General features: G+C 43.6%; 2 protein-coding genes across 6 annotated transcripts; one reads left to right on the top strand and one right to left on the bottom strand.

Annotated features, from left to right (window-relative positions):
- Positions 1-32,915: 32,915 nt before the first annotated feature.
- On the bottom strand, positions 32,916-99,810 carry DNAJB11 (DnaJ heat shock protein family (Hsp40) member B11). Its single transcript, XM_068123519.2, has 10 exons — positions 99,670-99,810; positions 99,421-99,577; positions 97,366-97,463; positions 91,089-91,221; positions 90,279-90,421; positions 88,481-88,563; positions 87,670-87,727; positions 87,303-87,414; positions 49,669-49,828; positions 32,916-33,411 (listed from the first exon to the last, which is right to left on the bottom strand). The coding sequence occupies exons 1-10, from the start codon at positions 99,729-99,731 to the stop codon at positions 33,347-33,349; spliced, it is 1,071 nt and encodes a 356-aa protein (XP_067979620.1). The 5' UTR covers positions 99,732-99,810; the 3' UTR covers positions 32,916-33,346.
- Positions 99,743-141,571, top strand: DHX8 (DEAH-box helicase 8). Of its 5 annotated transcripts, none has more exons than XM_068123504.2 (24): positions 99,743-99,864; positions 100,472-100,593; positions 105,388-105,473; positions 105,747-105,822; positions 106,561-106,652; positions 106,763-106,866; positions 107,199-107,630; positions 107,802-107,946; positions 109,729-109,932; positions 111,664-111,751; positions 111,867-111,964; positions 113,248-113,395; positions 114,649-114,830; positions 120,286-120,480; positions 122,373-122,558; positions 123,156-123,366; positions 129,156-129,337; positions 129,442-129,582; positions 129,842-129,997; positions 130,850-130,987; positions 132,248-132,376; positions 132,580-132,776; positions 133,205-133,384; positions 140,605-141,571. In XM_068123504.2, exons 2-24 carry the CDS (start codon positions 100,476-100,478, stop codon positions 140,822-140,824), a joined length of 3,708 nt encoding a protein of 1,235 aa, XP_067979605.2. In that variant the 5' UTR covers positions 99,743-99,864; positions 100,472-100,475; the 3' UTR covers positions 140,825-141,571. The 5 variants fall into 5 exon arrangements, with proteins under 5 accessions (XP_067979605.2, XP_067979606.2, XP_067979604.2 ...); XM_068123505.2 differs by having other exon boundaries at positions 99,787-99,906; XM_068123503.2 differs by lacking the exon at positions 99,743-99,864 and adding an exon at positions 100,256-100,325.
- The last annotated feature ends 2,608 nt before the right edge of the window (positions 141,572-144,179 follow it).

The raw sequence follows: 144,179 nt of genomic DNA, 5'->3' as shown, positions 1-144,179 counted from the left end.
ATCGCCAGCTAAACAACGTGACACTCAAGGACTCATATCCCCTGCCAAGGATTGATGACACCCTCGATGCCGTTGCGGGCTCAAATTGGTTCTCGACTTTGGACCTCAAGAGTGGGTATTGGCAGGTGGAAATGGATAGGGCAGGGAAGGAGAAAACGGCATTTTCCACAGGTAAGGGACTGTATCAGTTTACTGTGATGCCGTTTGGTTTGTGTAACGCCCCCGCCACCTTTGAAAGATTGATGGAGCATGTACTAGGCGGCATGCCATGGCAATCATGCCTGGTGTACCTGGATGACGTCCTGGTACATGCCCAAACGTTCCCCCAGGCAGTAGCTAATTTGGACCAGGTGTTCGGGTGCCTCAGACAGGCAGGGTTGAAGCTGAACCCGAGTAAGTGCACCTTGTTTGCCAAGGAGGTGGCCTATTTAGGCCACGTCACCGGTTGCGAGGGGGTAAAAACGGACCCAGACAAAATTAAAGCGGTAGAGTAGTGGCCCGCACCACGTACCATCAAAGAGGTGCGGGGATTTTTGGGACTCTGCTCCTACTACCGGCGCTTTGTGGCGAAATTTGCGGAGTTGGCCCGTCCCCTCCACCGGCTTACGGAGAAGGGGACGCGATTTAATTGGACACGGGAGTGCCACGAGGCCTTCCAAAAATTGAAGGGGTGTCTAACATCCGCACCCCTTCTAGCTTACCCCACTAGTGACGGGACATTTACCCTGGACACGGATGCGAGCCAGGAAGGATTGGGCGCAGTTTTGTCTCAGACACAGGAGGGCGTGGAGAGAGTGATTGGTTACTATAGTCGGGCCTTAAGTAGGCCCGAGCGAAATTATTGCGTCACTCGCAAAGAGTTATTGGCTATGCTGGCTGCCATGAACCATTTCCACCCGTACTTGTACGGGCGGAAATTTTTGATTAGAACTGACCATTCCTCCTTGCAATGGCTCCTTCGGTTCAAGGAACCAGAGGGCCAAATTGCAAGGTGGTTGGAAAAGTTGCAGCAGTACGATTTTGATGTGGCCCATAGGGCCGGGAAGGCCCATGGTAATGCGGACGCACTCTCTCGGCGTCCTTGTCTGGGGGAAAACTGCAAATTTTGTGCGAGACACGAGGAGAGGGAACAATTGGGCGATTCGGACCCGACCCTCGTTGTCTGGGCAACCCGGGTGAGAGGGCCAATTTTGCCACTAACCGCAGATGAGGAATTCGGAACTTTGGCATGGAGCACGGCCCAGCAGGAGGATCCTGTCCTGGGGCCAGTGTTCAATTGGGTCAAATTGGGGCAAAGACCAAAGGGGGAAGAGGTCACCCCCCTCGGGGCACAGACCAAGGCGTATTGGGCTCAGTGGAAAACCCTGGAATTGAAGGATAACATCTTGTATCGCAAGTGGGTGGAGGTTCCCTCTGATAAAACTTCCTGGCTGGTGGTAGTCCCAACTAAATTTAAGACCGATATATTGCAACAGGTGCATGGTACCCGCCCCGGCGGCCATTTGGGCAGGACAAAGACGACATCGCAGGTACGCCGGAGGTTTTATTGGGTGAATATGGGGCGCGACATACAGGACTGGTGTCGGAGATGCGACGCCTGTACTGCCAAAAAGGGACCAGCACGGAGGATGAGGGCCCCCCTTCAATTACACCAGGTGGGGGCCCCCCTAGAGCGGGTGGCCATGGATATCCTAGGCCCACTACCCCGCACCCGCCTAGGTAATAAGTACATCCTCGTTGTGATGGACTACTTCACCAAGTGGCCGGAGGCCTACGCCCTCCCCAACCAAGAATCAGGGGTGGTAGCGCAGGCCTTCGTGGAAGGATTTGTGTGCCGGCATGGGATTCCACAGGAGTTGCACACCGACCATGGACGAAATTTTGAGAGCAAATTGCTAAAGGATGTGTGCAGTCTCCTGTCAATTCGGAAAACCAGAACAACGCCTTTAAGACCTCAATCTGACGGGATGGTGGAAAGATTCAACCGAACTCTAATCCAACAACTGGCACTGTTCACCGCCACCCGTCAGGATGACTGGGACGAACATCTCCCTTATTTGCTCATGGCCTACCGAACCAGCCAGCACGGGGCCACCGCATGCAGTCCAGCGTTGCTTATGTATGGGCGGGAGTTACGGGCTCCCGCCGACTTGCTATGCGGTCCCGTGCCAGACACAGTGGTTAACCCGCCGAGGGAGGGGTACGCACGTCACCTAGAGGAAGGCATGGAGCTAGTCCATGCCTTCGCCCGCCGCCAACTCCATCTGGCGGGGGAAAAGATGAAGCGCAGGTACGACGACCGGAGCCAGGGGAGTCAATACGCTCCGGGGATGAAGATTTGGTTCTTTAATCCCCGGAGGCGGAAGGGAAGGTGCCCAAAACTCACCTCCCCCTGGCAAGGCCCAGGAGTCGTCCTGTCGCAAATCGGTGACGTGGTCATTAAGATCAAAATGGGGCCACGAGCCCTCCCTCGGATCGTCCACGCCGACCGAATAAGGCCTTACACCGGCGAACAGGCGCCCCCGTGGATTGCCTCGGCTTTAGATGCCGAGGCGGGACCCAGTACCTCTGAATAAGGGGGGCTTATTAGTGCCAGAGGACTGGGGGATTGATGATTGATGGGCCCGGTGGGTATGGGTGGCATCCCTGCCACCCTTCCCATGGTGGGGCAAAGGAACTATAGATTATGGGGTGTATGGCAGTGAAAACTAGCCCGGGTGGGTTAGGATATTGGTAGGGATCTAGCGAAGATGACATTAGGTAACGTTAAGTTTAGTTAGTGACTGATACCTGTAGTGGGGACGCAGGTAGATTAGTGTGGATGATAATGACGTGGGAGCGCAATAGTTTAAAGGGACGACTGGGAAGCGCAAGTTTCAGAGGGGAGTAGCTAGATGAGATGATGCTGTGTGAGAGCTGGACAGGTGTATGGAGCAGTGTATGAGTAGTAAGTGTGTGGATCAGCACGAATGCGCTTGGGGAGAGAATGGTGCAGGTGGCACCAGGTGTGAGAGCACAGGTGTGCAAGGAATGAGTGGTGTGGAGAGAGTTGGAGTAAGTGGTACGGAGTGGTGTGCATGGTGCGAAGGTGTGAATGGGGGAAGAGTGGACCCCCATCACGGATACCCGGGGCGGGTAGTGTAAGTGTTAGGTAGACGGTATAGGTAAATTGTGGTTGGATATTGGCATTTGTGGTGCGGTTGCAGAATGGTATTGCGGATGGGTGCATTAGTGTTGTGGAAATGGCTGGGCGTGTAGCCTGTTAGTGTGTGTAGTTGGTTGGGCACTCCACCACTGTGAGGATGTCGGCCAGGTGAGGCCGCAGGTGGGCTCTGGGAGCCGGTAGAGTTGTGGATGGGGCCCGAGGATCCGGAGGATGGACCCGGGTAGCCCAGTGCCAGAGAGGGCACCGAGTGGGGAGAGCGCCAGAGGGCCTTCCCCAGGTAGTTAGGTTAGGGTAAGGAGCAGGTAAGCTCGGAGGCAACTGCAGTGGTGGAGGTGTGCAGGTGGGTAGACCCGCTGGGAGAGGTACACGCCACAGCCCAGAAATTGTGCGAGGGCACCGGGAGATGAATCGGGGGAGTGAGACCCCAAATTGAAAAGCACCACAGTTTGTCAATGGGAATTGGTTTTTAGAACCCATAGTGTAAGTTGGCCAATGGATTGGCAGGGAAAGACCCCGGGTAATGTAAAGTTGTAAAAGTCATTTAGGAAATAGTTAGGATTGATGAACCTGTCGCACCATACGCAGCCACTTACCTGTGGTGATGATGATGACTCCACACCTGTGTTTTCTTTGTTTTGTGTTGCAGGAAGTAAGGATTGCTGTTGGATTTGTGAGACGCATCACGACGTGGATGAGACATTGGGGTGATTCCATCTCTCCCTCCCTAGTAGGGACTGATGATGAATTGGTGATGGCAAATTATGATGTTGAGTTGGAGATGGCAAATTTTGATGAGAGTTGAAAATGGCAAATTTGATTGGTTAGGAGGGAGAGAAGACGAATTTGGTTTATGGGAGGAACGGGGAAGACAGTAGGGACGTTTGTTGATTTGTAAAGTAGATGTTTATGGGTAGTGTTGTGTTTTGTGGATACAGTAAGGGGTAAGGGAGGGGCCATGTAGGTTACCTGGTGGGGGGGGGGCGTATGGTAGGAACGTACCTGTCTCACCTGGTTCCCATGTGCCCCCAGTGTGCATCACCTTGTATTGCGTGCACTTTTGCGCCCTTACCACCTTACTCACTTGTTTTCTTCTTTTGTCTCCCACCTCCGAGGATCTGGCTTTGGGGCAGAGAGAGAGGAGAGAGAGGTGCTGGCTCCGCAGTTGTGGGCCTGCACTTTCGCTGCTTGCTGCCGGGATCGATACACCATATGGACCGCAATGTTTGTGGCCGCCCACCATGGACCGCAGTCTTTTGCGGGCAAGCACCACCCGTTGATGGACCTATGGGTCAACGTGGCACCTATGCCATACAGGTGAACCACTTTTAGTTGGCCCCCTGACGGCCACAATTCAGAGATGCGAGATGGTAAATCGTAGTAGCGTAGAGTTGGGATGTACCCAGATGGAGGCCTTACACAAACTGGTTGGGTCCCATTTGGACCTCTTCTCCCTGTCCACCGAGGATATTGGACGTACGGGCCTGGTGAAACATCAGATCCACACCGGTGAGGCCCGGCCTATTCGTCAGGCCGCCCGACGGCTCCCTTGGAGCAAGAGGGCGGAAGCTGACGAGCAGGTTGAAAAAATGCTCGACGCAGGCGTGATCGAGCCCTCGGGAAGTCCTTGGATGTCACCTGTTGTGCTGGTCAAAAAGAAGGATGGGACCACGCGGTTCTGCGTGGACTATCGCCAGCTAAACAACGTGACACTCAAGGACTCATATCCCCTGCCAAGGATTGATGACACCCTCGATGCCGTTGCGGGCTCAAATTGGTTCTCGACTTTGGACCTCAAGAGTGGGTATTGGCAGGTGGAAATGGATAGGGCAGGGAAGGAGAAAACGGCATTTTCCACACGTAAGGGACTGTATCAGTTTACTGTGATGCCGTTTGGTTTGTGTAACGCCCCCGCCACCTTTGAAAGATTGATGGAGCATGTACTAGGCGGCATGCCATGGCAATCATGCCTGGTGTACCTGGATGACGTACTGGTACATGCCCAAACGTTCCCCCAGGCAGTAGCTAATTTGGACCAGGTGTTCGGGTGCCTCAGACAGGCAGGGTTGAAGCTGAACCCGAGTAAGTGCACCTTGTTTGCCAAGGAGGTGGCCTATTTAGGCCACGTCATCGGTTGCGAGGGGGTAAAAACGGACCCAGACAAAATTAAAGCGGTAGAGGAGTGGCCCGCACCACGTACCATCAAAGAGGTGCAGGGATTTTTGGGACTCTGCTCCTACTACCGGCGCTTTGTGGCGAAATTTGCGGAGTTGGCCCGTCCCCTCCACCGGCTTACGGAGAAGGGGACGCGATTTAATTGGACACGGGAGTGCCACGAGGCCTTCCAAAAATTGAAGGGGTGTCTAACATCCGCACCCCTTCTAGCTTACCCCACTAGTGACGGGACATTTACCCTGGACACGGATGCGAGCCAGGAAGGATTGGGCGCAGTTTTGTCTCAGACACAGGAGGGCGTGGAGAGAGTGATTGGTTACTATAGTCGGGCCTTAAGTAGGCCCGAGCGAAATTATTGCGTCACTCGCAAAGAGTTATTGGCTATGCTGGCTGCCATGAACCATTTCCACCCGTACTTGTACGGGCGGAAATTTTTGGTTAGAACTGACCATTCCTCCTTGCAATGGCTCCTTCGGTTCAAGGAACCAGAGGGCCAAATTGCAAGGTGGTTGGAAAAGTTGCAGCAGTACGATTTTGATGTGGCCCATAGGGCCGGGAAGGCCCATGGTAATGCGGACGCACTCTCTCGGCGTCCTTGTCTGGGGGAAAACTGCAAATTTTGTGCGAGACACGAGGAGAGGGAACAATTGGGCGATTCGGACCCGACCCTCGTTGTCTGGGCAACCCGGGTGAGAGGGCCAATTTTGCCACTAACCGCAGATGAGGAATTCGGAACTTTGGCATGGAGCACGGCCCAGCAGGAGGATCCTGTCCTGGGGCCAGTGTTCAATTGGGTCAAATTGGGGCAAAGACCAAAGGGGGAAGAGGTCACCCCCCTCGGGGCACAGACCAAGGCGTATTGGGCTCAGTGGAAAACCCTGGAATTGAAGGATAACATCTTGTATCGCAAGTGGGTGGAGGTTCCCTCTGATAAAACTTCCTGGCTGGTGGTAGTCCCAACTAAATTTAAGACCGATATATTGCAACAGGTGCATGGTACCTGCCCCGGCGGCCATTTGGGCAGGACAAAGACGACATCGCAGGTACGCCGGAGGTTTTATTGGGTGAATATGGGACGCGACATACAGGACTGGTGTCGGAGATGCGACGCCTGTACTGCCAAAAAGGGACCAGCACGGAGGATGAGGGCCCCCCTTCAATTACACCAGGTGGGGGCCCCCCTAGAGCGGGTGGCCATGGATATCCTAGGCCCACTACCCCGCACCCGCCGAGGTAATAAGTACATCCTCGTTGTGATGGACTACTTCACCAAGTGGCCGGAGGCCTACGCCCTCCCCAACCAAGAAGCAGGGGTGGTAGCGCAGGCCTTCGTGGAAGGATTTGTGTGCCGGCATGGGAATTCCACAGGAGTTGCACACCGACCAGGGACGAAATTTTGAGAGCAAATTGCTAAAGGATGTGTGCAGTCTCCTGTCAATTCGGAAAACCAGAACAACGCCTTTAAGACCTCAATCTGACGGGATGGTGGAAAGATTCAACCGAACTCTAATCCAACAACTGGCACTGTTCACCGCCACCCGTCAGGATGACTGGGACGAACATCTCCCTTATTTGCTCATGGCCTACCGAACCAGCCAGCACGGGGCCACCGCATGCAGTCCAGCGTTGCTTATGTATGGGCGGGAGTTATGGGCTCCCGCCGACTTGCTATGCGGTCCCGTGCCAGACACAGTGGTTAACCCGCCGAGGGAGGGGTACGCACGTCACCTAGAGGAAGGCATGGAGCTAGTCCATGCCTTCGCCCGCCACCAACTCCATCTGGCGGGGGAAAAGATGAAGCGCAGGTACGACGACCGGAGCCAGGGGAGTCAATACGCTCCGGGGATGAAGATTTGGTTCTTTAATCCCCGGAGGCGGAAGGGAAGGTGCCCAAAACTCACCTCCCCCTGGCAAGGCCCAGGAGTCGTCCTGTCGCAAATCGGTGACGTGGTCATTAAGATCAAAATGGGGCCACGAGCCCTCCCTCGGATCGTCCACGCCGACCGAATAAGGCCTTACACCGGCGAACAGGCGCCCCCGTGGATTGCCTCGGCTTTAGATGCCTCGGCGGGACCCAGTACCTCTGAATAAGGGGGGCTTATTAGTGCCAGAGGACTGGGGGATTGATGAGCGATGGGCCCGGTGGGTAAGGGTGGCATCCCTGCCACCCTTCCCATGGTGGGGCAAAGGAACTATAGATTATGGGGTGTATGGCAGTGAAAACTAGCCCGGGTGGGTTAGGATATTGGTAGGGATCTAGCGAAGATGACATTAGGTAACGTTAAGTTTAGTTAGTGACTGATACCTGTAGTGGGGACGCAGGTAGATTAGTGTGGATGATAATGACGTGGGAGCGCAATAGTTTAAAGGGACGACTGGGAAGCGCAAGTTTCAGAGGGGAGTAGCTAGATGAGATGATGCTGTGTGAGAGCTGGACAGGTGTATGGAGCAGTGTATGAGTAGTAAGTGTGTGGATCAGCGCAAATGCGCTTGGGGAGAGAAGGGTGCAGGTGGCACCAGGTGTGAGAGCACAGGTGTGCAAGGAATGAGTGGTGTGGAGAGAGTTGGAGTAAGTGGTACGGAGTGGTGTGCATGGTGCGAAGGTGTGAATGGGGGAAGAGTGGACCCCCATCACGGATACCCGGGGCGGGTAGTGTAAGTGTTAGGTAGAGGGTATAGGTAAATTGTGGTTGGATATTGGCATTTGTGGTGCGGTTGCAGAATGGTATTGCGGATGGGTGCATTAGTGTTGTGGAAATGGCTGGGCGTGTAGCCTGTTAGTGTGTGTAGTTGGTTGGGCACTCCACCACTGTCAGGATGTCGGCCAGGTGAGGCTGCAGGTGGGCTCTGGGAGCCGGTAGAGTTGTGGATGGGGCCCGAGGATCCGGAGGATGGACCCGGGTAGCCCAGTGCCAGAGAGGGCACCGAGTGGGGAGAGCGCCAGAGGGCCTTCCCCAGGTAGTTAGGTTAGGGTAAGGAGCAGGTAAGCTCGGAGGCAACTGCAGTGGTGGAGGTGTGCAGGTGGGTAGACCCGCTGGGAGAGGTACACGCCACAGCCCAGAAATTGTGCGAGGGCACCGGGAGATGAATCGGGGGAGTGAGACCCCAAATTGAAAAGCACCACAGTTTGTCAATGGGAATTGGTTTTTAGAACCCATAGTGTAAGTTGGCCAATGGATTGGCAGGGAAAGACCCCGGGTAATGTAAAGTTGTAAAAGTCATTTAGGAAATAGTTAGGATTGATGAACCTGTCGCACCATACGCAGCCACTTACCTGTGGTGATGATGATGACTCCACACCTGTGTTTTCTTTGGTTTGTGTTGCAGGAAGTAAGGATTGCTGTTGGATTTGTGAGACGCATCACGACGTGGATGAGACATTGGGGTGATTCCATCTCTCCCTCCCTAGTAGGGACTGATGATGAATTGGTGATGGCAAATTATGATGTTGAGTTGGAGATGGCAAATTTTGATGAGAGTTGAAAATGGCAAATTTGATTGGTTAGGAGGGAGAGAAGACGAATTTGGTTTATGGGAGGAACGGGGAAGACAGTAGGGACGTTTGTTGATTTGTAAAGTAGATGTTTATGGGTAGTGTTGTGTTTTGTGGATACAGTAAGGGGTAAGGGAGGGGCCATGTAGGTTACCTGGTGGGGGGGGGGGGCGTACGGTAGGAACGTACCTGTCTCACCTGGTTCCCATGTGCCCCCAGTGTACATCACCTTGTATTGCGTGCACTTTTGCGCCCTTACCACCTTACTCACTTGTTTTCTTCTTTTGTCTCCCACCTCCGAGGATCTGGCTTTGGGGCAGAGAGAGAGGAGAGAGAGGTGCTGGCTCCGCAGTTGTGGGCCTGCACTTTCGCTGCTTGCTGCCGGGATCGATACACCATATGGACCGCAATGTTTGTGGCCGCCCACCATGGACCGCAGTCTTTTGCGGGCAAGCACCACCCGTTGATGGACCTATGGGTCAACGTGGCACCTATGCCATACAGGTGAACCACTTTTAGTTGGCCCCCTGACGGGCCACAATTCAGAAATGGACGCGGTTGGCGACTTTCTTTATTTTTGAAAGAAGCCAGAAGGCCAAGTGCACCACATGAAGGCAAGACCAGCGGCAGAACATCGGCCGGCTGCGACACCACCGGTGATTGTTGAACACTTTATTGGTGCACCGGATGGTGCTGACTGTGTTATGGGGTGGTGCTTTTGGTGCTTGGATGGGGTGCTCTGCACATTATTAAAGGCCGTAAGGCCACAGAGCACTCGTGGGTTGGTGTATCGATGCTGGCATGCGTGCTCTCTCTATGCATAACATCTGCATGTGTTCCTCCAAAAACAGGTCCTGGATCGTAGTGTAAATATCAGCGTAGTCTTGTGTAACTAATGCTCCCTACCGGCTGTATGTTTAGTTTGAGAATTCTTTCCGCGATTCGGTTATCCTGTGGGTGTGTTTCTGTGAGGAGAAGGGTGCAACGTCGCAGGGGGACATATTTACTCATTTGTGAACATCTGTAAAACTGTCGCACTCAGGGTAGAGTTAATAGTAGAGGGAACTACATCTGAGTGCCACACTAACGTAGGTAAAGATTTATCGGGTCGGGACGCCCCGAGGTAGAGAAGGGTGCAATGTTGCGGATATGGGATTTGGCCTCCATCCATATCCGCTTGTAAATATTCCCCTATTTCCCCAATACTCCCCAACTATCCCCAATCCCCCATTCCCTAGTCCCATTGTCTGTAAACAACACTCTGTAGAACCGACCTTCCCCTTTTTCCCCCATTAAATGTCGTGCCCAGGTTCACCGCATCTCACGTAGACAACTATAGGACCTCTTGCTAGTTATTCTTAGTCTATGTCAGTTAAGGACTCGTTTCCATTAATTCTGACTCTTCGTTGCACCAGAATGTGATTGTATGGCACCAGTAGTGAGTTTAGGACCTCCCCATACCTCCTCCCATCTTCCTCATGAAACTACAACAACAACAACAACTACAACAACAGCGCGCGGGGAGTGTGCGTCCTCACTCCGGCTTGGTTAGCCGCCATTGCCCATGTGCTCCGACGGGGTTACCACGAAGGGGCTGACTGTCAGCCCCTCGTCAAGGGCGGAGCCCGGTAACCCCTCGCACCCAATAAGAAGCGATTCCATCTGGGGCGGAGCTAACGAGCCGAGGGCGTGTCACTCCCCGCTGGATATACGCAGCCACTTACCAGAGGTGACGTGAGATGCGCCCCCTGCTTGAGGAAAAACAGACGCCACCTCCAGCGCGACGATACCTCCCTGCATCTTTTGGACCGCGCTATCCTGTCCCTGAGCCAAGGTGCACCTTGTGCTGTCCATCGACTACCTGCCCTTCCTTGCCATCAATCCCTGTGTGAGTCAGTCTTGTCCCGTTTATCTGTGGTCTGTCGGGAATAAGATAAGTGTGTCTAAGTGCCTACCTTCCTATGCTGTACCTCTTGTCCTTGTAATCTAAACGTTCCGCATACAAATATTATAACCTCCTCCGGAGGTCTTGAGAACTGTACCCCTGGTGTCGTGTCATTTAATCCAGCCGTTGTGTCCTTTCCTTAATTGATCTAGCGTAGCGCGACTCGGCCAACGTTCGAGTATAATCGGGTAAACTGTGCAGACGCGGTCATACCAAACCGCTCGGTAAACTAACATCCAAAACCGCGTCTGTAACAATATATATATATATATATATATATATATATATATATATATATATATATATATATATATATATATATATATATTGTTGTGGATATGAGGATTGTATGTTTTTATTGTGTGTTTTATTAATATTGCTTGATTCTGGACCCTCCTGCCTCCAGTGTTGTATAAAGGTCAGAAGGGCGTTCCCGTAGTTAGTTCCATAAAGCATACATGGAGGACACCATAACACCCCTGTTCAATAGTTATATCTTTATTATGTGTCTTAGGGTAAGGCCTTGTCTTCCATTAAGATGACACTCCATTGCACCAAGTGAAATAGATAGATTCCCTTCATTCCCATTCCCAAAACCTCCATTTCCCCTTTTGTCATTGCCAAGCCTCTGTTGCAAATTACATCCCCTCCAAAACCACCATTGAACATGTGCTTGGGTCGGGGAAGAAGGGCGTGCCCGCCCGTCGTCATCAAGGGCGGAGCCAGAGGGTCGCGCGACCAACCAGGGCCGAGGTGAGCACACCGATGGGCGTGTCCTGAAGGCCGGCGGCTTGATCGCCGGAGGCGTTATAAAAGCGCGCGCACGAACCAACGTGGTTGTCGATGGTGAGGAGTTGTTGGAGAGTGAGATCGTCCAAGGAAGCACAAAGCCTGCTATTCGTCGCCTTGCTCGCCAAAGTTGGACCAAGCAAAGGAGTTAAGCAAGAAGCCTGGAGAAAGCACGCGACGTCCACGCAGCAACACAGCCACAGCCACAACAACAGCAGCTTCAGATACAGCAGCTTGGGGCCTGGACGGCAGTTTGGAGCAGGGCCGCGAAGGAACGGCGGCTGCTAAACACGCCGATCGTGCTGCAGGACCCCTTGGACCTTCCTCTCCCTCCAGCCATCCACCTCCTGCCTTTCCATCCTTTTGTGTACGTGAGTTTGTTCTGTGTGTCTTGTCCCTGGGTATTTAATTAAGTTTGTATAAGGAATTTGCACTGTGTCTCTAAAATCTTCTGTATATTATTTTCTTATCTTTCCTTCTCCTTGGTTTTTTTGAGCCTGTGAATAGTAAATAAATTATATTCGTATTTCCAACCTTTTTGTCTTCTTCTTCACATCCGTGTCGCCTTAGTCTTTTCCCTATTGAATATCTGTGGCGCGATCCGGCCAACGTTCAGGAATCGGGTTAGTCGGGGTAACTGTTAGGGCCGCGGGGCCTCCGCTCGGCAAAACCAACATCTTATCCGCGGTCCGTAACAATTGGTGTCTGGGAGTGAGATACGAGGCCCGAACCAAATTTTTAAAACATCTAGAAAAACAAAATTTGGTCAAAATTTGGAGCGGCCGAAATTTGGTTTGTTTTAAAGAAAAACCCGAATTTTGAAATCGCGCCATGGCTAGTCAAGGCGATCGGATGCAGGTGGGTGAGCTAGAAGAGGGGTTAGGGGTAACACAGGACCACAGGGAAGAAAAGGAGGCGAGCAATGAGGAGGTGGTTGAGGAGGTATCAGGTGCACAAAATGGCGCTCTCGCGCACGTGGTTACAGCGGCACCAAATTTTGCCGCGCCCGTGACCGTAGCAGCGGGCTTTGATGTGGGGGACTTCATGGCGCAATTCACCAAGATGCTGAGAATAGAGGGGGAGAAATTGAGTAATAAAATTGAAGCGATATTAATGAACGGAATGAGGGCCGATAATGAGGGAGTGGCGAGGGACAGAGCCGCATACGAGGTAAGGGAGGCTGAGAATGAGGTCAACCGCAGGTTGAACGAGCAGGTCCCAGTGGTGCACGAGGAGGTAACGCGGGTCGAGAAGCACTGGTTGAGCGAGGCGGAGGAAAGCGCGGGTACAATGACGGGTGTAGAAATCGCGACACGGGGTATGGGGTAGCCGGCGACCGCTGAGGTAGGAGAGGAAATTTTATTAAAGCCAACGGTCATTGAGGTGAATAAAGAAAAAGAAGTGCTGGGAATTAAAATTGAAGAGATGACGGAGGTAGCCCGGGAATTGCAGGGAGAAATGGAAAATGTGCAAAGTCCCTGCTCACATCACGATGCTGTGCTTAATAACACCAATGAAAGTTTGCAGGTGGTGTTGGAGCGAAGGAGGAGGATCCGTCAGGTGAGTCGTGCTGTGTATTGTGCGGGGAGATTTTGTAGAAGGATGTTTGGCGACAAAAGAATTTTCGCGCGATTGGGGTCAATATGGCACGCGGGCGTTGGTGAAGGGTCCCGTGTGAGTGGAAATAGCACGCGAGTGAAAAAAAAGTGTGCGTCAAGCGGTGAGCGTGTTACGAAGCGCGAGTGTGATACCGAGTGCGAGCGAGAATGCACGTCGGGGTGTACGGAGTGTGACACAGGGAGTGAGAGCGATACGGAGTGTACGTGCGAGGGTGAGAGTGACCCGGAGAGTGAGTTGGTGGTGGAGCGGGTGCGAGAATGCACGCTTGGAATGGTCGAGGGTGTGCGAGGAAGCACACCTGAGTTGGTCATGGCACGGGTGTGGGAGAGCCCATCTGAGCGCGGTAGTGGGTGGATGCAAGAGTGCACGCCCATGGTGAGTGGTACGGAGTACGTACCGGGGGAGAGTGCGCAAGACGGTGCGCGAGGTGTGTTAAGGGAGTGTGCGAACGGCGAGTGTGCGCGAGAGGTGTGGTGTGTAACAGGGGTTGCGTTGGTGGAATGGACGGACGGCGTTGGAACGCCGGGTTTTGTGAGTGTCAAAAGGGTCGCGTGTGCATGTGGGCATGCGAGTAAAGCATCGACGTTGAACGGGGCAGCGTTTAGGGCGACGGATAGCCGATGCGAGCACTCGGGGCGTGGTGTGCTTTGTTGGATGCCAGGCCCGGCGCGGATCGATGCTGCGTCGCTTCTCTTCGAAGCGTCGTTGCCGATTCGGGCTTGGCCCCGCCCTGCACGGTCGAGTCCGGGCCTTGTCGGGCGAGGCGACCGGTCCGGTTCAAGGGTGAGTGGAAGGAAGCGGAACGGTGCCCCCTCGCGGGGACGGGGTTCCGACCGGGCGAGCCTCAGCCATCGGGCCCGGGACCGTAAGGTACCGAGCCGCGATGACGCGTGGAACCTCGGCCCGAGCATGCCTCCTCCCCAGAGTCGTGAATGCCGGACGGATCCAACTACAGGCGACCAAACCACCTGAATTCATTGCTCGGCTTTACGAAGCCGAGTTTAATGATGTCATGACGCACCGAGCCTCGGATATAGCGGACGACGATGATGATATTGATAGTGTTTTTCATCCGAAATTTAGAAAAGTGAATAAAATTGGCAGTAATTGGAAAATTTTTGATTGGTTGCAATTGGATGAGCCAAATTGATAGAAGATACCCGATGTGGTGGGATGGCAACTCTGCCATCTCTCACAAGAGGGGGCAAAGGAGCACTAGATATATGGGGTTTGGCAGTGAAAACTAGCCTAGGCTGTGATGTGTTTTTAATTTCATGGCTGTGAGGTGTTTTAAATTACGTGTTTTGTGGCTGTGAGGTGTTTTTAATTACGTGTTTAGTGGCTGTGATGTGTTTTTAATTACGTGTTTAGTGGCTGTGATGTGTTTTTAATTTAGTGGCTGTGAGGTGTTTTTAATTACGTGTTTAGTGGCTGTGATGTGTTTTTAATTACGTGGCTGTGAGGTGTTTTTAATTACGTTTTGTGGCTGTGATGTGTTTTTAATTTAGTGGCTGTGAGGTGTTTTTAATTACGTTTTGTGGCTGTGATGTGTTTTTAATTTCGTGTTTAGTGGCTGTGAGGTGTTTTTAATTACGTGGCTGTGAGGTGTTTTTAATTACGTGTTTAGTGGCTGTGATGTGTTTTTAATTTCGTGTTTAGTGGCTGTGAGGTGTTTTTAATTACGTGGCTGTGAGGTGTTTTTAATTACGTGTTTTGTGGCTGTGATGTGTTTTTAATTTCGTGTTTAGTGGCTGTGAGGTGTTTTTAATTACGTTTAGTGGCTGTGAGGTGTTTTTAATTTCGTGTTTAGTGGCTGTGAGGTGTTTTTAATGACGTGTTTAGTGGCTGTGATGTGTTTTTAATTTCGTGTTTAGTGGCTGTGAGGTGTTTTTAATTACGTGTTTAGTGGCTGTGATGTGTTTTTAATTACGTGTTTAGTGGCTGTGATGTGTTTTTAATTTAGTGGCTGTGATGTGTTTTTAATTTCGTGTTTAGTGGCTGTGAGGTGTTTTTAATTACGTGTTTAGTGGCTGTGATGTGTTTTTAATTTCGTGGCTGTGAGTTGTTTTTAATTATGTGTTTTGTGGCTGTGAGGTGTTTTTAATTACGTGTTTTGTGGCTGTGAGGTGTTTTTAATTACGTGTTTTGTGGCTGTGAGGTGTTTTTAATTATGTGTTTTGTGGCTGTGAGGTGTTTTTAATTACGTGTTTTGTGGCTGTGAGGTGTTTTGAATTATGTGTTTAGTGGCTGTGATGTGTTTTTAATTTAGTGGCTGTGAGGTGTTTTTAATTACGTGCTTCGTGGCTGTGAGGTGTTTTTAATTTCGTGTTTTGTGGCTGTGAGGTGTTTTTAATTACGTGCTTCGTGGCTGTGAGGTGTTTTTAATTTCGTGTTTTGTGGCTGTGATGTGTTTTTAATTTCATGGCTGTGAGGTGTTTTTAATTTCGTGTTTCATGGCTGTGAGGTGTTTTTAATTTCGTGTTTTGTGGCTGTGAGGTGTTTTTAATTACGTGTTTTGTGGCTCCGAGGTGTTTTTAATTACGTGTTTTGTGGCTGTGATGTGTTTTTAATTACGTGTTTCGTGGCTGTGAGGTGTTTTTAATTTCGTGTTTCATGGCTGTGAGGTGTTTTTAATTTCGTGTTTTGTGGCTGTGAAGTGTTTTTAATTTCGTGTTTTGTGGCTGTGATGTGTTTTTAATTACGTGTTTTGTGGCTGTGATGTGTTTTTAATTTCGTGTTTTGTGGCTGTGATGTGTTTTTAATTTCGTGTTTTGTGGCTGTGAAGTGTTTTTAATTTCGTGTTTTGTGGCTGTGATGTGTTTTTAATTACGTGTTTTGTGGCTGTGAGGTGTTTTGAATTATGTGTTTAGTGGCTGTGATGTGTTTTTAATTTAGTGGCTGTGAGGTGTTTTTAATTACGTGCTTCGTGGCTGTGAGGTGTTTTTAATTTCGTGTTTTGTGGCTGTGAGGTGTTTTTAATTACGTGCTTCGTGGCTGTGAGGTGTTTTTAATTTCGTGTTTTGTGGCTGTGATGTGTTTTTAATTTCATGGCTGTGAGGTGTTTTTAATTTCGTGTTTCATGGCTGTGAGGTGTTTTTAATTTCGTGTTTTGTGGCTGTGAGGTGTTTTTAATTACGTGTTTTGTGGCTGTGAGGTGTTTTTAATTACGTGTTTTGTGGCTGTGATGTGTTTTTAATTACGTGTTTCGTGGCTGTGAGGTGTTTTTAATTTCGTGTTTCATGGCTGTGAGGTGTTTTTAATTACGTGCTTCGTGGCTGTGAGGTGTTTTTAATTTCGTGTTTTGTGGCTGTGATGTGTTTTTAATTTCATGGCTGTGAGGTGTTTTTAATTACGTGTTTCGTGGCTGTGAGGTGTTTTTAATTACGTGTTTCGTGGCTGTGAGGTGTTTTTAATTACGTGCTTCGTGGCTGTGAGGTGTTTTTAATTTCGTGTTTTGTGGCTGTGATGTGTTTTTAATTTCGTGGCTGTGAAGTGTTTTTAATTTCGTGTTTTGTGGCTGTGATGTGTTTTTAATTTCGTGGCTGTGAGGTGTTTTTAATTACGTGTTTCGTAGCTGTGAGGTGTTTTTAATTTCGTGGCTGTGATATGTTTTTAATTTCGTGGCTGTGAGGTGTTTTTAATTACGTGTTTCGTAGCTGTGATGTGTTTTTAATTTCGTAGCTGTGAGGTGTTTTTAATTTCGTGTTTCGTAGCTGTGAGGTGTTTTTAATTTCGTGTTTCGTAGCTGTGAGGTGTTTTTAATTTCGTGTTTCGTGGCTGTGAGGTGTTTTTAATTTCGTGTTTCATGGCTGTGAGGTGTTTTTAATTACGTGTTTCGTAGCTGTGAGGTGTTTTTAATTTCGTGTTTCGTAGCTGTGAGGTGTTTTTAATTACGTGTTTCGTAGCTGTGAGGTGTTTTTAATTTCGTGTTTCGTGGCTGTGAGGTGTTTTTAATTTCGTGTTTCGTAGCTGTGAGGTGTTTTTAATTTCGTGTTTCGTGGCTGTGAGGTGTTTTTAATTACGTGTTTCGTAGCTGTGAGGTGTTTTTAATTACGTGTTTCGTAGCTGTGAGGTGTTTTTAATTACGTGTTTCGTAGCTGTGAGGTGTTTTTAATTTCGTGTTTCGTGGCTGTGAGGTGTTTTTAATTTCGTGTTTCGTAGCTGTGAGGTGTTTTTAATTTCGTGTTTCGTGGCTGTGAGGTGTTTTTAATTTCGTGTTTCGTAGCTGTGAGGTGTTTTTAATTTCGTGTTTCGTGGCTGTGAGGTGTTTTTAATTTCGTGTTTCGTAGCTGTGAGGTGTTTTTAATTTCGTGTTTCGTGGCTGTGAGGTGTTTTTAATTACGTGTTTCGTAGCTGTGAGGTGTTTTTAATTTCGTGTTTCGTGGCTGTGAGGTGTTTTTAATTTCGTGTTTCGTGGCTGTGAGGTGTTTTTAATTTCGTGTTTCGTGGCTGTGAGGTGTTTTTAATTTCGTGTTTCGTGGCTGTGAAGTGTTTTTACTTTTGTGTTTTGTGGCTGTGAGGTGTTTTTAATTACGTGTTTCGTGGCTGTGAAGTGTTTTTAATTACGTGTTTTGTGGCTGTGAAGTGTTTTAAATTTCATGTTTCGTGGCTGTGAGGTGTTTTTAAAATTTCGTGTTTTGTGGCTGTGAAGTGTTTTTAATTTCGTGTTTTGTGGCTGTGAGGTGTTTTTAATTTCGTGTTTTGTGGCTGTGAGGTGTTTTTAATTACGTGTTTCATGGCTGTGAGGTGTTTTTAATTACGTGTTTTGTGGCTGTGAGGTGTTTTTAATTACGTGTTTCATGGCTGTGAGGTGTTTTTAATTACGTGTTTTGTGGCTGTGAGGTGTTTTTAATTACGTGTTTTGTGGCTGTGAGGTGTTTTTAATTACGTGTTTTGTGGCTGTGAGGTGTTTTTAATTATGTGTTTCGTGGCTGTGAAGTGTTTTTAATTTCGTGTTTTGTGGCTGTGAAGTGTTTTTAATTTCGTGGCTGTGAGGTGTTTTTAATTACGTGTTTTATGGCTGTGAGGTGTTTTTAATTACGTGTTTTGTGGCTGTGAGGTGTTTTTAATTACGTGTTTCGTGGCTGTGAGGTGTTTTTAATTACGTGTTTTGTGGCTGTGAGGTGTTTTTAATTTCGTGTTTTGTGGCTGTGAGGTGTTTTTAATTACGTGTTTCATGGCTGTGAGGTGTTTTTAATTACGTGTTTTGTGGCTGTGAGGTGTTTTTAATTACGTGTTTCATGGCTGTGAGGTGTTTTTAATTACGTGTTTTGTGGCTGTGAGGTGTTTTTAATTACGTGTTTTGTGGCTGTGAGGTGTTTTTAATCACGTGTTTTGTGGCTGTGAGGTGTTTTTAATTATGTGTTTCGTGGCTGTGAAGTGTTTTTAATTTCGTGTTTTGTGGCTGTGAAGTGTTTTTAATTTCGTGGCTGTGAGGTGTTTTTAATTACGTGTTTTATGGCTGTGAGGTGTTTTTAATTACGTGTTTTGTGGCTGTGAGGTGTTTTTAATTACGTGTTTCGTGGCTGTGAGGTGTTTTTAATTACGTGTTTTGTGGCTGTGAGGTGTTTTTAATTTCGTGGCTGTGAAGTGTTTTTAATTATGTGTTTCGTAGCTGTGAATTTTTATTTTATTTCGTGTTTTGTGTCTGTGAGGTGTTTTTAATCTTCTATATATTCTATATATGTATGTATATATGTATGTATATATATATATATATATATATATATATATATATATATATATATATATATATATATATATATATATATACTGAATATATATATATATATATATATATATATATATATATATATATATATATATATATATATATATATATACATATATATATATATCTCTGTGCAGTGCAGCGGGGCTAACCCCCGCTCTTGCAGGGAAAATGGCCTTAAAATGCCTGTTGTTGTTGTTATTGTCTCTCTGTGCAGTGTCTGTCTTGTGTTGTCTTGTCATGTGTTGTCACTGAACTACTCCCTCAAACTTTTGTGAAATCGTACTATTCCAACTTGACCCACGGCGGGAGTACGCGCTCTACTGAGTGGCGTTCTAGTTGGTGGTTGAATTCAATGATCAAGTCTGCAAAACCTCTTGAAATTTAAAGTGAATCAGATGAAAATTGAGGATTTTAGAAATTAACCTAAGTTGTTGACCTTTGGACTATGCTGACCTTTTGACACATGTTGACCTAAATAATTATTGGTGATTGAATTCAATGATCAAGTCTGCAAAACCTCATGAAATTTAAAGTGAATCAGATGAAAATTGAGGATTTTAGAAATTAACCTAAGTTGTTGACCTTTGGCCTATGCTGACCTTTTGACACATGTTGACCTAAATAATTATTGGTGATTGAATTAAATGATCAAGTCTGCAAATCCTCTTGAAATTTTAAGTGAATCAGATGAAAATTGAGGATTTTAGAAATTAACCTAAGTTGTTGACCTTTGGCCTATACTGACCTTTTGGCGCATGTTGACATAAATAATTATTGGTGGTTGAATTCAATGATCAAGTCAAGTCGGTCAAAGATCAAGTCTGCAAATCCTCTTCAAATTTCAAGTCAATGGGATGAAAATTGACGATTGTAAAGATTTGGCCTTTGTTGACCTTTTCATCTTTAGACCTCAAAATAATTGGTGGTTAAATTCAGTGACCGGATATGCAAATCCTCTTCAAATTGCAAGTCAATCGGTGAAAAATTAGGATTTTAGAAATTTGACAAAGTTTTTGCCCTTTGGTCTATGTTGACCTTTTGACCTCAAAATCAATAGGCTTCTTCCTTATGGTCAAATCTATCATTCAGTGAGGTTTCGTAAAGATCGGTTTAAAATTGTGACCTGTAGGCGACTGACAAACAGATAGACAGACAGACAGACAGGGTTGAAAACAACCTCCACTGTCGACCTTTGGTGGTGGAGGTAGTAATGTCAACAAGTAACTTCGCAATGATGGAATTATTAAACAAAGCTGATGGAATGACGTAGCTCATTCTCATTTCACTTAAATGATACACTTTTGTTTGGGTTAAATAAACGAGTTTCCTTTCAAGAAACGTCAACACAGGAAGAGGCCATTAGACCTATCAAGTCGGCGCAATGGTTGCCAACCTATGGCTGTTTGTTCGTGCGCTAGCATTTAAAAAATAAAGTCTGTGGTATGACTCGGTCGAGATTCGAACCACCGACTTTTCCGGACTCGGAGAAGGTGCTCTAACCCGGACTCGGAGAAGGTGCTCTAACTACTCTGGACTCGGAGAAGGTGCTCTAACTACTACACCACCGGGGCTGGTTAAGATAAATAAAAATAACTAGAACGGCACTCAGTAGTGAGCATACCTCCACCTGGTTGGCCATAATCACTCAATTGTGAAGAATCACTTTAAAAATTATACTAGCTGTATCCGGATTCGGATGTTCACAAATATTGAATCGATTCGTCCTTGTCCCACACACAACCTGTCCAACAAGTTTCGTCCAAATCCATCAATAACTTTTTGAGATATCCTGCTATGTATCGTTTTGGCCCGATCTTCCAATGGTGAAGAATCACTTAAAAAAATTAAATAATTCTCATATCCGAATCCATATTCAGATCTTAACCAAAATGGAATCGATTCGTCCTTGTCCCACACCTAACCTCTCCACCAGGTTTCGTCCAAATCCATCAATAACTTTTTGAGATATCCTGCTATGTATCGTTTTTGGCTCTATCCCCCGATGGTGAAGAATCGCTTAAAAAATTAAATAATTCTCATATCCAAATCCATATTCAGATCTTCACCAAAATGGAATCTATCTCTCCTTGTCAGAGACCAAATCGGTCCACCAGGTTTCGTCCAAATCCATCCACAACGTTTTGAGATATCCTGCTATGTATCGTTTTTGGCCCAATCTTCTAATGGGGAAGAATCACTTTAAAAATTATACTAGCCGGATCCGAATCCGGATCTTCACCAAAATCGAATCATTTCGTCCTTGTCACATACGCTACATCTCTGTCAAATTTCGTCCGCATCCCTCCACAACTTTTTGAGATATTTTGTTCACGGACAAACGGACAGACAAACACAGGGGTGAAAACCCACCTCCATCCACCTTTGGTTGCGGAGGTATTAAAAATTACAAAAATAAATACTGCCATTCCAAAAAACCTACAGATAAGCAAATACACGAGCCAAGCAAATACACGAGCCTACCTTCTGCAGCAGCATCCACGAATTGAAAGCGAACGTTTGAACACGCACAACGTTATGTATGTATATCTGCGCATGTTTTCAGGCGAATCATATGCGTCTCGCCCGAGGCTGAAGAGTCATCTTACGTTGTCTGCAAAACGTTCTATTGTGCGTAACGTTTGTTTTCTGCATAATCGTGGCCAAATTGAAAGCTGAATCACACACACGCCAGTTGACGGTATTTTATTTAATGCGTCAACGCTTCTTTTGTTGTTCTAATTTGTTAGGACAACTGATGTTTTGTGGACGCTGAAAAGGGTAGAAGTTTTGAGTCTGAAACTTCCATCTTTCTCCCACATCTGCATTGGAAACTTTGTCCGTCTCCCACTCTAGAAATACAGGTGGGGTGATGGCTGAATCGTGTCGCTTTGCCTGGCTGTGCACGACCTGGACTTGCCTTCCTTCATGAATTATACACAAAGAATTAAGTTAAGCACCCCCCCGTTTTTTTACAACCTCGCACATTACAAGTTTGTTGTCGTCAAAACAGTGTAATATACCCATGATATTGCTATATTTTCTGGAGAAGTGATATTATGGTCACATAAAAACATAACAATCATGCCGTTTTCAATATTTTATTCTGAATAATTTAAGGTGAAATTTTTTGGGAATTTTAGGCATATTTTCACCTCAATTTAAGTATGGAGCTATAGGTCCATCACGGACAGTGTGGATGACGTTTATGTTTTCTAACGTACAGTCATTGTTCTGAGAAGACCTCTAGCGATCTTTGCGTCAATAACGTGTGTAGGACCCACGTGATCGGATGGAGCAAGGTGCTGTGACAACCATCCCCTGGCCTGCGTACAGTCCTGACCTGAACCCCCTCGAGCACGTTTGGGACATGTTGGGACGACAAATTGCGAAGATGGTCCCTCCAATAGCCAATCTGGATGAATTGGAACGTGCATTACATCGGGAATGGAACAACCTGCCACAGCAACGCATACGACGGCTTACAGGGTCTATGAGACGTAGGGTTGAGTCAGTGATCCGATCACGTGGGTCCTACACACGTTATTGACGCAAAGATCGCTAGAGGTCTTCTCAGAACAATGACTGTACGTTAGAAAACATAAACGTCATCCACACTGTCCGTGATGGACCTATAGCTCCATACTTAAATTGAGGTGAAAATATGCCTAAAATTCCCAAAAAATTTCACCTTAAATTATTCAGAATAAAATATTGAAAACGGCATGATTGTTATGTTTTTATGTGACCATAATATCACTTCTCCAGAAAATATAGCAATATCATGGGTATATTACACTGTTTTGACGACAACAAACTTGTAATGTGCGAGGTTGTAAAAAAACGGGGGGGTGCTTAACTTAATTCTTTGTGTATAGAATGCATTAATGAACTAGAATGTGTTAATGAACTAGAATGCTTTGTGCATATTGAGACAAAATTGCATCAATGAAGGTAAACTTGAAAAAAAATCAAAATATGATCCCCATGGCTAATCGATCATAAGTATGAAGTTTCGCATCCGTCAGTTAAGCGGTTCTGATGAAACGATTATCTTTTAGCGGGATTATCTTTTCGTGTGCGTGGGAAGGTTCGAAGCCTTATCTGATCGGGAAGACACGGGGTTAATCCGAACCCACAGAACAAAGAAACAAAACAAGACACAAAAGTAAAATTCCAAAAATATATATTTATTTACAGTAATGTAAAAGTCAACGAAAGGTGAGGTAAACTAAAATTCCTAATTGAGACGTCTCCACTTGCAGACTCACAACGACATGACAGGGGAAAAGATCAAATAAAAGAAAGTGTGTTTGTGTGGTGCGTTGTCCGGTATTCAGCCTGGCATCCCCAAACGACCCTCGAAAGCCTGGTCGTCATACAAGTCTCGAGTCACCGTGCGGGAAAACACGTGTTGGCGCGAAGTCGCACCCACAGCCAGCTGCCGGTGCGAGGCAAGCAGGCAAGAGCGCCTCCCTTGGTCTGCACGATCTTTCCACATTCCACCAAAGCTCTGAACTCGCTCCACCAGCGAACACGGCACGAAGCGCAGCCATTCTCTAGCGCGACCACGACAAAGAGAAAGAGCGAGCGAAGCGACCGTCCCTAACTCAAAGCCAGGACCAGGACAAGAGTAAAAGGCAAACACAGCCATTCTCTTCTAAAGCCAGCACAAAAGAGAGAGAATGCGACCACTTCCAACGAACGCCAGGACCAGAAGAGACCAAGATGGCGAGACGGTGACTTTTTCCTTCAGCTCTCAAATGTTCAACGCTGACATCACAATCGGTCCAATCACCAACCTCTGTTCATCACTCCATGGCTTCTTAACCAGTCACAAAGCTTGGGGTGTGGCCTCACCATCACGAGTCATGGGGGGTGGGGGGGGGGGGGGGGGGGGCGAAGTCTAATCTCTGTTCAGGAATGTTCAGATGACGTCGGGGTTTACTTGTCGATTGGCAAATGCTATTTGTGTCAGACCTGGCGGCATGGTTGGATCATGGAGCACATTGCCTAGCCGGCTGAGTTTTATAAGAACATTAGGGAAAAATCACAGGGAGGCAATACATACTGGGGATCATTAACCATATGCCCGATAATTAATGAGCACAAAACCACCCTCCTTATGGCAACATGCAAACACTCTTAACCTGAACATTTTCCCTGCTTATGTACATTGAGATGGCTTCTTCTACTTCGCGTCACACGGTCCATACTAAAACCTACACATTCCTGACTTTACTAGGGTATGTCTTCACCAATCCCCACAGATGTAACAATATATATATATATATTATATATATATATATATATATATATATATATATATATATATATATATATATATATATATATATATATATATATATATATATATATATATATATATTGTTGTGGATATGAGGATTGTATATTTTTATTGTGTGTTTTATTAATATTGCTTGATTCTGGACCCTCCTGCCTCCAGTGTTGTATAAAGGTCAGAAGGGCGTTCCCGTAGTTAGTTCCATAAAGCATACATGGAGGACACCATAACACCCCTGTTCAATAGTTATATCTTTATTATGTGTCTTAGGGTAAGGCCTTGTCTTCCATTAAGATGACACTCCATTGCACCAAGTGAAATAGATAGATTCCCTTCATTCCCATTCCCAAAACCTCCATTTCCCCTTTTGTCATTGCCAAGCCTCGGTTGCAAATTACATCCCCTCCAAAACCACCATTGAACATGTGCTCGGGTCGGGGAAGAAGGGCGTGCCCGCCCGTCGTCATCAAGGGCGGAGCCAGAGGGTCGCGCGACGACCAACCAGGGCCGAGGTGAGCACACCGATGGGCGTGTCCTGAAGGCCGGCGGCTTGATCGCCGGAGGCGTTATAAAAGCGCGCGCACGAACCAACGTGGTTGTCGATGGTGAGGAGTTGTTGGAGAGTGAGATCGTCCAGGGAAGCACAAAGCCTGCTATTCGTCGCCTTGCTCGCCAAAGTTGGACCAAGCAAAGGAGTTAAGCAAGAAGCCTGGAGAAAGCACGCGACGTCCACGCAGCAACACAGCCACAGCCACAACAACAGCAGCTTCAGATACAGCAGCTTGGGGCCTGGACGGCAGTTTGGAGCAGGGCCGCGAAGGAACGGCGGCTGCTAAACGCGCCGATCGTGCTGCAGGACCCCTTGGACCTTCCTCTCCCTCCAGCCATCCACCTCCTGCCTTTCCATCCTTTTGTGTACGTGAGTTTGTTCTGTGTGTCTTGTCCCTGGGTATTTAATTAAGTTTGTATAAGGAATTTGCACTGTGTCTCTAAAATCTTCTGTATATTATTTTCTTATCTTTCCTTCTCCTTGGTTTTTTTGAGCCTGTGAATAGTAAATAAATTATATTCGTATTTCCAACCTTTTTGTCTTCTTCTTCACATCCGTGTCGCCTTAGTCTTTTCCCTCTTGAATATCTGTGGCGCGATCCGGCCAACGTTCAGGAATCGGGTTAGTCGGGGTAACTGTTAGGGCCGCGGGGCCTCCGCTCGGCAAAACCAACATCTTATCCGCGGTCCGTAACAATTGGTGTCTGGGAGTGAGATACGAGGCCCGAACCAAATTTTTAAAACATCTAGAAAAACAAAATTTGGTCAAAATTTGCAGCGGCCGAAATTTGGTTTGTTTTAAAGAAAAACCCGAATTTTGAAATCGCGCCATGGCTAGTCAAGGCGATCGGATGCAGGTGGGTGAGCTAGAAGAGGGGTTAGAGGTAACACAGGACCACAGGGAAGAAAAGGAGGCGAGCAATGAGGAGGTGGTTGAGGAGGTATCAGGTGCACAAAATGGCGCTCTCGCGCACGTGGTTACAGCGGCACCAAATTTTGCCACGCCCGTGACCGTAGCAGCGGGCTTTGATGTGGGGGACTTCATGGCGCAATTCACCAAGATGCTGAGAATAGAGGGGGAGAAATTGAGTAATAAAATTGAAGCGATATTAATGAACGGAATGAGGGCCGATAATGAGGGAGTGGCGAGGGACAGAGCCGCATACGAGGTAAGGGAGGCTGAGAATGAGGTCAACCGCAGGTTGAGCGAGCAGGTCCCAGGGGTGCACGAGGAGGTAACGCGGGTCAAGAAGCGCTGGTTGAGCGAGGTGGAGGAAAGCGCGGGTAAAATGACGGGTGTAGAAATCGCGACACGGGGTATGGGGCAGCCGGCGACCGTTGAGGTAGGAGAGGAAATTTTATTAAAGCCAACGGTCGTTGAGGTGAATAAAGAAAAAGAAGTGCTGGGAATTAAAATTGAAGAGATGACGGAGGTAGCCCGGGAATTGCAGGGAGAAATGGAAAATGTGCAAAGTCCCTGCTCACATCACGATGCTGTGCTTAATAACACCAATGAAAGTTTGCAGGTGGTGTTGGAGCGAAGGAGGAGGATCCCCCAGGTGAGTCGTGCTGTGTATTGTGCGGGGAGATTTTGTAGAAGGATGTTTGGCGACAAAAGAATTTTCGCGCGATTGGGGTCAATATGGCACCCGGGCGTTGTTGAAGGGTCCCGTGTGAGTGGAAATAGCACGCGAGTGAAAAAAAAGTGTGCGTCAAGGGGTGAGCGTGTTACGAAGCGCGAGTGTGATACTGAGTGCGAGCGAGAATGCACGTCGGGGTGTACGGAGTGTGACACAGGGAGTGAGAGCGATACGGAGTGTACGTGCGAGGGTGAGAGTGACCCGGAGAGTGACTTGGTGGTGGAGCGGGTGCGAGAATGCACGCTTGGAATGGTCGAGGGTGTGCGAGGAAGCACACCTGAGTTGGTCATGGCACGGGTGTGGGAGAGCCCATCTGAGCGCGGTAGTGGGTGGATGCAAGAGTGCACGCCCATGGTGAGTGGTACGGAGTACGTACCGGGGGAGAGTGCGCAAGACGGTGCGCGAGGTGTGTTAAGGGAGTGTGCGAACGGCGAGTGTGCGCGAGAGGTGTGGTGTGTAACAGGGGTTGCGTTGGTGGAATGGACGGACGGCGTTGGAACGCCGGGTTTTGTGAGTGTCAAAAGGGTCGCGTGTGCGTGTGGGCATGCGAGTAAAGCATCGACGTTGAACGGGGCAGCGTTTAGGGCGACGGATAGCCGATGCGAGCACTCGGGGCGCGGTGTGCTTTGTTGGATGCCAGGCCCGGTGCGGATCGATGCTGCGTCGCTTCTCTTCGAAGCGTCGTTGCCGATTCGGGCTTGGCCCCGCCCTGCACGGTCGAGTCCAGGCCTTGTCGGGCGAGGCGACCGGTCCGGTTCAAGGGTGAGTGGAAGGAAGCGGAACGGTGCCCCCTCGCGGGGACGGGGTTCCGACCGGGCGAGCCTCAGCCATCGGGCCCGGGACCGTAAGGTACCGAGCCGCGATGACGCGTGGAACCTCGGCCCGAGCATGCCTCCTCCCCAGAGTCGTGAATGCCGGACGGATCCAACTACAGGCGACCAAACCACCCGAATTCATTGCTCGGCTTTACGAAGCCGAGTTTAATGATGTCATGACGCACCGAGCCTCGGATATAGCGGACGACGATGATGATATTGATAGTGTTTTTGATCCGAAATTTAGAAAAGTGAATAGAATTGGCAGTAATTGGAAAATTTTTGATTGGTTGCAATTGGATGAGCCAAATTGATAGAAGATACCCGATGTGGTGGGATGGCAACTCTGCCATCTCTCACAAGAGGGGACAAAGGAGCACTAGATTTATGGGGTTTGGCAGTGAAAACTAGCCCGGGAGGGTTAGGATATAATGATAGGGACCTAGAAGATGACCTTAAGTAACGTTAAGATTAGGTAGTGACAATGATACCTGTAGTGGGGACGCAGGTAGATTAGAGTGGATGATAATGACGTGGTATGTGCTTAGTTTAAAGGGAAGATGGGGAGCACTAAGTTAGCAGGGCAACAGGTAGATTAGATGATGCCGTGTGAGTGTTGGAGGTGTATTCAGAATTGTATTGTGAAAAGTGTGTAAGGAACAGGTGTGATTGCACAGGTGTGCAACTGAACAGGTGGATGGAGCAGTGTATGAGGGAGTGATGGTGATGTGTGTTGTGTTGACCAAATGGTCCAGGAAGGAAGGAGGGTACAGGTGGCACCAGGTGTGATTGCACAGGTGTGCAACGACAGGTGTATGGAGAATGGTTGTGTGGAATAAATGGTATGGAGTATATGGAGTATTGGAATGGATGGTCATGGAGTGAGTATGGTGGAAACTATGGAGTGGAGTGGATGGTGCGAAGGTGTGAATGGGGGAAGGATGGACCCCATCACGAATACCCGGGGAAGGTAGTGTAAGTGTTAGGTAGAGGGTATAGGTAAATTGTGGTTGGATATTGGCATCTGTGGTGCGGGTGAAAGAATGGTATTTGGATGGGTGCATTAGTGTTGTGGAAATGGCTGGGCGTGTAGCCTGTTAGTGTATGTAGTTGGTTTGGGCACTCCACCACTGTGAGGATGTCGGCCAGGTGAGGCCGCAGGTGGGCTCTGGGAGCCGGTAGAGTTGTTGTGGATGGGGCCCGAGGATCCGGAGGACGGACCCGGGTAGCCCAGTGCCAGAGGGCACCGAGGGGTGACAGAGCCAGGAGGGGCCTTCCCCAGTTAGATAGGTTAGGTAAGGAGCAGGTAAGCTCGGGTGGCAACTACAGTGGTGGAGGTGTGCAGGTGGGTAGACCTGCTGGGAGAGCTACACACCCCAGCCCAGAAATTGTGTAATTGCACCGGGAGATGAATCGGGGGAGTGAGACCCCAAATTGAGAAGCACCACAGTTTGGTCAATAGGAATTGGTTTTTCGAACCCATAGTGTAAGTTGGCCAATGGATTGGCAGGGAAGACCCCGGGTAGTGTAAAGTGTGTTAATGTCATTTAGAGGATAGTTAGGATGGAGATCTCCTTGCACCATCTACATCCACTCACCTGAGGTGATGTAACTCCACACCATGCCATGTTTTTATTATTTTTAGGATGCAAATGTTTTGGATTGTGAGACGCATCATGACGTGGGTGTGACATTGTGCTGATGTTCCATCTCTTCCTCCTTAGGAGGATTGATGATGAATTGGGTGATGGCAAATTTTGGATAGAGGGAGTGAAGACGAATTTGGTATAGGGGGAAGATGTGACGGTAGCGACGGATTTGTAAATGTGTAGATTGTTGTACATATGGGGTAAGGGCAAGGGTAGTGTAGGTGACAGGGGGGGTGACGTACGGTAGGGACGAGCTTTCTCACTTCGCTCTCCGTACGCATTTCGCCTTGCATTGCCTTGTTTGAGGTGTACCCTTGTGACCTTACCCCTCGCTCATCTGTCTCTCCCCCCCCCCCTTTGTCTCCCACACGAGGACCTGTGCGCCACTGGGCGCCGAGGGGAGTGTGCGTGAGTCCGCCATTGTGCGCCCGGAACTCCCAGAACCAGCTGTCTGCATCGATGCACCACATTATGGACCACATGTCTGTGGCTGAGCACCACTTATGGACCCCATGGGTTGGGGCATGGCCCCTCTGCTGGAATCGGCCATGAAGGCCCGAAATCTTGCTGGCAGACCTTGGCCACAGGGCACCGATGCCCCACAGGTGAACCACACTAGTCGGCCCTGTGAGCCATAAATAAAATAAATAAAAATGGACACGTTGGGTGCATTTTAATAGTGCAAATAGGCCGCCAGCAAAGGAAGATGACAACACCAGGAAAATAATAATAGCCAGCAGAGGGAGCCGAAGAGCAAGAGACCACCTGCAGGGTTAGGGGTTGTTGTTTTTATTTTTATTCATGAACAATGATGACTGTGCACCGATTGGTGCTTGAGGGTGTGTTGGTGCGTTTTGGGTGCTTTCATGGTGCATTGATGCAGAGCAGACTGTCTCTCCCCCCCAAAAGAACAATCACAGGTCGGGTTGCGTATTGTAAATAAAGTAACGTCATTGTAAATAATGCTCCCCACCGTCAGTGTATAGTTTGAAGACCATTCCGCAATTCGGTTAGCTGTGGGCGTGAGTCTGTTAGGTAGGGTGCAATGGAGCAGCGGGACATATTTATTTATGTTTTAAAACTGTCGCACTCAGGGTCAGGTTAAATGTAGAGGGAACTACACCTACGTGTCACACTAAGTTAAAGTTATAGGCCCGGGTTGTGCCTAAGAGGAGGAGGGTGCAGTGTTGTGGATATGAGGATTGTATTTTTTTATTGTGTGTTTTATTAATATTGCTTGATTCTGGACCCTCCTGCCTCCAGTGTTGTATAAAGGTCAGAAGGGCGTTCCCGTAGTTAGTTCCATAAAGCATACATGGAGGACACCATAACACCCCTGTTCAATAGTTATATCATTATTATGTGTCTTAGGGTAAGGCCTTGTCTTTCATTAAGATGACACTCCATTGCACCAAGTGAAATAGATAGATTCCCTTCATTCCCATTCCCAAAACCTCCATTTCCCCTTTCGTCATTGCCAAGCCTCGGTTGCAAATTACATCCCCTCCAAAACCACCATTGAACATGTGCTCGGGTCGGGGAAGAAGGGCGTGCCCGCCCGTCGTCATCAAGGGCGGAGCCAGAGGGTCGCGCGACCAACCAGGGCCGAGGTGAGCACACCGATGGGCATGTCCTGAAGGCCGGCGGCTTGATCGCCGGAGGCGTTATAAAAGCGCGCGCACGAACCAACGTGGTTGTCGATGGTGAGGAGTTGTTGGAGAGTGAGATCGTCCAGGGAAGCACAAAGCCTGCTATTCGTCGCCTTGCTCGCCAAAGTTGGACCAAGCAAAGGAGTTAAGCAAGAAGCCTGGAGAAAGCACGCGACGTCCACACAGCAACACAGCCACAGCCACAACAACAGCTGCTTCAGATACAGCAGCTTGGGGTCTGGACGGCATTTTGGAGCAGGGCCGCGAAGGAACGGCGGCTGCTAAACGCGCCGATCGTGCTGCAGGACCTCTTGGACCTTCCTCTCCCTCCAGCCATCCACCTCCTGCCTTTCCATCCTTTTGTGTACGTGAGTTTGTTCTGTGTGTCTTGTCCCTGGGTATTTAATTAAGTTTGTATAAGGAATTTGCACTGTCTCTAAAATCTTCTGTATATTATTTTCTTATCTTTCCTTCTCCTTGGTTTTTTTGAGCCTGTAAATAGTAAATAAATTATATTCGTATTTCCAACCTTTTTGCCTTCTTCACATCCGTGTCGCCTTTGTCTTTTCCCTATTGAATATCTGTGGCGCGATCCGGCCAACGTTCAGGAATCAGGTTAGTCGGGGTAACTGTTAGGGCCGCGGGGCGTCCGCTCGGCAAAACCAACATCTTATCCGCGGTCCGTACCAATATATATATATATATATATATATATATATATATATATATATATATATATATATATATTGTTATGGTTGAGCAATAAAAGAGACCCCCTCTAGTTAATTACACGACAACATGAAGCCTGCATTAGTTAGTTATTTCTTATTAAATGTAAAGATTAGCTCCCTTTCCATTCTGTAGTAATTAAAGCATATATGCGTTGAGTTAGGCAGGATTCCAACCCCTTGTGTTATTGAAGAAGACGTTGGTTCATGGGTGGGCGAGCACGGGCTGGGGAACCTTCCAGAGGGAGGCGGGGCTGAATGAACTACCGCACGTGACGAACAGCGGCCAATGGTAGGTCATGGAACCTTCCAGAAGGAGGCGGGGCTGAATGACCACACGTGACCAACAGCGACCAGTGCTAGGCCGTGGAACCTTCCAGAAGGGCATTTCCCCCCTGATAAAAGTCCGTACTGATCGTAGCCCGGGCTGGTTCTCCTCCGTGCTGGTCATCCTCCGAGGTGGTTCTTCTCCGTGCTGATCGTTCCTCCGTGCTGACCTTCCTCCGAGCTGGTCGTTCTCCAAGCTGATCATTCTTCATGCTGATCCTCCTTCGCGCTGTCTACCGGATCGGCCTGTACGCTCCGCGCAGGAACTGCCCTCACCCGAATCAGCGTCCGCACGTCCTCCCCGTACGAGTCTAACCGGAGTGACTTATCCCCTGTGTGTGTGTGCCAGGCGCCTGTGTTGGGAATAGCAAGGTAAGGATTTATGTTAAGACTGCTTCTCGTACTTTTTTTGTGAATAACGACGTGTACATTGTATTTCCTCTCGACCTGCCCGTGTGCGTCCTCTTCCCCATTGACCCAGCATAGTTCGAACCAAATTCGTCTGCTCGATTAGGTCCGTAGATCACGCAGTGTAAAACCGTGACCCACACCGTGCTATTCGCTCGGCGCGCCTGATTGAACTAGGTGTGGGATCGCGAGGGGTTCAATACCCGGTCATGTGGTCTCGAAGGTATTCAGATCACGGTCAACCCTTCGGCCCGTGGTTGGGGGAATGGCGACTGGAGTTGCTCCGCAACCCGCCGGGCGTGAGCTTCGTCGCGGTCGACGGCCCGTGGACTGTGGGGAAGCGGGGTCTTAACCCCTCCCCTTCGTATGTTGACAGACACGGGATCCGCAATAATATACATGCTGTCTCATGCCCTAAGGGCAGAGTAACTGTTAGATTCAGCATTCATACGAAAATGGTAGCACCCAGCGCTGCTTTAGTGCAAAACACAAAGCAAGAGTTTAAAAGACCCTTCCTATGTCCTTTTTCTCAAGACTGCATGGGGTAAGGTGTTCTATGACTCTAGTTTTACCTGTGCCTCGCTTCTGCCTCTTTTATACCCGTGGTGGAGTCTCCCTTCCATTATCAGTGTCCCTGTATGACTTTTTTGATGAGGCAATTTTTTATTTACAAAATTGCTTGCAAAGGAATAGGAAATTAAGTAATGTTACACTTTGTGGAAAAAAAAACATTTATTAATAATAATGATACAACCCAATTTCAATTGTGTACAACACCAATTTGCTATTCACCATTTTAAACCAGGATTCTGGACCTGAGGTCTGAGTGGAGTCACTGGAAAAACAACGTACATTCCAATGTAGTTCAGTCGCAGGCTCAAACAAAGTATATTGCAAGTTAAAGAAACAATATGCAGGAACAAACAAAATCCAGTTGTACTGTTAATTTATTGGCATCAATATTCACAACGCCTTGGTCTCAGCTCGAGTAGAGATTCAAGAGGGCGGGTGGGGGAAGTTATTTCAACAAATGTCACAAAGGTACAGGAACGACCCAAGTTTCCAAAAAGTTACCCTGAGGGTAGAATTCATTCTCACCATCAGCATTGCTTGCCAATGGCAATTAAAAACAACCGTTCCAATATTTACTCCTTTTAGTCCAGATCGGCTCTCTTGCGTCAGAAGTTTGGGCCTATCAAGACCATACTTCATATGCCTCAAAGTGTTGTAGAGAGAACACAGGGCCTGTCCCCCAAAAACCTTCGGGAAAACTGTAGGTGCTGCCTGCAAGATACTCTCCAGGAAAGTGAGCAGTTCTACCCATCCCGAGTCAACAAGCAGTCCATTAGGTCAGTACAACCTAGTAGCCTTGAAGGCCATTGTAGACTTTCCAAGTGGGCTCTTGCTTCAGCACTCGCTGCAGCTCTGAAAGGAGAATTTATTCCAAGTTAAGCACGTGGAAAAAGAAAGTTGCCATAATTGTAAATTGTAAACGGTCAGAGTTTTGTCTGTTAAAAACAAGGTAAAACATCTCAAACAAAAAGAAGGGGGTTAAAAACATTACATATGGTTACAAAAAAATGGACATTAAAAATATGATCATTACCAACCGTATTGGGACAACAAATTGAAACCGGAAATGAACACAGATACCTGCATTGAATTCTTTTTTTTTATACCTCCACGCCAAAGGCATTGTTTGAGCTTTCCGTCCACTATAGGTTTTCGTTACCACGATAACTTAAGAATGGCTGAAAGGATCCAAGTGAAACTTCGTACAAGTATGTACAACTAGAATGTAAAATAACCATGCAATAACTATGGAATTTGCTTGTAAAGAGGTGAAAGGTCAGAGGTAAAAATTCTGTTATCGAGCTAACTTACGAACCAGTCATGGGATTTTGACCAAACTTGGCAAAAGTATATCTTCTTATTATAATAGAGCAAACGTATATGGTTATGTATGTCGCTATGTATGTATGTTTATATGCGACGAAAACGTCTTCTTCTTCTTCAAATTAAATTACCACCCTCTTAATTGCGTTAAGACTGCTGAAACCCCTCAGACCTTTGATGACCCTTTAATTCCCCCAAGACCCTTCAGACCACAAAGACCTAAAATACCCTTCAAGGCCCTGAGGCTCAAAAAGACCCCGAATACCCAAAGCCCCAAAACACCCCGAAGACCCAAAACACCCCCGAAGACCCAAAACACCCCCGAAGACCCAAAACACCCCCGAAGACCCAAAACACCCCCGGAGACCCAAAACACCCCCGAAGACCCAAAACACCCCCGAAGACCCAAAACACCCCCGAAGACCCAAAACACCCCGAAGACCAAAAACACCCCGAATACCCAAAACACCCCGAATACCCAAAACACCCCGAATACCCAAAACACCCCGAATACCCAAAACACCCCGAATACCCAAAACACCCCGAAGACGCAAAACACCCCGAAGACCCAAAACACCCCGAAGACCCAAAACACCCCGAAGACCCAAAACCCCCCCTTAGACCCAAAAACACCCCAAAGACCCAAAACACACCGAAGACCCAAAACAGCCCGAAGACCCAAAACAGCCCGAAGACCCAAAACAGCCCGAAGACCCAAAACAGCCCGAAGACCCAAAACAGCCCGAAGACCCAAAACAGCCCGAAGACCCAAAACAGCCCGAAGACCCAAAACAGCCCGAAGACCCAAAACAGCCCGAAGACCCAAAACACCCCGAAGACCCAAAACACCCCGAAGACCCAAAACACCCCGAAGACCCAAAACACCCCGAAGACCCAAAACAGCCCGAAGACCCAAAACAGCCCGAAGACCCAAAACAGCCCGAAGACCCAAAACAGCCCGAAGACCCAAAACACCCCGAAGACCCAAAACATCCCGAAGACCCAAAACACCCCGAAGACCCAAAACAGCCCGAAGACCCAAAACACCCCGAAGACCCAAAACAACCCGAAGACCCAAAACACCCCCGAAGACCCAAAACACCCCCGAAGACCCAAAACACCCCCGAAGACCCAAAACACCCCCTAAGACCCAAAACACCCCCGAAGACCCAAAACACCCCCGAAGACCCAAAACACCCCAAAGACCAAAAACACCCCGAAGACAAAAAACACCCCGAATACCCAAAACACCCCGAAGACTAAAAACACCCCGAAGACCCAAAACACCCTGAAGACCCAAAACACCCCTAAGACCCAAATACCCTTAAAGACCAAGAAGAACCAAAAGAACCTTAAGACCCAAAAGCACCTGAAGACCCAAAAGGTATAAGACCCTTAAGACCCAAAAGCCTCTGAAGACACCAAAGACCCAAAAGACCATGAAGACCCAAAACACCTCAAAGACCCAAAATACCCTTAAAGGCCCAGAGGATACAAAAGACCCTGAAGCCCCAAATGGCCATGAAGACCCAAAACACCATGAAACCCAAAAGACACCGAAATGGTCAAAGATGCCTACCCCTCTGAAACGATGTGCGGTGAGGCGCGCGGAGCGCGCCGAGTCACACGCTAGTACAGTATTATGATGCAAAGATCAACTGATTAAATTTCGGGATCAAAGGTCAAGTCAGGTAAAAATGTGATACTTGAGACCAGCTGAAGAGATTTAATTCAAACTTGGTATAAGTGTGTATAATGATATAATAATGTGAGTGGAGGCATATTGGTCGACGTCGAAGATTGCCGTTCTAGTTTATTATTATTACCAGGTCTATGTGACTACTGCTACTACTGTACTGCTGCTCATGACAGTTATATTGTTGCGAATATGGAATTTGGCCTCCATATCCGCTTGTAAATATTCCCCTATTTTCTCCAATACTCCCCAACTTTCCCCGATCCCCCATTCCCTAGTCCCATTGCATGTAAATAACAATCAGTAGAGCCGACCTTCCCCTTATTCCCCCATTAAATGTCGTGCCCAGGTCCACCGCACCACACGTAGACAACTTTCGGACATCTTCCTAGTTATTCTTATTCTATGTCAGTTAAGGCCTCGTCTCCATTAATTATGACTCTTCGTTGCACCAGAATGTGATTATATGGCATCAGTAGTGAGTTTAGGACCTTTCCCATACCTCCTCCCATCTTCTTCCCCAAACAACAACAATAACAACAACTACAACAACAATTACAACTACAACTACGACTACAACAACAGAGGGGCGGGGAGTGTGCGTCCTCACACCGGCTCGGTTACCCGCCATGACCATACGCTCCACGGCGTTACCCCGAAGGGGCTGGCTGTCAGCTCCTCGTCAGGGGCGGAGCCAGTAACCCCCCCCGCACGCACCCAATGAGAAGCAACGTGCCGATTCCACGAGGCGGAGCTAACGAGCCGAGGGCGTGTCACTCCCCGCCGGATATACGCGGCCACGCGCCGGATGTGACGTCAGATGCGCCCCCAGCCTGGAGAGAGAAGTCGCCACCCCTCGAGCGCTGCAATACCTCCACCGCATCTCTTAAACTGGACCGTACGTGATCCGGCCCTGAGCCCAGGTGCACCTGGAGCGATCGCTACCCGCCTGTCCTGTCCATCAATCCCCGTGTGAGTGAGCCTTGTCCCGTTTATCTGTCGTCCGTTGGGGTTAATATAAGTGTGTTTAAGTGCCCACCTTCCTATGTTTCCCTCTTGTCCCTGTAATCTAAACCTTCCGCATTATTGTAATAACAACCTTTGAGAACCGTATCCCTGGTGTCGTGTCGTATTAATTCCAGCCGTGTGTCTTCTTTTTCCTTCATTGGTCTAGCATAGCGCGATTAGTCAACGTTCGGGCACAATCGGGTAACTTGTGCAGACGTGGTCATACCATAAAACCGCTCGGTAAATAACATCCAAGCCACGTCTGTAACAATTGGTGTCGAGGAGTGGAATTCGAACCCGGGACTAAATTAGTTAGGCCCAAATTTTGGGAGGGAAAATCGATTCGGAGCGCGTTTCCCGCGCGAAATTATAACGGCGAAATTTGAATTTGTTTTACGAAAATAAAAAAATAAAAACCGAATTTTGAAAGTCGCGCTATGGCGGATCAAGACAGCTGGGGTCCGGTAAAGGAGAGTGAGGTAGGGTCGATCCAGGACCAAAATGAGGGACAGGAGGAGAGCGAAGCAGTGAGGGCGGCAGGTTCGCAAAATAGCGCCGTCACGCACGAAGAAGCGGGCGCGCAAAATGGCGCCTCGCTGATCACCGCGCCAGCGACCGTGGCAGCGCCCCCGATGGATTGGGGCCTTTTTTTTATACAAATGAAGGCCCTTATGGCCCAGAATAGTGAGCGATTGGAGAACCGGATGGATGCTCAGGGTGAGCGATTGGAGGGCCAAATGAGGGGTACCGGTGAGGGATTAGAAAAGAAATTTGAGGGGTTAGACAACGGGATAAAAGAAGTAAAGAATGGGTTAACGGGGGTAGAAAACAGAATGGCCGCTCAAGAGAATCAAATAGAGGGAGTGAAAAATGGGTTAGAGGGGTTAGAAAACAGTATGGAAGGCAAATTGAGGGACATGAGGGACCAAGCGGAAAGGGAAGTTAAACAAATGGAGCAGCAGATAGAGGGGGTCAGAATGGGGGTAGAAACCAAACTGGATGCTCACAGGGAGGAAATGGAGCAGATGAGGGTGGCATCTGGGCAGGAGATGCAAGTGATGGGAGAGGAGATCAGAAGAGGAGTGAGTGAGGAGGTCGGAGGAGTGCGCGAGGAGGTGAGGCACTGTAAGGAGCGCATGGAGAAAGAGGTGAGAAAGGGGACTGTAAAATTGCAAGGTGGTATAGAGGAGTTGACGCTGGGAGTAGAACAACTGACAGTGGGACAAAAGGAGTTGGGGGACCAGGTAAAGAAGAACACAGCGGTAATAGAGGGTTTAAAATCGACACAGAAGGAGATGAAAAAGGACGTAGGGGTAATTAAAAAAGAGTGCCAGACGGTACATGAGGACCTGACGAGGAAAATGGACAAGGTGGTAGAGGTAATGGAGGTTAAAGAGCGGGAGGTGCGGGAGCACATAGAAAAAAATAAAGTGGAGTTAGAGGAAGAACTTAAAGGGGCGCACGAAGAGATGAGGGAGATGAAGCAAAAATTAGAAGAAGTGGAAGAAGGGGTGAGCGAAATTAAGAAGCGACGGAGAGAGGATAAGAAAGAGATAAAGGAGGAAGTAAAAGAATTGGTCCAAAGTCTGTGTTCGGATCGTGATGATGTGCTCATTAACCGGATGAGGGATTCGCAGGTGATGGAGGAGAAGCGAAGAGAAAGAGGACCCGGTGTAAGTGGTGACCAATATGGTCGTGCGTATGATGCGCCAGGTGATTTAATAAGCTTGGGGGTCGAGATAGACCCGGATGTTCGTGAGAGGCCAAGAGTGAGGTGTATGGCTGGTCCGGAGGGTATGGAACGAGAGGTGCGAGGTGTGGGTGAGCAAGGTTGTGGTGGTATGGAATGGGTAGCGGGTTGCGGAGGTGTGACCCATGCATCGACACCAACAGGGGTAGTTGTTGGAGGGACCGGGGAGGCACGAGAGCCCCTTGGGGGTAATGTACTGTGGGGGCCCGGCCGGTTCGGCCCCGCGCTGACCCCGCAAGGGGCGACGCACGGGGTCCGGCCGGCGGGCAACGACTCGCATACGAGGTGGTCCCACAAGGTCCCACTCGCGCCGTATGACGGCAAGAGTGATCTACGCGCGTACCTGGCGCAGTTCGACTGTGTGTGTAAGGGTAACGGTTGGGGTGAGGACGAAGGTGGAGTACACCTGGTGGCCGCATTGCGCGGCGCGGCGGCGGAGGTGCTGACGGCATTACCAGCGGGTGCTCTCACCCTGCCAGCCCTCCGCGACGCCCTAATTAATCGATTTGGAATAGAACAGCAGAGCGAGCTTGTTAAAGCTCAGCTCGCGCTGCGAAAGCGCAAGCCCCAGGAAGCCATCGGGGAACTTGCCCACGACATTCGCCGCGCAGTGGGGATCGCACATGCTAGCATGGCAGCGGATTCCCGGGAAAGCCTGGCGCTGGACCATTTTATCCAGGCCCTCCCGGATATTGAGCTCCGGCAACAGCTCGCCATGTGGCGCCCGCAGACTCTGAGCCAGGCGGCTGACGCTGCGGCCCGTTGGGAAGCAGCGAGGCCCCTGGCCCGGGGGGGCGAGCGTCTCGCAATGGCGGTCCGCCAGATGGGACCCCCGATGGAGGGCGGACCCCTTAGGGGGCCCGCCCCCGACGTGGGTCCTGACCTGGCGGGCATGGTCCGGAGGCTGGTGGACCAGCGCCTGGCAGGACCTGGACCATGGCAGGCGGCCCCGGAGGTGGCCCGCGGTGGACCACGAGCGGGTAATCCAATTCGGACCTACAGGGGGGGGAATTTGGAATTCCGGAGGCAAGCACCTTACCAGGTGAGGTGCTATACCTGCAACCGCCTGGGTCACCTGGCGCGGCACTGTCGAAACGCGCGCCGGGATGATCCCCGGCAGTTGAGGTCCTCAACTCCGCCCAGGGGGGAGCGGGTTAGCCGACCCCAGACACCCCCCCGCCAGACCCCGGGAAACTAGAAGGTGTCGGGCACGTAGGGCGGTGTTCGGCAGCAGAGGATGGAGGAGAGCCCTCATTGACGCGACAGGTCATTTATTGTGGCCAAATTGGAACCGGTAGCCTGACAATTAGATGCAAAATTGCCGGCGTGGGGGTAGACGCCGTAGTGGACACAGGAGCTAGCGCCACGATCATCAGCCCTGTGGTCCTTGATTCGAGTGCAGGTGGCTGGGATAAGATCCAGCGCCTGCAAAATTATAGTTTGCAGCTTGCTACCGGGGTAACGGCCCCGATCATAGGGCGTGGTTCTGTGACCCTCAAGTTAGGGTCGGTAAGGAGGGAGATAGATGTTTGGGTGGCGGAGGTGTGCGACCCATGTTTAATAGGGTTGGACCTGTTGACTGCCAGCGGTTGTAAAATCGACTTGTGCCGGGGGATCCTGCAGGTGGGAGTAGAAGAGCTGCCGTTAGGGGGAGTGAGCACGGCCGAGAGAGCGGAGCTGGAGGCTTCCGAGGCCGTGACCATCCCCCCAAGGGCCGAGGCGATAGTGCCGGCCCGATGGGCAGCTCGCCCAACATGGCAGGAGTCCTGCGGCCTGGTCGAACCGGTGGCAGCGCAGTCCATACCGGGTTTAATCGTGGGCCGCACCCTTGTAAAAACGAACGGACCGGTAGTGGCCGTCCGAGTAATAAATATGAGTACAGAACCACGCACTATAGTAAGGGGCACGAGGGTAGCTGGCTGCACCCCCGTTGAGGAAGTCGCGACAGTGAGGGGCGAGAACGTCCAGCCGAGCCGACCCCGGGGGGAGCCTTCAATGACAAGTAGGAATTGGCCCGATCCCATTTGCGAGATGGTAAATCGTAGCAGCGTAGAGTTGGGAGGTACCCAGAGGGAGGCCTTACACAAACTGGTTGGGTCCCATTTGGACCTCTTCTCCTTGTCCACCGAGGATATTGGACGTACGGGCCTGGTGAAACATCAGATCCACACCGGTGAGGCCCGGCCTATTCGTCAGGCCGCCCGACGGCTCCCTTGGAGCAAGAGGGCGGAAGCTGACGAGCAGGTTGCAAAAATGCTCGACGCAGGTGTGATCGAGCCCTCGGGAAGTCCTTGGATGTCACCTGTTGTGCTGGTCAAAAAGAAGGATGGGACCACGCGGTTCTGCGTGGACTATCGCCAGCTAAACAACGTGACACTCAAGGACTCGTATCCCCTGCCAAGGATTGATGACACCCTCGATGCCGTTGCGGGCTCAAATTGGTTCACAACTTTGGACCTCAAGAGTGGGTATTGGCAGGTGGAGATGGATAGGGCAGGGAAGGAGAAAACGGCATTTTCCACAGGTAAGGGACTGTATCAGTTTACTGTGATGCCGTTTGGTTTGTGTAACGCCCCCGCCACCTTTGAGAGATTGATGGAGCATGTACTAGGCGGCATGCCATGGCAATCATGCCTGGTGTACCTGGATGACGTCCTGGTACATGCCCAAACGTTCCCCCAGGCACTAGCTAATTTGGACCAGGTGTTCGGGTGCCTCAGACAGGCAGGGTTGAAGCTGAACCCGAGTAAGTGCACTTTGTTTGCAAGAGAGGTGGCCTATCTAGGTCACGTGATTGGCCGCGAGGGGGTAAAAACAGACCCAGACAAAATTAAAGCGGTAGAGGAGTGGCCCGCACCACGTACCATCAAAGAGGTGCGGGGATTTTTGGGACTCTGCTCCTACTACCGGCGCTTTGTGGCGAAATTTGCGGAGTTGGCCCGTCCCCTCCACCGGCTTACGGAGAAGGGGACGCGATTTAATTGGACACGGGAGTGCCACGAGGCCTTCCAAAAATTGAAGGGGTGTCTAACATCCGCACCCCTTCTAGCTTACCCCACTAGTGACGGGACATTTACCCTGGACACGGATGCGAGCCAGGAAGGATTGGGCGCAGTTTTGTCTCAGACACAGGAGGGCGTGGAGAGAGTGATTGGTTATTATAGTCGGGCCTTAAGTAGGCCCGAGAGAAATTATTGCGTCACTCGCAAAGAGTTATTGGCTATGCTGGCTGCCATGAACCATTTCCACCCGTACTTGTACGGGCGGAAATTTTTGGTTAGAACTGACCATTCCTCCTTGCAATGGCTCCTTCGGTTCAAGGAACCGGAGGGCCAAATTGCAAGGTGGTTGGAAAAGTTGCAGCAGTACGATTTTGATGTGGCCCATAGGGCCGGGAAGGCCCATGGTAATGCGGACGCACTCTCTCGGCGTCCTTGTCTGGGGGAAAACTGTAAATTTTGTGCGAGACACGAGGAGAGGGAGCAATTGGGCGATTCCGCCCCGATTCTCGTCGTCCGGGCAACCCGGGTGAGAGGGCCAATTTTGCCACTAACCGCGGACGAGGAATTTGGAGAGTTGGCTTGGAGCACGGCCCAGCAGGAGGATCCTGTTCTGGGGCCGGTGTTCCAATGGGTCAAATTGGGGCAAAGACCAAAGGGGGAAGAGGTCACCCCCCTCGGGGCACAAACAAAGGCATATTGGGCTCAGTGGCAGACCCTGGAATTGAAAGGCAACATCTTGTATCGCAAGTGGGTGGAGGTTCCCTCTGATCGAACTTCCTGGCTGGTGATAGTCCCTGACAAATTCAAGAACGTCATATTGCAACAGGTGCATGGTACCCGCTCCGGCGGCCATTTGGGCAGGACAAAGACAATATCTCGGGTCCGCCGGAGGTTCTATTGGGTGAATATGGGGCGCGACATACAGGACTGGTGTCGGAGATGCGACGCCTGTTCTGCCAAAAAGGGACCAGCACGGAGGATGAGGGCCCCCCTTCAATTACATCAGGTGGGGGCCCCCCTTGAGCGGGTGGCTATGGATATTCTAGGACCGCTGCCCCGCACCCGCCAAGGTAATAAGTATATCCTCGTTGTAATGGACTATTTCACCAAGTGGCCGGAGGCCTACGCCCTCCCCAACCAAGAAGCAGGGGTGGTAGCGCAGGCCTTCGTGGAAGGATTTGTGTGCCGGCATGGGATTCCACAGGAGTTGCACACCGACCAGGGACGAAATTTTGAGAGCAAATTGCTAAAAGATGTGTGCAGTCTCCTGTCAATTCGGAAAACCAGAACAACGCCTTTAAGACCTCAATCTGACGGGATGGTGGAAAGATTCAATCGAACTCTAATCCAACAACTGGCACTGTTCACCACCACCCGTCAGGATGACTGGGACGAACATCTCCCTTATTTGCTCATGGCCTACCGAACCAGCCAGCACGGGGCCACCGCATGCAGTCCAGCGTTGCTTATGTATGGGCGGGAGTTACGGGCTCCCGCCGACTTGCTATGCGGTCCCGTGCCAGACACAGTGGTTAACCCGCCGAGGGAGGGGTACGCACGTCACCTAGAGGAAGGCATGGAGCTAGTCCATGCCTTCGCCCGCCGCCAACTCCATCTGGCGGGGGAAAAGATGAAGCGCAGGTACGACGACCGGAGCCAGGGGAGTCAATACGCTCCGGGGATGAAGATTTGGTTCTTTAATCCCCGGAGGCGGAAGGGAAGGTGCCCAAAACTCACCTCCCCCTGGCAAGGCCCAGGAGTCGTCCTGTCGCAAATCTGTGACGTGGTCTTTAAGATCAAAATGGGGCCACGAGCCCTCCCTCGGATCGTCCACGCCGACCGGATAAGACCTTACACCGGCGAGCAGGCGCCCCCGTGGATTGCCTCGGCTTTAGATGCCGAGGCGGGACCCAGTACCTCTGAATAAGGGGGGGCTTATTAGTGCCAGGGGACTGGGGGATTGAGGAGCGATAGGCCCGGTGGGAGAGGGTGGCATCCCTGCCACCCTTCCCATGGTGGGGGGGGCAAAGGAGCAATAGTTTATGGGGTGTATGGCAGTGAAAACTAGCCCGGGTGGGTTAGGTTATATTGATAGGGCCCTAGAAGATGACATTAGGTGACGTTAAGATTAGTTAGTGACTGATACCTGTAGTGGGGACGCAGGTAGATTAGTATGGATGATAATGACGAGGGAGCGCAATAGTTTAAAGGGACGACTGGGAAGCGCAAGTTTCAGAAGGGAGTAGTTAGATGAGATGATGCCGCGTGTGTGTGAGAATTGAACAGGTGTGATTGCACAGGTGTGCAACTGGACAGGTGTGTGGAGCAGTGAGTGAGTAGTGAGTGTGTGGATCAGCGCGAATGCGCTTGGGGAGAGAAGGGTGCAGGCGGCACCAAGAATGAGAGCACAGGTGTGCAAGTACAGGTGTGTGGAGAGAGTTGGAGTAAGTGGTACGGAGTGGTGTGCATGGTGCGAAGGTGTGAATGGGGGAAGAGTGGACCCCCATCACGGATACCCGGGGCGGGTAGTGTAAGTGTTAGGTAGAGGGTACAGGTAAATTGTGGTTGGATATTGGCATTTGTGGTGCGGTTGCAGAATGGTATTGTGGATGGGTGCATTAGTGTTGTGGAAATGGCTGGGCGTGTAGCCTGTTAGTGCGTGTAGTTGGTTGGGCACTCCACCACTGTGAGGATGTCGGCCAGGTGAGGCCGCAGGTGGGCTCTGGGAGCCGGTAGAGTTGTGGATGGGGCCCGAGGATCCGGAGGATGGACCCGGGTAGCCCAGTGCCAGAGAGGGCACCGAGTGGGGAGAGAGCCAGAGGGCCTTCCCCAGGTAGTTAGGTTAGGGTAAGGAGCAGGTAAGCTCGGAGGCAACTGCAGTGGTGGAGGTGTGCAGGTGGGTAGACCCACTGGGAGAGGTACACGCCGCAGCCCAGAAATTGTGCGAGGGCACCGGGAGATGAATCGGGGGAGTGAGACCCCAAATTGAAGTGCACCACAGTTTGGCCAATGGGAATTGGTTTTTAGAACCCATAGTGTAAGAGGGCCAATGGTTTGGCCGGAGAAAGACCCCGGGTAGTGTAAAGTTGTTAAAGTCATTTAGGAAATAGTTAGGATTGATGAACCTGTCGCACCATACGCAGCCACTTACCTGTGGTGATGATGATGACTCCACACCTGTGTTTTCTTTGTTTTGTGCAGGAAATGAGATTGCTGTGAGGATTTGTGAGACGCATCACGACGTGGATGAGACATTGGGGTGATTCCATCTCTCCCTCCCTAGGAGGGACTGATGATGAATTGGTAATGGCAAATTTTGATGAGAGTTGAAAATGGCAAATTTGATTGGTTAGGAGGGAGAGAAGACGAATTTGGTTTATGGGAGGAACGGGGAAGACAGTAGGGATGTTTGTTGATTTGTAAAGTAGATGTTTATGGGTAGTGTTGTGTTGTGTGGATACAGTAAGGGGTAAGGGAGGGGCCATGTAGGTTACCTGGTGGGGGGGGGCGTACGATAGGAACGTACCTGTCTCACCTGGTTCCCATGTGCCCCCAGTGTGCATTACCTTATATTGCGTGCACTTTTGCGCCCTTACCACCTTACTCACTTGTTTCTTCTTTTGTCTCCCACCTCCGAGGATCTGGCTTTGGGGTAGAGAGAGAGGAGAGAGAGGTGCTGGCTGCGCAGTTGTGGGCCTGCACTTTCGCTGTTTGCTGCCGGGATCGATACACCATATGGACCGCAATGTTTGTGGCCACCCACAATGGACCGCAGTTCGTTTGCGGCCAAGCACCACCCGGGGATGGACCTATGGGTCAACGTGGCACCTATGCCATACAGGTGAACCACTAATAGTTAACACCACCAAGTGCACCACAAGAAGAGCAAGAGACACCTGCAGGGTTAGGGGTTGTCGAATTTATTTTTATTCCAATGAACAATGGTGACTGCACCGATTGGTGGTGGGGTGGTGCTTTTGATGCTGGGAAAGGGTGCTCTGCACGTTATTAAAGGCCGTCGGCCACAGAGCACTCGTGGGTTGGTGTATCGATGTTGGCAAGCGCGCTCTCTCTCTATGCATAACATCTGCATGTGTTCCTCCAAAAACAGGTCCTGGATCGTAGTGTAAATAGCAGCGTAGTCTTGTAAATAATGCTCCCTACCGGCTGTATGTTTAGTTTGAGGATTCTTTCCGGATTCGGTTATCCTGTGGGTGTGTTTCTGTGAGGAGAAGGGTGCAACGTCGCAGGGGGACATATTTACTCATTTGTGAATATCTGTAAAACTGTCGCACTCAGGGTAGAGTTAATAGTAGAGGGAACTACATTGCGTGCCACACTAAAGTAGGTAAAAATTTATCGGGTCGGGACGCCCCGAGGGTAGAGAAGGGTGCAATGTTGCGAATATGGAATTTGGCCTCCATATCCGCTTGTAAATATTCCCCTATTTTCTCCAATACTCCCCAACTTTCCCCGATCCCCCATTCCCTAGTCCCATTGCATGTAAATAACAATCAGTAGAGCCGACCTTCCCCTTATTCCCCCATTAAATGTCGTGCCCAGGTCCACCGCACCACACGTAGACAACTTTCGGACATCTTCCTAGTTATTCTTATTCTATGTCAGTTAAGGCCTCGTCTCCATTAATTATGACTCTTCGTTGCACCAGAATGTGATTATATGGCATCAGTAGTGAGTTTAGGACCTTTCCCATACCTCCTCCCATCTTCTTCCCCAAACAACAACAATAACAACAACTACAACAACAATTACAACTACAACTACGACTACAACAACAGAGGGGCGGGGAGTGTGCGTCCTCACACCGGCTCGGTTACCCGCCATGACCATACGCTCCACGGCGTTACCCCGAAGGGGCTGGCTGTCAGCTCCTCGTCAGGGGCGGAGCCAGTAACCCCCCCCCGCACGCACCCAATGAGAAGCAACGTGCCGATTCCACGAGGCGGAGCTAACGAGCCGAGGGCGTGTCACTCCCCGCCGGATATACGCGGCCACGCGCCGGATGTGACGTCAGATGCGCCCCCAGCCTGGAGAGAGAAGTCTCCACCCCTCGAGCGCTGCAATACCTCCACCGCATCTCTTAAACTGGACCGTACGTGATCCGGCCCTGAGCCCAGGTGCACCTGGAGCGATCGCTACCCGCCTGTCCTGTCCATCAATCCCCGTGTGAGTGAGCCTTGTCCCGTTTATCTGTCGTCCGTTGGGGTTAATATAAGTGTGTTTAAGTGCCCACCTTCCTATGTTTCCCTCTTGTCCCTGTAATCTAAACCTTCCGCATTATTGTAATAACAACCTTTGAGAACCGTATCCCTGGTGTCGTGTCGTATTAATTCCAGCCGTGTGTCTTCTTTTTCCTTCATTGGTCTAGCATAGCGCGATTAGTCAACGTTCGGGCACAATCGGGTAACTTGTGCAGACGTGGTCATACCATAAAACCGCTCGGTAAATAACATCCAAGCCACGTCTGTAACAATATACTTAACAGAAACGTTCCGCTTACAGGATATCGACATTCCTACGTCTCCTGATGGCAATTCCTAGTTTAATTTTTGCAGGCTCATCCATACTCCTGGAGGTGGCATTGCTATCAATGTGAAGAACTCTTTTCATCACTATCTATGCTAAACCCCCATAGCCCTCTGGATTACCTCTGGCTGTGCACATTCCTCTCCACAACACTTACCTACCATTTGACATTACTTCATTATGATTATTATACTCGTACATACACATGCATTTTCTCTAACATGGAGCAGTGCATAACCATCTATCCCAACTTTGTTCCTCGTCCGCAGCGATTTAAACTGCCACCATGTCACCTGGCTGAGTGTTAGGGCTGCATCAAGTTTAGGGTCCTCAATATACTAAGCCTTCACAGCACACCTATCTTCATCCATCGAACTCACTTTTAAAATGTGAATTGAAATGCTACAAATTAATACTGATACCACAAATCACCATAAAGAACAAGTACAAGGTATGACTATACAGAACAAAGAACAGGCAGAAGGTATGGCGTAATTAGTCTTTGTCCTGCATGGTGGGGATTTGTCTTTGTCCTGCATGGATTACATGTGCAACCTCATCAACCTCCTCATCTCCCACCACAACCCTCGATGAGCCTTCGAGATTGTTATCAATGGGTATCTCGTTGCAGTTCCTCGAACTAGGATGAAAATGTTTGGCATCAGAGTATTTTTCAGATATCCTCCAAAACTATGGAACTTGCTACCTTTGAAAATTTGCCACATCATTTCCTGCTTTCAAATATTTTAAAACACCATCCTTTTCCAGTTGCTGTTTCTTAACTTTATCTTTTTTTCTTCTTCCCCTTCCTTTTATAGTAAAGCAGTTTGGGATTGTGGGAAAAATGAAGAGCTCCAAGAGAGAGAAAAAAAAATTGATAAAAATAAAATAAAAAACAATCAGTGGCTTCCACTGAACATGTGAGGTAAGTGGTTCGATTCTGACCCTGGCAGTGTCGTACCAAGCAAAATGAGTGCTGGTTCCTTCCTTGACACTCAGCACTTAGAGGATAGAGCACGGGTAGACTTGTGGGTTGGCATCCCATGGGGAGGAGAAAATTTCTCAACTGCCCCGCCAATTGGGAAGAGAAAAGAGACGTCACAAAGATGGGCGTACACGTAGTACCCTGATAAGATATTCACTTCTCCCAAGGTCAGCAGCTTTGTTTATCTGAAGTCAAGTCCGGCGTTGTCTCGTGTATGTGTGTGCATTGTGTTGTAGCTCCTCTGGCACGAACCTTATGCCTAAGTCACACATAGGCGGATATTTTGGCGACTACCGGCGACTGCCGGCGATCAAGATTTTTCGGCGACCACTGGCGATTTCGGGTGGTCAAATATGGTCAGGCGGCAGTATGGCGACTGCAGGCGGCCACATTGCGACTGCATTGCGACGACGCCCCGAGTGGGATGGCGACTGTTGAAGATCGAAGACGACTGCATTGCGGATGCACGGCGGCAGCATGGCGACAGTCTGGCAGCTAGATTACGACCGATGGCGGATCGCGGCGACTGCATTGGGGCCGGGTGGCGGTTTACTCCGACGTCCGCAAGACTGCAATAAGACCGCCGGCGATTGGAGACGATTCACACAACTTTTTAAATCTTTATTTCTCTATTTTACATTTCCCTTTATTCATTTCAATGATGTATGACATGAAGCATAAAGATGTTTGATGTGCAATAACAAATAACAAAGATGTATCATTGTAATGTAATAATCAAACTTTTCTGCAGGGAGAGAGAATGAAAAGAAAGTCCAACAAATTATTTCCAAAGGACCAAAGTCCCAAAAATAAAGTTCCCAAAAGTCCCAAGTCCAAACAATAAAGCCATATCCTTGTCGGCACCACATAACCTCACTCCACGGAGACCCTCACACCATCCTGTCTTGCCATGGAATGGAGCTCAGCATGAGCCAGCAGTAGGTCATTCGCAGCAATATCTTGGTCCAGTGCTGCCAAGTCATTCAGAAGGACCAGCTTCATCCTATGTTCATCATCCATGATAGATGTTGGTAGAGAGACCCTTGGTAGACCTTGACCATACTGCAGTGAGCTGAAATGTCCACCCCTATAAACCTGGCCTGAAAATCGTGGAATGTCGTAATGCAGTCGCCAGGCAGTCGTATCTTTGTCGCCAATGGCCATAACTCGGCCGCCACTAGTCCTACTGCTCTCGTCGTCAGTCTCCCATAGCCGCAGGGGAGACGTGGTAGTTCTTCTGTAGTCGATATGCAGCCGCAACAGTATCGGCCCGTAGTCGGGAAGATGCCGCAGGAAGGCCGTATGGCATTCGCATCTCTGCCGTGCTAGCTGGTGGGGCGATTGCGGAAGACTATGAGCGACTGGGTTGCAGCCGCTTTACGCTCTTATTACGGATACCGACGACAGCATGGCGGTTCCATCACGACAGCATGGCGGATTTTTTTCGAATGCGACTGAGCGCGCCGTTTTTAAACATTAAAAAAAATATTTGGCCCCTTTGCGGCTCTTGCCGACTGCAGCCGACCTGGGGAGGATAACCACGACTACAGGCGACCGTCCATTACGGTTTCATTACGATTGTCGGCGGGTGGTGGCGATTTTTCCAGTCGCCAGTAGTCGCCGACAAATCCGCCTATGTGTGACTTAGGCATTAGACCCAGTCAAGGTAAAATATAAAAACTGTGCATTTTGTCTTTGAATTTCCATCCAAGGATTCCACATTATTCAGATGCCGACTTTGTCCAACAGACTAAGAAATGTGTAAAACTGGTCATTACCAAATACAAACACAACTCACCTTTTTTCTGTTCGGCCGTCAGTTCTCCTTTTGGAAACTCGACATCAAATGTGATGACGAGGGCGCCACGCTCATTGTTGTTTTCAAAGTTGGACAGCCCCTCGCCTTTCTTGCGCATTTTGGCACCTGGCCACGTGACTTTGTCTCTTACAATGTGCACCTGCCATTTCCCACGTCAGAATGAAAAAAAAAAGAAGATATTACAATCCCATATGCTCACAATCTAGAACAAACAGGTATCTTTTGTTTTAACATTCAATCCAAACAATTTAAGTAAACAAAGAGATCATCTAGTAAAAAAAAAAAATACTTTGTAGCATGATAATATTCAAGACATAAAAGATGAGGGTAGACAAGAGAGGTTCCCCCTTCCCACCACACTTTCTGGAGGTTTTAGGTTTTCATCGACCCTCAACCGCAACAATGAAATGTGTACACTCACAACATATTATGAAGCAGTTTTCCTTGCAATTTATTTAATACATTTTATGAAAAATTTGAATGAGCGATAAATTACTTAGCAACAAATATTACTCGTAATTGATTCTATGCTTTTGGAAACATTGTTTTCATCAATGCCACACGACACGAGCATAATTAATTATATTCGGCCGCAACCGCTCCGTATCATGTACTGACCATTCCATCGCATGCGCAAACTGGCACTTAAGAGGGCCACTTGACAACACTTGAGGACTTGTTTAATTACATCATCATATTAAAATAAGTAATTGGACACCGCTCCTTTCCTATGCCATCTCCAGGCGCTGCATAACGTCATTGCCAGACACCGAAGGGGGCTCGGCAGTGACGCACGCTGAAAGGGAGTACTCAGTTTTCACCCTGGTTGTTTGTTTGTTGTACACCGCACCTTTCCTATGCCATCTCCAGGCATTGCAAATCGTCATTGCTGGGCACCGAAGGGGGCTCGGCAGTAACGCACGCTGAAAGGGAGTACTCAGTTTTCACCCTGGTTGTTTGTTTGTTGTACACCGCTCCTTTCCTATGCCATCTCCAGGCATTGCAAATCGTCATTGCTGGGCACCGAAGGGGGCTCGGCAGTGACGCACGCTGAAAGAGAGTACTCAGTTTTCACTCTGGTTGTTGTACACCGCTCCTTTCCTATGCCATCTCCAGGCATTGCAAATCGTCATTGCTGGGCACCGAAGGGGGCTCGGCAGTAACGCACGCTGAAAGGGAGTACTCAGTTTTCACCCTGGTTGTTTGTTTGTTGTACACCGCTCCTTTCCTATGCCATCTCCAGGCATTGCAAATCGTCATTGCCGGGCACCAAAGGGGGCTCGGCAGTGACGCACGCTGAAAGAGAGTACTCAGTTTTCACTCTGGTTTCTTGTTTTCTTTCTTGCTTTCTTGTTTGTTTGTCCGGACGATATCTCAGCCATCCTTTAAGCTAGGAAGCTGAAATTTCGGCACAATAGTGAGCAAGTCCTTTGTCAAAAACCTTATTTTTTTTTTTGATTAATCAATAAATTGAGGAGTTATTTAATTATTAGCGATTAATTAAGTACTTATTTAATTAATCAAATTTCCTTTCTCTTCTGACCATTAACTCAGGCACCTTTTGAGTTAGGAAGCTGATATTTGGACATGCCAATGACCAGGTGATTTGGCTGCAAAGGATATTTTTGATTTATTAATTAATCAATTAATCGATTAATTATTTAATTATTCGATTAATGACAAAAAATGTTTTTTTTTTTAAGTTACAGATTCTGATGAAATAGTGGTAGTTTATGTGTTCTCTGACCAAATTGATTAATAATTTAATTTTTTTATGATTATTATTTATTTATTTTCATTATTAATCATTTATTTATTTTCTTTCTCATTTGGCCAATATCTCAGGCACCTTTTGAGCTGGGAAGCTAATATTTGGACATGAGTGACTAAGTGATGTGGCTATCAAGGATATTTTTGATTTATTGATTAATCATTTAATCGATTAATTATTTATTGATTAATTATTTATTGATTATTCAATTAATTATTTGATTTTTTATTAATTACTGATTTAATTACATTTCTAAAAGATACATCTTCAGATGAAGCATGAGTGGTTTAGTTATGCTATTAGCCAATTGATTAAGAAAATATTTTGTGATAATCTTTTATTGATTTTAACTATACAATTAATCAATGAATTAGCGTACACCTCTCCCTCCCAAAGCAGCCTCTATGAGCTGCACTGCGGTATTGCCGGGCGCCAAAGGCGCCCCGGCAATGCCACGCTGTAGGATATTTAATTATTTAGCAAGGGGGCGGTGTACTTTGAATGTATGTGTACTTGTTGTACACCGCTCCTTTCCTATGCCATCTCCAGGCATTGCAAATCGTCATTGCCGGGCACCAAAGGGGGCTCGGCAGTGACGCACGCTGAAAGAGAGTACTCAGTTTTCACTCTGGTTTCTTGTTTTCTTGTTTTCTTTCTTGTTTGTTTGGTTGTCCGGGCGATATCTCAGCCATCCTTTGAGCTTGGAAGCTGAAATTTTGGCACAATAGTGGGAAAGTGCTTTGTCAAAAACGGTATTTTTTGATTAATCAATAAATTGAGAAGTTATTTAATTATTAGCGATTAATTAAGCACATATTTAATTAATCAAATTTCCTTTCTCTTCTGATCATTAACTCAGGCACCTCTTGAGTTAGGAAGCTGATATTTGGACATGCCAATGACCAGGCGATTTGGCTGCAAAGGATATTTTTGATTTATTAATTAATCAATTAATCGATTAAGTATTTAATTATTCGATTAATGACCAAAAATTTTTTTTGTTTTTAAGTTACAGATTCTGATGAAATAGTGGTAGTTTATGTGTTCTCTGACCAAATTGATTAATAATTTAATTTTTTTATGATTATTATTTATTTATTTTCATTATTAATCATTTAATTATTTTCTTTCTCATTTGGCCAATATCTCAGGCACCTTTTGAGCTGGGAAGCTAATATTTGGACATGAGTGACCAAGTGATGTGGCTATCAAGGATATTTTTGATTTATTGATTAATCATTTCATCTATTAATTATTTATTGATTAATCGATTAATTATTTATTGAGTAATCAATTCATTATTTAATTTTTTATAAATGACTTATTTAATTAAATTTCTAAAAGATACATCTTCGGATGAAGCACTAGTGGTTTAGTTATGCCATTAGCCAATTGATCATGAAAATATTTTGTGATAATCTTTTATTGATTTTAATTATACAATTAATCAATCAATTAGTGTACACCTCTCCCTCCCAATGCAGCCTCAATGAGCTGCACTGCGGTATTGCCGGGCGCCGGAGGCACCCCGGCAATGCCGCGCTGCAGCATATTTAATTATTTGGCATGGGGCGGTGTACTTTGAATGTATGGTGTACTTTGTCGCGATCATCTCGCGAGATCTTGGAGACGGCGGCAGGGATTTTCGAAGCTCCACACGGTCTCCACGTTTTTCGAAGTTAAGTCTGTTCACAATTGTATTTTGTCGAAACTGTATTTATCTTTCGGTGTGTGAAGTTATTGTGTGCAACTTTGGTTGTTTCTCGGTGTTTATCTTTCATAAATTGATCGTCTGTTTGCCGTGTCGCGAGCAAGGCCTTGTACAGTGTGCACTGTACAACCTTGAGGCTTTGTTTTTCTCTCAGTGGTCCGTCGTTTGTGATCCAATAACTTTCGTTCTCTGTATTCCCAGTCTTTTCACCCATAGCCTACTTCCTTGTGTAAATCTCAACTCAAAAAAAAAAAAAAAAAAAAAAAAAAAAAAAAAAAACATTTCCTTCTCTGTTCTCATTCGTTTATTCATTCTTATTCGTTCGTTCGTTCTTCGACCACGTGTTTCTCCCCCATTTCCCCAGATAGTTTTCACTCATTAACCTTCAATGTTTACACTTTCCCCTCAAGTTATGTATTCCGTCATATTTTATAACACCTTTTTCTTCTTCTTCTTTAAAAGGCTGCTTTCGACTTGCTCACCAAATCAATTCATCCCAAAAAAAATATCCATCTCCTATAGTGCCTTTGTTCTACATTCCCTAAACTCTCCTGCACTCCATCCTCCATCCAGCGTCCTTAAACGTATTTTTAACTCGAAGGTCACAAGAAACTCATTTTGCAATAAATGTTCGTTTCCCATAAATCGTACACTTTCAAAAATCCAATCTCACCCCTCCCCTCCAAATCTTCCCCATAACCCCTCCCCTCCAAATCTTCCCCATCACCCCTCCCCTCCAAATCTTCCCCATCACCCCTCCCCTCCAAATCTTCCCCATCACCCATCCCTTTCAAATCTCCCCCCTTGCCCCCTCCCTCCTAAACTACTCCCTCACCCCTCCCCGCCAAGACGCCCCCTCGCCCCTCCCCTCCTAGACTCCTGCCTCACCCCTCCCCTCCAAATCTCCCCCATATCCCATCCCTTTCAAATCCCTCCCCTTGTCCCTTCCCTCCCAAACTCCCCCCTCACCCCTCCCCTTCAAATCTCCCCACCCTCATTGCTTCTCAATTTCCCCCCGCTCACTCCCCCTCCTCAAAGCGTCCTCCCCGCTTCTTCCCCCTTCAAACTCTCACCTCCATCTCCCCCAACCTTCTGCCTCGCTCTTCCCCCTCCTCAAATAACACCTCATTGTGGCTCACCCAATCACCATCAAACCTTTTGTCCGCCCCATCCTTCCCTTTCTCCGAGCTATTCTGAAATCTCTGACACACCTTCAACAGCTCTCCCTACCTCTTCCACCTCTTCCACATCTTACCCTACCCCTCCTCCCCCCTGTTCTGTATCTGATGCTCCCCCTTCCTCTTCATTAACGGTATGGACCTCAAACATCCGGGGCCTTCGTTCAAACTTAACTGATCTCTCCATACAGGTTGCTTCTGTCAAACCAGACGTGATCTGCTTAACAGAAACTTTCCTCCTTTATGATGTCTCTGATTCCATAGTATCTCTCCCGGGCTACTCCCTCCTCCGGTATGATAGACCTGAGCCTCGTCCTGGAGGCGGGGTTGCTATCTTTATCAAAAACTCTCTTCCTCACTCGCCCTGCACTGCACTCTCTCCACCTCACCCCCAGGAATACCTCTGGCTACGGCTTCCCCTTCGCTCCCACCTCTTGTTCATATGTGTGTTGTACCGTCCACCAAACAGTGATGACTCCATCTACATCTCGCTGTCTGATGATATGGACCAACTTCTATCTACTCATCCCAACTCTCTCTTCCTCATATGTGGTGATTTCAACTGTCATCATGCCAGTTGGCTGGGTGTGGGTACCTCTCTCACCAGCCATGGCTCCTCAGCAAAGGACTTCTGCGACTCACTGGGACTGACACAATCTGTCAATTTCCCGACCCGGATCTCAGTCAACGGAACATCTTCTCTTCTGGACTTGGTTATGACTAACTTCCCTGAAAATGTCTGCTGCTCTTCTTCTGCTCCGATCGGATCATCTGATCATGTCCTTGTTAAAGTGGACATCTCTCTGACCATCCTCAGGGAGCCTGCTCAGCGTCGACGAGTCTGGCATTTCACTCAGGCCAACTGGCACGGTCTTCAAGCAGCCATCAATCATCTGGACTGGTCTCCCATCTCTACCACCTCTGACATCAACTCATCCTGGGAATTCTTCCAAAGTAAATTGCTCTCTCTCATGCACAGATTTATCCCATCTCGTCTTCAGTTGTCATACCCTTCCTCCCGTCCATGGTACACGGAATCTTGTGGTGAGGCTGTTGCCCAGAAACAACTTGCCTTCGTCTCCTGGAAAGCAAATCCAACGGAAGGAAATCTCATTTCCTTTCACAAAGCCCGAAACAAGTGTGTGTCCACCCTCAGGAGAGCCAGGAAACAATATCTCTCCGTTCTCAAGACCGAACTCTCTTATCTGTCTCCCTCTTCCAAATCCTGGTGGCGTCTGGTCAAATCCGTTTCTGGTGTTTGTTCCCCCTCCATCCCCTCCCTTACCTCAAACGGCTACACAGCTGACTCCGCACGTGAAAAAGCTGAATGCCTCAACTCTGTGTTTGCCTCTAAATCTTGTGTCCCAAACCCATCCCTCTCTGTACCCACCATACCCAGTCGTACCCTGCTGCTCCTGGACTCCGTGTCCTTTCCTCCTGACAAGGTGGAAAAGTTTCTGTCAACCCTCGACTCTGATTCTGCAACTGGACCCGACGGCATCAGCCCACGGGTCCTAAAATCCTGCTCTGCTGCTCTATCTCACCCTCTCTCTGTTCTCTTCACCCTCTCTTTTGCTCAAGGTCAACTGCCATCTGCTTGGAAATCAGCCAACATCACCGCTTTGCACAAAAAAGGTGCAAAAACAGATCCTAGCAACTACAGACCAATCAGCCTTCTCCCAATTATCAGCAAAGTCATGGAATCCATCATTGCTTCTGATATGAAATCTTTCCTCTTCTCCAATGGCTTGATCTCTGATCATCAATTTGGTTTCAGACCAGGTCACTCTACTCTGGACATGCTGCTTCTGCTGTCTCAACAATGGATGGAGGTCCTCAATGCCAAACAGGAAATTAGAGCTGTCTCCATCGACATATCACGTGCCTTCGACACGGTCTGGCACCCCGCTCTGCTCACCAAACTCTCCTCCTTTGGTATCCATGGAAATCTCCACGCATGGCTGGCGGACTTCCTCTCTAGTCGTCTTCAACGTGTGGCCCTGAATGGGTTTCTCTCATCTCCTCTTCCTGTTCAGGCTGGAGTTCCCCAAGGCAGTGTTCTGGGCCCCGTGCTTTTTCTGGTCTTCATCAATGATCTCTCTGACTCTCTCGAAAATCCTCTCTATCTCTTTGCTGATGACTCCACTCTCTGCCGCTCCATTCCTCTTCCCTTAGATCGGCAGTCTGCTGCCTCCTCACTCTCTGAAGACCTGGACAAAATCACAGACTGGTCAAACAAGTGGAACATGTCTTTCAATCCTGACAAATCTCACACTCTTACTATGTCTCTCCGAAAAGATCGACTGGACAACCCTCCCATCTACTTTCTCAACAATCCTCTCCAAGAAGTTCTGTCGCTCAAGATTTTGGGTCTCACTATCTGCCATGATCTTTCTTGGGAAAACCACATTTCCAAGCTGGCCTCCAAAGCCAGTCGCCGACTGGGCATCCTCCGTCGTGCGAAGTCCTTCCTCGGCACACCTGAGCTCCTCACCACATACAAGGCTTTCATCCGCAGCTCAATGGAATACTGTTCTCCCCTATGGGCTGGTGCTCCTGCCTCACACCTAGCTCGGCTTCACGCTGTTGAAACCAAAGCTTTCAGAATTATTGGAATCTCCCGCGATGAAGCTATCTCTGAGGGCCTTTCACTCACTCACCGCAGGCAGGTAGGTGGTCTTTCTGTCTTCTACCGACTCCTCTCCGGCCTTGCACCCCCAGCTCTCTCTGTGCTCTGTCCCCCAAATATTCCTACAGGTCGCACAAGATCTGCCAGCAACCCTCTGATGGTTAAACTGCCGAAATCTCGGCTCTCCGCTCACCTTCACTCTTTCATTCCTCTTTTCTCCCGCCTCTGGAACAAACTCCCTCACTCCCTTCAATCCCACTCCTCCCTCCAGGTCTTTAAAACAGCTGTTCACCACCATCTCTTATCTTCCCCCATCCAAAACCTTGATCTTTTCTACCCCCGCTAATTCACCCCAGATCCACCTTGTTTGAAATTCCAACTTCTTTCCTGGAAGTCCTGGCAGTGTCCATATGTTTTATACCTCTCCCACTGCCCCCTTCCCACGCCCCCCCCCCCCAAAGCCCTCGCCCTCTCTCAGATCTCTCGATGTCTCCATGTCTCTCGGTCCCTGCTCTCAAATGTTGTGTTTGTGTCCTTCCCCCTCTCTCCCCATCTTGTCTACCGCTCCCTATGTTATATGTTTTATATGTCGGTTTGTCTTTCTGTGTGATTAATGTTCGCTCTTTCACGAGCCTCGATATTGTATACAAAAAAAAAAAAAAAAAAAAAAAAAAAAAAAAATAATAAAATGTGTACTTGTTTGTTTTCTTGTTTTCTTGCTTTCTTGTTTGTTTGTTTGTCCGGGCGATATCTCAGCCATCCTTTGAGCTAGCAAGCTGAAATTTCGGCACAATAGTGAGCAAGTCCTTTGTCAAAAACGGACTTTTTTGTTATTTGATTAATCAATTAATTGATGAGTTATTTAATTATTAGCGATTAATTAAGTACTTATTTAATTAATTAAATTTTATTTCTCTTCTGACCATTAACTCAGGCACCTTTTGAGTTAGGAAGCTGATATTTGGACATGCCAATGAACAGGTGATTTGGCTGCAAAGGCTATTTTTGATTTACTAATTAACCAATTAATCAATTAATCGATTAATTATTTAATTATTTGATTAATGACAATTTTTTTTTTTTTAAGTTAGATTCTGATTAAATGGTGGTGGTTTATGTGTTCTCTGACCGAATTGATTAATAATTTCATTTTTTCATGATTATTATTTATTTATTTTCATTATTAATCATTTATTTATCTTCTTTCTCATTTGGCCAATATCTCAGGCACCTTTTGAGCTCAGAAGCTAATATTTGGACATGAGTGACCAGGTGATGTGGCTATCAAGGATATTTTTGATTGATTGATTAATCAATTAATCAATGTATCGATTAATTATTTAATTATTCAATTAATTACTAAAAAAAAAAAATTTTCCCCAGTTACAGATTCTGATGAAATGGTGGTGGTTTATGTGTTCTCTGACCGAATTGATTAATAATTTCATTTTTTCATGATTATTATTTATTTATTTTCATTATTAATCATTTATTTATCTTCTTTCTCATTTGGCCAATATCTCAGGCACCTTTTGAGCTCAGAAGCTAATATTTGGACATGAGTGACCAGGTGATGTGGCTATCAAGGATATTTTTGATTGATTGATTAATCAATTAATCAATGTATCGATTAATTATTTAATTATTCTATTAATTACTAAAAAATAATTTTTTTCCCCAGTTACAGATTCTGATGAAATGGTGGTGGTTTATGTGTTCTGTGACCGAATTGATTGATAATTTAATTTTTTAATGATTATTATTTATTTATTTTCATTACTAATCATTTATTTATCTTCTTTCTCATTTGGCCAATATCTCAGGCACCTTTTGAGCTGGGAAGCTAATATTTGGACATCACAGTGACCAAGTCAGTCAGTTAGGTGTCAGGAAGGGCATCCGGCCATAAAAACATTGCCTCAAACAGGGAACCATGATTGTCATGGGGCCCGCAAGGCTAACCCCCGCTCTAGCGGGGAAAATGGCCTTAAAACGATCATTCATTCATTCATTCACAGTGACCAAGTGATGTGGCTATCAAGGATATTTTTGATTAATTAATTAATCATTTAATCGATTCATTATTTATTGATTAATCGATGAATTACTTATTGATTAATCAATTAATTATTTAATTTTTTATTAATGACTTATTTGATTTAATTTCTAAAAGATACATCTTCAGATGAAGCACGAGTGGTTTTGTTATGGTATTAGCCAATTGATTAAGAAAATATTTTGTGATAATCTTCTATTGATTTTAATAATACAATTAATCAATCAATTAGTGTACACCTCTCCCTCCCAATGCAGCCTCTTTGAGCTGCACCGCGGTATTGCCGGGCGACGGAGGCACCCCGGCAATGCCGCGCTGTAGGATATTTAATTATTTGGCATGGGGGCGGTGTCCTTTGAATGTATGGGTACTTGTTGTACACCGCGCCTTTCCTATGCCATCTCCAGGCATTGCAAATCGTCATTGCTGGGCACCGAAGGGGGCTCGGCAGTGACGCACGCTGAAAGAGAGTACTCAGTTTTCACTCTGGTTGTTTGTTTTCTTGCTTTCTTTCTTTCTTTCTTTCTTTCTTGGTTGTTGTATACCGCTCCTTTCCTATGCCATCTCCAGGCATTGCAAATCGTCATTGCTGGGCACCGAAGGGGGCTCGGCAGTGACGCACGCTGAAAGAGAGTACTCAGTTTTCACTCTGGTTGTTTGTTTTCTTGCTTTCTTTCTTTCTTGTTTGTTTGTTTGTTTGTTTGTTTGTTTGTCCGGGCAATATCTCAGCCATCCTTTGAGCTAGGAAGCTGAAATTTCGGCACAATAGTGAGCAAGTCCTTTGTCAAAAACTGAATTTTTTTGTTTTTTGATTAATCAATTAATTGATGAGTTATTTAATTATTAGCGATTAATTAAGTACTTATTTAATTAATTACATTTCATTTCTCTTCTGACCATTAACTCAGGCACCTTTTGAGTTCGGAAGCTGATATTTGGACATGCCAATGACCAGGTGATTTGGCTGCAAAGGCTATTTTTGATTTATTAATTAATCAATTCATCAATTAATCGATTAATTATTTAATTATTTGATTAATGACAAATTTTTTTTTTTTTTTAAGTTACAGATTCTGATGAAATGGTGGTGGTTTATGTGTTCTCTGACCGAATTGATTAATAATTTAATTTTTTTATGATTATTATTCATTTATTTTCATTATTAATCATTTATTTATCTTTTCTCATTTGGCCAATATCTCAGGCACCTTTTGAGCTCAGAAGCTAATATTTGGACATGAGTGACCAGGTGATGTGGCTATCAAGGATATTTTTGATTTATTGATTTATCAATTAATCAATGTATCGATTAATTATTTAATTATTCGATTAATTACTAAAAAAAAATTTTCCCCCCAGTTACAGATTCCGATGAAATGGTGGTGGTTTATGTGTTCTGTGACCGAATTGATTGATAATTTAATTTTTTAATGATTATTATTTATTTATTTTCATTATTAATCATTTATTTATTTTCTATCTCATTTGGCCAATATCTCAGGCACCTTTTGAGCTGGGAAGCTAATATTTGGACATGACAGTGACCAAGTGATGTGGCTATCAAGGATATTTTTGATTAATTGATTAATCATTTCATCGATTCATTATTTATTGATTAATCAATTAATTATTTAATTTTTTATTAATGACTTATTTGATAAAATTTCTAAAAGATACATCTTCAGATGAAGCACAAGTGGTTTTGTTATGGTATTAGCCAATTGATTAAGAAAATATTTTGGGATAATCTTTTATTGATTTTAATTGTATAATTAATCAATCAATTAGATGTACATCTCTCCCTCCCAATGCAGCCTCGATGAGCTGCACTGCGGTGGCGCCCCGGCAATGCCGCGCTGTAGGATATTTAATTATTTGGCATGGGGGCGGTGGACTTTGAATGTATGTGTACTTGTTTGTTTGTTTGTTTGTTTGTCCGGGCGATATCTCAGCCATCCTTTGAGCTAGGAAGCTGAAATTTCGGCACAGTAGTGAGCAAGTCCTTTGTCAAAAACGGTATTTTTTGTTTTTTGATTAATCAATTAATTGAGGAGTTATTTAATTATTAGCGATTAATTAAGTACTTATTTAATTAATTAAATTTCCTTTCTCTTCGTACCATTAACTCAGGCACCTTTTGAGTTAGGAAGCTGATATTTGGACATGCCAATGACGAGGTGATTGTGCTGCAAAGGATATTTTTGATTTATTAATTAATCAATTAATCGATTAATTATTTAATTATTCGACTAATGACCAAAAAATTTTTTTTTTTTAAGTTACAGATTCTGATGAAATAGTGGTAGTTTATTTGTTCTCTGACCAAATTGATTAATAATTTAATTTTTTTATGATTATTATTTATTTATTTTCATTATTAATCATTTATTTATTTTCTTTCTCATTTGGCCAATATCTCAGGCACCTTTTGAGCTGGGAAGCTAATATTTGGACATGAGTGACCAAGTGATGTGGCTATCAATGATATTTTTGATTTATTGATTAATCATTTCATCTATTAATTATTTATTGATTAATCGATTAATTATTTATTGAGTAATCAATTATTTAATTTTTTATAAATGACTCATTTAATTAAATTTCGAAAAGATACATCTTCGGATGAAGCACTAGTGGTTTAGTTATGCGATTAGCCAATTGATTATGAAAATATTTTGTGATAATCTTTTATTGATTTTAATTATACAATTAATCAATCAATTATTGTGCACCTCTCCCTCCCAATGCAGCCTCAATGAGCTGCACTGCGGTATTGCCGGGCGCCAGAGGCGCCCCGGCAATGCCGCGCTGCAGCATATTGTCCACCGCTCCTTTCCTATGCCATCTCCAGGCATTGCAAATCGTCATTGCCGGGCACCAAAGGGGGCTCGGCAGTGACGCACGCTGAAAGAGAGTACTCAGTTTTCACTCTGGTTACCTTCGCAAAAGCGGAAGGTTATGTTTTGATCGCTGTGTATTTATTTGTATGTCTCTGTGTGTGTGTGTGTGTGTGTATGTTATTCGCATAACTCAAAAAGTATTCAACCGATTCGCATGAAATTTGGTGGGATGATAGGTTATTATCCGGGAACCATTTGATTAGATTTTGGAATCGATCGGGTCAAAGGTCAAGGTCAAGGTCATGAAAAGGTCAAAATCGTCTTTTTACCATAGCGCGGTCAATTTGTGTCCAATTTGTATGAAACTAATGCCAAAATGTTCAGAATTCAATGCCCAATCTTGTGATATGCGACATGACACTCTGACGTCATAACCCTTGTTAGCGGTTGGGGGCCAAAGGCTTTGCTACACAGATCTTGTAGTCTTTTATTTTGGCAACAAAAGTAGCTGTGGCGAAGGTATGCGCTCTACCGAGTGCCCGTTCTAGTTTCTTTCTTGTTTTCTTTCTTGCTTTCTTGCTTTCTTGTTTGTCCGGACGATATCTCAGCCATCCTTTGAGCTAGGAAGCTGAAATTTCGGCACAATAGTGAGCAAGTCCTTTGTCAAAAACTGAATTTTTTGTTTTTTGATTAATCAATTAATTGATGAGTTATTTAATTATTAGCGATTAATTAAGTACTTATTTAATTAATTAAATTTCATTTCTCTTCTGACCATTAACTCAGGCACCTTTTGAGTTAGGAAGCTGATATTTGGACATGCCAATGACCAGGTGATTTGGCTGTAAAGGCTATTTTTGATTTATTAATTAATCAATTCATCAATTAATCGATTAATTATTTAATTATTTGATTAATGACAATTTTTTTTTTTTTTTAAGTTACAGATTCTGATGAAATTGTGGTGGTTTATGTGTTCTCTGACCGAATTGATTAATAATTTAATTTTTTTATGATTATTATTCATTTATTTTCATTATTAATCATTTATTTATCTTTTCTCATTTGGCCAATATCTCAGGCACCTTTTTTTTTGTATACAAGATCGAGGCTCGTGAAAGAGCTAACATTAATCACACAAAAAGACAAACCGACACACAAAACACAAAAAACAAGGGGAGCGGCAGACAAGATGGGGAGAGAGGGGGAAGGACACAAAAGAGAGGGGGAAGAGGGGGAAGGACACAAACACAACATTTGAGAGCAGGGACATCGGGAGGACTTGGGGGGAGGTGAAATAAAATGAATGAATGATCGTTTTAAGGCCATTTTCCCCGCTAGAGCAGGGGTTAGCCTTGCGGGCCCCATGACAATCATGGTTCCCTGTTTGAGGCAATGTTTTTATGGCCGGATGCCCTTCCTGACGCCAACCCTTGGTCATGCTCTTACGATGCGCAGGGATATAGGTGGGAGAGGAATAAAACATATGAACACTGCAAGGACTCTGGGGTGAATTACCGGGGGTAGAAAAGATCAAGGTTTTCGATGGGGGAAGATAAGAGATGGTGGTGAACAGCTGTTTTAAAGACCTGGAGGGAGGAGTGGGATTGAAGAGAGTGGGGGAGTTTGTTCCAGAGGCGGGAGAAAAGGGGAATGAAAGAATGAAGGTGAGCAGAGAGCCTAGACTTTGGCAGTTTAACCATAAGAGGGTTGCAGGCAGATCTTGTGCGACCTGAAGGAATATTGGGGGGACAGAGCACAGAGAGAGCTGGGGGAGCAAGGCCGGAGAGGAGTTGGTAGAAGACAGAAAGACCACCAACATGAGCTCAGAAGCTAATATTTGGACATGAGTGACCAGGTGATGTGGCTATCAAGGATATTTTTGATTTATTGATTAATCAATTAATCAATGTATCGATTAATTATTTAATTATTCGATTAATTACTAAAAAAAAATTTTCCCCCCAGTTACAGATTCTGATGAAATGGTGGTGGTTTATGTGTTCTGTGACCGAATTGATTGATAATTTAATTTTTTAATGATTATTATTTATTTATTTTCATTATTAATCATTTATTTATTTTCTTTCTCATTTGGCCAATATCTCAGGCACCTTTTGAGCTGGGAAGTTAATATTTGGACATGACAGTGACCAAGTGATGTGGCTATCAAGGATATTTTTGATTAATTGATTAATCATTTCATCGATTCATTATTTATTGATTAATCGATGAATTACTTATTGATTAATCAATGAATTATTTAATTTTTTATTAATGACTTATTTGATAAAATTTCTAAAAGATACATCTTCGGATGAAGCACAAGTGGTTTTGTTATGGTATTAGCCAATTGATTAAGAAAATATTTTGGGATAATCTTTTATTGATTTTAATTGTATAATTCATCAATCAATTAGATGTACATCTCTCCCTCCCAATGCAGCCTCTATGAGCTGCACTGCGGTATTGCCGGGCGCCGGAGGCACCCCGGCAATGCCGCGCTGTAGGATATTTAATTATTTGGCATGGGGGCGGTGTACTTTGAATGTATGTGTACTTGTTTGTTTGTTTGTTTGTCCGGGCGATATCTCAGCCATCCTTTGAGCTAGGAAGCTGAAATTTCGGCACAATAGTGAGCAAGTCCTTTGTCAAAAACGTTATTTTTTGTTTTTTGATTAATCAATTAATTGACGAGTTATTTCCTTTCTTGTTTGTTTTCTTGTTTGTTTGTTTGTCCGGGCGATATCTCAGCCATCCTTTGAGCTAGGAAGCTGAAATTTCGGCACAATAGTGAGCTAGTCCTTTGTCAAAAACTGAATTTTTTGTTTTTTGATTAATCAATTAATTGAGAAGTTATTTAATTATTAGCGATTAATGAAGTACTTATTTAATTAATCAAATTTCCTTTCTCTTCTGACCATTAACTCAGGCACCTTTTGAGTTAGGAAGGTGATATTTGGACATGCCAATGACCAGGTGATTTGGCTGTAAAGGCTATTTTTGATTGATTGATAAATCAATTAATCAATTGATCGATTAATTATTTAATTATTTGATGAATGACAATATTTTTTTTTTTTTTTAAAGTTGCAGATTCTGATGAAATGGTGGTGGTTTATATGTTCTCTGACCGAATTGATTAATAATTTAAATTTTTTATGATTATTATTTATTTATTTTCATTACTAATCATTTATTTATCTTCTTGTACACCGCACCTTTCCTATGCCATCTCCAGGCATTGCAAATCGTCATTGTTGGGCACCGAAGGGGGCTCGGCAGTGACGCACGCTGAAAGGGAGTACTCAGTTTTCACTCTGGTTGTTTGTTTTCTTGTTTTCTTGTTTTCTTGCTTTCTTGTTTGTTTGTCCAGGCGATATCTCAGCCATCCTTTGAGCTAGGAAGCTGAAATTTCGGCACAGTAGTGAGCAAGTCCTTTGTGAAAAACAGTATTTTTTGTTTTTTGATTAATCAATTAATTGAGGAGTTATTTAATTATTAGCGATTAATTAAGTACTTATTTAATTAATTAAATTTCCTTTCTCTTCGTACCATTAACTCAGGCACCTTTTGAGTTAGGAAGCTGATATTTGGACATGCCAATGACCAGGTGATTGTGCTGCAAAGGATATTTTTGATTTATTAATTAATCAATTAATCGATTAATTATTTAATTATTCGACTAATGACCAAAAATTTTTTTTTTTTAAAGTTACAGATTCTGATGAAATAGTGGTAGTTTATTTGTTCTCTGACCAAATTGATTAATAATTTAATTTTTTTATGATTATTATTTATTTATTTTCATTATTAATCATTTATTTATTTTCTTTCTCATTTGGCCAATATCTCAGGCACCTTTTGAGCTGGGAAGCTAATATTTGGACATGAGTGACCAAGTGATGTGGCTATCAAGGATATTTTTGATTTATTGATTAATCATTTCATCTATTAATTATTTATTGATTAATCGATTAATTATTTATTGAGTAATGAATTATTTAATTTTTTATAAATGACTTATTTAATTAAATTTCTAAAAGATACATCTTCGGATGAAGCACTAGTGGTTTAGTTATGCGATTGGCCAATTGATTATGAAAATATTTTGTGATCTTTTATTGATTTTAATTATACAATTAATCAATCAATTAGTGTACACCTCTCCCTCCCAATGCAGCCTCAATGAGCTGCACTGCGGTATTGCCGGGTGCCGGAGGCGCCCCGGCAATGCAGCGCTGCAGCATATTTAATTATTTGGCATGGGGCGGTGTACTTTGAATGTATGTGTGCTTGTTTAATTATTTGTCATGGGGCGGTGTACTTTGAATGTATTTGTACTTGTTGTACACCGCTCCTTTCCTATGCCATCTCCAGGCATTGCAAATCGTCATTGCCGGGCACCAAAGGGGGCTCGGCAGTGACGCACGCTGAAAGAGAGTACTCAGTTTTCACTCTGGTTTCTTGTTTTCTTGTTTTCTTTCTTGTTGTACACCGCTCCTTTCCTATGCCATCTCCAGGCATTGCAAATCGTCATTGCCGGGCACCAAAGGGGGCTCGGCAGTGACGCACGCTGAAAGAGAGTACTCAGTTTTCACTCTGGTTTCTTCTTTTCTTGTTTTTGTACACCACTCCTTTCCTATGCCATCTCCAGGCATTGCAAATCGTCATTGCCGGGCACCAAAGGGGGCTTGGCAGTGACGCACGCTGAAAGAGAGTACTCAGTTTTCACTCTGGTTTCTTTCTTGTTTGTTTTCTTTCTTGTTTTCTTGGTTGTCCGGACGATATCTCAGCCATCCTTTGAGCTAGGAAGCTGAAATTTCGGCACAATAGTGAGCAAGTCCTTTGTCAAAAACGGTATTTTTTTTTTGATTAATCAATAAATTGAGGAGTTATTTAATTATTAGCGATTAATTAACTACTTATTTGTTTTCTTTCTTGGTTGTCCGGGCGATATCTCAGCCATCCTTTGAGCTAGGAAGCTGAAATTTCGGCACAGTAGTGAGCAAGTCCTTTGTCAAATACGGTATTTTTTGTTTTTTGAATAATCAATTAATTGAGGAGTTATTTAATTATTAGCGTTTAATTAAGTACTTATTTAATTAATTAAATTTCATTTCTCTTCTGACCATTATTAACTCAGGCACCTTTTGAGTTAGGAAGGTGATATTTGGACATGCCAATGACCAGGTGATTTGGCTGTAAAGGCTATTTTTGATTGATTGATAAATCAATTAATCAATTGATCGATTAATTATTTAATTATTTGATTAATGACAATTTTTTTTTTTTTTTAAAGTTGCAGATTCTGATGAAATGGTGGTGGTTTATGTGTTCTCTGACCGAATTGATTAATAATTTAATTTTTTTATGATTATTATTTATTTATTTTCATTACTAATCATTTATTTATCTTCTTGTACACCGCACCTTTCCTATGCCATCTCCAGGCATTGCAAATCGTCATTGTTGGGCACCGAAGGGGGCTCGGCAGTGACGCACGCTGAAAGGGAGTACTCAGTTTTCACTCTGGTTGTTTGTTTTCTTGTTTTCTTGTTTTCTTGCTTTCTTGTTTGTTTGTCCAGGTGATATCTCAGCCATCCTTTGAGCTAGGAAGCTGAAATTTCGGCACAGTAGTGAGCAAGTCCTTTGTCAAAAACGGTATTTTTTGTTTTTTGATTAATCAATTAATTGAGGAGTTATTTAATTATTAGCGATTAATTAAGTACTTATTTAATTAATTAAATTTCCTTTCTCTTCGTACCATTAACTCAGGCACCTTTTGAGTTAGGAAGCTGATATTTGGACATGCCAATGACCAGGTGATTGTGCTGCAAAGGATATTTTTGATTTATTAATTAATCAATTAATCGATTAATTATTTAATTATTCGATTACTGACCAAAAAGTTTTTTTTTTTAAAGTTACAGATTCTGATGAAATAGTGGTAGTTTATGTATTCTCTGACCAAATTGATTAATAATTTAATTTTTTTATGATTATTATTTATTTATTTTCATTATTAATCATTTATTTATTTTCTTTCTCATTTGGCCAATATCTCAGGCACCTTTTGAGCTGGGAAGCTAATATTTGGACATGAGTGACCAAGTGATGTGGCTATCAAGGATATTTTTGATTTATTGATTAATCATTTAATCTGTTAATTATGTATTGATTAATCGATTAATTATTTATTGAGTAATCAATTAATTATTTAATTTTTTATATATGACTTATTTAATTAAATTTCTAAAAGATACATCTTCGGATGAAGCACTAGTGGTTTTGTTATGCGATGAGCCAATTGATTATGAAAATATTTTGTGATCTTTTATTGATTTTAATTATACAATTAATCAATCAATTAGTGTACACCTCTCCCTCCCAATGCAGCCTCAATGAGCTGCACTGCGGTATTGCCGGGCGCCATAGGCGCCCCGGCAATGCCGCGCTGCACCATATTTAATTATTTGGCATGGGGCGGTGTACTTTGAATGTATGTGTACTTGTTTTCTTTCTTGTTTGTTTGTCCGGGCGATATCTCAGCCATCCTTTGAGCTAGGAAGCTGTAATGTCAGCACAATAGTGAGCAAGTCCTTTGTCAAAAACGGTATTTTTTGTTTTTTGATTAATCAATTAATTAAGTACTTATTTAATAAATCAAATTTCCTTTCTCTTCTGACCATTAACTCAGGCACCTTTTGAGTTAGGAAGCTGATATTTGGACATGCCAATGACCAGGTGATTTGGCTGCAAAGGCTATTTTTGATTTATTAATTAATCAATTAATCAATTAATTATTTAATTATTCGATTAATGACTAAAATTTTTTTTTTTAAGTTACAGATTCTGATGAAATGGTGGTGGTTTATGTGTTCTGTGACCGAATTGATTAATAATTTATTTTTCTAATGATTATTATTTATTTATTTTCATTATTCATCATTTATTTATTTTCTTTCTCATTACCTTCGCAAAAGCGGAAGGTTATGTTTTGATCGCTGTGTATTTATTTGTATGTCTGTGTGTGTGTGTGTGTGTGTGTATGTTATTCGCATAACTCAAAAAGTATTCAACCGAATTGCATGAAATTTGGTGGGATGATTGGTTATTATACGGGACACATTTGATTAGATTTTGGGAGCAATCGGGTCAAAGGTCAAGGTCACGAAAATGTGCACGAAAATGTGCGTTTTTTGTCATAACTCGGTCAATTCTTATCCGATTTGCATGAAATCAGCACCAAACTGTTCACTGTTCTGTTCCCTACACTCCCATGCCAAGTACAGAACAGTAGCTGCGGCGAAGGTATGCGCTCTACCGAGTGCCCGTTCTAGTTTGGCCAATATCTCAGGCACCTTTTGAGCTGGGAAGCGAATATTTGGACATGACAGTGACCAAGTGATGTGGCTATCAAGGATATTTTTGATTTATTGATTAATCATTTAATCGATTAATTATTTATTGATAAATTGATTAATTGATTAATTATTTATTGATTAAGCAATTAATTATTTAATTTTTTATTCATGACTTCTTTAATGAAATTTCGAAAAGATACATCTTCGGATGAAGCACCCGTGGTTTCGTAATGCGATAAGCCAATTGATTAAGAAAATATTTTGTGATAATCTTTTATTGATTTTAATTATACGATTAATCAATCAATTAGTGTACACTGTACACCTCTCCTTCCCAATGCAGCCTCAATGAGGTGCACTGTGGTATTGCCGGGCGCCAGAGGCGCCCCGGCAATGCCGCGCTGTCGGATATTTAATTATTTGGCATGGGGGCGGTGTACATGTTTTTGTATACTGAATCGAGGCTCGTCAAAGAGCTAACATTTACTTCACAAACAAATCAACCAGACAAACAAAACACACAAAAAGAGGGAGCGGAAAACAAGATGGGGAGAGAAGGGGAAGCACACAAACACAACATTTGAGAGCAGGGAGATGTGTGGAAGGGAGAGGGCTTGGGGGGAGGAGGTGTGGGAAGGGGGAGGGGGGGGGGTGGAGGGAGAAGTATAAAACACAAGGACACCAAGGACTTCCAGGACAGAAGTTGGTATTTCAAAAAAGTGGAATTGGCCTTGAATGTATCTGTACTTGTTGTACACCGCACCTTCCCAATGCCATCTCCAGGCATTGCAAATCGTCATTGCTGGGCACCGAAGGGGGCTCGGCAGTGACGCACGCTGAAAGGGAGTACTCAGTTTTCACTCTCGTTGTTGTACACCGCTCCTTTCCTATGCCATCTCAGGCATTGCAAATCGTCATTGCCGGGCACCAAAGGGGGCTCGGCAGTGACGCACGCTGAAAGAGAGTACTCAGTTTTCACTCTGGTTTCTTGCTTTCTTGTTTGTTGTACACCGCTCCTTTCCTATGCCATCTCCAGGCATTGCAAATCGTCATTGCCGGGCACCAAAGGCGGCTCGGCAGTGACGCACGCTGAAAGAGAGTACTCAGTTTTCACTCTGGTTTCTTGTTTTCTTGTTGTACACCGCTCCTTTCCTATGCCATCTCCAGGCATTGCAAATCGTCATTGCCGGGCACCAAAGGGGGCTCGGCAGTGACGCACGCTGAAAGAGAGTACTCAGTTTTCACTCTGGTTTCTTTCTTTCTTGTTGTACACCGCTCCTTTCCTATGCCATCTCCAGGCATTGCAAATCGTCATTGCCGGGCACCAAAGGGGGCTCGGCAGTGACGCACGCTGAAAGAGAGTACTCAGTTTTCACTCTGGTTGTTTGTTTGTTTTCTTTCTTGGTTGTCCGGACGATATCTCAGCCATCCTTTGAGCTAGGAAGCTGAAATTTCGGCACAGTAGTGAGCAAGTCCTTTGTCAAATACGGTATTTTTTGTTTTTTGAATAATCAATTAATTGAGGAGTTATTTAATTATTAGCGTTTAATTAAGTACTTATTTAATTAATTAAATTTCATTTATCTTCTGACCATTATTAACTCAGGCACCTTTTGAGTTAGGAAGCTGATATTTGGACATGCCAATGACCAGGTGATTTGGCTGCAAAGGATATTTTTGATTTATTAATTAATCAATTAATCGATTAATTATTTAATTATTCGATTAATGACAAAAAAATTTTTTTTTTTTAAGTTACAGATTCTGATGAAATAGTGGTAGTTTATGTGTTCTCTGACCAAATTGATTAATAATTTAATTTTTTTATGATTATTATTTATTTATTTTCATTATTAATCATTTATTTATTTTCTTTCTCATTTGGCCAATATCTCAGGCACCTTTTGAGCTGGGAAGCTAATATTTGGACATGAGTGACCAAGTGATGTGGCTATCAAGGATATTTTTGATTTATTGATTAATCATTTCATCTATTAAGTATTTATTGATTAATCGATTAATTATTTATTGAGTAATCAATTAATTATTTAATTTTTTATAAATGACTTATTTAATTAAATTTCTAAAAGATACATCTTCGGATGAAGCACTACTGGTTTAGTTATGCGATTAGCCAATTGATTATGAAAATATTTTGTGATAATCTTTTATTGATTTTAATTATACAATTAATCAATCAATTAGTGTACACCTCTCCCTCCCAATGCAGCCTCAATGAGCTGCACTGCGGTATTGCCGGGCGCCGGAGGCGCCCCGGCAATGCCGCGCTGCAGCATATTTAATTATTTGGCATGGGGCGGTGTACTTTGAATGTATGTGTACTTGTTGTACACCGCTCCTTTCCTATGCCATCTCCAGGCATTGCAAATCGTCATTGCCGGGCACCAAAGGGGGCTCGGCAGTGACGCACGCTGAAAGAGAGTACTCAGTTTTCACTCTGGTTGTTTGTTTGTTTTCTTGGTTGTCCGGACGATATCTCAGCCATCCTTTGAGCTAGGAAGCTGAAATTTCGGCACAGTAGTGAGCAAGTCCTTTGTCAAATACGGTATTTTTTGTTTTTTGAATAATCAATTAATTGAGGAGTTATTTAATTATTAGCGTTTAATTAAGTACTTATTTAATTAATTAAATTTCATTTCTCTTCTGACCATTATTAACTCAGGCACCTTTTGAGTTAGGAAGCTGATATTTGGACATGCCAATGACCAGGTGATTTGGCTGCAAAGGATATTTTTGATTTATTAATTAATCAATTAATCGATTAATTATTTAATTATTCGATTAATGACAAAAAAAATTTTTTTTTTTAAGTTACAGATTCTGATGAAATAGTGGTAGTTTATGTGTTCTCTGACCAAATTGATTAATAATTTAATTTTTTTATGATTATTATTTATTTATTTTCATTATTAATCATTTATTTATTTTCTTTCTCATTTGGCCAATATCTCAGGCACCTTTTGAGCTGGGAAGCTAATATTTGGACATGAGTGACCAAGTGATGTGGCTATCAAGGATATTTTTGATTTATTGATTAATCATTTCATCTATTAATTATTTATTGATTAATCGATTAATTATTTATTGAGTAATCAATTAATTATTTAATTTTTTATAAATGACTTATTTAATTAAATTTCTAAAAGATACATCTTCGGATGAAGCACTAGTGGTTTAGTTATGCGATTAGCCAATTGATTATGAAAATATTTTGTGATAATCTTTTATTGATTTTAATTATACAATTAATCAATCAATTAGTGTACACGTCTCCCTCCCAATGCAGCCTCAATGAGCTGCACTGCGGTATTGCCGGGCGCCTGAGGCGCCCCGGCAATGCCGCGCTGCAGCATATTTAATTATTTGGCATGGGGCGGTGTACTTTGAATGTATTTGTACTTGTTTGTTTTCTTTCTTGTTTTCTTTCTTGGTTGTCCGGACGATATCTCAGCCATCCTTTGAGCTAGGAAGCTGAAATTTCGGCACAAGAGTGAGCAAGTCCTTTCTCAAAAACGGTATTTTTTTTTTGATTAATCAATAAATTGAGGAGTTATTTAATTATTAGCGATTAATTAAGTACTTATTTAATTAATCAAATTTCCTTTCTCTTCTGACCATTAACTCAGGCACCTTTTGAGTTAGGAAGCTGTTATTTGGACATGCCAATGACCAGGTGATTTGGCTGCAAAGGCTATTTTTGATTTATTAATTAATCAATTTATCGATTAATTATTTAATTATTCGATTAATGACAAAAAAATTTTTTTTTTTTTAAGTTACAGATTCTGATGAAATAGTGGTAGTTTATGTGTTCTCTGACCAAATTGATTAATAATTTAATTTTTTTATGATTATTATTTATTTATTTTCATTATTAATCATTTATTTATTTTCTTTCTCATTTGGCCAATATCTCAGGCACCTTTTGAGCTGCGAAGCTAATATTTGGACATGAGTGACCAAGTGATGTGGCTATCAAGGATATTTTTGATTTATTGATTAATCATTTCATCTATTAATTATTTATTGAGTAATCAATTAATTATTTATTGAGTAATCAATTAATTATTTAATTTTTTATAAATGACTTATTTAATTAGATTTCTAAAAGATACATCTTTCGATGAAGCACTAGTGGTTTAGTTATGCGATTAGCCAATTGATTATGAAAATATTTTGTGATAATCTTTTTTTGATTTTAATTATACAATTAATCAATCAATTAGTGTACACCTCTCCCTCCCAATGCAGCCTCAATGAGCTGCACTGCGGTATTGCCGGGCGCCTGAGGCGCCCCGGCAATGCTGCGCTGCAGCATATTTAAATATTTGGCATGGGGCTTTGAATGTATTTGTACTTGTTGTACACCGCTCCTTTCCTATGCCATCTCCAGGCATTGCAAATCGTCATTGCCGGGCACCAAAGGGGGCTCGGCAGTGACGCACGCTGAAAGAGAGTACTCAGTTTTCACTCTGGTTGTTTGTTGTACACCGCTCCTTTCCTATGCCATCTCCAGGCATTGCAAATCGTCATTGCCGGGCACCAAAGGGGGCTCGGCAGTGACGCACGCTGAAAGAGAGTACTCAGTTTTCACTCTGGTTTCTTTCTTGTTTGTTTTCTTGTTTGTTTGTTTTCTTTCTTGGTTGTCCGGACGATATCTCAGCCATCCTTTGAGCTAGGAAGCTGAAATTTCGGCACAAGAGTGAGCAAGTCCTTTGTCAAAAACGGTATTTTTTTTTTTTGATTAATCAATAAATTGAGGAGTTATTTAATTATTAGCGATTAATTAAGTACTTATTTAATTAATCAAATTTCCTTTCTCTTCTGACCATTAACTCAGGCACCTTTTGAGTTAGGAAGCTGATATTTGGACATGCCAATGACCAGGTGATTTGGCTGCAAAGGATATTTTTGATTTATTAATTAATCAATTAATCGATTAATTATTTAATTATTCGATTAATGACAAAAAAAATTTTTTTTTTAAGTTACAGATTCTGATGAAATAGTGGTAGTTTATGTGTTCTCTGACCAAATTGATTAATAATTTAATTTTTTTATGATTATTATTTATTTATTTTCATTATTAATCATTTATTTATTTTCTTTCTCATTTGGCCAATATCTCAGGCACCTTTTGAGCTGGGAAGCTAATATTTGGACATGAGTGACCAAGTGATGTGGCTATCAAGGATATTTTTGATTTATTGATTAATCATTTCATCTATTAATTATTTATTGATTAATCGATTAATTATTTATTGAGTAATCAATTAATTATTTAATTTTTTATAAATGACTTATTTAATTAAATTTCTAAAAGATACATCTTCGGATGAAGCACTAGTGCTTTAGGTATGCTATTAGCCAATTGATTATGAAAATATTTTATGATCATTTATATATTTAAATTTCACAATTAATCAATCAATTATTGTACTCCTCTCCCTCCCAATGCAGCCTTAATGAGCTGCACTGCGGTATTGCCGGGCGCCGGAGGCGCCCCGGCAATGCCGCGCTGCAGCATATTTAATTATTTGGCATGGGGCGGTGTACTTTGAATGTATTTGTACTTGTTTGTTTTCTTTCTTGGTTGTCCGGGCGATATCTCAGCCATCCTTTGAGCTAGGAAGCTGAAATTTCGGCACAGTAGTGAGCAAGTCCTTTGTCAAATACGGTATTTTTTGTTTTTTGAATAATCAATTAATTGAGGAGTTATTTAATTATTAGCGTTTAATTAAGTACTTATTTAATTAATTAAATTTCATTTCTCTTCTGACCATTATTAACTCAGGCACCTTTTGAGTTAGGAAGCTGATATTTGGACATGCCAATGACCAGGTGATTTGGCTGCAAAGGATATTTTTGATTTATTAATTAATCAATTAATCGATTAATTATTTAATTATTCGATTAATGACCCAAAAAAATTTTTTTTTTAAGTTACAGATTCTGATGAAATAGTGGTAGTTTATGTGTTCTCTGACCAAATTGATTACCAATTTAATTTTTTTATGATTATTATTTATTTATTTTCATTATTAATCATTTATTTATTTTCTTTCTCATTTGGCCAATATCTCAGGCACCTTTTGAGCTGGGAAGCTAATATTTGGACATAAGTGACCAAGTGATGTGGCTATCAAGGATATTTTTGATTTATTGATTAATCATTTCATCTATTAATTATTTATTGATTAATCGATTAATTATTTATTGAGTAATCAATTAATTATTTAATTTTTTATAAATGACTTATTTAATTAAATTTCTAAAAGATACATCTTCGGATGAAGCACTAGTGGTTTAGTTATGCGATTAGCCAATTGATTATGAAAATATTTTGTGATAATCTTTTATTGATTTTAATTATACAATTAATCAATCAATTAGTGTACACCTCTCCCTCCCAATGCAGCCTTAATGAGCTGCACTGCGGTATTGCCGGGCGCCGGAGGCGCCCCGGCAATGCCGCGCTGCAGCATATTTAATTATTTGGCATGGGGCGGTGTACTTTGAATGTATGTGTACTTGTTTTCTTTCTTGTTTGTTTGTCCGGACGATATCTCAGCCATCTTTTAAGCTCGGAAGCTGAAATTTCGGCACGATAGTGAGCAAGTGCTTTGTCAAAAACAGTATTTTTTGTTTTTTGATTAATCAATTAATTGAGGAGTTATTTAATTATTAGCGATTAATTAAGTCCTTATTTAATTAATCAAATTTCCTTTCTCTTCTGACCATTAACTCAGGCACCTTTTGAGTTAGGAAGCTGATATTTGGACATGCCAATGACCAGGTGATTTGGCTGCAAAGACTATTTTTGACTTATTAATTAATGAATTAATCGATTAATTATTTAATTATTCGATTAATGACTAAAATTTTTTTTTTTTTTTTAGTTACAGAATCTGACGAAATGGTGGTGGTTTATGTGTTCTCTGACCGAATTGATTAATATTTTAATTTTTTATGATTATTATTTATTTATTTTTATTATTAATCATTTATTTATTTTCTTTCTCATTTGGCCAATATCTCGGGCACCTTTTGAGCTCGGAAGCTAATATTTGGACATGAGTGACTAAGTGATGTGGCTATCAAGGATATTTTTGATTTATTGATTAATCAATTAATCGATTAAATATTTAATTATTCGATTAAGTACTAAAAAAAAATTTTTTTTTCCAGTTACAGATTCTGATGAAATGGTGGTGGTTTATGTGTTCTGTGACCGAATTGATTAATAATTTAATTTTTTAATGATTATTATTTCTATATTTTCATTATTAATCATTTATTTATTTTCTTTCTCATTTGGCCAATATCTCAGGCACCTTTTGAGCTGGGAAGCTAATATTTGGACATGACAGTGACCAAGTGATGTGGCTGTCAAGGATATTTTTGATTTATTGATTAATCATTTAATCGATTAATTATTTATTGATTAATCGATTGATTATTTATTGATTAATCAATTAATTTTTTTTTTTTTTTTGATGACTTATTTAATGAAATTTCTAAAGGATACATCTTCGGATGAAGCACTAGTGGTTTAGTTATGCTATTAGCCAATTGATTAAGAAAATATTTTGTGATAATCTTTTATTGATTTTAATTATACAATCAATCAATCAATTAGTGTATACCTCTCCCTCCCAATGCAGCCTCTATGAGCTGCACTGCGGTATTGCCGGGCGCCGGAGGCGCCCCGGCAATGCCGCGCTGTAGGATATTTAATTATTTGGCATGGGGGCGATGTACTTTGAATGTATCTGTACTTGTTTTCTTTCTTGTTTTCTTGGTTGTCTGGGTGATACTCAGCCATCCTTTGAGCTAGGAAGCTGAAATTTCAGCACAATAGTGAACAAGTACTGTGTCAAAAACGGCATTTTTTGTTTTTTGATTAATCAATTAATTGAGGAGTTATTTAATTATTAGCGATTAATTAAGTACCTATTTAATTAATTAAATTTACTTTATCTTCTGGCCATTATCTCAGGCACCTTTTTAGTTAGGAAGCTGATATTTGGACATGCCAATGACCAGGTGATTTGGCTGCAAAGGCTATTTTTGATTTATTAATTAATCAATTAATCGATTAATTATTTAATTATTCGATTAATGACTAAATTTTTTTTTTTTTTTAAAGTTACAGATTCTGATGAAATGATGGTGGTTTATGTGTTCTCTGACCGAATTGATTACTAATTTAACTTTTTGATGATTATTATTTATTTATTTTCATTAATAATCATTTATTTATTTTCTTTCTCATTTGGCCAATATCTCAGGCACCTTTTGAGCTAGGAAGCTAATATTTGGACATGACAGTGACCAAGTGATGTGGCTATCAAGGATATATTTGATTTATTGATTAATCATTTAATCGATTAATTATTTATTGATTAATCAATTAATTATTTAATTTTTTATTAATGACTTATTCTTAAAAAAATTCTAAAAGATACATCTTCGGATGAAGCACTAGTGGTTTAGTTATGCTATTAGCCAATTGATTAAGAAAATATTTTGTGATAATCTTTTCTTGATTTTAATTATGCAATTAATCAATCAATTATTGTACACCTCTCCCTCCCAATGCAGTCTCTATGAGCTGCGCTGTAGGATATTTAATTATTTGGATGGGGGCGGTGTACTTTGAATGTATCTGTACTTGTTTGTTTTGTGTTTGTGGTCAACACATTTGGTTTGTTAGTTATCCAATCTTAACCAAACTTGCCAGAGCGACTCAGGGCCCATCATAATTCATAAGACAAAGGTTACAGGTACTAGCCCCCCACCCCAAATTGGGACTTTTGTGGAGCAGGGGGTGGGGGGTGGAGTGGGTGTCGACATAACTTATCTATTTAAATGTGTACCTTGTAGCACAGCTACCGGTGGGAGAACAGGCCTTCTATCTCGATCGTTTTCAGCTATTTTTTTTTTTTGCATTTTCATACATTATTTCCAGTCTATAATGTTGCTTTAAACTCGACTGCAAAAGATCCAGAGGAATTCCAATGTTTTACTGCTTTTTTCTGCCTTGGAAAAGCGTTAGAAGCTTGGAGCGCCCTTCACGATTAAATAAGTCAACAGCAGTTGTCACCACTTGCTCACTCGATTGGATTTTTAGCTCATTCGACTGTTGTTACTACTCCTCTTTATAATACATGGCCAAGGCTCATGGAAGAGCTAAGACACAGAAGAGATCAAGACACAACATAACAAAGGGAACAGATAGGGAAACGCCAAGAGTAGGGCAGAGGGACAGTAGATGGAGATGGACAAACAAGGAATGCAGGTAAAAATGAGGGGAAGGAGAGAGTGCAAGAGGTAGGTGGACAATATGGATAGATAAGCAAAATTTTGGGAGGGTGGGGAGTGGTTTAACGGGTGTAGAAAAATCATGGTGAAAAAGGCTGCAGGATGAACTAAGCATTTTGAAGCGATGAGGGTTTTGGGAAACAAACCTTGTCAAAGAGAAAGGGAAGAGACTTTGATGAAGACTAAGACTGAATGGGTTGTTCCTGATTGAGTACTAAGCAGAGTAAGGCATTTTAAGATACATTTTGGAAGCATTTTTTTTGCCTACTTTGATTAAATTTTTTTCACCTATTCTTTTTTTTTTGGGACTGTACACAAAATAAGGTGTTTTTTTTATTATGGACCATAGGCATAAAAAGATACATAGATAGAACAACCAGTTTCAAATGGAGCACCTCAACGCCATTAGGACATTTAAATTGCATCAGATGTGGCATTAAACGTAAATTGTTGCTTGCCGCTTGCCAGCTCGACCACAGAAGATACCATTTACATTTTTGCCACCCTCATCCCTACCCCATTGAGAATCCAGTACGGGCACGGGCACCATGCTCGTATTAACATATTGTTACGTTTATGGGGGGGTAGGTGAAAGCATACCGTAGGGGAGGTAGAACTATGTAAGAAGTAGCATAGACCGCATGATGTGTTGGAGAAATCTCCATGGAAAGTAAGTCGGAAACTGTAACTCAATGTTGTTTAAATATTCTTCACACGGGGGTGAAGCAGTGCTAATCAGTGGTAGGGATTAAGAAATTTTTTTCCCAGTGCGTGCTTAACCTCTGTAATCTTTCCCTTTACGTTTTGCTGCCACTACGGCCATGAAAGCCACCGTTAAATTGCATTTACAAGTCAAGCTAAGCCGGCCCTATGAACACGTGCGGCAAAAGGCCATGCCCCTGGAGTGGTACGATGGGGGGGGGTGTAGAAAGAGTCGGCAGGCCAGCCCCCCCCCCCCCCGAGGAACGTGATTGGTCCAGAGGATCATGAGTCGCTTTGGAAGAAGCTTCGCGATTGATTGGGGTGACGAGAGCTGGAGCTTGAGAGGGAAGGCGCTCGAACAAGATGCTGGCCATATTGTTTTATTGGTGTAATATCTGTTCTTGTGCTGGGTGGATTTTTGGCGCTTTGGAGGAATGAACTTTTGGTGCGGTCAGTGTGAGGCTGTTGCAGTTGCTAAGGAGGAGCTAGAGGCAACGCTATCCCTCCCCGACAGTGGAGGAAATCATCTTCAGGACTTGCCTCCTGCCTGTGGAGCCTAAAGTGCACGGCGCAGTCGGGCCATTGGTTCTCGCGTGGAAAGCGCTCCAAAATAGCTACATTGAGCTTCAACAGCCGCCTGGCTCCTAAAATAACCTATTGGGACCAGCTAAGTGCTGAAAGGGGATTTTCTTTTCTTACCTTTCCCTGTGTACGTGTTTGTGTAGGTCTGGAGGTACACTAAATGGTCAAAAGTATGTGGACACCCGAACACCACACCCATATGTGCTCGTCGAATATCTCATTCCAAAATCATGGACATTAATATGGGGTTGGAACCCCCTTTGCTGCTATAACGGCCTCCACTCTTCTGGGAAGGTTTTCCACTAGATGTTGGAACATTGCTGTGGGGATTTGCTTCCATTCAGCCACAAGAACATTAGTGAGGTCGAGCACTGATGTTGGGCGATTAGGCCTTGCTCGCATTCGGCGTTCCAATTCATCCCGAAGGTGTTTGATGGGGTTGAGGTCAGGGCTCTGTGCAGGCCAGTCAGGTTCTTCCACACCGATTTCGACAAACCATTTCTGTATGGACTTCGCTTGTTACACAGGGGCATTGTCATGCTGTAACAGGAAAGGGCCTTTCCCAAACTATTGCCATAAAGTTGGAAGCACACAATCGTCTAGAATGTCATTGTATGCTGTCGCGCTAAGATTTACCTTCACTGGAACTAAGGGGCCTAGCCCGAACCAAAAAAAACAGCCCCAGACCATTATTCCTCCTCCACCAAACTTCACAGTTGGCATTGTGCATTCGGGCAGTTAGCATTATCCTGGCATCCGCTAAACCCAGATTCGTCTGACTGCCAGATGGTGAAGCGTGATTCATCACTCCAGAGAACACGTTTCGACTGCTCCAGAGTCCAATGGCGGCAAACTTTACACCACTCCAGCCGACGCTTGGCATTGTGCATGGTGATTTTAGGCTTGTGTGCGGCTGCTCACACATGGAAACCCATTTCATGAAGCTCCCGACGAACAATTATTGTGCTGACATTGCTTCTAGAGGCAGTTTGGAACTCGGTAGTGAGTGTTGCAACCGAAGACCAACGATTTTTATGCGCTACGTGCTTCAGCACTCGGCAGACCCATTCTGTGAGCTTGTGTGGCCTACCACTTCGCGGCTGAGCTGTTGCTGCTCGCTTCCAATTCACAATAACAGCACTTACAGTTGACCGGGGCAGCTCCAGCAGGGCAGAAATTTGATGAATTGACTGGTTGGAAAGGTGGCATCCTATGACGGTGCCACGTTGAAAGTCTCTGAGCTCTTCAGTACGGCCCATTCTACTGCTAATGTTTGTCTATGGAGATTGCATTGCTGTGTGCTTGATTATAATTACCTGTCAGCACTGGGTGTGGCTGAAACAACCGAATCCACTAATTAGAAGGTGTGTCTGAATACTTTTGGCCTTGTGGTGTACCTCACCATAGAATTTTACCTCAGTATTCCTTTCCATTATTTTTCATTCCCCGCTTATTTTCTTTAAATTCAGTATTGTTGCATTTTATTTGTCGTGTTTGCATGTTTTGTGGGATCATGAATAAACCCGTGTTTATTTTCGTTCAGGTAAACACCTCACAGCCTCCCATCTCGCGTGTGCACGATAACCGCCATAATTGGGTGCACCTCAGGAGTTAAAGCAGTTCGGTGTTTTTTGTGTACAAGATCGAGGCTCGTGAAAGAGCTAACATTAATCACACAGAAAGATAAACCGACACATAAAACATATAACATGGGGAGCGGTAGACAAGATGGGGAGAGAGGAGGAAGGACACAAACACAACATTTGAGAGCAGGGACATCGAGAGATCTGTGGGAGGGAGAGGGCTTTGGGGAGGGGGGGGCATGGGAAGGGGGGGGGTGGGAGAGGTAAAAAACATATTGACACTGCCAGGACTTCCAGGAAAGAACTTGGAATTTCAAACAAAGTGCATCTGGGGTGAATTAGCGGGGGTAGAAAAGATCAAGGTTTTGGATGGGGGAAGATAAGAGATGATGGTGAACAGCTGTTTTAAAGACCTGGAGGGAGGAGTGGGATTGAAGGGAGTGTGGGAGTATGTTCCAGAGGCGGGAGAAAAGAGGAATGAAAGAGTGAAGGTGAGCAGAGAGCCGAGATTTCGGCAGTTTAACCATCAGAGGGTGGCTGGCAGATCTTGTGCGACCTTTAGGAATATTTTGGGGACAGAGCACAGAGAGAGCTGGGGGAGCAAGGCCGGAGAGGAGTCGGAATAAGACAGAAAGACCACCTACCTGCCTGCGGTGAGTGAGTGAAAGGCCCTCGGAGATAGCTCCATCGCGAGAGATTCCAATGATTCTGAAAGCTTTTGTTTCAACAGCGTGAAGCCGAGCTAGGTGTGAGGCAGGAGCACTGGCCCATAGGGGTGAACAGTATTCCATTGAGCTGCGGATGAAAGCCTTGTATGTGGTGAGGAGCTCAGGTGTGCCGAGGAAGGACTTCGCACAACGGAGGATGCCCAGTCGGCGACTGGCTTTGGAGGCCGGCTTGGAAATGTTGTTTTCCCAAGAAAGATCATGGCAGATAGTGAGACCCAATAGCTTGAGCGACAGAACTTCTTGGAGAGGATTGTTGAGAAAGTAGATGGGAGGGTTGTCCAGTCGGTCTTTTCGGAGAGAAATAGTAAGAGTGTGAGATTTGTCAGGATTGAAAGACATGTTCCACTTGTTTGACCAGTCTGTGATTTTGTCCAGGTCTTCAGAGAGTGAGGGGGCTGCAGACTGCCGATCTGAGGGAAGAGGAATGGAGCGGCAGAGAGTGGAGTCATCAGCAAAGAGATAGAGAGGATTTTCCAGAGAGTCAGAGAGATCATTGACAAAGACCAGAAAAAGCACAGAGCCCAGAACACTGCCTTGGGGAACTCCAGCCTGAACAGGAAGGGGAGATGAGAGAAATCCATTCAGGGCCACACGTTGACTATGACCAGAGAGGAAGTCCGCAAGCCATGCATGGAGATTTCCATGGATACCATAGGAGAGTTTGGTGAGCAGAGCTGGGTGCCAGACCGTATCGAAGGCACGTGATATGTCAAGGGAGACAGCTCTGATTTCCTGTTTGGCATTGAGGACCTCCATCCATTGTTGAGACAGCAGAAGCAGCATGTCCAGAGTAGAATGACCTGGTCTGAATCCCAATTGATGATCAGAGATCAAGCCATTGGAGAAGAGGAAGGATTTGATATCCGAAGCAATGATGGATTCCATGACTTTGCTGATAATTGGGAGCAGGCTGATTGGTCTGTAGTTGCAAGGATCTGTTTTTGCACCTTTTTTGTGAAAAGCGGTAATGTTTGCTGATTTCCAGGATGCTGGTAGATGACCTTGAGCAAAAGAGAGGGTGAAAAGAACAGAGAGAGGGTGAGATAGAGCGGCAGAGCAGGATTTTAGGACCCGTGGGCTGATGCCGTCTGGTCCAGTTGCAGAATCAGAGTCGAGGTTTGACAAAAACTCCTCCACCTTGTCAGGAGAGAAGGACACAGAGTCCAGGAGCAGTTGGGTTCGACTGGGTAAGGTGGGAACAGAGAGAGATGGGTTTGGGACACAAGATTTTGAGGCAAACACAGAGTTGAGGCATTCGGCTTTGTCACGTGCGGTGTCAACTGTGTAGCCATTTGAGGTAAAGGAGGGGATGGAGGGGGAACAAACACCAGAAACGGATTTGACCAGACACCACCAGGATTTGGAGGAAGGAGACAGGTTTGAGAGTTCATTCTTGAGTGTGGAGAGATAGTGCTTCCTGGCACTCCTGAGGGTAGACACACACTTGTTCCGAGTTTGGTGGAAGGAACTGAGATTGCCTTCAGTTGGATTAGCCTTCCAAGAGGCAAAGGCAAGTTGTTTCAGGGCAACTGCCTCACCACAAGATTCAGTGTACCATGGACGGGAGGAAGGGTAAGACAACTGAAGACGAGATGGGATAAATCTGTGCATGAAAGAGAGCAGTTTGCTTTGGAAGAATTCCCAGGAAGAATTCATGTCAGAGGCAGTGGAGATGGGAGACCAGTCCAGATGATTGATGGCTGCTTGAAGACTGTGCCAGTCGGCCTGAGTGAAATGCCAGACTCGTCCGCGCTGAGGAGGCTCTCTGAGAATGGCCAGAGAGATGTCGACTTTAACAAGCACATGATCAGAAGAACCGATTGGAGCAGAAGAAGAGCAGCAGACATTAGCAGGAAAGTTTGTCATAACCAAGTCTAGAAGAGAAGATACTCCATTGGCTGAGATCCGGGTCGGGAAATTGACAGATTGTGTCAATCCCAGTGAGTCACAGAAGTCTTTTGCTGATGTGCCATGACTGGTGAGAGAGGAACCCACACCCAGCCAGCTGGCATGATGACAGTTGAAGTCACCACATATGAGGAAGAGAGAGTTGGGATGAGTGGATAGAAGTTGGTCCATGTTGTCAGACAGTGAAATGTAAATGGAGTCATCACTGTTTGGAGGACGGTCCAGAACACATATGAACAAAAGGTGGGAGCGGAGAGGAAGCCGTAGCCAGAGGTACTCCTGGGGGTGAGGTGGAGAGAGGGCAGTGCAAGGAGAGTGAGGAAGAGAGTTTTTGATAAAGATAGCCACACCACCACCAGGACGAGGCTCAGGTCTATCCTACCAGAGGAGGGAGTAACCAGGAAGAGATATTAAGGAATCAGAGACATCTTGAAAGAGGAAAGTTTCTGTTAAGCAGATCAAGTCTGGATTGTCAGAAGCAACCTGTATGGAGAGATCAGTCAGGTTTGAGCAAAGGCCCCGGATGTTTGAGGTCCATACCGTTAATGAAGAGAGAGGGGTAGCATCGGGTACAGGACAGGGGAGGGGAGGGGTAGGGTAAGATGAAGGATGAGAGGGGGAGGTAGGGAGAGCAGTTGATAGTGTGTCAGAGATTACAGAAGAGTTACAAGAAAGGGAAAGATGAGGAGGACGAAAGGTTTGATGGTGAAGGGATGAGGCACAGTGAGGGGTTGTTTGAGGGGGGGCAGAGGAAAGTAGAAGGTTGGGGGAGGTGGAGGTATGAGATAGAAGGGAGACGAAGTGGGGAGGAGGCAGCTTTGAGGAGGAGGGGGGAGGAGGGAGAATTGGAGAGGAATGGTATGGGGGGAGATTTGAATGGGAGGGGTTGGGGGGGAGTTTTGAAGGGGAGGAGTGAGGGGGGAGTTTAGGAGGGGAGGGGCAAGGGGGGAGTTTAGGAGTGGAGGGGCAAGGGGGGAGTTTAGGAGTGGAGGGGCAAGGGGGGAGTTTAGAAAGTGGATGATTAATGAAAGACGAACATTGATAACAAATTGGGTTTATTGTGATTTTCAAGTTAGCAATCCGATTAAGAACGATGGAGGAGGGATGGAATGAATGTGAATTTAGAACATTTAGTGAGGGAGACGTATAAGAGATTGAATTTATTTTTTTGGAAGTGGAATGAGTTAGAGAGGAAATTGAAAAAAGCCTTTTAAATAGGAAGAAAAACAGCGTATTGTAATATACCACTGAATAAAACACTGAAGGGGAAGTTTAAACATATTTAAACAGAACCGTGAACAATCTTATATTCACAAAATACCAACGGGGAAAGGGCCGAGAGGGACAACCATGAGTCACGTGAACAGGGCAAAAGGTGGATGGCAAGGAGATAATGGGGGCGGGGTGAACAGCACACCTGGACAGAAGTACACGATGATACAACAGCACACGTGGAGAAAGGAAAAAAAAATTTTGGCGGGGGAGGGGGGGGGTGGGGAGGGGGGGGAATTTAAAACGTTAGACAAAGAGTATTAAGTTCGGGGTAGAAGGGAAAAATCTAAGAGCCAAGCAAAACACGAAGTAGGGAACTTAAGTTAACAAACACCGATGGGGGTACAAGGCCGCACACACGGAGCGAGAAACAGAACACCAACTATAAACAAACAATAACACTAACTATAAAACAGAACACTAACTATAAACAAACAACAACGCATAGACGATAAAATAACGAGTTGAAATTTGACAAACACATGAATGAAAAAATAACTTCACTTTGGATGCCCGGAGAGAACCAAGCCTTGAGGTCGGAAGCTTCAACAACTAGGCCGCGCGGCACGAAATACTCGACTATTTTATACAGGTATGAAAGATTAACACCGAGAATCTTCCGAGGGACACACTATTGGTACACACACGTAAGATAAATACAGTTTCGACAAAAATACAATTGTGAACAATTATTTAACTTCAAGCGTGCGTGAAGATCATGGAACAGCTTCCAAAAACCGTGACCGCCCTGACAAGATCTCGCGAGATCTCCAAACAATCCGTCATCGCGGATCGCGGTTATCCCTCATCAGGCGGTCTTAATCGCCAGTGACACGACAATATTATCCATCCTCTTTTATACACTCATCTAGCACTCAGCTAATCTTCTGATCTCAGAACAAAAGACTTTTGTCATGCTTGACGCAAAATATTTTCCAACATGTACCATTCCTATCAAAAAGCTGTCCTATGTACACGGATGTGCAAAAGCAAATCAAGATTTATCATCATAAGTTTAGCATTCTCATCCTACGATAAATGCATATGGTTGGCTTTCTTACCTCCGCCACCAAAGGTGGATGGAGGTTGTGTTTTCACCCCTGTCTGTTTGTCCATCTGTGAATAAGATATCTCAAAGAGTTGTGGATGGATTTGGACGAAATTTTGTGGAGAGGTATTGTATGTGACAAGGACGAAATTATTAGATTTTGGTGAAGATATGGATCCGAATACAGCTACTATAATTTTTCAAGTAATTCTTCAGTCTTCACCATTGGGAGATAAGGCCAAAAACGATATATATATAGCAGGATATCTCAAAATGTTGTGGACGGATTTGGACGTAACTTGGTGGAGAGGTTGTGTGTGTGATGAGAAAGAATCGATTCGATTTTGGTGAAGATCTGAACATGGATTCGGATACGAGAGTTATAAAATTTTGTAAGCGATTCTTCACCATAGAGAGATCGGACCAAAAGCGATATGTAACAGTTAAAAAAGTTGTCGTTAGGTGATGAGAACGTGACAAGTTGGTTGGGTGACAAGAACAAGCCAATTCGATTTGGGTCCAGGTCCGAATCCAGATTTGGTTTATCAGTGGGATAGAAACCATAAACTGTTCAGCCTGGCGGAGGCATGCACTCTTCCGAGTGCCCTTCTAGTTTCCAATCGAAAGATATGTCCTCTCTGCTAGTCTTGCTGCAGAATAGAACTTACAGTTGAGTAAATTCAAATATCTCAGGGACTGAAGCGACAATTAGGCAGCTCGTCGGTGAGTGCACTAAATGTTACGAATACACCAACTAAATCACACAAAACCAGGAGAGAAAAAGCAATAGCAGCGAAAAAGTATTTTCCCAAAGCACAAATTCAAATTGCACTTCAAGCTTGAAGCACGAGTCCAACTATATCCACTGTTTTTGACAGAATGCATACTTGTACCTTGTGCTGATCAAGATGAGCAATTTCTCTCTCAAAGCCCAAAAGAGCATCTAACAGGGAAATCGTCACATTTGTATAAAGGTCATCCCCTCGGCGCTCAAACACAGGGTGCCTTGGGGATAAACAAACACAAATAATGATTAAAAAAACCAATGTAATTGCAACAACAACAAAAAACAAGCAATGAAATAAGAGCGAAAAGACAATCTCAAATATGTATAGACTATTTCCAAGCATGTTCTTGATGGAAATTAAAAGTACAAAATAAAAAACCAATGATCAATCAGATTCCAAAGAAATACTCCAGAGGATCAATATTTTAATGGAATTTTCAAAAACGTTGCGATTAACGATATACTGTACTCACTTGAGAACTTTTATGCGAAAACGTAGGTCCCCCGGTTCTCCATCAATGTGTGGCTCACCTGAAGAAAGTGGAAAAAAAAGAGTTTCATACAGTGAAAAGAGACCTATACAACAGTCTGGGCACACATGGCACGGTTTACTTTGTACGTGACAGTGAAACGTTAAATATTTCATGTCTTCTCATATTTCAAATGCAGCACATGGCTGTGAGCAGCATCGTTTACTGGAGGTAGAGCTGTGCTGCTGATGCAGTGCTCCCATGCAGCCTCCAGCAGGAATTTGTAATTTGACCATGGTGCCGGCGATAGCTCACCTACTCTTTGTGAAGGATAGCTGTGAAGGATATAGGCGATAGCTCTTTCTTTAACGTCCACCATGTGATGCTAGATGGGACGCCCAGTTTTAACGTCCATCCGAGGGACGGCACACACATTGATGAATCATCTTGCCTGTGAAGCACCAGGGTGACGGTTTAGAGCTGGGACGGGATTCTAATCCTGGCTAGACAGCTTTGAAGCGAGTGTGCGTACTCTAGGCTATTCTGGCAGCCCGAATATTTCATGTGATAACAACAACTAGACAGGGTCAGCACAGAGTTTTATTTTCCCTTAAGATGACATTGCAACCCCCCACCAATAATAATATATTAAGGCAGTTTCGCTTAAGTGTTCAAATTTCCAACAATCAAGTCAAAGTTCAAACGTGGACCCTTGCAGAACAAAATGTTATCAAGAATTAGCGAAGACAAGCTTAATCACTTTCCTTTCAAGAAAAATGAAGGAATTTTAAGAAGCAGCCTACCGAAATCATACCTTCACCAATGAAGGGATACTCCATACCATCTTGAACACCTGGCTCTATTTCAACCTCCAATGTTTTTTCCTCGTTAATCAATCTGCCATATGCACACATTATGGCAGTTTAGTTGCAATCAATGGAAGCTGTGAGGCATTGTGCATCCATACATAATAAAGCGTTTGACCAAAAGTCCTGGGACACACGATTGTATCAACAATCCTTTGCGAGCAGACATTAAAATATTTTGGAGGAATTCCGGAAGCCCCAACTACATCCTGGACCAATGCTCGAGACTTCTGTTACAAGATTTTTGAACGAGCTTGACTGGGAAAGGCAACCATTCCTCACATACAAACTGTGACCACGAGTTATTTCAGACTTTGTCCTCGTTGTTGCAGAGTCCAGAAGTGGTGTTCCAACAAGTCCTACAGACTCTGCCATCAGTATTGAAAAACACATGAAAAACACACTTGTGCCACAAAGCCTGTTTTCACATATCAAGGCATCACAATATACGTTCATTGAACAATGCTGCAAATTCACCACGATGAACTATATAGTTCATAGAACATGTTATCCCAGGCAGTGTTCTAATATATACTTCAATTGAAATGAAATAACAATTTTAAGGATCGTTAAAAAAAAATTCCGGAAGTTTAGCACTATTTACCGAATTCACCGCCATTTTCCCGCCGTTGACGCAGTGTCTATTACATCACCCTATCGGAAACGTTACATTAGTTTTTCGTGCCTGTTGTTTGTGTCCTATATGGCATCCTTATAAACAGTAACTTTCTTGTTTGAAATGATTTTCAATTTTTTTTGCTTGCCAGGAGGGCAGAGAGAGTAATAATATTATCTCACTCCTCTCGGTACATGTGCGGTTGGGACAAATTTAGAGACAAAGTTCCATTAAAAGGTAAACTTGTCTTCCTATTCGTGTTCCGATTTGTGTTCAAAATATAACATATGTCTGTTTGTTTGTCTGTCTGTTTGATTGATTGATTGTCCGCAAACAATAACTATGATTTTCTCTGCAACCGTTGGTCAGACTAACAGGAAATTTTCCCCTTAGGTGCAACTCCACCTGTGGAATTGTTTAATGATCATTATGAAATCATAGGTCACATGGCATGGGCGCCATCTTGGAAAAACCGAAAACCTTTGCACCTCTATAATTGCCAAAAGTGCTGCATAGAAACTATTGAGATATGGCTCATTGTAAAGAACTCGCCATGGGGAATAACATATGTTAATGATGATGTCATAGGTTCCTCCATTATGACGTCATAATTCAACAAGTACAAAACTTCTTCCGATCAAGATAAAATTTATTGAGCATCTTCTATGGATAAATTGGTGGAGAAAATAAATAAATAATGATGACGTCATTGGTCAAGTGGTTCGGCCGCCATATTTGTTTTAACACAAGAGCCTTAAAACCACTAAAAACACGTCCTGGCAAGAGTCTGCAATCTCTGATTGTGCTTTTTTGTTTAATGCTGTATTATATTGGTGGTCACAAATGATAATCTTACACTGCATGTTTAAAACCCCCATAGCGAATCCTACGGAGGTTGTCACTTTCCGACAGCCAATTAATCCCAGTGGATTTCTGTGAACTTCATCGTCTGAGACATAATGCCGTGAAAAATATTAACTGTTCATACCATATGTCAGTATTCCGTTTTCCAAATCAAACAAAAGCGTGGCAGATTCACAGCAACTGGAAAGGGTTGTCCCATGACTTTTGATAGGATCATGAACATCAGCAATAATTCCACTGACAAATGAGTGGATAGGAAGACTTACTTTACGTTCGGGCATTCATCGCAAACTGTTTCCTGGGTCATCTGGAAGCGACCAGGCCCGAGTTGCATGGTGCGCATCTCCTGCCTGCAGTTGCATCGCCTTTTGCCTGGAGCCTCTTTGGCCACAGGTTTGCTTCGCACCACCTAGTGGATAAAAACAAATAAATGAAGAACTGAAGAAAAATCAGCAGAGTGGATGATTGGTCAACCACAATGTAAACAAACAACTCTTCAACTTGCATACTACCCTCAAGACAAGTTCTCAATTATTTATACATCTCGAATCGCCAAACTAGCGCCTCCCAATTTGCAAGCATGCATTGGACTTCAGTAGTAGTTCTGATTCTGATGTTCCATACTCTGTTACAGAGCGTCCGTGCAGTCGGAGCAGTTTCTTGGCAAGGTTATAAAAGACTGTTTGCCATCCCTCTCCCAGCAGGTGCTAGGGCAGGTATTTTGAATTTGGCTAAGGTGCTGGCGATAGCTCGTCTACTATTCGCGAAGGACACCGTGGGAACTTTAACGTCCACCAACAAATGCTGGCACACAGGGCATCGCCTGTTTATCATCCATCCGAGGGATGGCACGTGCAAACACACTGATGAATCACCCTGCCTGTGAAACACCGGGATGATAGTTTATAGCTGGGTCGGGATTTTAGCTCAGTCTAGGCAGCTTAATGGAGAGTGTAGGACTGTACGTACCCCTAGAGTCTAGGCCATCCTGCCAGCCTCAATAGCAGTATGTATTGAATTTTAACTTGATCAAGCATACATCCATGACCAACAGCGAACAGGACGTAACAGCTCACCTCCACAAAGTTGCCCGAATATACTTCTTCTAATGTCACCTCCAACTCTATGACCAGATCACTGCCCCGGGGAATATTCCGGTCCTGCTGCCGAGGTGCACCGAAGAACTCAAAACCAAAATCACCAAAGAAACTGAAAAACAAGAAAAGAAAAATTTGTTAAATAAGTCAAAGTGATCCTTAAAAGCTCTGCTTTTTTGAGACTGACTAGAATATAAGACCCGTCGCTTCGCTGACGGAAATACCAATCTTTGCTGTGATGGCTAATCTGTTGGGTAACCACCGTTTAGAGGCCATTTTTCCCCGCAAAGCGGGGGTTGGCCTTTTCGGGGACCGTGGTAGTTGTTGTTTTTTGGTCCCCTTTTTGAAGCAATGTTTTACGGCCGGATGCCCTTCCTGACGCCAACCCTTTTTGCCGCCTTCAACGACAAACAGGGAATTACCAGTGAACTGGTACTCAATTAGCTGACCTCGGAAGGATGACAGGCTGAGTCAACCCCCCTGGCATTAATTCGGCGATCGACCGAGATTCGAATCCAGGATCCTAGGATCCTAAGCCGGCACCCTAGCCGCTAGCCCAACACCAGGGATAAAAGGGGTAAAAATAATAATAATTTAAAAAAAGGATTCCTGGGAGATCCTGCTCTCCGTGCAGGGATAAGCAACATCTCCGTGTTGACATTTGCAGTTTTGACACGCGTGTCCATGTACCCATAAAAAAAAAAAAAAAAAATTTGTTTTTGGATTCACAAAAACTCCCGGCAGTGGCCCGGATACACCGTAGTTGGATTTATTGAAATCCGTTAATCTGTTCTCAAGTTATAACACGACAAACAGACAAACACGGCTCCTTTTATAATATAAATGTTTGTCTCTGAGTCTGTGTATCGTCAACCTCTCTACCCTGCTGCCAGTATGTCTGCCAGCGGCACTTTGTTATCCAGCCGTTTCCTGAACCTTGACCTACAACAACAACAACAACAACATGCATTTTAAGGCCATTTTCCCTGCTGGAGCGGGGGTTAGCCTTGCGGTCCCCATGACAATCTTCTCCATTTTGCCCTATTTTCTGCATCTCTCCTTGTTAACCCCCTTGCCCACATTTCTTCTTCCATCATCTTTAGCCAAGTCTTTCTCGGTCTTCCCCGTCCTCTACTTCCTTCTACATTCATTTCCATCACTCTTCTCAACCAGTCACTTTCATCCTTCCTCAACACATGACCAAACCATCTCAACCTGTTCCTCTTCGCAGCATCAATCACAGGCTCTATTCCCATCATCTTTCGCAATTCATCATTTGTCTTCCTCTCTCTCAACGATACTCCGCACATCCACCGAACCATTTGCATTTCCACCCTTTCCAGCCTTCGTTGCTGCTCTACATTCATGACCCATGTCTTGCTCCCATAAATCATAACACTTCTCACACATGCTGCATTCACCTTTCCCTTCAGCTTCAACGACACTCCCCTCCTCATCAGCACGCCACTCAGTTCCCGAAACTTCTTCCATGCACATCTCACTCTAGCAACCGTTGCCGAGTCTGATCCACCTTCTCCATTCAGCATGTCTCCGAGGTAGCAAAATGTTTTCACACCTTCCAGCTTCACGCCGTCTCCAAGATCCAACTCAACATTTCCTCCATCTGCAGCTCCCTCTGTGCACACCTTACATTTAAATGTAGCTGCCACACTGGTTAATGACCCTCTCAGACCACTACATTTTTGATGAACCCACTCAGCGCACATTGTACATTGAATGGAGTTCACTCCAACACCCTTCCTGCACACAGCACATGGCCACTTCCCAGTTATTTCAACCTCACCACATGCTTTACCACTTTACCATATTAATGCATACCTTCGTCTTTCCGATATTCACCTTCAGACCTTTTGTCTCCATACATTCCTTCCACTTGTTCATCTTTTCCTTCAGTCCATCCATACTTTCCGCAATCAACACCAGATCATCTGCATACAACAACTCCCACGGTAAACCCTCCTTTACATTCTGAGCCAGCACCTCCATCACAGCTACAAATAGTAGTGGACATAGTACCGACCCCTGATGCACTCCCACCTTCACCTCAAACTCACCACTGTTCCCGTCCTTCGTCCTTCCCGCTGTGCGCGCTCTTTTGTACATTGCCATCACAACTCTGATCAACCATTCCTCCAATTCTAACTTCTTCAATGCCCATGTCAATACTTCGCGTGGAACGCTATCGAATGCTTTCTCCAGATCAACAAGCGTTACGCCTAGGTCCCCCGTCGGGGAAGTGATGCGAGTTGACAAAGTGGAACACGCAGAAAACATGCTATGATATGATATTTCGCTCACAAGGGTCAGACAAACATGGCCGCGGCCATCTTGGATTTTGACGTGGCGACCCAATTTTCAATAGCGTTCTTCCTTATGCCTAGATACACCCACACACCAGAAGGTACTTCGCTTATTTTTCAAGATATTTCGCTCACAAGGTTCAGACATATATATATGGTGGCGGCCGTCCTGGATTTTGACGTGGCGACCCATTTTACAATAGCGGTCTTCCTTATGCTGAGATACACCCACACACCAGATTAGAAGTTGGTACTTCGCTTATTTTTCAAGATATTCATCTCACAAGGTTCAGACATACACAGCGGTGGCCATCTTGGATTTTGACGTGGCGACCCAATTTTCAATAGCGTTCTTCCTTATGCCTAGATACACCCACACACCAGATTAGAAGTTGGTACTAAGCTTATTTTTCAAGATATGCAGGTTACAAGGTTCAGACATACATGGCATCAGACATACATGGCGGCAGCCATCTTGGATTTTGACGTGGCGACCCAATTTTAAACAGCGTTCTTGCTTGTGCCTAGATACACCCACACACCAGATTAGAAGTTGGTACTTTGCTTATTTTTCGAGATATTTCGCTCACAAGGTTCATACATATATATGGTGACAGCCATCTTGGATTTTGACGTGGCGACCCAATTTTCAATAGCGTTCTTCCTTATGCCGAGATACACGAACACACCAAATTAGAAGTTGGTACTTTGCTTATTTTTCGAGATATTTCGCTCACAAGTTTCAGACATATATATGGTGGCGGCCATCTTGGATTTTTACGTGGCGACCCAATTTTCAATAGTGTTCGTCCTTATGCCGAGATACATCCACACACCAAATTAGAAGTTGGTACTTCGCTTATTTTTCAAGATATTCATCTCACAAGGTTCAGACATACATGGCATCAGACATACATGGCGGCGGCCATCTTGGATTTTGACATGGGTTGCACCCACACACCAAATTCGAATGCGGTCCTTCGCTTACGCACGCATGCACGCCCGCACGCACGCCGCACGGAGGGGAAAGCCATAGTCCCCCTTTCGCTCCGCTGAGTGACGGGGGACAACAAACCCAAGAAACAACTTCTTCCTCTTCTCCATGTACTTCTCCTGCAACTGCCTCACAATAAAGAGCGCGTCTGTCATTCCTCTTCCTGGCATAAATCCAAACTGCATTTCGTCGATCTTCACCTTCTTCCTTATCCTCCTGTCCAACACCGTTTCCAATACCTTCATTCCATGCTCCAATAACTTTATTGCTCGGTACGAGCCACACTCCAGAGGGTCACCTTTCCCCTTGTATAGAGGGACGAGGGTACTCAATTCCCAATCCACTGGAATGCGACCTTCTTTCACCACCAGATTACAGATCTCTGCCATTCTCTTCACACCCCAACTTCCTGCTGCCTTCAACATATCTCCCACAACTCCCGTCGGCCCTCCCGCTTTTCTACTCTTCATTGCTTTTATCGCTTCCTCAACTTCCTACTCAGTTATCTTCTCTGCCGGTCCTAAAACTGGGTTACTCTCTATGTTGCCATCCCATTCATTCTCTGTATTCAACAGCATTTCCATATATCTTTTCCATCTTCCTTTAATTCCATCTGGGTCCACAACGATTTGTCCCACTTCATCCTTCAAGCAACTCACCCCCATCACATCACACCTCTCTTTCGCTATCTGCTTTGCAATCCTGAATACCGCTCTCTGACCCTCTCGCGAATCCAAGCGTTCTCCTAACATTTTCCTACATGCCTCCTCCGCCTTTGCTACCTCTTTCTTTGCAGCCTTCTTGGCTGCCTTATAACTTTCATGCTCTGCTTTTTATGGTCCCGTACCCTTCGCCTTCTGCCACTCCTTGAACTTCTTCCTCTTCTCATCAATCATCTTTCCAACTTCATCATCCCACCACCATGTTTCCGAGTGCCTCGGTGGTCCTTTGGTCCATCCACATACCTCACCAACGGCTCCCAACAGACTATCTTTCATTGACATCCAACCACGTTCAAGCTCAACCACATCATCCTCTACCCTACTCAGCCTCTCTTTCAATGCCTCCCTTACTGTCACCTCTTTCAACCTCCACATCCACACCTTCATTCTCGGTTGGTACTTCACCCGCCGAGCTCTCCTCGCACCTTTCACCCTTATGTCGCAGACAACCAAGTGGTTCTGTGAAACAGCCTCCTCCCCCGGGATCACCTTTGTGTCCCAGAGGTGCCCCCTATCTCGCCTATGCACCATCAGGTAAGTCTACGGTTGTCGTCGCCCACCTGATGTGTATGTAACAAGCTTATTATCCCCTTTCTGGAACTGAGTATTACAAATCAACAAATCAGCTCCATCAGCAAACTCCAAAATCCTTTCACCTTCTCCATTTCTCACACCATATCCGTAACCCCCATGAACTCCCTCAAAACCGTCCATACTCCTTCCCACATGTCCATTTAGGTCTCCTCCTACCACAACAACTTCCTCATCTTTCACGTTTTCCATCAGCTTCTCTATCGCACACCAGAACTTGTCCTTTTCTTCATCGCTCCGACCAACCTGCGGAGCATATCCCGAGATGACGTTCACCAAGAGCTTTCCAATCATCATTTTCACCATCATCAACCTATCACTCACTCTAGTCACACTCACCACACTGTCTACAAACTCCTCAGAAAACAGGACACCAACACCATTCACGCCCTCCGGGCACCCTTGCCACACAAACTTGTATTTCTGTCCCTGCCTACCCTTCACCATTCTCACACCACTTCCCTTCCATCTCGTCTCTTGCACACAACATATGTCCACTCTTCTTCTGATCAATACTTCCACCACTTCTCCTGATCTCCCTGTCATTGTCCCTACATTCCATGTCCCAAACCTCAGAAACCGATCTCCACTTCGGGCTGTACCCTGCCCATATGTAGTTGTAATTGTCATGGTTCTCTTTTTGAGGCAATGTTTTCATGGCCGGATGCCCTTCCTGACGCCAACCCTCTTAGTCGCCTCTTACGACACGCAGGGATACGGTGTACCTATTCTAAGCAGGGTACACATCGTGCACACCTTGACCTAAAATAATATAAAGAAAAATACGAGTAAACCACGCGTACTTTTAACATGTCACAGCACCAGGTTGAGCCGCAGACTGATAAGCTGCATTTGTCCAATCAGTGGTTACTTTTAATGCACTGGCATGGAAGCAGCATGTGATGCAAAGCTAGGCAGGAAAGGTCCATGTTTACGACAGGGCAGCAAATATTGGTCTGGAGATAAAAAGTTTCAACAGAAAACAAAATTCCAAGAAAAACACACTTCAGAGTTCTCAAACTATTAGTTTCATTCTATTATTATTAACTCAAACTTTATTATTAATAATTATATAATTTATTTATTATATTATTAATATTATTATTATTAACTCAAATGAACTATTATTAACTCAAACTATTAGTTTCCAAACAAAAGGTAAAAACAGCTCACAGTAGGTGCGATGTTCAGCAAGCGGCTGTAAACAGCTGGCCGCGGGTTTTATGGAGAGCACTGCCAGAGGATGCGTCTTCCTTTTAACCCATAAAGCACGTCGGGCCACGATCGTGACCGACACATGCAAGGAAGTTAGTTTAAACAGACATCGACCCAAAGAACGAATCATGACCTTTCTTACAATGTATAATACCCGCGTAACTTATGAATGCTTGCTTCTAATTGGTGGAGAAAAGCCAGTGACAAAAAAGCATTTCTGGCCTGCTGACCTGGAAATCCAGCACTTTATTAGTTAACTGACAGTCTCACTCAATTTTTTTAATCTATATATAAATAATACACTTGCTCGTTTGTCCATCCGTCCGTGTGTAGAACAGCACTGCTTGCACCTCGTCACAAGAATAAAATAGCAATCGTTGTTGTTGTTCGCACAGTTACAGACAAGCACTCACTGTGAAAAAACATCTCCATGTGACTGGTGCCCACCATCCTTGATACCCTCCTCGCCATGTCGATCATATATTTTTCGTTTTTCTTCATTTGATAGGACCTGCACATATGATGCAAACACATATATAAGCCTCTCAACATCACACATCTGGATAAAAGCCCGTTATGGTCTTATTATTTTACAGCCACACTTATTCCCACATTCTAGTGGGGTTGGCCGGGGGTCTTGTTTGGCCTACGTCTCTTTGGCCTACGTTTGGCCTAAAAACCAAACAATTTTGTTTGGCCTACGTCTCTCACAAACTAGCTGGCCAGGTCTGACGTTCGACTAAGTAGTTAGGGCAGGAATTTGTAATTTGTTCCAGGATGCCAGTGATAACTTGCATACTCTTCGCAAAAGATAGCGTGAGATTATTAATGTCGGCGAGCTAATGCTGGCAGAAGGGACGCCCGATTTAACGTCCATCAGAGGAACAGCATACACATTGATGAATCACCGTGCCTGTGAAACACCAGGATGACAGGTTATAACTGGGTCGAGATACGAACCTAGGCTAGACAGCTTAGAGGTGAGTGTGCGAACATCTAGGCCATCCTGCCAGCCACAAAGCCAGGTGTGATCAAACTGTCATAAAGATGCCTTGAAGAAAAATAAATAAATAAAATGAGTGGCTGCATAAACTTCCTTATGAATACCTGTCATGAATGCATTATTAAACTAGAACGGCACTCAGTAGAGAGCGTACCTCCACCTGGTTGGCCATATCACTCAATGGTGAAGAATCACTTAAAAAATCCTACTAGCTGGATCCGGATCTTCACCAAAATTGAATCGATTCTTCCTTGTCCACACACAACCTGTCCACCAAGTTTCGTCCAAATCCATGCATAACTTTTTGAAATATCCTGCTATGTATCGTTTAGGGCCCCATCTCTCAATGGTGAAGAATCACTTTAAAAAAAAAAATTCTCATATCCGGATCTGGATCTTCACCAAAATTGAATCTAATTGTCCTTGTCAGACACCCAACTGGTCCACCAACTTTTGTCCAAATCCATCCAAAACTTTTTGAGATATCCTGCTATGTATAGTTTTGGCCCCATCCCCAAAGGTGAAGAATCAATGAAAAAAATTCTAGTAACCGGATCCGAATCCGGATCTTCACCAAAGTCAAATCATTTAGTCCTCGTCGCATACGCTACATCTCTGCCAAATTTTGTCCGAATCCGTCCACAATATTTTGAGATATTTTGTTCACAAACGGACAGACAGACAGAGACAAACGGACAGACAGACAGGGGCGAAAACATAACCTCCATCCACCTTTGGTGGCGGAGGTAATAATTGAAAAGTTTCAGGATTGGCTAAGCCTGGTGTTGGCTTAGCGGTTAGGGTGCCGGCTTGGGATCCTAGGGTCCTGGGTTCGTACATAATTTACCGACTTCGGAAGGATGACAGGCCGAGTCAACCCCCCTTACCTGGCGTTAATTCAGCGATCGACCGGGATTTGAAACCAGGATCCCAAGCCGGCACCCTAACCGCTAAGCCAACACCAGGCTTATTTATACATAATTATTCAATTACATAATTGCATAATTATAAAAACAATTAATTAATTAAAATTATAACAATTATATAATGACATAATTATACAATTTTTTTATAATTATTCTGGACGTAAAAAAAAATCATACCACGTATTAATTAATTAATAAAGCTGAATTAACGATTTTCTTTCCCCGAAATACAACAAATATATAATTCGACGCGAGTGACGTAGCCATGACGTCACGCGACAACCGGCCAATAGCAAATGGACACAACGGCGGCACGACGCGTCTCTCATCGGCGCGACGAGTTTGTCGAGATTTCCTTAATCAATGGGAAGTTTGTAATGTTCGTTATCGATTCGCGTTCGAAAAAGCTTGTTCTAGCGCGGACAAAGGATCACGTTACTTACTGAGGTGAATATTACATTTAAACAACGGGAAGACGTACACTACCGGTGTAGCGAGCACGGAGGCTTCGTAATAGTCAGACAAATGACGGGGATCACCTCGTACGCTGCTCCAAGGTCCTGGAACTTCTCGGCAGCTTGCGGATCGTCGGGATTCTTGTCCGGATGGAGTTGCATCGCCAGCTTCCTGTACGCCTTCTTGATATCCTTGGTGGCCGCGGAACGGGACACGCCGAGTATCTTGTAGAAGTCCCGCCTGTTGCCCATGCATATAGATTACAGATTACACACCAGGTTAACTCTCGGAACGCCATTCGGAGATAAACACTGAGGTAACCAGTAACCTACCCCGCCAGCACGACCGCCACGAGGAACAACGTGCAAGCGCCGACAATCACGCGGCACTTCATGGTCACCGAGGCTGGCGAGTTGCTTCACCGCTCCACTTCGTGCTCCTTCCTGTGTCGCGAGAGATTGGCTCGAAAGTCGAAGAGCCGCGGCTGCCAAGCCGGTCGGTCAGACGTCGACGCCGGGTCGAGGGAGGTGCGTAAATGTTGACGTCATGTGACGTCACACGCATCTGAGGTGAAATTGGTTTGGAAAATTATTCCGACCTTGTTTTGTTTTTTTGTTTGTTGTTTTTAATAACCTGTTGATGGAATATTTTCTCATTGGTATTAACTATTATTAAAGTCCTTATTCGTTTTCTGCGATAATGCCAGCAAGACGTTATGGAAACACAATTGGTGACAGGAAGAGAAAATAATCCCAATCGAAACTGCAATCACCGTAGCTATGTGTCAATCGGAACGAGAGTGGTGTATATTGAAAAGGAAAATTGGAATAAACCTTCATTAAGTAACTCCAGCGGATGGAATAAACCTGTCAGGTTAAGTGGCATATCTAGATCGGGGAAATAAAATTCAGCAACACCATTTCCGCTTCCGGTAGTGATGCCGTCACATTTTGTTGCGACCAGCGCTCCGTGAATGGTGTTAGCTCGGGTAAGGAATTTGAATTAAACATTTAAGTGATTCGCTCCTTAATCATTAACTGTTAGCAATAACTAAGTGGTTTTCTGATAAATGAGCGATCGAGATTGGCCCAGACGTTCTAAAAGCCACATGTCAAATTGTTCTCCCTCCCTCAGAGCCATGGCACTCCCAGCTGTGGACGAGTCCGATGAGCTGCGCCGTCTTGAGTACCTTTCCCTTGTCTCCAAAGTGTGTACTGAGTTGGACAACCATCTGGGAATAAACGACAAAGATCTAGGTAAGATTCCACAGGGCTGGCTCTGGATGGTCAAGAGGTAAGCACACTCACCTTCCAGTGCTGTCTAGCCTGGGTTCGAATCCCAACCCACCTATAAACCGTCACCCAGGTGCTCCACAGATAGGGCGATTCATCAACGTGGGCTTTTCCAGTCCATTGTGATCATAAATGCCAATTGAACATTGGTTGAGCTATATGGTCGTTGGCTCGGAGGATGTCGACATCACTTTTGTGATATATAGGAGTTTTCTTCCTCAAAAATAAAGGTTGTCAGTGGAGGTAATCATGTCAAAGATACCTGGGAAGAGGAAGCTTAAATCCAGAACCATTTCTCACCTCCACTCATTTATTCGTCTCTTTTCCCACCCGTGGAACCACCTTTTACACTCTTCAATCTCACTCATCCCTCCGGGTCTTCAAGACAGCTTTTCACCACCATCTCAGGTTATTCCCCATCCAAAACCACGATCTTTTCTACACCCGTTAACACTCCCAAAATTTTTGGTTATGATTCCATCTTGTCCACCCCTTGCGGTCTCCCCTACCACACTCCATCGTTACCTGCATCCGTTGCTTGTCCGTCTCCGTCTACATTGTCCCTCAACCCTGCTATTGGCGTTTCCCCTTTCTCCTCCTGTTCCCTGTGTTATGATGTATCCTGATCAGTTCTGTGTCCTACTCTTCTTCCACACGTCCCAACCAGGTATTTTTAAAAACATTGAAAAAACAAAACTTGAAAAAAACAAACTCGGAACATGAATTGGAAAATGAACCTGTTGTTTAGCAGTACTTTGTCTCTAAATTTGTCCCGATTGCACATGTGCCGAGGAGTGAGATTTTTTTTTTTTTTTACGCCGTAGCCCGTAAGGCATAGCCATATAGAACAGTGTTTGGCTGTCCATATGTATGTATGTATGTATGTGTGTATGTATGTGCCTCCTAAATGTATACCATTCAGAGCTGAGGATCTGCTCACATGACAGATGTGATTAAGTTTGTGATGTCATTGTGGCGTACGACGGCTGACTCCACACACCGCCATTTTGAATCCAATGTCATTCAGGCCGTTCACATCGTCGAACCTGTCAAATATCACAATCACCATGCTCTCCCTTCACGTTTTCCATTCAGTGTGAAACACAAACAAACCGATTGTTAAAATGATCATAAAATATCAAAAGCATCGAGGCATTACGTGTTTTCCAATGACACAGTACATATAGGCCTTAGGCTTCATGCCTTCATCAGTTCATGGCTCACCTTCAGGCCGCTTCAGACAAATTAGCCCAGGTTTCTTAATACAGTAGAAACGTTATCATAATAATAATAACATTAATAATAATAGTATATAGTAAATATAATCGTAACTGCAATCCCTTTGTCGTGACTGCAAAGTTTCTGGATTGAAGCAGTGTATGGTTGGTTCATTGTTGACTCGAAACATATAGAATAATCCAGTGTCTCAATGCAATCTCTTCACTTCCATGGTGACAGACAACTTAAAGATTTACAGTTCTTCAAAAAAATTGAATACAAACATTATTGCTAACGAGTATCCCACCCAGGTTATACTATCCTCTTCAACACCTCTCAACCCTCCCAAATATGACCTGCGACAAATGTCTATTTTGGTTTGAGAATTTGTCTATTTGTCCCAGGTCATCCTATACCACACCCAGGTCATACTATCCTTTTAGCTCTTACACGAGCCTCGACTCTGTATCCCAACAAAAAAAAACAAGTATAAAACAAGCCCGGCTACGCCGCAGTTAGACTTTGTCTGGTTTTACTCTATCTGTTGAATTGACAATCTTTCCAAACAGTAAACTTATTGTTTTTAAGGATGTGATAAAGGAAAAACAACAAGCATGAAGAACTAATGTATGCGTTAGATAAGGCAATGTTATAGAAACTGCATCAACGACCATAAACTTCTGGAATTTTTTGTTCTGCAACCTTTAATTGTACACCACTCCTTTCCTATTCCATTTCCAGGCACTGCATGACATCATCGCCGGGCACCGAAGGGGGCCCGGTGATGCCGCGTGCTGAATGGAGGGAGTACTCAGTTTTCACTCCATTTGCTTTCTTTCTTGTTTTCTTTCTTGTTGTACACCGCTCCTTTCCTCTGCCATCTCCAGGTGCTGCATGACGTCATTGTCGGTGCCCGGCAATGACGTGCGCTGAAAGGAAGTACTCAGTTTTCACTCTGGTTACCTCTGCCACCAAAGGTGGATGGAGGTTATGTTTTCACCCCTGTTTGTCCATTTGTCTGTCTGTTTGTGAACAAAATATCTCAAAAAGTTTTGGACGGAATCGGACGAAATTGGGCAGAGATGTAGCATATGTGACAAGGACGAAATGATTCGATTTTCGTGAATATCCGCTTCCAGATCCAGCTTGTATAATTTTTTAACTGATTCTTCCCCATTGAATGATATATGGCCAACTAGGCGAAGGTATGCTCTCTATTGAGTGCCGTTCTAGTTACCCTTGCTTGAGGAGAGGGTACTGCATTTGAATCCGTTTGTTTGTTACTTGGCAAAAAAAAACAATTTTTTGCAAGTATGTTGATCACTCCGGTTTGTGTGTTTGTTTGTTTGTGTGTGTTCGTCTGTCCGCTCACTTATACTTCCCTACAGGTCCCAATTTGAAACCGACCTCCAAGAAACTTCACCAAATGGTAGCGTTCGTGGTCCGAAAAAATCCCATATATTTTTGAGGTCAAAAAGTCAACATAGGCCAAAGGTCAACCACTTTTTTGAATCTCTAAAATCCTCAATTTTCATCCGATTGACTTGAAATTTCAATAGGATTTACACATCAGCTAACTGAATTCAACCACCTACTATTTTTGTGATCAGCATAGGCCAAAATGTCAACATAGGCCAAAGGTCAACCACTTTTTTTAATTTATAAAATCCTCAATTTTCATCCGATTGACTGGAAATTTGAATGGGATTTACATATCAGCTAACTGAATTCAACCACCAACTATTTTTGAGATCAGCATAGGCCAAAGGTCAACCACTTTTTTCGAATTTCTAAAATCCTCCATTTTCATTCAATCGACTTGAAATTTGAAAATGATTTACACATCAGCTAACTGAATTCAACCACCAACTATTTTGAGATCAGCATAGGCCAAAAGGTCAACATAGGCCAAAGGTCAACAACAATTTCAGATTTCTAAAATCCTCAATTTTCATCCGATTGACTTGGAATTTGAATGTGATTTTCATATCGGCTAACTGAATTCAACCCCCAACAATTTTTGAGATCAGCATAGGCCAAAAGGTCAACATAGGCCAAAGATCAACAACAATTTCAAATTTCTAAAATCCTTAATTTTAATCCAATTCACTTGAAATTTGAATGGGATTTACCTATCAGCTAATTTAATTCAACCACCAACTATTTTGAGATCAGGGTAGGCAAAAAGGTCACATAAGTAAAAAGGTCAACAACAATTTCAAATTTTTAAATCCTCAATTTTCATCCGATTCACTTGAAATTTGAAAGCGATTTACATATCAGCAAACTGAATTCAACCACACCAACTATTTTTGAGATCAACATAGGCCAATAGGTCAATATAGGCCAAAGGTCAACTTTCAAATTTCTAAAATCCTCAATTTTCATCCGATTCACTTGAAATTTGAATGGGATTTACATATCAGCTAACGGAATTCAACCACCTTCTATTTTTGAGATCAGCACAGGCAAAAAGGTCAACATAGACCAAAGGTCAACAACTATTTAAAGTTTCTAAAATCCTCAATTTTCATCCGATTGACTTGGAATTTGAATGTGATTTTCATATCGGCTAACTGAATTCAACCAGCAACTATTTTTGAGATAAACATGGGCCAAAAGGTCAACATTGGCCAAAGGTCAACCACTTTTTTCGAATTTCTAAAATCCTCAATTTTCATCCAATTGGCTTGAAATGTGAAAAGGATTTTCATATCACCTTACTGAAACCAACCACCAACTATTTTTGAGGTCAACATCGGCCAAAAGGTCAACATAAGCCGAATTTCTAAAATTGTCAATTTTCATCTGATTAACTTAAACTTTGAAGACGATTTCCATATCAGGTCACTCAATTCTACCACAAATTATTTTTGAGATCAAAAGGATGCTCTACTGAGTCCCATTCTACTTTGCTCTGTTTCGCCAAGTGTCGCTCTAAGTGATTTTTCATCTGTTTGTCCACACAGAATAAATATGATTTTCTCTGCAACCGTTGGTCCGATTGACACCAAATTTTCACCATAGGTGCATCTCCACCTGTATAATTTTTTAATGAGAATTATGACGTCATAGGTCACGTGGTTCGGCCGCCATCTTGGAAAAAGATGGCGGATATGTGATTGGGCACCAATCACTATAGGATATGTTATTTATTTATTTGGTATGGGAGCGGTGTACTTTGAATGTATCTTTACTTGTCTTTATTTTATTTAAATTGAATTATATACTTGAACACAGCAGAACTCAAATCACCTTATTGTGACTTCCAAGAACGTCCAATTTTGCAGTACCTGAACGTGTTAAATAAGGTGGTGTACAAGAGTGGTGTATAAGACTGCTTCAAAAGTGCTAAACTTCCGGGATTTATTTTTAAAACAACCTTTTAATATCATTATTCTATTTGAAGAAAGTATGTACTAGTACCTGAACACTGCATGGGGTCATGTGTTCTACGACCTCTCGTGTTTCATACTGTGATGGCATGCCATTTCCCAATGTCTATTTATCTTCTTTTTTTTTTTGTTCTTTTTCTTTTAGCTGAATTTGTGATTCACTTGGCGGACAACAATTCTACTTTTGAGAAGTTCAAAACAGCGCTGGGAAAAAATGGAGCCGAATTTTCCGTGAGTCATACCCTACTAGATTTTCATTTACACTGATTTTCATTGAAATGTTTGAAGCATTTAAAATGTTTTTAAATCCCTGGTGTTTAGTAGTTGGCAGGTTTTAAATTATTATTTTTGGAACCACACCATAGCTTGGCAACATTTATTGACATAAATCTCAGTTGTATTTTTTAAGCACACGCATTTGACTTGACATCTACTTTGCATCAACTTGAATTGTCAACATTTATTTGAACTCAAAATATTAATGCCATTGATGTATATCTACAGGATCCCCTTGTCAATAATCTTCTGCGGCTCATCCACACCATGCGCCCTCCTGCGAAACAATCACTCAACCAGAAAGGTGTGTTTTTACTTCTGTTACTTAGTCCTTTAATGAAAAATCATTTTTTGTCAAGGTTTTTTTTTGTGGCACCATGATTGACTCCATACAGCTGATTGGGCCTACGGCACATGATTTCATCATTTTGATGTTTGTTTCTCGGCTGTTTTGTATTACGCGCTGAGCTATTGGAGCCACATATGTTTAAATGTTGTTTTTTGTAATTATCTATTTCTCTTCTGTCTCCTTTCCATGCATCATCATTTTCGAAAAACAGCCCCCCCCCCCCCCCCCATGACCACCTCACCTTCCCTCCCATCCTCACCCTCAACCACATCATTAGACTATGTTTTACATCAAAATTATCAGTTTTGATGATGCGGACAGACCTACTCTTGAAAATTAAATTTAATAATTTCTTTATTCTCCTCAGTTATACATTATGCAACAACATATTCCTCGTATTTTTTTTTGGTCAGAGGGGATCTAATGAATGATGACACCTTCAATGTGATTATAAATATATGTAAACTTGAATTGAACCTGTCACTTTGCTGGCGGAAGTTAAACAACAAAACATATATGTTACTGTACATTCAATGTGGCTATATGTATATGACAATCAATACTGTATTTGCAACCTTCCATACCAGAAACATTTTGTTTCTGCAATTAACTCCTCTCCCCATCCTCCACCCACTGCACACAATGTATGCAACGAAGACAAATGGATGCCTTACTTCTGTGGATGTTTTACAGCTGAAGAGTCTGAAAAGGGATTTTCAAAGGTTGACAAAATGCGTGTGCTCTACCCTGCCCTCTGCATACCTGACAAACCTCCTTTGGAGCATGTGAGTTGTCCGATTTTCCTCTGTCCCACTACCATTGCTGACGTTCCTTATGATTATTGTAGTACGAGTTAGTAGCCTATCCTCTGACTTTCCCTATTTACTTCCAACAGTTGACTGAGGAAGATGTAAAGGTAGCTGCACATGCCATGGCAGAGCTGGAAGCCCTCATGCCCGAAAACATTGTGAAGAAAACAGATGCTAACTCCAAATCCATGTTTGTTTTCCATTTCACTTGTCAGACTAGTATAGAACCTTTAACGTGTCTTTTATACAGCGGATTTCTTCTTGACTGCTTCGTCCTTTTGACATGCATTGATTGACGAGTTTCCTTTACAATAAAATCCAAAAAGTACATTGAACCAGTTAATGTAACTTTAGTTTTAATGTTCAGGCATTACTTTGTATTGTGCTTTTTGGGGACATCTATATCTGTTAAATTTTACCATGTTGAAGAAAAAAAGGCCTGTAAGGACTGTTTTTGTATGTGTTTTTTAAATAACTTGGATGAATCTCAGATGTTAACTGTCATAATGTTCTTCAATGCAGTAAGCAAGAAAAAGAATCACGGAGGCATGAACGCAGCCACAGCCGAGAAAAGCGACCACAACGTAGGTTCTCACGCTCACGCTCCCGTTCAAGGCATCGCTCCCGTGAGCGGGAAAGCAGACATTCATACTCAAAAGAACGACACCACCGCTCACGCTCTCATGACAGAAGGCGAGATAAGGAATGTGACAGGCGGCACCGCTCACGCTCTCGATCTCAAGAGACGTCTCATCGTCACCGCAAGCACTCGCGCAGTCCAAGTCCTCGGCAGGAACACCATCGCTCGCAAAGCAATGCGCACGAACGCCCTGGATGGCGAGAGCGCCTCGTGGATCGGCCACCACCAGAAGAGCCTGTGATTGGGGATATTTACAGCGGAAAAATTTCCAGTATCATGCAGTTTGGATGCTTTGTTCAGTTAGAGGGTCTGCGGTGAGTGATGATGCTTAATTGGTCTTTGTGAGTTATTGTTTTTTTACTTTAATGGGAAAACAAATGGAGGTTTTATCAAAGCTTGCCAAATAAAGCCAAGTGGCTTGGGTATGTGTTCTTTTGTGGGGCTTGACAGAGGCTGCTGATTTACTGGGCTAATCCATGTTACAGGAAGCGATGGGAGGGTCTTGTGCACATTTCCGAGATCCGCAGAGAAGGTCGTGTTGCTAGTGTGGCTGACATTGTCAGCAAGGGACAGCGAGTTAAGATCAAAGTTCTCTCTTTTACTGGGACAAAGACCAGCCTCAGCATGAAGGTGCTTTTCATTCATTCCTACAGACACTGCATGTATCATGAAAATGAGGCAATGATAAATGTTCATTAAGCCCTCTCCATATAGGATAGTGGGAGGGTTATACCTTTTGTCGGGTTTGTTTCTACAATTAGTGCCCCCAATTTTAATGGTACCGCAGAGGTTCTTCGACCCCTGGTGGTGGTTCATATGATTATGCAGCCTGTGGCTGCTTGGATGCATCATTTTCTTGGGGTGCGGCTGTGCCACTGATGCAATTGCCCCATTACCAGTCAGCTGGTGCTCATTTGCCGACCTCGGAAGGATGACCGGCTGAGTCAACCCACCTGGTGTTAATTCAATAGAACTCAGGACCTTAAGATCTTCAGCTAACACCAGCCTTCTTCGACTCCTAGGAGTACCAAACCACCATTTAGATTTTTGGGTTGTTTTTTCCTTCCTGCTCTCCCAATTTCTGACATTTTCGAGCTGGATCTCAGAGCCGCCTGGGACTTTCTGAATGAAATGTTGCATCAACAATGTGCATAGATAGTATGCGGGGTTGACATCAACATTTTTACCTAGACCTAATTTTTAAGGTCATGCCCCAATTGTAATTCTTTTGACATTCTCACCATAAATCGATTGAGGATTGGCCGATCGGAACAAATTGCTATAAGACTATATAGTCTAGACCCTAGAGTAAGGCACATTTATGCTTAATTTAGATCACACCCTTCCGAGTTAAAGGTCATGGTGAAATTGCGGTATTAAAAAAAAACTCGGTCAAGGTCAATTGGAGGTATGAAAAAATAACGTGTTTTTTGTCATCGCTCAATTTTGCCAATGCGGAATCTCAAATACTGCTCAGCCTTCCAAGACGTCCTTGCATCATAATGGTGTACCTACACTGAAGTTGTGCACCTGATATTTGATTTGTGTCCTTGACCTGCTTTTTTCGGATTGTGACCTATTTAACAAAAAACACCTTTTTGATTATAACTTGAATAATTTTACTCCGAATTTCATGATATTAAGTTTTAAGGATAGATTCCAAATGGGAACAAATTTTCTTAACTTACACTCTATTCCTGAATGTCATACGATATTTTTCACAAATGTCATAGTGGTAAATCTGCACATTACCGAGAGAGCAATTAAAGGAAGAAACAGAAAACAGTAAGGGCAAGGTCATATGGTGATCCGAAAAAATATATGGCCATCAGTGGATTGCGGGCCAAGAGTTAGTCACAGACAATCGGCAAGGGTAATGATTTGATTTTGGTGAAGATCTGAATATGGATTCAGATATGAGAACTATTAATTTTTTTCAGTGATTCTTCACTATTGGGAGATAGGGCCAAAAACGATACATAGCAGGATATCTTAAAAAGTTATGGATGGATTTGGACGAAACTTTGTTGGACAGGATGTGTGTGTGACAAGGAAGAATTGATTCAATTTTGGTGAAGATCCAGATCCGGCTCATAGAATTTTTCAGTGATTCTTTACCATTGAGTGATATGGCCAACCAGGCGGAGGCATGCTCTCTACTGATATGAGTATCTCCATATGAGTGCCGTTCTGGTTTCTCTCTCTTTTTCTCTCAAATCTCCCCCCAAAAATCTCAAACGCTGTCAAGTTTCTACCTTGACGCCACATTGACAAGAAAATCTGCCAAGGATTTTAAAACAATTTTTAATGCGATTATATACACTTCGAAAATTTAACATCCATGTACAGAGTATGAAAGCATTGTTTCTGTCTGGCTGCCTTTATTGATCACCATATTGATGTTTTCACCAGGATGTTGAGCAAGAAACTGGTGAGGACCTCAACCCCACACGGAGGCGGAACGTGCTGCCTGACTTGCCTGCGGACATAGCTGCCCGTAACCCCGATCGACCTTCCCACTTGCCTTTAGTCAGCGCGCCAGAGGTGGAGGATGACATCCTTGCACGCAAACGACTCACTCGCATTTCCGACCCTGAGAAGTGGGAAATTAAGCAGGTGAGAGGGAAGGACTGAAGCGCATTTGAAAAGATTGCTTAGGTTTGTGGAAATTGGAATAATGGACGAGATAATTTTGATGACATGTAGACGAGTTTGTGAATCCAAGAGAACGTCACGCCATTGACTTTATTGTACCAGTCACATCTAATTTTCATCACATGACATTCGAACTACAGGTTGCCTGAACTTTTCTCTACCAGGAAAGTATTAGGAAACATCTGGTTAAACAATGCAAAGGTCATGTGTGTGTGACAGAAGGGCAATGCAGATTGACTGACTCCTGAAAATATCATAATGTCTCCTGTCTTTCCATTTATGGAAATAGTTCAGCAATATATATATATACAATGTCTAAGCAATATACATATATTATAAAGAAAGACTAAGTTCAATATGGCCTTTTAATATAACACTTGGTACAACCGGAATGGACTGGCAGGATAGCTTAGAGGTATGCACATGCGCCACTGATATGTCTATCCTGGGTTTGAATCCCAATCCAGCTATAAACTGTCTTCCTGGTGTTTCACAGGCAGGTTGATTCATCAATGTGTGTGCCGTCCATCGGATGGACATTCAACTGACGTCCCGTCTACTGGCATTTGTTGTTGGACGTTAAATATCCCACATTGTCCTTTGCAGAGTTTGCAAGTTATTGCAGGCACCATGGACAATTTACACTTCCTGCCCTGACCATGAGTAACAAGTGGTCTGGTCTGCTTGGAGGTTCCTTGACACCAGGTTAAACAGCTTGCTATCTCGGTGTGTGGTTGCTGTCTGAGCAGCAGATTCACTAAGTTTCTTGTTTAAGAGCTATTCAGCAGATGAATGAATGAATAAACTATCCTGTTATATTAATCTAGCAGAAGCCCATGGTAAAGATAGCACTATATAAAAACTAGAATGGCACTTGGTAGAGCACATACAACCAGGCTGCACAGTTTGTTTTGTATGCCACTGTTAGGCCGGATCTGGATTCGGACCTGTACCAAAATAGAATCGGCTTGTTCTTGTCACCGACCAACTTATCCACCAAGTTTAGTCATAACTCGTTCACAACTTTTTGAAATATCATGTTAGATATCGCTTTTCGCCCGATCTCTTAATAGTGAAGAATCACTTAGAAAATTGAATAATTCTCGTATCCGAATTCATATCTTCACCAAAATCGAATCGATTCAGTCTTGTCACACACCCAACTGGTCCACCAAGTTTCGTCCAAATCCGTCCATAACTTTTTGAGATATTATGTTGTATATCGGTGTTGGCCCTATCACTCATTGGTGAATACAATCCCTTTAGAAATCCCCTGATCCTGATTCGAATCTTCACCAAAATTGAATCAATTCTTCCTTGTCACATACAGAACCTCTTCACCAAGTTTCATCTGAATCTGTCTGCAACTTTTTGAGATATTCTGCTATATATAGTTTTTGGCCCTATCTCTCAATGGTGAAGAATCACTTCAAAATTCTCAGAGCCAAATCTGTATCCGGATCTTCACCAAAATCTAACCTTTTCGTCCTTGTCACACACCCAACGTGTCTGCCAAATTTCGTCCAAATCCATCCGCAACTTTTTGAGATATCCAGGGTGGGTGTTTCTTGTTGTTGAAATGTTACTCTTCAAAATATCATGTGATATGATTATTTCAAGACTCTAATTGTTCTCCATGATGTATTTTAAACCTGTTTATACTTCTAACTGGACTTCTTTTCTGTTATTCAGATGATTGCTGCAAATGTTCTTCCTAAAGAAGAATATCCAGATTTTGATGAAGAAACAGGAGTTATGCCAAAAATTGATGATGATGAAGGTTTGATATTTTTACTCGTTGTTCTTCCTGTCAACTTTAGCAGACGGGTCTTCCCAACAACCTCTGAGATGTCTGGATTGTGAAGTTGATGAGCAATTTGCTTGTCTCTCTGCAGATGAGGATGTAGAGATAGAGTTGGTGGAGGAGGAGCCACCCTTCCTACGAGGACATACCCGACAAAGCATGGATCTCAGCCCTGTAAAGATCGTAAAGGTGCGTACCATTTTAGTAATGCACTTACTCAATTTAGCTATTAAAGTAATCTGTGTGTTTTAATGTGTTTTAATAGTTTGCACTACAATGATTATTAAAATTATATTGGTTGATTGATTATTAATTTGCAGTAGGTATGCTGAAGGATCCTGACATGTTGGTGCAGAGGTAGCGCACGTACTTCAAAGCTATATAAAACCACCTTTAGAGGCCATTTTTCCCCGCAAGCGGGGGTTGGCCTTTTTCGGGAACCGTGGTTGTTGTTGTTTTTCGGTCCCCTATTTGAAGCAATGTTTTATGGCCGGATGCCCTTCCTGACGCCAACCCTTTTTGCCGCCTTTAACGACAAACAGGGAATTACCAGTGAACTGGTACTCAATTAGCCGACCTCGGAAGGATGACAGGCTGAGTCAACCCCCCTGGCGTTAATTCAGCGATCGACCGGGATTCGAACCCAGGATCCTTGGATCCTAAGCCGGCACCCTAGCCGCTAGCCCAACACCAGGGATACTGGGGTACTTCAAAGCTATGTAGTCTGGATTTTATTCTCAGCCCGATTCAACTATCGGATTTGTGCTCTGCAAGCAGGATATTGCATCACAAAGTGTGCCGTCCCTCGGATGGATGTTAAGCTGGGTGTTCCATCTGTGAGCACTAGTTCGTGGATTTAAAGATCCTTCGGTGTTTTTAGCGATTAGGCGAGTTATCTCCAGCACTCTGAGCAGATTTCAAATTCCTGCCCTGACTACTGCTGGGAAGGTAATGGCAAACCTCCCAATGTAATCTTTGCCATATGGCTGCGTTGGCAGTAACTGCACCTGCCTTTGGGCAGAGCACCAGACAGAGACGTGTGTAAGAACTGGCAAGGTCACAAGATGCCTTTAAAATAAATAAATAAAAACCTTGTTATTAAACATCTCTAGTATGATTTGCACCTGACTAATTATCCCATCCGCATGCGCAGCTGGAAACAATCGTGTGTGTGCGTGCGCGCGTGTTAACGTTTTTACCATTTGAGCTTTTCTCATCAACTTTTCAACAAATATTCATTATGAGAATATGGAGAAAACAAATTAATGAATACAACTTCTTCTTCTTTTTTTTTTAAACGGTTGTTTCCGTCAAGTTTAGTTCGAGTACAAAGCGGATGCTGACGGACTTTGCATTTTGAGATTCTTTCAAGTTTGTAGCCGTTATTGCATTTGATAAAAAGAATGAAGATATATTTTATAAGTTGATTAATATGAGTTTGTTAACTAACTTCCAAAATCCATCCATTGTAGAATCCAGACGGGTCGCTTTCCCAAGCGGCCATGATGCAGAGTGCGCTAGCAAAGGAGCGGCGGGAGATGAAGCAGGCCCAGCGCGAAGCAGAAATGGATTCTATTCCCACTAACCTCAATATGCATTGGATCGACCCACTGCCAGATGGTAAGTGCTGCTGATAGTGTTTTGTGTCCGCAGAGGCAGTTAGACAACTTCTTGGGGATGCTTAACCTGACTCTTAGACATCCATTTTGGTTGTCAGACTGGATGCTTTATTGTGCAGTGTTTCTGTTATCCTCCCACATTTTAACAACTTATAAGGTTTGTTATATTTAACATATTTATCTAACAAAAACACACACACCCATGTAGGCATTTTTAATGCCCTTCCACAATTTTTTATTGTTTCTTTACAAGATTGAGGCTCATCGAAGATAAAGGTGTTGGAGGGTATGAGCTATGGTTGGACATAATAAGCAAGGGAATGAATGAACAGACAAAAGGAAAGGAAGATGGGAAGAGAGGGGAAGGGTATTAAGTTATGGTCAATAGTGGAAAATGAGATCACAGGTATGCATCTGAGATGGCATGGTATGGTGGTGCACTGCCTGCTTGAAGCGCTGAAGGGAAGAGTGGGATACAGCAGAGTCAGAAGGGGGTTCCAAAGATGGGAGACGCGAAGAAGGAGTTGAGGTGTGTGTAGTCGGCCTCGATTCTGGTTGTTTAACCAGCAGAAGGTTGTTGTGTGCATGGAAGAAGTTTCGGGAACTGAGTGGCGTGCTGATGAGGAGGGGAGTGTCGTTGAAGCTGAAGGGAAAGGTGTATGCTGCATGTGTGAGAAGTGTTATGATTTATGGGAGCGAGACATGGGTAATGAATGTGGAGCAGCAACGAAGGCTGGAAAGGGTGGAAATGCGAATGGTTCGGTGGATGTGCGGAGTATCGTTGAGAGAGAGGAAGACAAATGATGAATTGCGAAAGATGATGGGAATAGAGCCTGTGATGGATGCTGTGAAGAGAAACAGGTTGAGATGGTTTGGTCATGTGTTGAGGAAGGATGAAAGTGACTGGTTGAGAAGAGTGATGGAAATGAATGTCGAAGCAAGTCGAGGATGGGGAAGTCCGAGAAAGATTTGGCTAAAGGTGGTGGAAGAAGAAATGCGGGCAATGGGAACAAGGGGAGATGCAGAAAATAGGGCAAAATGGAGAAGATTGTCATGGGGACCGCAAGGCTAACCCCCGCTCTAGCAGGGAAAATGGCCTTAAAATGCCTGTTGTTGGTGTTGTGTAACCCGAAGAGTTTACCAACCTTGTCAATATATCAGATGATGAGGTCCATAAAATATTCGTTTAAAAGTCAAATGGTGCAACCAGTTAACCAAGCAAAACATTCCCCATCTCCTACCGCCCCCCCTCAGTGGATGGCCGTCAAATCGCTGCAAATATGCGAGGACTTGTCATGATGCCCCAGGACATGCCCGAGTGGAAGAAACATGCCTTTGGTGGAAATAAGGCATCATATGGAAAGAAAACTCAACTCTCCATCCTGGAGCAGCGGCAAACTCTTCCTATTTATCGTCTTAAAGACCAGCTCGTGCAGGTGAGGGTGTAAATGTGTGTCGTTGGTTGTTATCTCCAAATGCCGATTTCAGAAGGTGGAACGGAGTCCTCTTGGAATCTCGAAGTAGCCACCTCCGTTTCACTAAGGGATCATGATTCATAGACCAGTTTGTGAAGTTTTCTTATTCTCAAAGTTTTGCTCCGAGGGCTCTTTAGAGGATCGTCACCAAGCGTCAGAAAGGAAGTGATTGTGAGAAGATCCGATAGAGATGTTCAAGATAATGAAGGGTATAGACAATAAAATGAATTCCAAGACTGAACAATTTAATTTTTTATTCAACATCATATCTGTTGACGTTATTGAGCTGTTTATGCTTCAAACTTTATAGGACATCAAAATCGTTTTCATGTTGATACTCTTCATTGTTTGTCTGTTCATTGCCAAATCAGCAGACTTCAAATATGGAAACAGATAATGTTCATTGGGGTTACCTGTATCGAAGAAGCACATTCCAATGATCTTGTAGCTTAGTTTTCCAAGTTGTGTGCACAGCTTGACAGTGATTAGCTTTAGATTACTGGATCACGTGGGCCACAGGTATTAGAAATCTCATTGCAAGTGACACTATAACTTGGTGTTGATATACCTGAAGGAGAGCATTGTGGGCCATTTCTCCAAAATGCAAGTACACAAACTGGGATGAGATGTGCTGTTCTTGTTTCATGGGGTATTGCGCTGGCTGTCAGAAAAAAAGCTTGTGAAAACAAGTGATGAGGATGAAGATACATTAATCATCTTGTCAACATTGCCAATATCATTACAAGCGAAATGCTGAATAAAACAAACATTTTAAAAGATTATTCAGGGTTGGCAGCCAAGAGGAATTGGTGCTCAACTCACTCCTGGCCTTAGTTTGAATGATGTTACATAATCCAAATATCAAGATTGGTGCCAAATTAATAACCCAAGCTGCATGTCAATATCGCCACGCTTAAAAAACATGGGGATATTGTAATTGGCTCTGTCCGTCCGTCACGTGATCTTCCTAAATGGGTGTGCAGAAATTCACCAAACTTAGTAGTTATGATCACCACGTGGCACAAAGTTGCAAGAGCAGTATCGTTTTTGGCCCTGCCCTCTGGGGCTCTGGGTGGGGTCAAAAACCAAAAATGCAAATATGAGCACATTTGTAAACATTTTCAATGAAACTTTGTTTACACAATCAACATTGGGGGGGGGGGGGGGGGGGGGGACGCATGAAATATGTAACGATTTCTTGGGGGGTTTGACCTCTGGTACATGCCCCAGGTGGTGAGGACTTGGGGTCACAAGAGTCAAAATGGAAAAAGAAATTAATTAAAAATTTGATATACTAGTACACCCGCTCACTACGGGAGCGGCAAGAAGGATCTTTTCTCTTTGGGGTATATAGATTACAGTCAATCTATGGTCGGGTCTTAAGAACATTGGGTGTGTTCATTTACCAAGTTTGTTGTGGAGAGATCTCCAAGTGGTTTAAGCATTCGAGCAAGCATTGCATTCAAAACCGTTAAGGAACGGCTGGCTTGGCAAGTGCAAGCTAGCTGCTTGGTAAATGAGCACACCCCGGTCTTCCTCCCTTTCAGTTTTGTATCAAACAGCAGGAGCCAGTTTCAAAAGTTCGTGACGAAAAATGCCACGGTAGCGGCAGAAAGGGCCATGTTATTTACCCAACATTTGTGGGTCATATAGAGTACAGTAGATCTTCGCTCAGTTCTGTAAGTAAACCTTACTTCACGGATGTCAGGATTCCTCCAAATTTCTTCATTTGGTGTTATAAAGAGCATTAGCGACTGTATAAATAGCTAAGCATACGTGTTTGTGGTTTATATTGTTTTTACTTCCTGTAGAAAGCCGTTGCTCCCACGGAAACGCCATTATAACGATAAGCTATTTATACACATTATTAATGCAGGGAAAACGCTTTGCGGAAGTGGGACATTATTAGTATTAATATTGTTTTGTAATAACATTAACAATATGCGATTATCATTAATTGTGTTATTAAAAGCGTCTCTGGAAAAATGCCTCGGAAAATCTTCTTCTTTGGAAAAACGCCACGATAAAGCTAATTTAACATTGATATACACCTCGACATGCAACCTCATTAATGGCAATGGCGGGGAAAACCCGCTCGGGGGAGAAAACCCCCCATTGGGGAGGGGGGCAAATGAATGCGCTACAACCTTCATTATGTAACCCTTTGTCATCCTGTCAAGTTTGGTTGAGATTGGATAAGTAACGACGGAATGTATTGGAGTCAAAAATTCATCAGACAGACACAAAATGGTGTATTTTAGTATGATGTGGGTCATTCCTGGTGGAATTTTTTGTCGTCTTTCAACTTGGCTTTATGTGGGAAGTGAGGGGATTTGCCATGGCAGGCCATGAACTTCACCTTTGCTCTAGTTACCCTCGCCTGAGGAGAGAGTATTGCATTTGAGTCTGTTTGTTTGTCTTCTGTTTGTTTGTCCGCACAGAATAAATATGATTTTCTCTGCAACCGTTGGTCCGATTGACAGGAAAGTTTCACCATAGGTGCATTTCCACCTGTATAATTTTTTAATGATAATTATGACGTCATAGGTCACGTGGTTCGGCTGCCATCTTGGAAAAACCTAAAACATTTGCAACTCTATATTTCTGAAAGCGCTGCATAGAAAAAAATTGAGACATGGCTCATTGTAAAGAACTCTCCATGGGGCATAAGATATGTTAATGATGTCATAGGTGCCTCCATTATGACGTCATAATTCATCAAGTACAAAACTTCATCCGATCAAGATGAAATTTCTTGAGCGTCATGTAGGCATAAATTGGTGAAAATTTTTTTTAAATGATGATGTCATCGGTCACGTGGTTCGGCTGCCATCATCGAAAAACCGAAAACATTTGCACCTCTATATCTCGGAAAGCGCTGCATAGAAAAAAATTGAGAAATGGCTCATTGTAAAGAACTCTCCATATGGAATAACATCTGTTAATGATGATGTCATAGGTGCCTTTATTATGACGTCATAATTTGACAAGTACAAAACTTCATCCGATCAAGATGAAATTTCTTGAGCATAATCTTGGGATAAATTAATGGAGAAAAAATAATAATGATGACGTCATCTGTCACGTTAGTTCGGCCGCCATATTTGTTTCAATACAAAAGCCTTAAAAACCACTGAAAATACATCCTGGCGAGGGTTTGCAATCTCTGCTCTTTCTTGTTACCCTCGCCAGAGAAGAGGGTATTGCATTTGGGTCCGTTTGTTTGTTTGTCCGCACAGAACAAGTATGCTTATCCCTGCAACCGTTGGTCCGATGGATAGAAAATTTTCACCATAGGAGTGCCTCCTCCTGTACAATTTTTTTTACTGATAATTATGACGTCATAGGTCATAGGTCACATGGTATGGGCGCCATTTTGGAGAAAACGGAAAAAATTGCACCTTTGATATCTCCGAAACCACTCCATGGAAAAAATTGAAACATGTCTCATTGTCAAGTACTCCCGATGCAGAACAACATATATTCATGATTGTCATCTGTGCCTTCATTATGACGTCAGAATTAGACAAGTAGAAAGAACACTTGTTCCGATAAGTTTGAAATTTCTCGATCATGATGTACACAAAATTGATACGGAGAATTAAATTGATGATGTCATCAGTCACATGTTTTGGCAGCCAAATTGGATTGAACAAAAAACTCATTGTCAATAAACCACACAAACACAGCAGCTAATAAACACCCTACAAAATACACCACAGAAACATGTTGTGGCGAGGGTCCGCAATCTCTGATTGCTCGTTCTTGTTTAATATGCAACGACCACTCACTTTAACAGAGAAAACTACAACTATTTAGTTAATACATAATATACCTTGAAAATGTAATGTTGCATTTGACAAGTGTTTAATAACATTTGAACTTTATTTTAAGTTTGATATTGCATGCTAGGTTGTCAGAGATTTTGTTTGACATCAATTTTTATGGTGAACTAGAATGTACTTGATGGATCTCAGCCTTCGTTGATGGATCGATGAATGGACCTTGATGGATTCCCTCTCCTCCTCCCCCCATCCCCCCCCCCCCCCGCACCCCGTGTACCTCCTCATACCCCAATTTTTCCATAGCCAGGAGCAAACTTTGGTACAACATGGGTGATTAAGGTTCTGGTCAAGTTTCATCAGAATTGCATGTATAGTTTCGGAGAAAAAAGCAAATACCTATTTTGGGGGGAACGCCCCTGTAGAACCCCAAAAGGGCAGATTTTTTTTTAATGCCGTGAACAAACTTTAGTACATCACGGGTGGTGAAGGTTGTGGTGAAGTTTCATCGAAATAGTGTGTGTAACTAAGTTTCAGAGAAAAAGCAAATTCCTATTTTGGGGGGTCAAACCTGGATCCACTTTGACCCCTGTAAACCCTCTTAGATCCCGATCTTTTTAATGCTGTGAACAAACTTTAGTCACAACACAACGAATATCATTTGTGCCAAATTTGGTCGCAATCCCATCAGCGGTTTCGGAGAAGAAGTTTCAAGTGTTTACGGACTGACGGACGGACGACGCGCCATCGCATAAGCTCCCCTGAACTTAGTTTCAGGTAAGCTAAAAAAACTGAACATGTAGAATTAACATTGTAATTGTTAAAGTACTGTTCCAGTGTTGATTCCAGGTTCAGGAAGCAGATATGTTCAGTGACCATTTTCAATGTGATGATTTCATACTGACTGACTATCGACGGTGCAGTAGAGCTCCACGCCCCTCAAAACATGGGACTAATCACAGAAGTTGTGTTTCTATTAAACTACTGCATATGAAATCTGCTAAACTTGGGGGGCCCTCTTTAAATAAATGGATGATATGGGTCCTAATCACAATTGGCCATAAAAATGTTTGTGACTACAACTAAAAAATTCGGTCATTTCTTTATGGCACTTGGTGACCATTTTAGCATCTAAAAGTTATGGAAGCAGGTTAACATTGCTTCTTAAAATGATATTGTTGAATATGGCATGCCAGTTCAAAGTTAAAGGGAGAGTTGAGAAGATTTGCGTCCAATTAATTGGTGAGAGCAAGTGTGTGAATTTAAGGTGTTTTCACCTGCATCTCTTACTAGCTATTGCCATATTTCATGTTTGCTTTTTTTTGTTTTCATATTGCCATATACTTGCCATGCTTGAAATGTTTCCTTCGATTTGTTTTTTTTCACGATTTATCTCCAGCACGAGAACAAATACGTATCTCTATTTTGCCCATGAGAGAAGCATTTCTTCCTGATTGCCTGAGTGTGTGAGATTGTTGTGCTCGTGAAACATACCTGTTGAGTGAAGTTAGTCACAGTCCTTGCATTTCTCTTTGTGTTTTAACCTGTTGATACTTTGTTTTGCTCTTATTGGTTCTTGCTCTTTGGAGATATCAATATATTACAACATTCGGCTTCTTCTTCTTTTGCTGCAGGCTGTCAATGACAATCAAATTCTGATTGTAATTGGGGAGACAGGCTCGGGAAAGACGACTCAGATCACACAGTATTTAGCAGAAGCTGGTTATACTGCACGAGGGAAGATTGGCTGCACTCAGCCCCGTCGTGTGGCTGCCATGTCGGTGGCAAAGCGTGTATCTGAGGAGTTTGGTTGCTGTCTTGGACAAGAGGTTAGTCTCTAAGTCACACTCAGTAAAGTTGCTAAGGTATATAGTTATCTGGATGTTTCTTTTTATTTTGCATGGTGTGGATTTTTATACCTCAACATTACGCTTAATAACATGGTAGCTGCCTTCACTTGATTGGTCCCAAAATGCCTTATTATAATTTTATTCCCAAGACTGAAAATACAATTGCCATGTTTTATATATGACTGACGTAAATAAACGCTCGTTTTACTCTGCACGCATTGCAAGCAAATTTCACCTCCCTGTGTTCTGTATTTATTGTGATTAAAAAAAAATACCAATTCTGTACACCGACCTTGAGGCTCAGGTTGCAAGCCACCGTCTACAATTCCAATGTAAGAGGCATAATTACTCTTCTTTTGGGTCTTCGGAATCCTTGGGGTCTTTTGTGTTCTTGGGGCCTTTTGTGTCCTGTGGGTCATTTTGGTCCTCTCAGTCTTTTGGGTCCTCTGGGTCTTTGGCCTTGAAAACTACTCAAAGCCTTTAAAACCTACCCTTATGAAGGGGGACAGACACACACATACACAAACACACATACACACAGTGTTTTATTTGGTAGATATTTATGTGAAAACACAGCAAGGCATGCCGTAAGCAATGTGGGCCTTTGCCGTGGCACAGACATCACCTGAGCTGATTTTTCATCCCAGCCTAAAAATCACGAGTCTTCATTTGAAATTAAACGTTAGGCCATTGTACATGTATGTAATCCATGACTTCCTAAGTAATGTTTGATTCCTCAGTTTCATTTAATACATCATAACGGCATTTTGATTGGCTTGAGTTGCATTCTGAGTGTAACTTCACATAGGAGTAGAGGAGAATTTCCTGTTGATCTCCCAAGTGGGGGTTTTAACTCGTTAGGCCTAGAATTTGGCTTCCTCAGTTCAGTGCCATGGGCACGTACCTGTGGAAGGTCAGTTCGTTGTCGATTATCGTTTTCTCGTGTAACGACTTACTTTTGGCCACCTATTTTTGAGGTATTTTGGCTGTCCAACCAGCCTGCCTTATACTTCACCCAAAAACTTCTGTTCGTAGATTGTGTGATGTCCAAGGTTAATGCATCGACAGCTTTCTCCAACGTCGTTATCACTTGCTTTCGATCGCCCTCTAAGCATTTCCTTCAATCAGCCATTTTGTTTGAAATCTGACAGGATGTTACAAAGGCAGCGCACCTGCCATTGGGCTGTCAAGTCTGTATTTCATTCTCGACTATAAACTGTCAGGCTAATGTGTCACTTCAATGAGCGCATCATCCCTCAGATGGGCATTAGCTGACCATGTGCATTAAAGATCCCATGGTATCCTTTTATTAACAGTATATAAGTTATCGCCATCATCCTTACCAAATATCAAATTTATTCCCTAATGTCCCGGGACACTGAATCAGAGGCACAACCTCGCATCATTAATGACCGCAATTAGCTGACGAAACTTATAATTGAATGCCTCATACCTGATGTGGTAAGATTTCAATTCTCTCGGGTCCATTAATTTGCGCGATTCCCACAGAAAAAAAAGAAATTCAAGCCCTAACATTGTGCTTGTAAAGCAGCATGTCAAGTGCAGCAATGCAAAACTTTTTAAAGGATATATTTGTTCGTCCAAAAAAGATTCAAATACAAAAACAGAGATTTATGTTGATAAATGAAATCCAGGCTGTCATTGTTTGCTCAGATGATTTCAATGTAGCATCTGATAAATTTCAAGTTTGTTTATTTCTTGCTAGTATATATTTATTTATTTTTTAAAAATTCATCACAACCCTAGTTCCAGGTCAACCAACTTCCAATGAGTCTTTTTATTTAATTTTTCTTCATTTTCATTCGTTTTGTTCCTTTATAGCAGTTCTTGTTGTCTTCTTTTTTTCGCAGGTTGGCTACACCATTCGTTTTGAGGATTGCACAAGTCCCGAGACAAAGATAAAGTACATGACAGATGGCATGCTACTGCGTGAGTGTCTCATTGACGCTAACCTCAGCCAGTATGATGTTGTCATGTTGGATGAGGCTCACGAGCGTACCATCCACACAGACGTTCTTTTTGGCCTCCTAAAAAAGGTATTGTGTGTGTGTGTGTCCTCTTATTTTGAACGAGTCAATGAGATCATCAACAACATCATTATCGGGGACATTGAGACCTCAACATTTATGCTTGGTTTTGTTGTTTTTGTTGGGTGTTTTTTTTTCTTTCAACAAACATACCTTATGTTCACAAATATTTTGCTGTTTTTTAAAATCTCCTCTGTGCCCTCCCACCAAAAAAAAAACTCGCATATAATTAATTAGAAGAGGTACTGTCAGCCAATCCATTTGTTGCATATATATCTATTCTTTGGTTTACTTTTGTCAGCTACCAGTATCCATCACTTAAAAAACAAATCTATAACTTGGTGCAACAAGAGCTCCTGGTAATTTAGGCCACAAATCAGGAATGCTTCATGAATCCTCATTCATTTTTCAGCACACCTTACCAGCCATAGGTATTGCAGTGCTTGCAGACAAGACAATAAGAAAACTTCTTGTATACCTTAGCTTTGTCTGTATTCCAGAACTTTCACTGTTTCTTTATAACCCCTTTTACTAAACCTCCCTAAAACTATGCAATTAACGCGAATTAACTGTAAAGTTCTTCTACCTTCCTTCATTTCTTCCCAGACCATCAAACGCCGTTTGGACATGAAACTCATTGTAACATCTGCAACGCTTGATGCCGTCAAGTTCTCGCAATATTTCTACGAGGCACCCATCTTCACCATTCCTGGTCGCACATATCCTGTCGAGATCCTTTACACCAAGGAGCCCGAGACAGATTACTTGGATGCCTCATTGATCACAGTGATGCAGATTCATCTGACTGAACCTCCAGGTTTGTTTTTGGAACTATTAAAGACAGTATTTAACGTGTTTAACCCTTTGAGTATGGATGACGTCCAGCGCCGCAACCCGCGAAAAAGTTTTGTGTACGGATGACGTTACAACACGTCATCGACTATACCTATAAATAGATCGTCAGTACGTGGTTGCATTCCCGTACTAAAATGCCAAATTAATCCCGTACCGGGGGTATTTTTATCCCAAAAAAATCCCGTACTCAAAGGGTTAACGACCCCTGCAGCATACCCTACCTAACAAATGCGCAAGTTATTTTCCTCTCACGGTACCAATTAGTTGAAGGGGTAACTGGTGGTAAATTTCAAAAATATATAAAACATAGTCAGAAATATCAGAGGAAAAAAATGTTTTACTAACAAATTTGAACTATCATGAAATAGTTACTTATATAGTGTTGATAAACATACAAATAAGGACAACATTCCATGGTTGTCCTTCGTAGTCAAAGGTAACCCTATCTCTCCCAACGGATCAGAGCTTTGATTAGATTTAAGGAAAGGAAATTGTATTAAGTAAAATGTATTTTAATTAAATATTGTTAAGTAAAAATTATTTATGTTAAATAAATGAATCAAAAGAACAAACAAATGTTAATGTATTTAATTTGTGTGTCCTTTGGTGACTTGTCAGTCCGATGTTGGTAATGAATGTGCGATTGCAGTCTGAACAAATGTGACAGCGGATGAGTCTGCAGTCTCTCGTTGTCGTCTCGCTTTTCTCTGTACACACTCATCTTCAGCTTGTTTCATTTGTTACACCCCTCACTTTTGAGAACCTTTGATGTAATGTTTTATGCCAAGATTTTTCTATCTTTTGTTGTGCATTCCCAGTTGCTGATATTGTCGTGTCCCCCGGCGATTAAGACCACTGGGTGACGAATGAGCGATCGTTTTTACTCCCTAGGCCTAGGCGAACTCTGAATTCGTGGGGGTTATTTTTATGGCGTGCACGGGAATGAAGGTAGCAAGGTGCTTACCTGAACAGAAGCCACACGGGTTTATTCCCGCCCACGAACAAAGAAACACGACACAACAAATGAAAATGCAACGATAATGATTTAATAAAAAAATAAAGAAACGAATGAAATAAAGGTTGAGGTAAAATAATCGAAATTCCTACTTTGAGGATCCTCCATCAGACACAAAAACAGACAAGGGGAAACGTTAAAGAAAAAAATGTTTTCTTTCAGTTGGCCGGCACTCAACTGTGGCCTGAAAATGGTGCTCACCAATTAGATTTTGGAGGTCCCGCTCTATGAGTGCCGTTCTACTTTCATATTGTTTTGTTTTGACCGCATGAAAGGGAGCCCTTCCAGGCATGTTTAGCAGAGGAGGCAATTTTACTGCAACTTTTCCAGCTTCCCTTGTTCAAGAGTGAGCAGTGCTCTCCCTAATGATAACTGTTCAGATGCTTGAATAGCTGCCGAACTCCATTGCTGCTCTGATTCAGCGAATAACGACCTTAGTCAAACCACCTGAGTGATACAGCTTCCATTGTATCCTCGCCTACTACATCGTCATTCAACTCTCGCCATAGGACTTATTTAGATGGAAGATTGGTCTCCAAAGCCAGTCGCCGACTGGGCATCCTCCGACGTGCGAAGTCCTTCCTTGGCACACCTGAGCTCCTCACCACATACAAGGCTTTCATCTGCAGCTCAATGGAATACTGTTCTCCCCTCTGGGCCGGTGCTCCTGCCTCACACCTAGCTCGGCTTCATGCTGTTGAAACCAAAGCTTTCAGAATCATTGGAATCTGCTGCGATGAATCTAACTCCGAGGACCTTTCACTCACTCACCGCAGGCAGGTTCGTGGTCTTTCTGTCTTCTACCGACTCCTCTTCGGCCTTGCTCCCCCAGCTCTATCTGTGCTCTGTCCCCCAAATATTCCTACAGGTCGCACCTGATCTGCCAGCAACCCTCTTATGGTTAAACTGCCAAGATCTCGGCTCTCTGCTCACCTTCACTCTTTCATTCCCCTTTTCTCCTGCCTCTGCAACAAACTCCCCCACTCCCTTCAATCCCACTCCTCCCTCCAGGTCTTTAAAACAGCTGTTCACCACCATCTCTTATCTTCCCCCATCCAAAACCTTGATCTGTTCTACCCCCGCTAATTCACCCCAGATCCACTTTTTTGAAATTCCAACTTCTTTCCTGGAAGTCCTTGCAGTGTCCATATGTTTTATACCTCTCCCACCTCCCCCAAGCCCTCTCCCTCCCACAGTTCTCTGTTTGTGTCCTTCCCCCTCTCTCCCCATCTTGTCTACCGCTCCTCTCATTTTGTGTTTTATGTGTCAGTTTGACTTTTTGTGTGATTAATGTTAGCTCTTTCACGAGCCTTTTTTCACGAGCATCTTTCACGAGATTGAGAAAAAAAAAAGAATAGATTAATGTTTTGGTGGAATAGAAAATAAAGGAAAAACAAGTACAGATACATTCAAAGTACACCGCCCCCATGCCACATAAATAAAAATCCTGCAGTGCGGCATTGCCGGGGTGGGGGGGGGGAGGGGGCACCCTTGGCACCTGGCGATACCGCCGTGCAGCTCGTATAGACTGTATTGGGAGGGAGAGGCGTACCAGTACCAATTGATTGATTGATTAATTGCATAATTAAAATCAACGAATATTGATAACACAAATTTTTTTTTTAATGAATGAATGAATGAATACCTAAACCACCAGTGAGTGCTTCATCCGAAGCTGTAACTTTTTGAAAATTTATTGAAAAAGTCATTAATCGAAAAAATTAAATGATTGATTAATCAATTAATAATTAATCTAAATGATTAATAATGAAAATAAATAAATAATAATAATAAAATATTTAAATAATTATTAATCGATTGGCAAATAGCATACCTAAACCACCAGTGCTTCATCCAAATCTGTAACTTTAAAAGAATTAATTAATTAAGTCATGAATTGGATAATTCAATAATTGATCGATTAATTGATTAATCAATGTCAAAAAAATCCTTTATAGCCATATCACTTGGTCATTGTCATGTCCAAATATCAGCTTTCTAGCTCAAAAGGTGCCTGAGATAATGCCCAGAAGAGAAAGGAAATAAATACACACAACAACAACAACAACAACAACATGCATTTTAAGGCCATTTTCCCTGCTAGAGTGGGGGTTAGCCTGAAAGGAAATAAATAAATGATTAATAATGAAAATATATAAATAACAATCATAAAATAATTAATCAATTGGATAATAGAATACCTAAACCACCACCATTTCCTCTGAATCTGTAACTTAAAAAAAAAAAAGAAAAAAAAAGTCATTACTTGAACAATTAAATAATTAATCGATTAATTGATTAATCAATAAATCAAAAATAGCCTTTACAGCCTGATCACTTGATCATTGTCGTGTCCAAATTTCAGCTTCCTATCTCAAAAGGTGCCTGAGATATTGCCCAGAAGAGAGGGAAAAATTAATTGTCATTAATCAAATAATTAATCGATTAATTGATGAATCAATAAATCAAGAATAGCCTTTACAACCAAATCACTTGGTTATTGTCATGTCCAAATATCCGTTTCCTCGCTCAAAAGGTGCCTGAGATAATGCCCAGAAGAGAAAGGAAATAAATAAGTCCTGAATTAATCGATAATAATTAAGTAACTAATCAATTAATTGATTAATCAAAAAACAAAAAATACTGTTTTTGCAGTGCTCTCCCTAATGATAACTGTTCAGATGCTTGAATAGCATCAATATAAAAATACAACAAGAAAACAAAGAAGAAAGAAAGAAACCGGAGTGAAAACTGAGTACTCCCTTTCAGCACCCTTCGGTGCACGGCAATGACGTCATGCAGCGCCTGGAGATGGAATAGGAAAAGAGAGCGGTGCACAATACAATTAGAGGAGAGAATGGCACTCGATTTACCAGCCCGTGTATTCGATTGTAGTGATAAGAGTTGCACTATTTAATCATCACTCTCTCGCCATTCAACAGCTTCGATGAAATAGCAAGGCCAAGTCCAAACAATCGGAGATGAAGTCAGCTGCAGTGGTTGGTCCGCAGCACCTGAAGCATCCGTACTGATATTCTTTCAGTTTGTCACAGCACCCTGCTATTGAGCCTTTCTAGTCGGAAAAGTGTAAGCATATCTGCTTGCCCGCAGAGTCCACCATAATAGTCTTTCCTGTTTGGAGGAGCGGGGTGGGGGTCCCTTTTCCCTTATTAATTAGCTCCCTGGTATATTTTTAGCTTGCATACTTGGACTTGTTCCTTGACATACTCTTTTGATATAAAATCGTAATATTAAAATAAATGCTACAGCCAAGCTAAACAGTAAGTGCCCGAATGATTACCGTCGACTCCTTCTAACTCTCTAGCATGACCAGTTGCAGATCCATGTTTTTTTAGGTTGGAGGAGGGGCGGGGGGTGCACAAAAATTTACATTGCACTTTAAAAATAATTTTTCCGAGCAGAGCGAGGGGAATATATTTTGTGGGCGTTTCTTTTTGTCATAAATTATAAACACGATTCTAGATATGGTCAAATAATGCTCGAATACACTTGAAAATAAGTTCTCTAATGTAAAATCTTTTGCACAAGACTCAACATTTTAAAAGATTATTGTGTCATCATAGAAATCCAATTGAATGAAAAGCAACCACACACACACTCACACACACACACACACACACACTCACACTCACACACACACACACACACTCACACACACACACACACACACACACACACACACACACACACACACACACACACCGATCCTGAAAAGAGCCCTCGGAACAAAACTCTGAAAAAGTTGAACAGCTTGGTCCATGAACCATGTTCCCTTACCAAAGCAGAGGTGGATACTTTGGGTCCTGGGAGGACTCCATTCCACCTGAAACCCACAAATGGAGATAACAACCAACAACACAGAACACATACACACAGAACACACACACACACACACACACACACACACACACACACACACACACACACACACACACACACACACACACAACACAACACAACACAACACACACACACACACACACACACTTCTCCTTTTAGTAATGGATGATTTTTTAAAAATCTGAATCTTTATTACCTCCGCCACCAAAGGTGGATGGAGGTTATGTTTTCACCCCTGTATGTCTGTCTGTCTGTGAACAAAATATCTCAAAAAGTTGTGGACGGGTTCGGACAAAATTTGGCAGAGAGGTAGCGTATGTGACAAGGACAAAATGATTAGATTTTGGTGAAGATCTGGATTCGGATCCGGCCATAATAATTTTTTCAGTGATTCTTCACCATTGGGAGATAGGGCCAAAAACGATATATTGCAAGAAATCTCAAAAAGTTGTGGACATGATTTTGATTAAATGTGATTCCGTATTGTGATTTTCTGGTCTACTCTGGGATGTAAAAGGTAAACTGTTCACCTGGCAGAGGTATGCTCTCCACTGAGTGCCGTTCTAGTTAATATTGATATTGCCTTCTTCCAATCAGCATCAGGTTTTTTGTACTTTTATTTTATTTTTCATCTGGTAAGTTTTTTTTTCATTTTGAATGCTTACATTAACCATGATTGACTCACAAACGTCACATATTAATTTAAAGTAAAAAAATATTGTCATATTGTAATTGTCTGTTTGTGATATTTGAGTTGTTTCCTTGTTGGTACCATAAACAATTTTGTGTATGGCTGATCACTTAGGGTCATCGTACTGTGACTTATTAAACAAGATGAAAGGAGTGACTGATGTTTATACTTTGGCCTGGTGCAGGGGATATTCTCCTTTTCCTGACTGGCCAAGAGGAGATCGATACAGCTTGTGAGATCCTTTATGAGCGGATGAAATCCTTGGGACCGGAAGTTCCAGAATTGATTATTCTGCCAGTTTACTCTGCTCTGCCAAGCGAAATGCAGACACGTATTTTTGATCCTGCTCCACCTGGAAGCCGAAAGGTTGTCTTTTGCACCATTCTAGGCCACACTGACACCTTGTTGGTAGCAGTGTTTTATTGCATACTTTGTTGTTGATCATTAAAATTGCTCTTTCGGCTTTGCAGGTAGTCATAGCAACTAACATTGCTGAGACGTCTCTCACCATTGATGGGATCTACTATGTAGTTGACCCAGGCTTTGTAAAACAAAAGGTCTACAGTTCCAAGAATGGCATCGATCAGCTTGTTGTGACCCCAATATCACAGGCAAGTGTTTGTCAAAATTATTGGCAGTGTACAAGGGAGGAAGGGACGGACTTACCGAGGCCTATGTCAGTTTTGTTAAATTGTTTTCTTGTAGTTTTAAATACCAAATTTATCTGCAACATCATATATAACAGCAACATTGTTTAAATGCAGTGTTTGAATTCTCACTGACACTTGATATTAATAAATACCACTTAAATGCCAATAACATGAATAATGTATGTGTGAGGAGGAAATATTGTGTACACCTGCTCCACAGGCCCAGGCGAAGCAACGAGCAGGTCGTGCCGGGCGCACAGGTCCTGGAAAGACATACAGGTTATACACAGAACGAGCATATCGCGATGAAATGCTGACGACAAATGTTCCCGAGATCCAGCGTACCAACTTGGCGAGTACTGTGCTCTCACTCAAGGCAAGTTCATAGTTGACGCACCATCAGCATAATGTTGATGTCTCAAAAACTATCTCAAAATAGGATATCTCAAAAAGTTGTGGATGGATTCAGACTCAATTTGGTGGAGAGTTTGGGTATGTGACACAGACGAAATGATTAGATTTTGGTGAAGATCCGGATCTGGATCTGATAATTTTAAAGTAATTCTTCACCATTGAGAGATAGGGGGAAAAAACTGATATATAGCACTTTATCTCAAAGAGTTGTGGACGGATTCAGACTAAACTTGGCGTACTGGTTCGGTGTGTGACAAGGACGAATCAATTCGATTTTGGTGAAGATCCGGATTCGAATCCGGCTACGAGAATTTTTTATGATTCTTCACCATTGGGAGATAGGGCCAAAAACGATATATAGTAGGATATCTCTATAAGTTGTGGACGGATTTGAACGAAACTTGGTGGAGAGGTTGTCTGTGTGACGAGGAAGAATCGATTAGATTTTGGTAAAGATCTGAATATGGATTTGGATACGGAAATTATTTAATTATTCAAGTGATTCTTCACCATTGAGAGATGGGGCGAAAAACGATATATAACATGATAAAAAAGTTATGGACGAGTTATGACTAAACTCGGACGAGTTGTTTAGGTGACAGAGAGCTAGCCAATTCGATTTTGGTTCAGGTCCGAATCCAGATCTGGCCTATCAGTGGGATCCAAAACAAACTGTTCAGCCTGGCGGAGGTATGTGCTCTACCGAGTGCCGTCCTAGTATTTTAATGTGCTTGTTGATCAGAGTCGTCATTATTATGGTTTTGTTGGACATTCTTGTGAATGATGAAATTGTGACTTGTACCTTTTGTTGCAGGCTATGGGTATCAATGACCTTCTCTCATTTGACTTCATGGATGCACCTCCTATGGAGACACTCATCACTGCTATGGAGCAGCTCTATCAACTGGGGGCCCTTGATAACGAAGGCCTTCTCACCCGTCTGGGTCGCAGGGTTAGCTCGGGAAACATGCTTTCCCTTTCTCATTCATTTCTTTGCTTAATTTCTTTCTTTTTGGACTGTCGTTTCCCCGTTCATTGCACAGTGCATATTCACTGATCCAAACAGCCAGATGAGGCTGCTGTTAAGTGGCAAACAGGGTTGAATATGATATGGCAAATTTAGCGCTGTTATTTTTGCACCATTTTATTTGACAAATATCGAGTTATGTGCACAATTTATCATAAGGATTTCCTCACCAAATATTTACCCCACGCATGCGTAGTGAGAAGCAGGGTTAAGCAATTGATTAACTTATGTCTGTCTGTCTACAGACGTCGTTTTATGATCGAGGAATGACTTGATCTCAATTTAATGTTGTATTTTGAACACTAACCGAAACATGAATCGGAAAACAAACCTGTAGTTTAGCAGAACTTTGGCTCTAAATCCATCCCGATCGCGCATGCGCAGAGAGGAGTGAGTTTTTTTTTTTTTTTTTACTTAGTCGGCCTGTCTGGAAATCAAACAAAATTGAAAATCAATCCAAATCGGAAACTTATTGTTTTTGAGGACTTCATAAAGGACACAAAGAACAGGCATTAAGAACTAATGTGACGTGTTAAATAGGGTGGTGTAAAAGATGCTGCGTAAATGGCGGTAAACTTCCCCCCCAATTTTTTTTAAGCAACCTTTAAAAAAATTTTTTTTAATTTCAATTCAATTATATACTTGAACAATGTAGAACACAGATCATCTTTTTGGCACTTTCAAAACCCTTCCGTTTAGCAGTACTTGGACAAAATATTACGGCATTTTACGTCATCTCGACCAATCAAATTTGCCGCTCGTAGACCCCGCCCATGTCCTTATTTTTGAAGACCACATGGGGTAAAGTGTTCTATTAACTCTAGTCTTTTTATTATGTTTCAGCTGGTCGCAAGATAACCTGTTATTTTTATTGCAAGATAATCCTTGGAAAGTTGTGTTTCGGCATGAACTTATGATCGATTTGATTTGATTTCAAGATAACCCGGACGTATGATTTGATTTTTTTTGAGCTTCAGTTGTGGGCGGAGTCAATCCAACTGACCAACCATTGGACAGAAAGAGAAAAATAAAGAAATCCAACTACTTGATTACTGTATATAAATTATTGATCTTTTTTTTTTTTCATGGTCCTGATCGTTATTTGAGACATCTCCATTTGGTGTTCATATGTGAGTTCATTAGATGTATACTGTGTTACCATAACATTCCTGTGCTATGTTGTAGATGGCAGAATTTCCCCTTGAGCCAATGCTTTGCAAGATGCTGATCATGTCGGTGCATCTGGGCTGCAGTGAAGAGATGCTTACCATCGTTTCCATGCTGTCTGTACAGAATGTTTTCTACAGACCCAAGGTACTGTAACACCTGGTTGCACTTCCTCTTGAATTCATTGCACAATCATATCGCGCAGCATGTTGAAGTTGTTCACGTTTTAATTGTGCTTGTGCATCCCCATTATTGTGCTTCGTTTACGCCCATTGTGCTCCCACAAACCAACCCTAAATAGCATTGTCCCTTCAACTAAACTAACCCTGTACGCTCTGGACCTCCATCAGGACAAGCAAGCTTTAGCCGATCAGAAGAAGGCGAAATTTAATCAGTCAGAGGGGGACCACCTCACACTGCTGGCCGTGTACAATTCCTGGAAGAACAATAAGTTTTCCAATGCCTGGTGTTACGAGAATTTTGTGCAGGCCCGGACATTGCGCCGTGCACAAGATGTTCGCAAACAGATGTTGGGAATCATGGACCGGTACGTTCCCGGTGCCCGATACATTTATTGTGACCGGAACACATACCCGAATATGTGATATTTGAAGCAGTACTGCATACGATACTGTAAAGAAGTGTAAGCAAAGTAAATATAAATAAACTTAAGGGTTTTGTTTTTTAAAGGTCAGTCCTGTGGGTGAAAAAACACATTAGACTGCAGTCCCCTTGGTGTTAAACTAGTTCAGTATCTCATAGTGCAAGCTTGCCATGTCAAAATGTCCTTGCCAAAAAAAAAGAAGTCAAAATATGGCCACTGAGAGGCATTCATGATGGAAGGACTGACAAGGTTGCAACTTTACTTCAAAGTAGCAAGATTTCCTGGTCCAAATATCACATATTCTGGTATGTTTAAGTAAAGGTCGTCTATAATTGACTCAACTTGGTATCAACAATTCATTCTGTTCGCAGGCACAAACTGGACGTGGTGTCCTGCAGCAAATCCACAGTGCGAGTGCAAAAAGCCGTCCTCAGCGGTTTCTTTCGCAATGCTGCAAAAAAGGACCCACAAGAGGGTTACCGCACGCTAGTTGACCAGCAAGTTGTTTACATCCACCCGTCAAGTGCACTGTTCAACCGGCAGCCAGAGTGGTAATGGTGTACAGTTCTTTAGAATTCACTTTATTGGCATTTTTGTTTTGGGTCTGTTTGTTTTGTTTGTCTGATTGGCTGCACAGAATGTACTAATGTAGGCCACAAACACTACCAAGTGGTAGCCTACCAAGATAAACTTGATAACACTACCAAGATAAACATTATATATATTTCAACTGATTACGTCTAGAAAGTATTACACTGTCCTTTACTACAATTAGAATATGAGTACCTGTATAAGGTATGTACTACGAAAATGCGAGTATATCGACAAAGTAAGTACTATTAGAATGCGAGCATCTCGGTAAGGTAAGTACTATTACAAAGTACTACTAGACTGCGAGTACCTCTATAAAGTACGTACTACTAGAATGTGAGTACATCGATAAAGTAAGTACGACTATAATGTGAGTACATCGATAAAGTAAGTACTACTATAATGCGAGTACATCGATAAAGTACTACTATAATGCGAGTACATCGATAAAGTAAGTACAGCAATACCCTGTTTTATGACATTTCGACCTACGTCAAATCCGACTTTACGCCACTCTTCGAGAGTAAATTTCAGTTCAGCGAACGTCATTATGTGCGACTTTACGTCACTCCTACATCATAATAGGAGGACGTGAAAAAAATTAATTTTTCCTTAAAAATACATTTAAAATAAATAAAATAGTACATAAAAATTAACAATAAAAGAAGATAAAAAACAATTTAAAATACAATAAAAAGCACATTAAAAATATTTTAAAATGTACATACAGTATACGTACGCGTAGCTGCTGGTTCTCATTCAAAACAAAGGCGACGCCATTTGTATTTTGTCCTGTGCTGCGGTCGCGTGCTTGCTTTGCCTTTCGCTGTTATTTTTGTGATGATTCCTTTACTGTGTCTGTGTTAGCCATGGGTCCTAAGAAGGATAGTGCTTGTGTTCCCAAGCGTAATGTGGTTACGATGGAAGATAAGTTTAATCTGATTAAAAGGTATGAAAAAGGTGAAAAAGTGTCGGTGATAGCGCATGCCTATCGACCATCATTCATGATAGGGAACGTATTCTCGCATACATCACTGAAAAAGCGCTTTTCATTTTCCGAAGCTATGTCTTCATTTTAAGGCATTTTAAAGGCATAACGCCCGGTTTACGTCAAAAACCGAGTTGCGTCGTCGCGGCTTATGGAACCAATTAATGACGTAGGCCGGGGTATTGCTGCACTACTATAATGTGAGTACATCGATAAAGTAAGTACGACTAGAATGTGAGTATCGCGATAAAGTAAGTACTACTAGAATGTGAGTACCTCTATAAAGTACGTACTACTAGAATGTGAGTACATTGATAAAGTGAGTACTACTAGAATGTGAGTACATCGATAAAGTAAGTACTACTAGAATGTGAGTACATCGATAAAGTAAGTACGACTAGAATGTGAGTACATCGATAAAGTAAGTACTACTAGAATGCGAGTACCTCGATAAAGTACGTACTAATACAATGCGAGTACCTCGATAAAGTACGTACTACTAGAATGTGAGGACATCAATAAAGTAAGCACTACCAGAAAGAGACTATTTCGAATAGTAAGTACTACTAGAATGCGAGTACCTCGATAAAGTACTACTATAATGTGAGTACCTCGATAAAGTAAGCACTACCAGAAAGAGACTATTTCGAAAAGTAAGTACTACTAGAATGCGAGTACCTCGATAAAGTAAGTACTACTATAATGTGAGTACATCGATAAAGTAAGTACCACTATAATGTGAGTACATCGATAAAGTAAGTACTACTATAATGTGAGTACATTGATAAAGTAAGTACGACTATAATGCGAGTACATCGATAAAGTAAGTACGACTATAATGTGAGTACATCGATAAAGTAAGTACTACTATAATGCGAGTACATCGATAAAGTAAGTACTACTATAATGTGAGTACATCGATAAAGTAAGTACTAATAGAATGCGAGTACCTCGATAAAGTACTACTATAATGTGAGTACCTCGATAAAGTACTACTCTAATGTGAGTACCTCGATAAGGTAAGTACTACTTGAATGTGAGTATCTCGATAAAAGTAAGTACTACTAGAATGTGAGTATCTCGATAAAGTAAGTACTACTAGAATGCAAGTACCTCTATAAAGTACGTACTACTAGAATGTGAGTATCTCGATAAAGTAAGTACTACCAGAAAGAGACTTTCTATTAAGTAAGTACTACTAGAATGCGAGTACCTCGATAAAGTACGACTATAATGTGAGTACCTCGATAAAGTAAGCACTACCAGAAAGAGACTATTTCGATAAAGTACTACTAGAATGCAAGTACCTCGATGAAGTAAGTATGACTAGAATGCGAGTACCTCGATAAAGTACTACTATAATGTGAGTACCTCGATAAGGTAAGTACTACTAGAATGTGAGTATCTCGATAAAAGTAAGTACTACTAGAATGTGAGTATCTCGATAAAGTAAGTACTACGAGAATGCAAGTACCTCTATAAAGTAAGTACTACTAGAATGCGAGTACCTCGATAAAGTACTCCTATAATGTGAGTACCTCGATAAAGTAAGCACTACCAGAAAGAGACTATTTCGATAAGGTAAGTACTACTAGAATGTGAGTATCTCGATAAAAGTAAGTACTACTAGAATGCAAGTACCTCGATAAGGTAAGTACTACTAGAATGTGAGTATCTCGATAAAAGTAAGTACTACTAGAATGTGAGTATCTCGATAAAAGTAAGTACTACTAGAATGCGAGTACCTCGATAAAGTACTCCTATAATGTGAGTACCTCGATAAAGTAAGCATTACCAGAAAGAGACTATTTCGATAAGGTAAGTACTACTAGAATGTGAGTATCTCGATAAAGTAAGTACGACAAGAATGCAAGTACCTCGATAAGGTAAGTACAACTAGAATGTGAGTATCTCGATAAAAGTAAGTACTACTAGAATGTGAGTATCTCGATAAAAGTAAGTACTACTAGAATGCGAGTACCTCGATCAAGTACTCCTATAATGTGAGTACCTCGATAAAGTAAGCACTACCAGAAAGAGACTATTTCGATAAGGTAAGTACTACTAGAATGTGAGTATCTCGATAAAAGTAAGTACTACTATAATGTGAGTATCTCGATAAAGTACTATTAGAATGCAAGTACCTCGATAAAGTACTCCTATAATGTGAATACCTCGATAAAGTACTCCTATAATTTCTCGATAAAGTACTCCTATAAATCACGTGCTTTAACCTCACTCAACATGTCAACTTTCCTACCCATAACCGTGGTCACATTTTGGACCTTGTCTGCTCTACTGGACTAATTTTGCACCATCTCTCTGGCTCCGACCTCACTCTCTCTGACCACTTAGCCTCACTCTGACCATCAACATCCCCACCCCAGCACCAAGGCATTATCGCACTATCAACTTCCGTAAGCTAAACGCTCTTTCACCTCCCTCATTCTCATCCACCGTCTCTGAAAAAATGTCCACTTCTCCCTTCGTTGACCTCCACACCCCTTTTGACCTCACTGACTACTACAACCACACTCTCTCCTCCTGCCTTGACCAGCTTGCGCCTATGAAAACCAAAACAGTTTCTTTCACCCATTCTGCTCCCTGGTTTACCCCTGAACTCCGCCTGATGAAAACTCGTGCTCGCCAACTTGAAAGACTCCGCAATAAAACAGGTCTCACAGTTCACTCCCAGGCCTACAAGGACCACCTACAACACTATAAAGATGCCCTCTCCCGTGCCCGCTCCGCCTTCTACTCTCAAATTATCCACTCTGGCTCCAGAAACCCAAAAGCATTCTTCTCTACAATAAACAAACTCCTCAGCCCCCTGAACACCACCACGCAGTCATTCACAGTAGACAACTGCATCTCCTGCCTTTCATTCTTCCAACGCAAAATTGAAAACATCTACAACAGCTTGACCACCGCCGCACCCGCTCCCCCTCAAACCACCTGCCCCCCCTTATCCTGCCATCCCCTGTCTCAATTCTCCCCAGTCTCCCCTACTGACCTCTCTGAACTCCTCATAGGAATGAAAACTGCCACCTGCACTCTTGACCCCATCCCCTCCAGCTTTGTCAAGGCCTCCCTTCCTGCTCTCTCTCCACTTATCATTGCCACAATAAACTCCTCCCTGTCTACAGGCATCGTCCCACCGTCCCTCAAAATTGCTGCTGTTATCCCCATTCTGAAAAAACCTGGACTAAACCCTGACACCCTAAATAACTTCAGACCCATCTCCAACCTACCCTTTCTGTCAAAAGTTTTGGAACGTGCTGTAGCCACTCAACTCAAACATCACCTCTCTGCCAATAACCTGTATGAAACATTCCAATCCGGATTCCGCTCCAACCACAGTACTGAAACTGCTCTCCTCAAAATCACCAACGACCTTCTCCTCTCCTCTGACGCTGGCAACCTCAACATTCTCATCCTCCTCGACCTCAGCGCCGCCTTTGACACCATCGATCACACCATCCTCCTCACCCGACGTGAAACCACCTTTAACATTACCGGCACTGCCCTCTCTTGGATTAAATCATACCTCTCTGACAGATGCCAGTTCATCTCCATCAATAACTGCAAATCCCCCACTGCTCCCCTCCCCCAAGGTGTCCCCCAAGGTTCAGTTCTTGGCCCCCTCCTCTTCATCCTTTACCTGTCCCCCCTCGGTTACTTAATCCGACGTCATGGTCTCCAATTCCACTGCTTCGCCGATGACATCCAGCTTTTCATCTCCACCAAGTCCATCTCCACCGCCACCCACTCTATCCTGTCAAACTGCATCACTGAAATAAAATCCTGGCTTCAAATCAACTTCCTCAAACTTAACTATGATAAATCTGAAATAATCATCATTGGCCCAAAAACGCTCATAAAATCCACCCATAACTTTGCCCTCAACATCGACGGTATGCCAGTATCCACCCCCCCTCACATCCGGAATCTTGGCATCATCTTTGACCAAACCCTCTCCTTCGACAAATACACTAAACAGATCACAAAGACAGCCTTCTTTCACCTGAAAAACATCGCCCGTCTCCGTCCATCCCTCTCCTCCGTGGCTGCAGAAATCCTCATCCACGCCTTCATCACTTCCCGTCTGGACTACTGCAATAGCCTCCTTTATGGTTCACCCTTAACAATCACCAATAAACTCCAATACATTCAGAACTCCGCTGCCCATCTACTCACCCATTCCCGGACCCGTGACCACATCACCCCCGTCCTTTACAAGCTTCACTGGCTCCCCATCTCCCAGAGAATATTAAAAAAAAATAACCACCTTTAGAGGCCATTTTTCCCCGCAAAGCGGGAGTTGGCCTTTTTCGGGAACCGTGGTTGTTGTTGTTTTTCGGTCCCCTTTTTGAAGCAATGTTTTACGGCCGGATGCCCTTCCTGATGCCAACCCTTTTTGCCGCCTTTAACGACAAACAGGGAATTACCAGTGAACTGGTACTCAATTTGCCGACCTCGGAAGGATGACAGGCTGAGTCAACCCCCCTGGCGTTAATTCAGCGATCGACCGGGATTCGAACCTAGGATCCTAAGCCGGCAGCCTAGCCGCTAGCCCAACACCAGGCAGAGAATCCAGTACAAAATCCTCCTCTTGACCTACAAAGCCCTCCATAACCTGGCCCCATCCTACCTGGCTGACCTCCTCTCCAGACACACTCCCACCCGCAACCTCCGCTCTGCTGGTACCAACCTCCTGACCCCCCCCCCCCCCCCCCCATCCGGACCAAATTCAGATCCTGGGGGGACAGGGCCTTCTCCATCGCTGCTCCCACCCTCTGGAACTCACTACCTCACACCATCAGAGACTCCTCCTCACTCACCACATTCAAAACATCACTCAAGACCCACCTGTTCAACACTGCATTCAACATTTAACCCGCAGCATCTAACCCCTGACTATCTCCTCTCCTTCTCCCTCCTTTGTGCTTTGAATATTTCCCTATTGATTCTTCTTTTTTGCAATTGTTTTTATGTTTTGCTATGCATTATGTTTTGCACTCTGTGAAAGCGTCTTTGGGCTTCCTGAAAAGCGCTATATAAAATAAATGCATTATTATTATTATTATTATTATAATGTGAGTACCTCGATAAAGTACTCCTATAATGTGAGTACCTCGATGAAGTACTCCTATAATGTGAGTACCTCCAAAAAGTACTCCTATAATGTGAGTACCTCGATAAAGTACTCCTATAATGTGAGTAAATTGATAAAGTACTCCTATAATGTGAGTACCTCTATAAAGTACTCCTATAATGTGAGTACCTCGATAAAGTACTCCTATAATGTGAGCACCTCGATAAAGTACTCCTATAATGTGAGTACCTCGATAAAGTACTCCTATAATGTGAGTATCTCGATAAAGTAAGTACTACTAGAATGCAAGTACCTCGATAAAGTACTCCTATAATGTGAGTACCTCGATAAAATACTCCTATAATGTGAGTACCTCGATAAAGTACTCCTATAATGTGAGTACCTCGATCAAGTACTCCTATAATGTGAGTATCTCGATAAAGTAAGTACTACTAGAATGCAAGTACCTCGATAAAGTACTCCTATAATGTGAGTACTTTGATAAAGTAAGTATTACCAGAAAGAGTACCTCGATAAAGTAAGTACTACTAGAATGTGAGTATCTCAATAAAGTAAGTACTACTAGAATGTGAGTATCTCAATAAAGTAAGTACTACCAGAAAGAGAGTACCTCGATAAAGTAAGTACTACTAGAATGGGAGTATCTCAATAAAGTACTACTATAATGTGAGTACCTCGATAAAGTAAGTACTATTATAAAGCCAGTAAGTACGACTAGAATTGAGTACCTCTAAGGTGAGTACTACTGGGATGTGAGTACCTTTCAGGTAAGTACTACTGCAATGTGAGTATCTCTAAGGTAAGTACTACTACAATGTGAGTACCTCTAAGGTAAGTACTACTACAATGTGAGTATCTACTGGGATGACTACACGTCATCAATGCATCGTCTGCACACCATTCAAACGTCACATAAACACGTCCTGGCGAGTGTCTGCAATGTCTGCTCTTTCTAGTTAATCCTTGTTTCTCGTGTGTCTTCATTTGATGGAATACGTCAATTGATGATTAAATATGGTTTTTCGTTTTGGCTCATTGCTGTTCATTGACCAGAGCTTCCTCTCCTCGACCACCAGGGTTGTTTATCACGAGTTGGTGCTGACAACAAAGGAATACATGCGCGAGGTGACCACCATTGATCCGCGTTGGCTCGTCGAGTTTGCCCCGGCCTTCTTCAAGGTGTCTGATCCGACAAAGCTGAGCAAACAGAAGAAGCAGCAACGTCTGGAGCCTCTGTACAACCGCTACGAGGAACCCAATGCTTGGCGAATCTCGCGTGCCTTCCGCCGACGCTAGCGGGATTGAAAAATTGCAATTGCAGGACACAGCTGCAGTAACTGTTTCACGTAACAGTGTTTCTCAGCATCTCATGTTGGTCCTTTTTATTCCTGCACTGTACGACGAGTACAGTTGCTGTACATACGTTTATTAAATGAATAACAACACGTTAGGATACGATGACCCAACTTAAAACTGTACATGGAGCAATCGAACACGATATTGCATCCTGAGGCAAGTACGTAAGTCATTGCTGCACCAGAACGCCAAACAATCTCCGTTATTCCACCTTTGTTGCCTGAACGTTAGTGTTTTGACCCTGATCCTTACAAATTTAGGGAAGGTTTAAAGCTCAGCGCACCTGCTTCATTGTGACTTGAAGAAAGAAAAAAAAACTTTAAAAACCGGTGCAAACCTGTACTGACTTGTGCATACATTAATATGATGACACAGATGCAAAGACTGAAAAGAGATTGTTGTTTTTTTAAGCAGGATGTTGACTCTTTAATTGAGGCGTTGCCTTCCTTTGGGACATGTCGTTTCCTGGTCTCCATATTACAGAGGTAAGAGTGGGGGGGGGGGGGGGGGGGCAATCTGAAGGAATGTGATGTCATATAGGTACACAGGAACATTTCTGATATTGTGAGTTGTCACAGCAACTGAGTTTCTTGTGACGTCGTTTTTACTTTGTTATTATTAACAATTGACATTGTTACATGTTTTATTCCTCAGTTGGTCTCATTATAACCTTTTATTTACAACTTCTTTTTTTGTAGTGTCACTACATCTTGACAGCACTTATTGGGAATTGAGGGATGGTTAAAACTGAGAGTTCGTAAACAAATAGTGTAAAATGCACAAAAGCTTGTGTGTCCTGCCAATGCTGACATTGACAGATAAATAAGACAAACAAACAGTATGGTTGGGGAGGGGTGGGCATACCCAGAGGAAAGGAGGAATAGCACAAAAATAAATAAATAGAGCCCTCTGGCTTAGCGGTTAGGGTGCCGGCTTGGGATCCCAGGATCCTGGGTTCGAATCCCGGTCGATCACTGAATTAACGCCAGGGGGGTTGACTCAGCCTGTCATCCTTCCGAGGTCGGCAAATTGAGTACCAGCTTGCTGGGATGAATGATCACGGTGTGCACCCCGATTTAGAATAGGTACACCGTATCCCTGCGCATAGTAAGAGCGTGACCAAGGGTTGGCGTCAGGAAGGGCATCCGGCCATAAAAACATTGCCTCAAACAGGGAACCATGATTGTCATGTGGCCCGCAAGGCTAACCCCCGCTCTAGCGGGGAAAATGGCCTTAAAACGATCATTCATTCATTTTTCATTCCTCTACCGGTAGTAGTGGAGGAATTAATTGGCTGGAATTTTAGAGCCGGAAGATGTACTATCGGGGATGTGTTAATTCTCTTGTAACCATTTTCGCGGTGCTTACCGAGTTCTGATTAAACCAAAGTACAGTTGTGGTTATTGGCTGATTTACATCACTATTATTTCCCTTTATTTTATTAACTCAACTGGACTACCTCACATACTGAACCCTCCGGCGTCCATCGTCTGTCGTCGTCGTCGTCGTCTGTCGTCCGTTAACTTTTCGACGTTAACACTCCAGCGTCCACAAATATCAACCGATTCTGATCAAACTTGACCTGCAGCATCCTCACCCCAAGGACCAGGTTGTTGTTACATTTCAGCCCGATCCGTGGAAAAATGGCGGACTTAGGCGACCATTTTGTTTTTGGTCATGAAAACGACGTTGACACTCTAGCGTCCACAAATATTAACAGATTTTGATCAAACTTAGAATGTTTAACCCTTACCACACAAGGTAGGTTGCTATTGCATTCCAACCCGATCCGTCACAAAATGGCCGCCATTGGCCGCCATATTGTTTTCAGCTCCGAAACGACGTTAAGACTTTAACGTCCACAAATATTTATGGATTTTGATCAAACTTGGTGTGTGAGACTCTTACCACACAAGGTAGGTTGCTATCGCATGTCAACCCGATCTGTCACAAAATGGCCGCCATATTTTTTTCAGCTCTTAAGAAAAGCACAAGAATTTAGGATGCTGAAACTGAGAAAGAAGTGAACACAACATTTACGGAAGTGAAATGTATGTATTTAAATTCACAAAAATCTTTTTAATTTCAGGATGCCGAAGCTGAAGAAGATTATTACACAAGGTTGTTGGCTTTTCATTTAAGTGAAATCTAGTACAGACAACTGACCTACTTTAAAGTTGTCCAGTCAGTTCAGTTGAGTTCTGCTTCCCTGGAAGCTCTAGTTCAAATGATACTTTGGACAAATGAATGCCATTACTAAATTATTTGCCCGACCAAAGCTGCCATTGGTTAGCATCAAAGATGGTATTTGCACACATCTTGTTACAAAAAGGAACTTTGATACAGGAGGCCATTGGCCCATCAAGCCTGTGCTTACAAACATCAACACCATATTGTGGGTTGAAGGTTATGCAACGGTCGTCAGTTGCCCGGTACAAGTCAGACAATCCGCGTCAAAGCGTCCGCTATTGTCGAACACTTCAAAAGCTCCCCTGTTGGATCCGCGTCCAAATGCCGCATTACCGCACAGAGCGAGAGCATCAAAGTGGTCCAACGTCCTGCCAATAAGCATCACATGTCGATATAATTAGGACGAGCAACCCAAGACACCTGATGCAAGACACCTGATCTTGTATGCAGCCTGGAAACCGCAACCAATTATATATTTTAACGGGTCTTTAGCACCACCCAATGAAGCAGCCAGAATTCACCCCCAAGACCAAGTATATTAAATGAAGAAATGGAAATAATGGCATGGGGGAAGGAAAGAAAAGAAGCAAAGCGGAACAAACTAGAACGGCACTTGGTAGAGCACACACCTTTGCCAGGCTGAACAGCTCGTGTTTTGTTTCCCAGTGACAGGCCGGATCTGCATCTGGTCCTGAACCAAAATCGAATCAATTCTTCATTATCACATACCCAACTTGTCCCCCAAAGTTCATCCGAATTGGTGGAGGAGGTAATAGATTATGTAACCAATAATCCCTTAAACCCACAAAGGAATATGCACCCACGGTACGGACCATTGATCAGATTTCCTAATTATAATATGCCTGAAGGCCTCAGACACACTCTCAGAGATAGATGGAGTAGGTTCAGCCAAGACTAAAGGGAGTTTGCGCCAAACCCAGCAGAGCTGGTGGAGAGCAGTCGGCCCACGTCCAAGCACCAGGCCTGTCCACAGCTTTGGTCCGCGTGACATGACACCCTGGAGGAGGAGGTGAGGTGTGGTTTCCTTCAGCACAAGCAGTTCTGAAGAACATCTTTCCTTGCTGGGCTCCGCAATTTCTCCTCG

Source organism: Myxine glutinosa, chromosome 7, assembly GCF_964187855.1.
Source record: "Myxine glutinosa chromosome 7, kmMyxGlut1.1, whole genome shotgun sequence".
Taxonomy (NCBI): Eukaryota; Metazoa; Chordata; class Myxini; order Myxiniformes; family Myxinidae; genus Myxine; species Myxine glutinosa.
The sequence above is the reverse complement of the archived record's forward strand: the minus strand, read 5'-3'. Positions and strand labels throughout refer to the sequence as shown.

Bases quoted from the DNA above. Each gene is read 5' to 3' on its own strand.
- DNAJB11 (XM_068123519.2), bottom strand. From the start codon at position 99,731: ATGAAGTGCCGCGTGATTGTCGGCGCTTGCACGTTGTTCCTCGTGGCG. The intron at 88,564-90,278 runs GTAAGTCTTCCT...TGCATATGGCAG, and splicing joins GATGAATGCCCGAACGTAAA to ATTGATTAACGAGGAAAAAA. The intron at 33,412-49,668 runs GTGAGTTGTGTT...TTCTCCTTTCAG, and splicing joins GACGGCCGAACAGAAAAAAG to AGCTGCAGCGAGTGCTGAAG.
- DHX8 (XM_068123504.2), top strand. From the start codon at position 100,476: ATGGCACTCCCAGCTGTGGACGAGTCCGATGAGCTGCGCCGTCTTGAG. The intron at 105,823-106,560 runs GTGTGTTTTTAC...GATGTTTTACAG, and splicing joins ACAATCACTCAACCAGAAAG to CTGAAGAGTCTGAAAAGGGA. The intron at 111,965-113,247 runs GTGCGTACCATT...CATCCATTGTAG, and splicing joins GCCCTGTAAAGATCGTAAAG to AATCCAGACGGGTCGCTTTC.